We start from the raw sequence: 144,179 nt of genomic DNA, 5'->3' as shown, positions 1-144,179 counted from the left end.
GACTGGGTGGACAATGGATTGAGGGTACCCCTGAGGAGAAGGGCTTGGGGGTGCTGGTGGATGAGAAATTCAACGTGAGCTGGCGACACGCACTTGCAGCCCAGAAAGCCAACCATATCTTAGGCTGTAACAGAAGAAGTGTAACCAGCACGTCAAGGGAGGTGATTCTCCCCCTCTACTCTGCTCTTGTGAGACTACGCCTGGAGTACTGTGTTCAATTCTGAAGTCCTCAGCAGAGGAAGGACACAGATCTGTTAGAGTGAGTCCAGAGGAGGGTCACAAAGATGGTCAGAAAGCTGAAGCACCTCCCATACATGGACAGACTGAGAGAGCTGGGCTTGTTTAGCCTAGAGAAGAGAAGACTCCAGGGAGCCGTTATAGCAACCTTAAAGGAGGCCTACAGGAAAGGTAGGGAGGGGCTCTGTATTAGGAAGTGTAGTGATAGGACAAAGGGTAATGTTTTTAAGCTGAAAGAGGGGAGATCTAGATTAGATATTAGGAAGAAATTTTTTTACTGTGAGGGTGATCAGACACTGGAACAGATTTCCCAGAGAAGTTGTGGATGCCCCATCCCTGGAAGCGCTCAAGGCCAGTTTGGATAGGACTTTGAGTAACCTGATCTAGTGGAAGGTGTCTGTGCCCATGACAGAGCGGTTGGAACTAGATGGTCTTTAAGGTCCCTTCCAACCCAAACCATTTTGTGATTCCATGACTCAAACAGTAAGTTTTAAATCCAAATTTCTTCTCACTGTTCTATTTCTTTTTCCCACTTTTTATGATGAGGAAGGGGAAGTTAACCAATACAATGGAATTTAATGAAATTTTTCTAATATTAATATAGAATTTTCTGGAAAAACTAGATACTTTAGTAAATATAAATCTGCACTATGGAGGATTTCAGTTTTGAATACCAAACAAAATTCTTGATCTCAGATGTCTCGTTTAGCAAACAGTGACTATATTAAATTATGTTCCCAGTACCATTCACATTTTTATAACACTGCTTACACAACGCAAGGGGGAAGACCTCCTTCTTCCTCCTCTTTCCAAAATTATTATCTCTTACCCAATTTGGAAATTTACATCAGGAGACTAAGAACCCTACCCCATCCTGTACTTTCTCACGTTCATTTCTTTTTGACTTCAGGACAGGGATTCACTTACCTACACATAAGTACCTAGAACCATTTTAGGTGTTTTAAATACCCCCTCAGCCCCTGGTTGCCTGTTCTTCAGAATGGTGGGGCTGTGTGGTAAATCCTGGCAGGTATCTTCCAGCCCAGTGCAGAAGTCTCAGATACAATGGTCATACTTCTCCTTCTTAATGGATGTATCATCTTGGAGACAGTCATTTTATCACAAGGATATCAGTTTTTAGTTGTCCTCCATGCTTCAGGTCTCTGGTGAGTAAATGATAAATCAGGAAGGAAGACTAGACGATTGTTTCAGTGCTGAGACACATTTGCACTGCAGGTTCTGCTCCACAGTGCAGCTGTGTTGATGGGTGCTGGCTGAGCTTGCTTACCTCAAAGCTGCTGAGCCCTGAGTCTTCACTGTTTGCAAACCATGGGAAGATACCCGGGAGGTGTATTCTAACCAAATCCACTTTGTCTTATTGTTAGTTGTGTTTTATTACTTACATACTTTGGCTACTTTGTTATTTCAATTTGAATAAAAAGTGTTTCATTTCAAGAGATTGCCCTCTATTGACTTTTGCTGAGATAATTATCTCCTCTTTCTGGTATTGCTGAGATTATAGATTTGCAAATAGATCCGGTTTATCAATGCCATATGATTTCCTGATAATCTGTCCTACCTTGAGGCAGGTTGTCCCTTCCACCTGGCCACTGAATGTGGGAGTAAGGTAAGAAGAATCACCTGGTTTTAATGGGGGCAAAACTACTTCTGTTTATTTCTGCTGTGTAGGACGTTTTAGGGCAGCACCCATTCCTGCTTTCCTCCATGAGAAACAGACGTTTGCTGATGAAGAGGCACATGAGGAGAATGTGAACCTGTGACTTGATTCTTCATTACTTTGTACTTCACTAAAGCCCAGGCTGAAAATTTACAGATGTGGAAGGCAACTCATTTTTCCATAGTCATTGGTTTGGTTGTGAGCTAATAGTGATGCTATGGGCCTTTGTTAACTGCCCCACTGTGGAATTCACAGTCTCTGTGGGGTAGGAGAGACACAGAGGAGGTAGTTATCCCATCCCTCAGTGGCTCAGATACTTGACCGGTTGGCAGAGGTGTGTGAACGCTGGTGTTTGAAATGGATGACCTTAGCTGTGATCATTAGTTCTACTAACAGCCCTTCCACCAGGGCAGGTGAGAGAGGAAAGCATCTGCATGTACCTGTGGTTTGTGTTGATCTGCTAAGCCTGTTAGCGGGGCCATTTGAGGTGTGAGCAGTTTTTGTTGTCCCCAGCAGCCTGTCAGGCAATGCAGTTGCCTGTTTGCAAGCACCTGTGATTTAATAGCACCATTGATTTTGTAGCATTTTATGTTCATCCTGACAACAAGAGATACAGGACAACTGAGAATTAAATTAAATTATCTGCAAACCCAGTGACCTACTTTCTATTTTAAATAGAGCAGAAATATTTAAAATATAAAATTTGTTCATTTGCCTTGCAGAAGGATATGTTGGGAAGAAATGGTTATGCTGTGCATAACATTTTAACAAGCAAAAGCTAATGTGATATGACAAATTATATGTAGAACTGCAATGATGAAATAATTGATCTTCTGGAGATTATCTTAATTGTTGCTTTTCATCTTTCATATGCAAATAGACAACTGCTGGTCTTATAAACTATTTTGCAGCTCAGAAGGGAACATTAACTGCTTTGTTAGTACCGTTCAGCAAAGTGTCATCTTCCCAGTGTGGAGAATTTGTATAAGCAGGGTCTAGCAAAGATTCTACTATTGCAGTTCAGACTTCAAATTCTTACATAACTGAAATTCAGCGAAACAGGTATAATAGCAGATAAAATGTATATTTTGCTGTAAAAACTTATGTATTTCTTATTCACCAGGTAGAGAAAGCCTTACCCTAGTACAGAATCTACTTTATCCACATGTTCCTTTTCTGTATCAATTTGTATGGAACATAATTATTATTGTTTTAAGTAATTGCAGCTATTGAGGGCCTTTGAACAAGAGAGAGCGCATTCAAAGACAGTAACCTTTTCAGAAATTAATGGTGCTATAATTTTCTTGAAAGCTCTTTTCTTTTTTTTGCTTATGAAACTGTCTATCACTCTATGGTTAATATGCATGTAGCATATACTGGTCTGAAAAATTCATTTTCCTATTTTCTTGATTTGCTTGAAGAAAAGGATCTTGGCTAACAAGGGAAAATGGTCTTTTAAGACAACATTTCTACAAAGAGCAAAATGTCATCTTAGCTGTCTCCTGTTTGCACAATATTTCTTTCTCTATTTTATTACCTCTTAGTGTTGTGTAAATAGACCATTTACAAATGAAAAAACCCTGGGAAAAAAATGCCCAAAGGTCTAGCAGTATTGTCTCCACAACTCAGTTCCTACAATCATTTATAATATGATTTACTATATACATCTTAATTGTCAGTTCAAGGTGGACCACTCAGCATTGAATTGATGAAACTTAAGTTTATCCTCAACAATGTTAATATACATATATCAGTTATGCATGATACTGAGAAGTTTTGTTGCTTCTTTTTTTTTAACAAATACTAGGGAGGTTGAAGATAAAACAAAAGAGAAACTATTTTTTCTATGTCTATTCTGAAACTACGTTCTGTGATGCTGTTCCCAAAGGATACAAAAATCCCCGTAGACTGCCATGCCTTTCTGTAGTGACAGTTCAGTCATATTTTTGTTAGGTTTTATGGTGGCATTTCTTATGTTTGAGAACTAGCATACAAACTTTAAATTTATTCCTCCAAATAATAAAAGATTTCATAGAATCATAGAATAGTTACGTTGGAAAAGACCTTCAAGATCACTGAGTCCAGCCATACCTGTCCACTACAAAACCATATGAGCACTTCACCTACCCATCTTTTAAGTACCTCCTGGGATGGTGACTCAACTACCTCCCTGGGCTGCCTGTCCCAGTGCATGAGAATCCTTTTGGTGAAGAAATTTTTCCTGATGTCTAATCTGAACCTCGCCCGGTTTCAACCTCAGCCTATTTCATCTCATTCTGTCACCTGGGAGAAGAGACCAACATCCACCTCTACAACATTTCAGGTAGTTGTAGACAGTGATAAGGTCTCCCCTAAGCTTCCTTTTCTCCAGGCTAAACAACCACAGTTCCCTCATTTGCCTCTCATAACTCTTGTTCTCCAGCCTGTTCATCAGCTTCGTTGCCCTTCTCTGGATGCACTCCAGCACCCTAATGCCTTCCTTGTAGTGAGAGACCCAAAACCAAACACAGTATTCAAGGTGCAGCCTCACCAATGCCAAGTACAGGGACACAATCACTACCCTAGTCCTGCTGACCACACTCTTTCTGCTACAAATGGAGATGCCATAGGCTTTCTTGGCCACTTGGGCATGCTACTGTCTCATATTCAGCCAGCTGTCAACCAACACCCCCAGATCCTTCTCTGCCAGGCAGCTTTTGAGTCACTCTTACCGAGGCTTGTAGCTCTGCATGAGGTTGTTTTGTCCCAAGTGCAGACCCTAGCACTTGGCCTTGTTAAACCTCATACTGTTGGTCTCAGCCCATCGATCCAGCCTATTCAGATCCCTCTGTAGAGCCTCCTACCCCTGAGCAGCTCAACATTCCCGCCCAGCTTTGTGTCATCCACAAACTTACTGAGGGTACAATCAATCCCCTCATCCAGATTATCAGTAACAATATCGAACAAAACTGGACCCAACCCTAAGCCTTGGGGAAAATCACCTGTGACTGACGTCCAACTGCATTTAACTCCATTCACCATCACTCTTTGGGCCCGGCCATCCAGCCAGTTTTTTACACAGCAGAAGGTACACCTGTCCAGGCCAATGTCAGCCAGTTTCTCAAGCAGAGCAGTGAGAAACACTGTCAAAAGCTTTACTAAAGTCCAGGTGCACTATATCCATAGCCTTCTCCTCATCCATTAGGCAGTTAACCTTGTCATAGAAGGAGATCAGGTTAATTTGGCAGGACCTGTTTTTCGTAAACCCACGTTGACTTAGCCTGATCACTTGGTTGTCTTGTGTGTGCTGTGTGATAGCATTCAAGATGACCTGTTCCATGACGTTCCTTGGCACCAGGGTTGGACTGGCAGACCTGTCCCCGGATCCTCCCGCTGAACTTTCTTGTGAATGGGCAAAACATTTGCCAGCTTCCAGTCAAGTGGAAATTCCCCAGTCAACCATGACTACAGGTGGATGATGTTGGAAGTTGCTCGGTGAGCGCCTCTGCCAGCTCCCTTAATACTCCCATATGGCCCCATAGACTTGTAAATGTTTAATTGGCTGAGCAGGTCTCTAACCATTTTCTCTTGGATTATGGGAGCTTTGTTCTCTTCCTGCTCTTCTGGCTCAGGAGGTTGAGCACCCAGAGAACATCTGAATTTACTACTAAGGACTGTGGCAAAGAAAGCATTAACTATCTCAGCCTTATCCTCAACCTTTGCCACTATTGTTCCCTCTGCATCCATTAACAGATGGAGATTCTCCTTGGCCCTTCTTTTGTTGTTAATGCAGTTCTGAGAGAAGTCAGAAAGATTTGTTAAAGTGATAACCGTACTGTCCCTGTCTCAAATATATAATAATAAAACCATATCATTTTTATTTGCTTTTTAGAATGTCAATAAAATGTTTCTGTTATTGAAACTAGTGAAATCAATAGTTTGTGTTTTGTATCTTGGTTGTTTGGTGCAGATGGATTTAAATCTCAATGCAACCTTGGCGTTTGCACATCTTTCCTTCTCTTTCTGGCCATCTGTATTTACAAAACTTAGTAACTTCATGAAGCTATTGAAAATACCAATATAATACTAATTATATCCTATAACAAATAATATAAAGGTATTAAGAATATGTTTACGGTGATAAAGATAAGATTGTCTTAAAATCTTTGTAGTATTTAAGACAGAATGTTCATCTGTCAAATTTTTCTGATAAATGATAAAGGATTCAAAAAACACACAGAGGTACAGATAAACATGTATATTTTCATGTAAATTTGCATCCTTGGTGAATTTAAACCTCGTCTCCTTGATGCAAAGACCAAGTACAAGTAATTGCAGCCTACCAGTTAAATTGAGAAAAGTCTATGACAAAGCTTAATATAGCCCCTTTTCTTCAACATTAAGTCTGGCTATAAGTTCATTGAAAAAGGTTGAAAGTTGCAGCTCACAGAAGTAATAGATGTACACGGTGTTTAGGGGCATTAAATTACATATGCCTTGCTTGGTTAATTTTTAGCTCAGTAGAACATGCTGTCAAATCTGACTAATGCCATCGACATTTATAATTTGTAGTGTACAAGGACAGAAACCAAAAATATAAGATATTGCAATTCCTTAGTAAATGCATTAGCATTATTTCATATTTAGTATTACTACTATTATTGCTATTATTAGTATTAAATGGCCAGTTGCTGATTATCCTGATACAACTATCATTTTTCAGGTGACTCTTACATACAAAAGAGGGTGTTTCATAACAGACTCTTCCACACCTTGGGGGAGTGTCCTACTCATTAGAGAGGTAAAATGTACTGTGAAACTTCATAGCCCTCAGTTTCCCTTGTTGGTCCTTGTGTGAATGAGCTCAGATTGCTAAGGTACTTGAGCTTACCAGCCTGGCAGGTGTGATTTTGACAGAATGAGACCTGTTTTCAGAAACCCAGCTGTGTCTAAAATAGCATTGGCCACCAATGCTTATGTGGTTGAATCTTGTCCTTTTTACCTAAAGAAAGAGCTGGATAGATTCGTGAAAGGAGGTATGAAAGGCAGCTGGCAGATATTTTGAGAAGAGCGGCATCCTAACTCTTGGATGTGAGCCTTCAATCCCTTCCTGGATTTAGGTCACAATTCATCTCCCACTACTGTAAGACACAATTTCAGAAGGGGAGAAATGTTACCATGTGTGCATATAGAGCCTGTGGGTGTCTTTAACCTTAGGAACTACTAAGTTTTGGGGCCTTGTAGCAACCTATTCATTAAATACTTGTAAATTTGAGTTCTTTTTCCCCCCATCTCTGGTATTTAATTCAGTGACAGGTGGTAATAGAAATTTAAGGTATGCACCTTCTTGACAGCCTTTTAAGGTTTCTGTTAGATGTGGTGAGGTGGGAAGTGTTATTCACTGCCATGGCATGGCAGATTCCTGCCCAATAATAAAACCAGTACTTCTGTGAAAATCCTGTTTCTTTTTCCCAAGGGCTTGGGATTAGCTAGTCAAGTGGTCTTTTGTTCTGGAGGGTAAATATTGCTATATTTCTGCCTTCCTTTGGGGAAGAAATGCTCTCTGGTGTGGGTAAAGAAGTGAACAAGCAAAATACGGATGTCTTGGACAGAGAACAAAGTAATTAGTTCCTCATTAAAGGGACAGAGAGAGATACTGTAACTATAGTAACCATTGCACATAGGAACTCCTACCCACCTCATTGGAACACACTTAGTTACAACAAAGATTTCAAGTCATTGTTGCTTGTTTGTACAGCTTGTCCTCTAACTGGAGTCGCATCATAGATACCTGTCAAATATGCATATATATATATTTGTATATTTACACACACACAGAGGTTTAAAGAAACTGAGTTTCCTTGTCATTCGCTACACAGATGGGCAAATCCACCCATATTAATACCTATCAGTGGTATTTTAAATACTTTTTTCTTGATGACTAACAGAAAAGAAATGCCATAATGACTCAGGAACCATGTTAACACTTAAGAATACTTGTATATGTGCATATATCTCTATTCTCTGAAGCATTATATGTTTCATTTCAGCTGCTTCTTTCTAACAAAATACCATTAGTGTTTAAAATTTGGGTAAATGGAGTATGTCTCAGAAATCCTGTTGCCTGTATCAGAGCCAATTTCCCATCTTTCTCAGGTCAGCAATGCCATTAACCTGTTTCACTGCACTCACTTCACACGTGGCTGACTGCATTAATGCTCAATACTATTCACTTACATGGAATGAAATGACTAACATTTAACCTGCTGATATGATCAAGCAGGAATCTGAAAGACAAATCACCAGCAAATGTTCTCCCTTCTAAGAAGGTCACATTGAGGCTTACAATATTAATCGTCGTCAAACTGGCCAAAATCGCCTAGTATGTACTGAAATCAAAGGGCAAATGTAAGTTAAACAACGTCTTAGCAGCTCTTTCCAAGTCCTATATTTCATGGCCTTTTAGCTAGAAATCCTGAAAGCTCCAAGTCAGAAAACTGAAAAAATTTCACTGTTATTGCCAAGTAGCAATTCCTAACATTTATTGATAATAAGGAAACAACTTAGCTGTAATATTTCTATCAGCATTAAGGAAAACAAATTTCAGTTGGTGGCCTCCAAGAAAGATTCCTTTTCTCATTTTAGTGAGGTATTATAGCATCTGAAATACCAAAGAGGATCAAACATATTTCTACATAGTATCTTTTACGACAAGGCAGTGAAAGCCCACCCGCCTAGTCTTATAATCACATTCATACTTCCAGTCACTGAAATGTGTGGCGTCTATGGGTGACAGGATCTATTCTGAAAGCTTTTTTATTTCACTTTTAGATTGGTTCAGTAGAAAGCATAGAGTTCTTTTGTGCTTGAACAGACTCCTACATGTTTTTTGCCTGCCTGTAACTTTTAAAGAAAAAAAAAGATCCTTGCCCCTCAGTGAAATATCTCTGTTAGTCTGAACACTAAGGCAAAATTTCAGTGAAACATGAGCTCCACTGAAATTTCTTCTGGTTGCAATAAGGTACAGATATTCTTCTTTCCTGAATTAAAATCAGGCTCTTCAGGATCAGGAAATTCCTGACAAAGTTCCTGGGCGTGGGCTGCTTGCCTTTTGCTGGTATAGGGCCATGCAGTGAGTTATCCACAATGAATAGTGGCCAGACCAAACCCTGGGACTTTCAGTTCACTTTTCTTGCATGACTCCTGGTCTGGGAACTCATGGAGGCTGCAATTTCTGAGGTAACAAGAAAGCACAGCATGTACAGTCATTTGAAAACCATAAGAGATAACTGATACTCTTAACAGAGAGAAAAACCTGCATGCATTAAATCTGCCACAGTTTCCTCATCACGCTGGGGCTCTTGGAGTCTCCTTTTGAGGTTGTTGCAAGCTCAAGTACTCTCAAATAATAACTTCTCCTCCCCTGTTTGTCTCCATGGGCTGAGTCAGTTCTCCCTAGCATGGGAGGAAATTCAAGGCTTCCTCAGTGGGTTTTCTTGTGATGCTTTCTGCCAGAGCTTTCAGGTCACAACGGAAGGATATTTAACTTCTGTGGCTGTCTCAGGGCCTCTGAAGCCTCCTGTGATGCTGCAGGATTGCAGCCGAGCCAGTCAGCTTCCTGTGCTCCAAACAGAGATGCTTCTTGCCTAAGTGTTCAAGAAATGTCAGTGACACTGAACAGGGGAGTGCTGAGAGATGACAGATGAGAAGCCCTGTAATGCCTGTCTTTGAAAGCCACTTTACAAAATTCTGTGAAAGAATGTCTGATGCCTGCAATTACTTCTCATCAGGGTATGTCAGAATTAACAAAAGAAGCCCTCAAAAGATGTATTGCTTTAGGCTCTCACTGCCAGTGACATGGAAAACAGGAATTTGTGAGACACAGTTTTAATTTGTTGCTCAGAATACTGTTGATTTGTAACCTGTCAAAGTTATAAAAAGGCCTCATATTTCTATTATACCTGAAGCAAAGGATGTCAATGTAAGCGTGTGGGGAAAGCTTTGTTTCTTTGTCACTTATTTGTATAGATGTGGTATTTTCAAGTCTCGCATGAACTACTAACAGGTATACTTGATTCCTCTTTTGCCTTTGAAATGCAGCAATATTTTCCACTGTGTTTTAGAATCCACAACAGACACCCTTATTTTCTGTAATAATTTACATAGAGAACTTTACTATATTTTCTTTTTATGCTTTATGAATTTACTGATTTACTCCTTCCCCTTTTAAACCAATGAATGAACAAGTGAACGCCTTGTACTCTGTCTGGGAGTATGTCTTGTGTCTTTTTCTCTGTGTATATGAGGTTGTAGGGTGAAATTCTTTTTCTGTACAGTATTCTGGCAGAGCTTTAAGTTTTCCATGTCCCACTTGACACCAAAATCTGTTTTTATATTTGTGCAACTTCATTCTTTGAAACTGAGAATCAGAGTGGTGTTTATTAGTATGTGCATGTGCAAAATTAACACTTGGAGCAATGTTATTATGGCATCAGCTAGTCAAGTCTGGTATTTATAGTTAGATTTCTAGGGCTGAATCACACCACCTTCTTCCATTAAAAATGGACTTTTTTAATGCTAAATTTCAGATCTAGCTTTACTGTCTATATTACACAACTTAATTAGACTTAAAGATTCTAATGTAACTTGCTATTTACATAATAAAAAAATGTTCAGAAATAAAGTATTTAAATTGGGGGTTTTTCAGTCTCATTTTGCATGAATTGCTTTCTTGTTTTTTCCTTTTTTGGTTGTTTTTGCTGGACACAGTCCTTAGCTACACATATGCACTAGGCACTGTTTTTTTGTTGCCTGACTGAACAACGCAGTGTGTTCATATTGGGGCAGAGAGGAGGAGGAGGTTTGCCCTTGGTCCTAGTAAAGTTACGTTGTCAAGCTAAGAACACTCAATATAAGTTTATCACCAAGATTTGTACAGTGACAATGTGCAGTGATATGATTCACAGCGCTGCGTACACACACAGGTTTTTACTTCTTGAGACCTGTAAACATCTGGCCAGAAGAGTATTCAGGAAACAGTTGGATGGATGGACGGACAGGTGGATTGACTGGGAAGGAAATGGGCACATAGAGTAAGCTGGGTGAAGCGGAGGTATCGCTGTGCTGTCAGGACTGAATCTGCCTGGTGTCTGAGCACTGTCAGGAAACAGAAGTTTTGACGTTGCTCCACAAACCAAGTGTAAATACTAGAGGTTCCACTTCTGACCTTTCCTAAGGAAAAGTAAGTTTGTAAAGGCATACAAAATTATATAATTTAAGAGCATTTAAAATCATCTACATAGTGTCACTATACTTCTGACAGGTACACAGTCTCTGAATAATCTAAAATATGGACCATTGACTGCTTTTTTTGTAAAGGAATAATAATGTGCAGGTGCAGACATAATGTCGTCTTTTGGACAGTGTACCGTATTTGGTTCAAGTTAATAGCAACTAAAAGTAATTAGACTTGGTAGCCTATGTAAAACAAAGTGGTTGTTTCAATCCGCAAAGGACATGTGGCACAATTAGAGATACACAATAATACTTTATACAGCAGTATCTTACATCCTTTATAACAGTTTCCCTAGCTTAAATGCTTCATTCAGGAGGATGTATAAATAAAAAGACTACTACGCAGTTTCCCTTTAGGCAAATGCAATTCCACATCTAGTCCCTTACTTCTCACCTCCAACCTCTTTTTCCAATACTCTTTCGAAAAGAGTCAAGCCTTACTCTTAAATAACCATCACACTCAGATGAAAACAAGAACCTAATGGAGTCTAGATTTTAAAATACTATTCAGGAGTCTCACTTTTTACACTGTAGTTACGTAACTTGCTAAATGTTAAGATGAAATTTAGAGGTAAGCCTTTTCCAGAGCTATAACATTTCTCCAGACCTGTTCTCAAGCATATTTAATGTTAGTTTGGGATTTTTGCTGGCTATTCCTCAAATCAGAACATCTTGCCTTTGCTTTACTTTACCACAGCTTCATTGTAGTCAGAGAACTTGAGCAGATACAAAATGCTCCAGTTTGGGGCATAATCCTGAAAACTATTTTGAGCCTTGGTTATTATTTGTTGTCCCTTTCTCCTGCTGGGTTACTGCTCTGTTTGCCATCAACTGCAGCTCAACTGTATTCCCTAACTGTGAATGACCTCCACCACCTTCACAGCTTATTTGTTAAGTGGGAGGTAGCAGCCATCCACAACCCAGAAGGCCAAACTCTGAGCTGTGCATTTCCACAGTCCTTGTAGTTTTAACTCTTCCCTCTCCCTTCTGAAAAGGTGTTGTAACTTTTCAGCCCAATAAAAATTTTACACAAGACATCAGAGAAGCGTGGAGATCTCAAAGATATGAAATCGCTTCTAATTACATAGGCGGCTGGTGAGAAGGGAGGGACTTATTGCTTTCTTTGACAGAAAGTCTGTTGCTTCTGAGCTCTAGACTTTTATCTTCTGTTTGGTTTGCTGATCTCCCAGTACAATGTGGGGTAGCACAGAAATCACATAAGCATGGGCTGCTTCTTCCTCTATATACAGGAAATCAGATCTCATGAGTTTTCCTGCTCAGTAATAATTTGTTCTCCACTTGCAGCTTTTAGTATTAGATACCATTATCTTAAACAAAATACAAAGCCTAAGCTTAAACTAGTAACTTTTTGGCAAGGCATATCCCAGAGTGTATTCTCCAATTATTTTTTTCCTGAAGTCATGGAAATGTTCAGCTCTGATTGGCATGACAGTGAACAAGAATTAGAAACAATAAAGGCAGTGTCAGGGAAAGCCTTGGGAAACATGGATTTCACAGCACGATATCAGAATATACTAGGGGAATAAAAAGCATTCAGATCTGAAAAGAGGCTATAATGGGGCAAAATCAAATTTAAATGGAAATTCTGATGATTGAGAACTGGGACATATACCTAGTTTTGCACAAGAGAAAAATGACATTTCACTTCAGGTGCTGTGAAGGTGGCAGAGGTTTATTAAAAAACACTTTTAGAAAAAGTGGCTCTTCTATTTTAGTAGTGTAACCACTGAGGGTACAAGCAATGTGGCTGCAACAATGATGGAGTACTTTAAAATACAAGGGAAGATTCACAGGTGCACTGTTTGTGACTGGCTAGCAGAAAATTCTATACTACCCAAATATATGTATATACATATATTTTACACTGTTTTAATCAAAACAACATATTTTTGGCTAAGCCACTAAACTGCACAGGTGCACCAAGCATCCAAGGTAAGGGAAAAAAGAGAAGTTTAAACCCAAGATGGGAGAAACACAAAAAGGGAATTGAGGATCTGCCATTTCATTGTTCACCCCAACCCATTTGAACCACGCTGTGTAGGCTCCCGAGCTGGGGACCTCCACACTGGGACTGTACTCACAAAACTGAGATGAACGTGTGTGTCCCATGAAGGTTAATGGGACCTCTTCATCCTCTTCATCAAAGGGTGTGACTAGGAATTAATTGAGTAAATTGATTAATTGAGTAAATAGAAACATGATGGAGATTTTTATCATTTTGTTTCTGTGTTAATTCCCTGTTTATCTGGAATGTGACTTGGTTTCAGGCACATATTTCTGTGATACTTTCTGTAATAAAAGGTTTCCCTAATCTCACACAAGATTTTAATTAATTTTAATTAAGAAATTAGAAAATAATTTTAGGTAACATATCCTTCACTAGCTTTACTTACAGTTTACTTTTAGAGTTTATTTGGTACAATACGATCTAAAGTATACACTGTTTTGCCCCATGATATGAAATGTTTGATTACTTCTCTAACTGTCTAATGAAATTTGAAGTAAGAAGGAAAGAAGTTCAAAAGTCTTCTCTTTTCATTTACAGAAGGAAAATGAAAAAGGATTTGTGGAAGACATCTAAATCATCATGTATCCAGAAAGAATATTTTGTGGAAGTTCAGATATTCTAAAATATGAGGAAACAGAAAAAGTTGAGGAATTAATATCATGTAACAGGGTAAAATACAAAAAGAATACATGAAGAGTTGGCAGATAACAAGAGAACAACATTACGGTATGAAAGGTGGCATTCCTCTAAGTATAGGGTTAACTTTTTTTAACACTAAAACATTCATGCTGTAAGAGATGTACTGGTAGAAAATAATAATGGTGTGAAGAAGGCAGCCTAAAAGCCTTTTGTTTTTTTAAGCAAATGTAAGAATATTGAGATTTTAGAGATAAGAATGAACAAACGGAATAGCAGTTCAATGTGAATTATGTAGCCTTTCTGTCTGCAATGGATTAATAACAATGCACATTAACATCATGCATTAAAATTAGCATTGATGTATTATGTTTAAAATGTTTATAAACTAGTTAATAAAGACATTGAGTGTCAAGTATTCTAGGGTTTATTAAAGTCAAACCCTGCTTTCCAAGATTCTTCCAAATAACTGTTTTTCAGTTGGTGTTCCAGGTAATATCTGTGATATTTAATAAATAAATAAGCTTTAAGGCAAGTAACAAGATGAACTCTGTTAACTACAATGAGACATACAATAAGTATAGTTGACAAAAATATTTTATATGTATGCAAATTAAATAATTTTGCAGATTAAATAATTAAATAATAAGATTAAAACAAACTTGTTTAAGAATTTATATTGAGAAATCAGTGAACTTGTGTAGATAAACATTAAACTTGTATAAATATACTTTTACATAAATATCTACTTTGAATTATGTGCTGCATTTAATGTTCAAACGTATGTCTTAAAGCCAGCAGGCCCCATTGACGCCTTCAGTGTTATAGTCTCCTACATTGGTGTATAACATCGTGATGCATAAGAAATGCCTGTATGCCATGTTTATTTCCTTTAGGTACATTCCCTTGTTTGAAACTGTCTCAGGAATCTCTTTTTTCTGGTCAGAAATATAGTCATGCCAATCCTATTTTCTTCCCCGAACTGCACTAAATAATCACAGCATAATATAATATAATTACAACATAATGTCAGGTTAAACTTGTTTAACTACATCAGTTACTTTCTGAGTAATTCACATTTAAGGTTATGATACAGTATAATAATACTTCATAATCACGGTCATAACTTTTAGACAAAGTATGCTCAATCATTAGTGCAGTAATGAAACACAGTATTGTTTCTCTTATTATATATAGCTGCAATTTTTACTTATGACTGATTTATACAACTAGACTACAACTGTTATATCCACAACTAGACTACATCTGTGACGTCCACACCTAACTGAAACAGAGCTTCTCACAGTAGATCTGTGCTTCCATAGCCCTTAAACTTTCACCATGCCATGTGCTTCATTAGCATTCTCCAGCATACCAAACTACTTATTGTCTGTTTCAGTCTGATTTAAAGTATGGCACATACAGTGAGCCATGTCAGGAGTATAGATTATTTCCAATACAGAAGAAATTAATCTATTAGTGGTCCAGAGTTTTACTGTTGTTTGTCTGTGGAAAGTAAAAGACCCACCTCAATTCTAAATAACAGAAAGGAAAAAAAAAGAAAAAGTGACTAAATGGTGCTTGCATTTCTTGTTTTGACATGTTCTGTATCACACTCCTGTCCACAAGCTAAGATGTTTAGATTGCCTTAAAAAGATACACACGGAAAGCATTTTTAATTATCTCTCTTGCTCATAGATATTGCTTAGTACTGCAACAATTGTAGAGACTGAGAGATATGTATTTGTTAATAAACAGCTTAATGAGCTGCTCTCTCAGAAAGTTAATTAGGTCAGTCTTCTGGGTTACAGCCATTGCTTTTAAAACAATCAAACAAAACCAATCAATAAACCTCTTTCTTGGGCTTTCTTTGGGTAAATGTTAGATAATGTCAGGTTCAGTGCCAGGAACATTTTGCTAATGATAGCACTGGATCAAAGTGGACACTAACAATTACACGCTCACCAGAGGCAAGAAATTGGATGACCCAAAGCTTGCAACTGTAATTAAACTGAGCACTGTGGCTACAAGAAAATTGTGAGAAATGAAGCAAGAAATTGTTCATTATCCATTGTGTACTTGTATGAAACTGATATTTGTAGAAGCAAATAGTCATGAAAATCTGCTGTCATGTTCACAGTTGCAAAGCATTACAAACATTATCATAATGAACAGAGCTGAGGTATGGGATGAGCAAATTAACTACAGGAGAAAAGGTATTTTGACTTCACCAGCGGCAAGTCTTGTCTGACCAACTTGTCAGCTTTCTGTGATGGGGTAACCGCGGCAGTGGACACGGGTAAACCGATGGATATGATCTATCTAGACTTCTGTAAATCCTTTGACACCCTTTGAGTTCCCCTCAATATCCTTCTCTCTAAATTGGAGAGAGATGGATTTGATGGGTGGACGGTAAGGTGGATAAGAAACTGATTGGATGGTTGTATTCAAAGAGTAGTGGGCAATGGCTCAAAGTCCAGATGGGGATCCATGACAAGTCGAGTCCCTCACGGGTCCGTACTGGGACCGGTGCTGTTCAATATCTTTATCAATGATATTGACAGTGAGATTGAGTGCACCCTTTGCAAGTTTGCAGATGACACCAAGCTGAGTGGTGTAGTTGCCACACTTGAAGGACAGGATGTCATCCAGAGGGACCTGAACAGACTGGAGAAGTGGGCCTCTGAGAACCTCATGAGGTTCGACAAGGCCAAGTGTAAAGTCCTGCACCTGGGTCGGGGAAATCCCATTTTCAGTACAGGATAGGGGATGATGTGCTTGAGAGCAGCCCTGCGGAGAAGGACTTGGGGGTACTGGTTGATGAGAAGCTCAACATGAGCTGCCAGTGTGCGCTCGCAGCCCAGAAGGCCAACTGTATCCTGGGCTGCATCAAAAGAAGTGTGGCCAGCAGGGTGAGGGAGGTGATTCTGCTCCTCTATTCCTCTCTTGTGAGACCTCATCTGGAATACTGTGTCCAGTTCTGGAATTCTCAACATAAGAAGGATGTGGAGCTTTTTGAACAGGTCTAGAGGAGGGTTATAAAGATGACTGGAGGGCTGGAGCACCTTCCATATAAGGACAGGCTGAGAGAGTAGGGGTTGTTCAGACTGGAGAAGAGAAGGCTCAGAGGAGATCTTATAGCGACCTTCTAGTGCCTGGAGGGGCTACAGGAAAGCTGGAGAGGGGCTATTCATAAAGGCTTTTGGGGATAGGACCAGGGAGAACGGGTATAAACCGGAGAGGGGCAGATTTAGACCTGACATCATGAAGAATTTCTTCACCATGAGAGTGGTGAGGCACTGGCACAGGTTGCCCAGGGAAGTTGTGACTGCCCCATCCCTGGAGGTGTTCAAGGCCAGGTTGGATGGGGCCTTGGGCAGCCTGATCTAGTGAGGGGTGTCCCTGCCCATGGCAGGGGGGTGGAACTAAGTGGTCTTTAAGGTTGCTTCCAACACTAACTATTCTATGATTCTATGATTCTATGATTCTATTTTGTTACCAATTGTAATTACCAAATAGTTGGTAATTACTCTTATCTGTCTCTGATAAAAATAAATTTCTTTTTCACTACTAACCTCTTCATGACTTCTGCTTTTACCAGCTGCTTAGTAGGTTTTGACCCTTCTGCAGCAGACTGCCAAGTAATTAGTTTTTTGCATTACTTTGAGTCTTTACTTAATGTGTTTTAGCTTAAAACCAGATTAAACCAGGTGAGTGTGTAGGAAGAAGTGCTGTTCCCCTCTTAATGCGGCAGGCTGTTAGATAACTGCAGACTGCTTAGCTTGAGACTTTTCCTTATGTTTGTCTTTTTGAAGTCTTATGAAGGCTAATTAAGGCATTATAGTCATATTAATTCTTAGTTTGATTGTTAGGTGGTTTACTTGAATTATTCCATGACTATCATGATGAAATTCATCTCAGTAATGTGTTGAATAATAAAATTCTGAGCATTAGGCTTGTTTGTGTTACCAACAGTGAGCTTTTGAGAGGAGCAAATGTGCTCATTCAGGCTTGTGAAAGCAAAGATGCTTTGACAGTGAGCTCTGAAAAAACACTGGGGTGATTTTTAGGCTTGCTGTTTCAGCAGCTCATTTGTGATGCCATGTACCCCATCCCTAACTGACAACAACAACTACTTGATGCCAGTCCCTGTGCCTCCTCCTCTGCATAAAATATCTTCATTTTTATACATGTGATAAATACAATAGCCTCTTTTTATTTAGCTCAGATTGCTTATATCATCGTATAACGTAGATCATATTAACATAGATTTCTAGTGATGGATAATGCTTATAGTACAATGTTTTCCCAAACGAAGATTTCTCCAGCGCAATTCTCTGCAGCAGTATTGCTAAAAAAGGATGTAAAACAAAAATAAAAAGTATATAACAACGTGATTACTGCCACCGTGAGCTAGCCTGACAAGATATCTTCATCATCAAATTAGCCATTAAGAAAGCTAAAGCTGTTATTTCTTTGCCAGATCTAGCTGTTCCTCTAGAATTTCTCTAGAAATTTTCAGGAGAGATTACTGAGAGGCTGCAATGACAATATCCTGAAACCACAGGATAAGTCCTGTTGCTCTTTAATACACTTTAGAGTTTTGTTTAAGACACCGGCATGTGCTGTTAATCTATTTTACCCCTTCTACTCTGGCTGACAGTTTCCTGTATTCCCCCTCCTCTCCTTAAAGAATCTGCAGTATCCTAAGAAAAAAAACACCCACCTACTAGGCCAAACCTATTTGAGAATGTGAAAAAAAAATCTGCCTAGCAATGAGAAATCAGAAGCCATAATTTTTTTAGTGTAGCTAAATGGTCATTTAATCATAGCTGATTCATACCTATGTTGGGAAGAGATTTCAGCTGGTAGAAAAACAGATAAGAAAAGGTGGCAGTTTTAATCTGAAGAGTAAAACCTATATTAGAAATGAAACAAATGGGCTCATTTGTGGCCCAATGATTGTAGTACAGAGATATGATAGGCTCCATAGCAATTACTAGGTGACATACAGCGGCTTGTTTATGCCACTGTATGTCACTCAGGTTTATGAAATCCTGAGTGCAAAATTCTATTGAGATTAAGAAATGACACCATAAATTCCTGAAATGATCACTTGATGTTATTTTATGGTGGGCTTGTGCTGCTTCACAGTTAAACAAATGTTGAAATTATACAATTTGCCATATAACAATTACTACACTCTTAAAAGTAGAGCAGTCTGTAAAATAAAACCATATCTGTCATAATTGTTCTTTGTTTTCCTTAGATGTTTTGACAGTGTTATTAATCTGCTAAGTGTCAATGTCCATGAAAAAAAAAATCTGTTTGCTAATCTTTTTAGTTCTAGGGTTTAATGTGATGTTAATAATCATGCCCCCAACTTGCATAGATTTAGCAAAGGCATGAATCACAGCGCAATTATGTCTCAGTGAATTGAGGAATTTGTAAGTAAGCCAAAGTAATTGGCAGTTGCTGCTGTAACAGTAGTATAAGAATATGGTATAGTGTTTCCAGATGCAGTTCTATTACAAGCTGCACCAAGAGAATTCAAGGGGAAATTTTCACTTTTTTTTATGTGAAAGCAAAAAGTAGCTTTTTAATATAAGGGTGGTCCTAGTAGCCATAAAGTAGTTTAGATTGAGACAAGAAAAATAAACGTGTGATTATTAAATATAGAAATCCAGGAAATATTTATCTAAAACCTCTCTGTAGAAATACACGTTCATATTTTTGAAGCATAATTAAAAATCTTAAAAATTAGCATTGGATGGGTGCTTTATCCAGATTGCACCGTGATGGTTGCCCCATCTCACTATTGCTTGGCTCTTCATTGCCAAAGGAAAATACACTGCCTTCAAGGACTGGCAGTGTCCTGGGAGCTTGTGCAAGCTCCTGCCCTGCTGGTGGGAATGGGAAAAAGCCTGGTAGAGGAGGAGTGGGGAGATGCTGCAATGTGCTTTACTTTTCCTACAGAAAGACTATTCACAAGTAAACATCCAGATGAGTTTTTTTTAAACTTTCTAACTGCTATGCCAGGTAGGGTGCTTAAAGGCTTCCTAAATTGGTTTAATCAAAATGAATTTTCACCTGATTTCTCTGATTCTTGTTTTTAGATTAGAATTTAAGTTTTATAGTCTAACTGCTTTGCCATATGCTAAGAAGTTGAAATGCTCTGTTTCTACCACTTCAACTTTCTTTTCCCTGAAAATTGTAGGAAACAAGGTTGAAGAACTTGAGCAGGCTGTCTAGTCTGGTATAGCTGAAATAATTTGGTCAGTGCTTTGCATTTAATGATGAGTTTCCCTCTAACTCTCCATGTTAAAGATAGGAAGTTTATCCTATGCTTTGGTTGCCACTGCCAGGAGCACATGGCTCTGGTCACAGCAGTAAAGCAGAGAAACTCTGATTTAGCCAATTACTCTGCCTCAAGCAGGACCAGTTATGCATAAATATTTCCTCATTGACTGTTCATGATGGAGATGTCTCCATTTCTATTAGGAAATCTATTACAACGCCTAATCCTGGAAATAATTCTTGATCTCTAGTCCAAATTGCCCCTAGATGCAATTATTCTTTGGCCTTCCTACAATGAACATAGAAAAACAATTAATCTTTCCTCCATACAGGGAGCTTTTACATATTTGAAGGCTGCTTGGTCTCCCTATAGTTTTCTCCTCTCCAAACAAAGTAGTTGCAATTCATTCAGACCTTCCCTATAGGATATTTTGTAGCACTTTGATTCTTCTTCTTACTTTCCTTTGGGTTCTCTCCACCTGATCCACGGATTTCTTGAAGCTGGTTCGCTGTGGGATGTAGGCCTTTTGATGCAGGAGCGGTGCTGAACAGAACAATTTCGATGTCTTGCATACAACTCTTCTTTATATATATATATATACACACACATATATATATATACACATAAACACACAGGCACATCAGGAGACAAAGATAGCTTTTCATGATTGACGTGTTGGATACTATTAACTTGATCATCTTCATTCTCATGTTTTCGCAGTTGATCCCTTCTAAGCACAAATATAAAATACTTTCCTTCCTGCCCCTCTGCCAAACATCACTTCACCAACTTGTTGAGACGATTTTGAATTCCTCAAGTATTAATTAAAAAAAAAAACAAAACCAAAGTTAAATAGAGTCGAGCTGGAAAACATTGGTCTTTTAAACCCACAGACTTAAAATCATATATACCCTGCCCTCCTGTATGGTTGCAGATAGGGTGGCTTAAAGGACTGATATCTGCATACCATACTTACGAGGAAGTCAAGGCAGGAACCTGTACTACCGTTAACCACCGTTATCCTGTACAATTGCTCCTGCACAACTGTAATTTATTATTTTATAGTATTAGAAGGGTTTTAATAGAAAGAGCATCTTACAACTAATCTCCTAGAAATCAAATGTTGAAATGTACAGGTACAGAGAAACCACATGGAGTATTTAGAATAGTTGTTCTAAAACAGATTTGAATAACCTGGACCAAACTCTGCCATCCTTTTTCATGCAAATCTTCATTTGTATAAATGTAAAATAACTTCTAACTGAGGCAGATGCAACCTTCTTCCTCTTGTCTCCAGACTATTATGTTGCTTCTAATGTTCGATAAAAATTTTAGCAGTCATGTCTTGCCTGTCATTTTCTCTTTATGAATGTTCTTTCACAATTTCCTTGAGTTTACTGCTCTGTTTACTTCTGTCTCTATGATTCATTGCAATCTTTCCAACATTCTTTCAAATTTCAGGAAGCATCAGCACATTTTCGTTCTTTTGTTCAGTGACAGTTTGTCTGCAGCTGAATTCAGATGATATCTCTTCATTGCTGGCAATATTTCCATGACATTGATGACTTTTGTCATTATTTCTTTGCAGGTAGGCCACTGATAAGAGCTGTGTAATAAACTGACACCACTAGGCATTAACCTACACTTAGTGCAACAATTTTGGTGTTTGAAACAATATTCATTGCATGATGAGTCAGAGAAACGTAGAGGTTTTTCTAAGACTGCAAGTCATATCCCATATGTGCTGTAGTTTCTTTTTTCTGTACATGATGATGAACAGAATAATTCTTTAATAATGTTAGGGTGGCTGTGGATTCTTTCTTTTTCTGTGTGAGCTAAGATGGCGTCAGTATTTTTCCTTCCTTTGTTGTCTAATATTTTTTCCAGGAGAGAAGCTTGTATGTGTATTTAAGTTAGGATAAAAATTTACCCTCTCTCACCTACAGTATCTGTACTACTTACAAAAAATGCAAATAAAAAATTATGGGAGTAGAATGGCTGGAGCTGTAACTTGGAGCTGTCTAAGGACATATAAATTTTAGACCACTTTGTAACAATAATTTTCAGTTTTCACTGCTGAATTTGTAGTCCAGAAGGGCATCTGCACTGCTTAGCCATGTCTTATCAGTGTGAGTGGTACATACACTATAGATAGTACCTACATACTACTAAATGTGGTTGGAAAGGGTAAGACTTCCGAAGTCTTTCCTCTCTGCTGGTGCCCCGAGCAGCCTTGTTCTTGATGTGGCTGAGCAGCAGTGTACCAACCATACTCTGAATCCTCTGCAGGATCCTGAGGTCACTCAACTCTCTGCCAGAAGTGACCTCGCAGACACATACTCTAGAGTGTCTAGATATTTCCATGAGCTCATCAAAACCTTTGAGTCCTATGGAAGTGCTTCTTATTATTTGCCTTGTATGTAGATTTTTTCCCCCAGTAATCCAGTGCTTATTTTAATTGCAATGAACATTAAAAGGTAAGGGGATGGGAAGCAGGCACAAATACCTGCCAAGCTCTGCAGGTTTCCCAACAGAATAGCTCTGAGAGGTATGGATTGCCAATGTATAATGTTCTCTTAGCTCTCAGACTTAGTTGTTATGATGCGTTTGGTGCTTCTATTCAATCTTCTGGGAAAAGCATGCAAAAACCGTATTGAACGACCTATGTAATTTCAGCTAATAACACCTAAATTGGATACTAGAGTGAACAGAGCCTGGTTTGTAGGAAAGTTATAATTTTTTTTTTAATTCAATGTCTCATTTGATAATACAACTCTTAAAGAAAAGCTATAATCACGATGAAATAATATAGACATGAATGGCGCAAACCAGAAACATAACAGGAATGTGTAAAACAGAAAAACTTGACATTGGTTTTGTTCTTTAATTTCTTCCCAAAGATGTCATAACCCTTCAGACTATGGCCATTTGTCTGATTTGAAAATCTTTCCTTTCAACAAAAAATGAAATGTTTCCATGGAGATCAGCCAGAGATAGCCAAATGACGAACTTCTTGGCTGTACTTTCAGTTTGGTTTCTATGGTTTCCAGACAAGGAGAAAGGAAAGTGAAGTTGCTGACATTCTCTTTCTCTCTTCCTCTCTTTCTTTCTTTTCTCTCCTTGTTTTTCTGCATGTAAAAGGTTACCGTAAACCAAATGATGAAGTTGAAATCAGTGCAGGCCCACAACAAGCAAAGGTTGATTGTCATCTTGGTCCTTGAAAAATCTTGTGTAGGTCATATTGTGCAGTTTTACATCTGCCCTCATTCTAAGGGAAAGAAATAATGACAAAGACATAAGAATTTCTTAGTGTTATGAATAAAGTTCTGTGTAGAGAAAATGTATGACTTTATAATTACTTCATTTACCTTGACTGCACTACGCATTGAGAAAATGGTAACAGCATGAACAGTGTGTTGTGATCCAGAACTACCCAGCAAAAAAGAACCATGTGGCCTCCCACACACCCCTGCCTTGGGACAAGGAGGAGAACTGGAAACAAAGAAGGCAAAACTGGTGGGTTGGGATGAAGACAGTTTTAACAGGACAGGAAAGGAAGAGAAAAACAATAGCTACAATAATAAAAAAAGAATATACAAAGTGAATGATACACAGTGCAAAGCACCAACTGCTTGGAAACCAATGCCCTGCATGCACCTGAGCTACTCACCAAAGCCAACAACCACCCAACTTATATATCCTGTGCATGATGTCATGGTATGGAATACTCCTTTGGCAAGTCTGGGTCAGCTGCCTGTCTGTGGCCCCTCCCAGCTTCTTGTGGAAATTAACTCTACCCCAGCTGAACCCAGGAACAGACCATGCCCCTTTTTAAAGGATACAAAAGCTAACAATGAAATAGTGCATTTCAGAAACAGCCCTTCAGAAAAAGCAACGCTGCAGGTCTTGCTAATAATACTAAACAGGACGGAAAATTTTAAGTATTACAGTAGTGAGCAGGGCATCTCTTGGGTTTCCATACAGGGTCAAGAGAACTCCATAATGCAAAATAAAACAGTTATCTTGATATCTAAACTCTTGCTTTTTGTCGCATCCAGAACCTTAAACTATCTTTTCTCAAAAAGTATCATGTGGTTATTTGGAACTGGTAAATACATTCTTTTCATGCTGCTTCACTGAATGTTGCACAGACCACATTGCTGCTTTATAGAGTTGAAATGCCATTGTTTCCTTCTAAACCCTGCATCATTGCTTCTTCCTCCCCCAAGAACAGTGGGGTTTTAATAATATTTTTTTCATAAATATGTCAGATACAATCACTTTTTCACTTCTCCTCAGGTTTTTTTCAGGGCTGATTCCATTATATCCTGTCATCTCTGTCATGTTTCTGAGAAGCCAACTTTTGTTTCTTGCCCCTGATTTTATCTTTCTTTGTGTGACTTCTTTGTAGAGGGAAATTTATGATATTGTAAAGGATCATAACTCAGAACAGAGTAAGCAAGGGGTGATGGTATTGCTATGTGAAACTAGCTGAAGTGAAGATAAAGTCAAGCTTGATGACCTGTGAAACCTTTTATATCTGGTCTGTATGAATGACCCTCTAAAGATAATTGTTCATGCTGTCTCCATGCAAGAAGCTGATGAAAAAGGAAGCTATGTGTATCATGCTACTCTCTGTGATTCCTAAAATGTGTTTTTTTAAAGTAACACCTACTTTAATTATCCAAGCTTTCCATTAAAATTCATGATTAAAGAATTGAAGAAGCTGGTGATAGTTAAACTTCTTGGTTCTAAATTAAAAAAATTAAAAGGCCTTGATAGCAAACATAGGACACAAGAAAGTTACTATGTATGAAAATAAGACCACAGAATATGAATACATCTTTTCTTTCCAAAAGCCTTTGAAAAGTATTTAAAATCTCTGCAGAAAACAGATGGTCAGTGCTAGCAGAATAACAGAGAAAGAGTCCAAGACCTGTCACCAGCCTGACCCCCAGTAGCGAGGGAAGGCTACAATATTTTTAACCTATGGGAGAATGGAAGTTGACAGGTGCTGCTACTTACAAGCTGAATGATTCCTGGGAATAGTGCTCTCCCTTCTGCTGGCAAAATGAGATGAAGAGATGAGAATAAGCCTTGTATGAATTGTACAGTGGTTTTGTGTCCTTAAATTGTCCCGCGTACTGCTATAAGAGGGCAAAGAGCAGGAAGAAGGCAGAAGGAGCAGAGGGAATCTGGTGTAACACTGCTTTCAAACGCCTCTAGACAAGATACAGTTTGCAGAAGCATTACCAGAGGAATCATACTGAAATTGATACGTCTGGATATGAGATCTGATTAGTACAAATATTTAAAATATTAATTCATCCTTTACTTCCAGATTACTGTATGAATGGAATCTTTTAAGTAATGAAATTTAATATTTACCTTGATTAGGTAATAACAAAAATAGTACACTGGTGCCCACTTGTAAATAATAAGAAAACAGAGTCTTTACCTATGCAAAGATTTTTAATTGTGTGCGGTATACTAGAACAGAACTTGCTAGCAGTGTGCAGAATGGTGTCTTAACTTGCGTAGAATAGACTTTCTGTGATGGAAAATATTTTCCTCAAGGGTAAGACTCTCTGTTGTTTAGCAGATTAGCTTTCAGAAAAGGCTTTTTATGTTGTTCATCACTGCTGTTACTCTACTTTCCTTTACTTATGCTCCCTATTAACTTAAGATAGTGGACTGCTATTCTTTTGCCCTTCAACCTAGCGTTAGTTGAAATGCAGCTCATGTGCCAGATGTGCTTCATTACAAAATTGCTCCCATCCACAATAAGTTCTTGTTGCCTTTGTCTGGATGCATCTCGGGACTATTTCTCATGCTTGCGGCTGGAGAAGGATCATGGAGCCAAAATGCTGGGGTGTCAGTCAGAAGCTGCTTCTATTTTCTCTCTTCCATTTACCTCTTTTTAATACGTGGCAGGTGTGCGTCCCAGCAACATCCACAACCCGCAAGGAGGAATACAGCAACTAGATGTTCTGCCTGCTCCCCCACGCTGCAGTCCCATTACTGATGCAGCCACTCAGCTATGCTGTGACTGTACTTTTGTCTGGGTAGCGAATGTGCAAATAATCGTGTCAGGGAGAGTGTGGGGAGGGCCAGCTTCCAATGCAGCAGAAATAGATCTATGGCCACCCTCTGGCTGAAAGTGTAGGCGTCACTTCCCTCCTCTGCACATTTTTGATAAGTTGAAGCAAAATTGCATACCATAAATTAACTTCAAAAATCCGTATCTTCTCAGCCATACCTTTCAGTAGTGATCTCTGTTGCTAAGAAAATGGGAATAAATGAACAACCATGAGGTTTTTTACCTCTGCTTGGAGCCCTGGGCTATCTCTCTGTTATCAGAACTTTGCAGGAAAAATGTTGGTTTTCACCCTTCTGGGGAAATCTTTTCCACCTAAGCTCATGACTCTATTCTACCTCTTTTTAACTTGGCAGAAAGTACTCCCCAAACTTAAGCTTTGCTAAACATGCTCTGAGATGCCTGCAAAAATAGTCGTCTCATTTGGGTCTGCCAATTGTGTGAATAAAGAAAGACTCCTGTGGTAAATCTGAATATTTGGCTTTTAGGTAAAAGAGTAGAAACAAATGCTGCAAGAAAACCTGACATAATCTAGCTGAAATTTAAAGTCAAGGTGATGTAACTACATGATTTCACTTAAAATCCTCAAAGGACTTCAGAGAGAGAGATTGTAGTCAGTGAAGTCAGAAGAGCCCAGCTGGTAGATGAAAAAGGCTGCAGACTGTGGAGAAGGCAGATATTTCCCAGAGAATATCTGTCTCTATTCCCAGCAACAGAACTTTCTGAGGGGAGAGGAAAAGAGACGTAGAAGGGGGCAAGTTCTTAGACCTACTGGGAGGGCTGGGAAATTTGCTGTGGCACTCTTAGCCTGTCCAGTACATGTATTCCTCAACTTCCACCATGAAGTGTTAGATCCTCCTGCAACTCTAGCCGTCTGTCTCCAGCTCAGCTTAGCGTATTACGTAACATGGATAGCATGACATGCTGATAAGAACCTAGAATTCAATGTTTTTAGCTGCCATTTACACTCATAGCCCTTTCAGCTCTGACATGCAGGCAGCTGAGAGAACTTTAAAGGGTACACAGATTCTCCCAGGTTCACAGCACTATCCTTGTTGCTGCTGACATTAGGACTGATCTTAGGCATTTAGAAGTGATGCTGCAGATTTGACTCTTAGTCAAAATCTAGGTAAGAAACTCCTAAATACTCTAGAACTTGGCAGAGCTTGAGTGGCAATAATAAGTCTGCCACTGAAAAGAACAGAAAAATATTATTATTTTTTTTAAATTTTTTTTTTACAGTATACATAGCATAATGCAGGAAATGAACAGTTTTAAGGTCAATGTTCTGGATCCTTTTAACACTGAGATTGAACAATGAAATTCAAAATTCTTAGAAATTTTATCTGAATGCTTCAAATAATGTATATTTTCCTGTTTTATTGATTATTATATGGTCAGGAAATAATGTTGTAAAGTCTGTGTGAAAAAAATATTAATGGTCTGCTTAAGTACTTTTATGTGTTAAGTATTTATATGCACAAGCAGATATATCTAAAGATCATAGTAAAAAGTATGTCTCAAGCAATCCTGACATAGTGCTTCTTTTTGTGTGGTGGTAGCAGGGCTCAGGCATATTCATCTCTGTTTCATGCATTCTTTGGAGGTCACTGGTTCACTTGCCCAGTTTTGATAACCTGTCCAACTCAGTGAATTTCCAACATATGAGACTGGAAAGAGATGCTTTCATGTGAAGATTTTTCACTCTAAGGGCACAAGAAATGAAGAAAGTGAAAAATAGATAGAAAAATGAAAAGGTGCACAAGCTATGTGTATGTGAGGAAAAGTTATTTGGGAGTAAAGAGGTGCTCTGAGAACAGAAAACAGTGTTCAGAGTAGAGGAGCTGGCAAAACAGGGAGCTGAAAGTTTAGTCCAGAAAGAAGCGTCAAATTGAGTGCAAGAAGGAAGGATGCAGTAGTTTTGGGAAACTCCTGAGGGACTCATTTTTTTTCTAGAAGAAAATGTTATATTTAACGCACATCTAAATTTTCACATAATGTAAATTGCATCTTGCTTCTAAAACAAATTAGTCAGGTTCTTTAGTTGGCTGTTATCAAAGTCTCACCACCCACGAGTTACAACCTCTGCAACGTTTGTTTTGGTGCAGCTGACACCCTGATCTTAACACTTTCACTTATTGTTATGATTCACTTTCAGATTTTAACCTCTCCAGTTAAGATACAAGTAAATGCAAGTAGAAAATACACATTCATTCCTGTTGCTGATGCATTCTCAGTATACTGCAAACATGTCAGGAACCTTTAGTAAGGGGTCATCTCCACACTTCTGTGTTCCTGCAGAGTGTATGGAGCCAGCCCTAAACAAGCCATAAAACATGGCTTTTAACATCGAGTATCTAAACTCTCTTGGAAAGCTTGTCTTGTGTTCCTACCGAGCTGCATCTTCTCTGATATTCAGGAGAGAAGGAGCTTCTTGCTGCCATCTATTGATAAAGTGGTGAAAAGGACAGCCCCAGTAAGGCCATGTTGGTGTGGTTTGCAGCCACTGTGCCTGTGTGGGTGTCTTGTCTGGTCTTGGTAACTTTATTTTTTAATCTCTGTTTCTAGAAATGATGAGGTAGTGTTATCCTTACTGACTGAACAAGCAACAAATGACTTGAATTTGATGTAGAGTGAGTGAGACTTCCACATAATCGAGTCTCAGCCACAGGCTGCTGGGTATGGGAGTTTGGACGCCCCAAGGGCGCAGTCAGAAGGGAGAAAGGGTTCTTGGGCTTTTGACAGAATGAAATTCATAGTGGCTTGCAATAAAATTTAAGAAAGCTGGCATATAGATCATAGCGCTTGCAAAGTAATGATTGTTAGACAGTTTGAGGACATGAAAATCTCTTTCCAAGGCTATATTAAAGGCAGAGGACCATAAAGGCTGACCTAGAGAAAATGCAGAGGACAGTGTTTAGGAACAGTGGTACAGCCAGAAGCCAGGCAGCGTGTGTACGAGTTGCCTTTTCATGACAGTGCATGTCCCTGGGACCTAAGGGGGCATGCGTAGTGTTATGCCAGAGTCTGTAACTTCATTGAGCATGGATAGTGCGCAGGGCATCTTTAGAAGGTGGGAGGGAACCATGGGACAAAAGGTCTTTAATATTGTATATTTTCATCAACAGAAGGAGAAACTGAGTCAAAAGACTCTGAATGCTTAAGTTGTGAAAGTGTGTGCTTCATTTTATGTACAAATTGGTGTTTAATTCCCTGAATTGCTGTCAAATTTATTTTTCTTCTTTATATAACTTTTGTTTCATATAACGACTTTCATCTACAGGAAGATGCTGCCTGCTGGATTTTGACATTTTTCCTTACATTTCAGGAAGTGGCTTCAAGCTGTTTTCTTGTATGTGTAGAAGGAATCAATAGGTACTTGATCCATACTATATTTGCTTGCAAACACCCTTTAGGGGTTTAAGCGACACCCAATGAAACTCAAAGATGTTATGTAAGCAGTATATGTGAATTTCTTGCTATTATTTTAACTTAACATTTATGTGAAAATGTTAAAATTAGCAAGATAATATGGAATTGCTGAAATAAAAAAAATTCAGCATTAAAAATTAATTTAGATTAAATTAATTAATTTAGATTAAAATCTAAAACCTACACACTGAGTAGTAAAGACAGGTGCAGTTTTCTCTCTTAGAATTTTAAAATATTTTTGAACTATTTTTTAAATGTAATTAAAGCAAATTAAAAGATCCTTTTCAACTGCAGTCTACAAATGGAAAAGGAGAATATTACTACAATTTTAATTCCCTCACAGGTCATCAGGGTAGAGCAATACTGGGTATCGCACAGATCGTTTTCTGTTGTTTCTGTTATCAATAGAGAAGGCATGCAGGAAAAAGGCTCTCAGAAATAACTGTTAATTTCTAATAAGATACAGTTAGTTAGAGAAGTGTAAGAGTATTAACGTCTGCTTATTAGGATCATATGATTCCTCAAAGTGATCTTCCCTGCAGGAGACGAATAACTTCTCCTTTGTACTATGCTAGCTGCTGAAGAGTATACTTGGCCAAAACATAGTTTTTGCTGGTCACAATGAGTTAGCCTAGTCTGTGTGTCTGTTTGATCTCACAGAGCCCCAGCATAAGAAATGCTGTCCACCAGGATGAGAACAGCATTTAAATTGGCTGTGCTGCTCTCATAAAAACATGTGAATGTTCTCTGGTGAATTTGGAAGGACACAGTTAAAACTGGGTGACCAGATGACCAGACCTTCAGCAGATGCCTCTGGTGGTCATTTCCTGGCTGTCCTCATGTACTTCACATTCCACTACTGACTTGGCCCAGTTTCCTGCACCAAACATGTATGCATGACATCCTCCTTACTGGAGGAGACCTAGGCAGCACATGCCCAGGTAAAATGAGCAAGGTGCACCTTTCTTGCTGGCATTCTAAGCTTAGCAGTCATAAATTGCTCCTGATAGTCTGCCTCTTACCATTCTTTCACAGTGTCACTGCCACAATTTGCTTCACCAATTCCATAGATCCTGGTTCAAATGAGTCAATCCATGAAGCATTTCACTTGGGTCCATTCGATTCAAATCACAGGGAGCAAGCAGTTACTCTACATTAATTAAGAGAGATCAAATTTTTAAGATTGCTTTTCATTAGCGTTTCATTTAAACTCTACTGAACTCCTTCCTGAAGACGCACTCTTCCTGGAAAGCAGGGGGAGAGAATGAAAGAGGGGAAAAAAAGACCATGTGTTTTTAAAAAATATGCTGTAGGGGGTGTCAGTGACAACTTGAAAGGTTGGAAACCACATGTCGTGGTTCATCCCCACCTGGCAGCTAATTATCATGCAGCCACTTGGTCACTTCTCTCACCACCTGGAAGAATGGGGAGGAGAATTGGGAAGTAAAGTAAAACTCATGGGTTGTGTCAAAGAGAGTTTCATAGAAAAACAAAGCAAGTGGGAATAATAATACAAAACAAGTAATGCACAATACAGATGTTCATCAGCCACAGGGACAAATGTCCAGCATGTTCCCAAGCAATGATCCTAAGCAGTGAACTCTGGGCCCTGGCCACTTTCCCACTTATATACTGAGCATGATGTTATATGGTATCAAATATTTCTTTGGCCAGCTTGGGTCAGGTGCCTGGCTATGCTCCTCCCTGCTTCTTGTGCGCCTGTACACTTGCAAAACAAGGGAAACGGAAAAAGTCCTTGATTTCTTAGCAACGATTGAATCCAGCAGTGGATTATCAACAATCTTCTCATACTAAATATAAAAAACCAGCAGCTGCTGGGAAGAAAATTAACTGTATCCCAGCTGAAACCAGGACATGACATTGGGGAGTGTGACAGAATGGGAAAGTTTTGCCAAGGGAATTGAGACCTACGAAAAGGTTTGCAAAATAATATATAATATTAAAAACTCAAACCTGTTTTTCATGGTACTTCTTCCACAGACAATTTATAGATGAGTTTGAGAAATAATGTCAAAACTATGATATTTGATGCTGGCACTATATATTCTTGCTAATATCAATTTTCCCATAGTATTTGGTGTTGAGATTACTGAAAGAATGCTACATTCAGTTCTGAAGTCCATAATTTAATTACATATTGGATAAGGTTCAGCAGAAGAAACAGAGAGAATGACTAGAAAATAGGCTTTTAGAGGGTTCCTGAAGAATCTCAGACTATTTAACTTATCAAAGAGAAATTTAAGGACTGGAAAGTCTATATAAAACAGTGAGAACAAACTATCAGAGTTGCTCAGTATCTGACTTATGAAAGAAGAAACAGTCAAACTTGAAACAAGTGAAGATTCTTATTAAAAAGTCACTATCCGTTGCAATGGCTTGTCAGAGTGAAATAGACTCCTCAGCTCTGGAAGGGCTATAGTGGTGTTTGGATACTTTTCTAATTAGTTAGCATTTGTGTGTTGTGCTTGTATATTTTTATTTTTATTTTTTAACATTACCTACCAGTCAGCATTTTAGGGTAATGACAGAATAGTCACCAATGATAAACTGAAAGTAAGAATTTAGCTCAGGAAAATACAGTGTCCATATTTAAACAGGAAATTCTGTTGTTTTTTTTTCTCTTCAGTTTTTGCTTACTCTTTGTATATTTGTGTGTGCACATGACTCCTGCAGCAAATCAAAACGCATAAGATCAAGCGAACACTTCAGAGAGGTTATATGAATTATTTTAAGATTACTAAGCAGGTATTCACCGTCCACAGGCATTGGCAAATTTATTCATATACATGGCTATAAAGTTATGTTCATCAACAGAAAAACGGAGGCATCTTTGGTTTTCTGGTTTCATTGCTGGCTGCTAGACTAAAGTTGGTGTAAAGGCTCTGAAATATTTCCTGAATTATTATTATATCACTGACATAATTTAACAGAACTATTAAATGTGACTTATGAATTAAATGACTTCCCCCTGTATTTAATTGTTCACAAAATTCATACTTTTTAACTTCCGGAATTTTTTTATTGAAGTGTTCTCTTACTTGTTTTCTATTCAATGATTTTTTTTTCTCCAAACGCCAACGCTTAGCACTAAGACTGATAACTTTACATGCCATTCAAGTATTGCTTCAACAACAGATGCCTGTTTGGGAAAGGCAGTGCTAGGATGACACAGGTGTGCTGGGACTCTAAGGGAATTCTAGCCATTAGCGACAGGCAGGTGTGGCTCATGCACTCTCTGTTACTTGATGTGATTTTAGCCAGGCAGCAGTGTAAAACAACTTGTCTCCCTTCCACACACTAAGGTTATGCAACATGCTGAGGCCACTAAATGAAGTACTTCCTTACATGCCTTAAACTATGACTTTTTTTCCACATGGCAATGCTTCCTTTCATTGCTGCTTTACCCTAAAAAATAGAAATGAAGTGAAGTACAAAGAATGAACACAGCAATTTTAGACAGCCAAATAATCCACTACTGAAGTTAATGTGAAGATATGAAGTTTTTTTCTTCTGTTTTAGCTTCTGTTAGAGCTATTTATGCTGATAAAATTGCCTAGGTAGAACATCATCCTTTTATATATGAATGTCAGATCTGTTTCAATAATTTCAAAGTTAGTATGTCTGCCAGACAGGAGCAATTAAGCACTCCACAGGTCTGAGAGCAAGCTAAGAATTGTTCTTTATATCCTTTCTGATTATAAGGATTAACTGTATGCATCCTTTCCTTTATCTCCTATAGTCATACTGCCTTGATGTGTGTTGTATGGATTAGCAAAACAGCACAGGCTCAGGGGAACACTACTTTGCTGATTAGTTTTAGATTAAACATGTAATGTGGTCTTTGCTGTTCATATTCTTCCTTTCATTTGCATTGAGGTGAAATGAAGCACCCAAATGATCTCTGATTGCCTGATGATGGAAGAGGCCAGGATCTTTGTGTGGTTTTTAATCAAAGCAACTACTGATATTTGTTTATTCCTTTAAACAATCTCATCAAATGCTTTAGAGGGGGAAGAATTTTCTTTTTTTTTTTTTGTCTGCCTCAGGAAAAAATGGAGAAAACATTATGAAACTGCATGGATCTTCCGTGTAGAGACTAGTCCAGAGCAGTCATAAATGCTGTGACCAACATCTGTAGTGAAGTATGCTCCTAAACTCTTGAAACGGATTGGTGAATGGGAAGTTACACTGTGTAAAAATCAAATGAGATAGTTATTTATATTTCATAAATAATGGATAGCAAATGATAAATGGAATTGAATAAATAGTAAGTGTTAATCATATAAATGACTGTTTGTTTAAAAGAATAAACAAATATAAATATTTGCTTTGATTAAAAGCCATGCAAAGATCCTCTGATATATCTGAGGAAAAAGATACCTTCAGTCAGACACATACTTATTATCAAACACTGATTTTAAATAATTATGCAGAGAGGCAAGTTATTCAACAGCCAAATCCATTCTGAAGCAGGGTGAACAGGGTGATAACTCCATCATGTATAGTATGGAAGGTAGATTACCAGTTGTAGCAAAGGGAGCTGTGAAGCATTGTCTACTAAAATTAAGCATTTTCAAATCTATGGGTTTTGATACCTTATACTTAGACCTTCTAAAGGGATTCAGCCACAAAAAAATAACTCCCCCAAACCAAAATTCAATAATGCCTCTGACCTGACTAAGAAGAAAGAAAAACATACAATTGCTGAGACTATTACCCCAGTCTTCACAAAGTCAGAAAGTATTTTCTTCTTCTCCACTCCTCTCACCATCAAAATCTAGGAGATGTAGGCTGAAGTTAGAAGTTGCAAAGAGGCAGCCTCCTTCATATGAGGGTAATTCAGTGTTTCAAGAGTAGCACTGGAGATATGATACTGTTCCACTTAAAAAGGACTCAAAACATTTCCTAAAATATTTTGTTCGCAGTGGACCATTATAGCATTTCTTTGACTTTGAAATCTGTGGGGCTAAGGAATTCTATTTCTCTCTTTCTTGAGGATCCACAGGTAGAATTTGTGTATTGCACTCAGTATGTTTTTAACATTTGCAGCTACATAACAAAACACTACGTAGAACTGAATCTCCTGCTTCAGCTGAATCTCCAGTTGCCTTCAGCTCATTGCTTAGGAGAGTCTGGAGGAATTTAAAGATTTTTTTTTATTTTTTCATCTGAACTCTCAAAATTTGTTCAGATGACAGGGTGAGTAAAGAAAGTTGTATTCATGTTGCCAAATAAATACTGAGAATGCTCTGGTTGTTGTCCTTGTATGCTCAGGGTCACAGCAATGACCACAAGTGTCTGGGAAGCTGACTTCCCTAGGTTTGATTTGCAGGGATCATGCCTTAAGTCTAAAGGTAGTGGGGCTTTTTGTAGATGACTTTTGGATGTCTTGTTTTTTCCTTTTTCCTTGCCTTAGGCATTAGTCTCTCTTGTTTACGACCCAAAAAGAAAAAAAAAATCTTTTTTTTTTTTTTTTTTTTTAAATCTAAGAAGTGAAAAACAACTGCAAAAGTCAAGTGGCAGGGTTCAGCATAAGTTTTTCTGCAGGAAATTACAATGATCTCTGACAGGGGTTACCCGAGTTTTGAACACTCATGCAGCACTGTGAAGCTTTAAATTTACTTGTACTCTACTATAAAAGCCATAAAGAAACGAATTTACACATTTCATCTCTAGTTAGCTGCAGATCAAGCAGTGGTCTGAAGGCCAGACTAGATGTAGATAATGTAGTGGCATCCTCCTTGTTTAAGCTCTGTGAATTTGGAATGAAACTGGAATGTTCTTTCTGCCTTTTGTTTAGCCTATGTATTAGTTTTCCACTTTCTACTCCTAGTTAAGTCCTCTCTGTTACACTCCTTGCCATTGCAAGAGATTTCTGCATAGATAAGTGGAAAAAATTTCTTTTGATAAGAGAATTTGCTGCTCGAGGACATTCTTTCAAATACTCCTGTTAATATTCTTAGAGAGCAAGGAAAAACGACTTCCTGAAACAAATTAATTTAATTTCTTGACATTTTGTAGAAAAAAAGTATTACTGAACTATCTTTGATTCTGAAGCTTCAGTTTTTAACTTAGCTGTAGCAAGTGTGAGAACATATTGAGGTATATTTATTGCTTGAGAGACAAGAAAATATAGGAAAAACTGTGATCTAGTGCAAAAGCAGAGAACATGAATCACGGTGGGATTTGATTTTATTTTTTTAGATTTTTAAAATTTTTTTGTCTCCCAATCTAGTATGAAATAAGAGAAACCTGAAATTCTTATTGTTAGAGTCTTTGGATAAACTTTTGAGTGTCAGCCTTCCTTTCTGTAAAAGCTTCTACAGCTTGCAGAAGGTGTGGAAATGCTCCATGAGTATTTATGTATCTCATTTGACACAGGTTAGAAAGATGCCCCAGAATGACTTCACATCAATTACTGATTATTGAGACATTGTTCCAGCTAAAAAAGGTGCATACAAAAAATGGGCTTGTCGTTATGACGAAACCTTGTCCTTTCTCATTACTTTCACTGTTCACTGAAGTATGTTAATTCTCGTTGTTTTTTTTTTCTGTTGAAAGTGGTATTTGACATACTACTCAACCGATCTTTAGGTGGTGTAATTGTTTTGTAAAAATGAGCCTGCCAGCTGTGTACAAGCTACTTTACCTTGCATGCTTGATTCAGATATATTTTAATTTAGGTACAGCTAAGGGTAGCTGCTTGACTACATAAACTCTGATTGATTGATACATGAATTTATATTCCTGGATCACTGATCAGGGGTAGTTAATTACTAGAACCAAAGTCCTGCTTAATTTGAGCCTGAGAGTCTAAAATGTGTTGTGACAGCAAGCCCTGACCTTTGCTGTGCCTGTGTGTGACTGGAACTGTCAGGTTTACAGCCAGTGTGCAGGGGGATGGAAATCCTCCATAAAGACGTTTACATAAACCAGAAGAGAAATATATTTTTCAGCCATTTTGGAAGAAACCTATCAGAGGAGGTAACCTAGGACTTGTCTAAAGCAATTTTTTACCTGTGAAATATACAGCACACTTGGTGCTTCAGTAGCTTGGGTAGTAAATACTTTTTTTTTGGTTTGGATTTTGATTTTCTAATAGTAGATCAAGACATCTTTTAAGATGCTAATTCTGGTGCCTGTGAGGCTGTGTTAAGGATACCATCATGCTATCATAGTACAAGAACCATTTTGGTAATGTTTAACTCGGGAGTCTGTATGGTTATAGTCCTAATGAAATGATGTTAGTGGTATGAACTTGCTTTTGGGGCTCACAGATATGTGGAACCCAATCAGCCAAGCAGTCATCTTCGTGACCTCACTTAGTTGCTTCTATGGAACTGCTGAACATGGGGGAAAATCAGAGCTTCGTTGTAATGAGCTCCTTCAGAAGTTTGCCTTGTACTCTTCACCAGCAGATTTAATTTTAAGTAAACAATTGTAGGAAACATTTTCTTTGTCTTCTCTACTTTAAAGCACCAAAAGAAGGAATCCAGAGGAAAAAATATGCTCAAACTAACATTAAGGGTCTGATTAAACTTGGGAATTTCAGGGATAAGACTCAACTAAACCGTTCTCATTTCTGTGCCTCATTTGATGTGCAAGATTTCCTTCCCTGATAGACCATAACAGCTGCAATAGCAAACCTTTCATGACGTAAGAACTGTTTTAGCCTTGACTGTAAACGATTGTTACTTTATGCTCCCCTGCATCAGCTATATCCTTGAGATGCATCCTTTCATGTAAAATAGGGTTAGAGAAAAGAATGAAAAAGAACAAATTATAAAATGTGCATGCTAACAGAACTTTAAATTTCAACCTCAACTGTTGTGCTAGTATTATGATTAATAGAAAATTACACTTGAGCACTTTCACTGCAAAAGTGGCTTTTGACTAAACTGAATTTTTGCATGAAAATAGATGCTTTGCCAGGAGGGTAGACTGACCTACAAAGAACAGCTAAAGAATAAGGGACTCAAATTTTCCTGCAAAACTACATCAGTGTTTCTAAACTTTGCCAAAAATACTTGGCTTTTTATATTCTTTTCACCCATGTGTGTAATTTTGGTTATGGTCATTACCTAAAAACTGAATTAATAGATCAACTGGAAAACTTCAGAATGAAATATAAGAATGCATACACATAATGAGAAATTAGGTAGCGATAAATTTCATTGAAGTGACTGCTGTGCACAATAATTTGTGCATTTCTCAGGCAGGCATTTTAAAGGCAGATGAGATTTCATAGTGAAAGGCTGAAAATGCTCCAAGTGACAAAGCTACCCATCATGAGGATAAAGTTTTGGGTATGTATATCTGTCTGACTTAATAAATGGTGCCTGACTAGGAAACTTGCTTCTGTAGGGGCTGTGATTTTTTGCAGACTTTATTTTGCTTCAGTCCAAATGTGTGGGGGAATTTGCTCAATCTTTCCTGATAACTCAGGATTTGCTCATCTGTTAGATGAGTAAGAAATGCTAGCACCTCCCTGGTATTGAATGGGCTTTGACCAGCAAATCAGCTTTGATTCAAAGGTCATTTGAACATTGAGATGGAGCTACATTTAAGCTCATAGTCTGTTATCTTCTTTCTCCGCAGATATTTTTCTGGGAAGTTTTTCACTCTTTTGGAAGGCATCCTGTCCTTCTGGCATTCTTTTGTAAAGATGTCAGCAAAAATTTTCTGGGTGTCTCTACAAATAGAAGGAATTTGTCCCTTAGGAAGAGTTGTAGTAATGACTTTTAAATATATCAAAATTAGGAGCTGATATTGTCCTTAACGACAGTCAGGAACCATGGAGAGGCACTGTTGGTGTCTTAATGGTAAATTATATTGTCTTTTACTGTAATGGCCCACTTTTGCAATAATAAGCTTAACAGGCAATGTTTAATGTTTACTAAATAAATGTCAGTATTTCAATTTTATTTTTTTTTTCAGTGAGTGGTGTTTGTTCACAGGATATAATGTGAAACTGAAAAGTCACACACTATGGAGTCATTCCAGTTGAGGGTGCTAGTTATGCTGCCATGGACCTCCAAGAACAATCTAGATGATTTCATGGGATCTTTTTTACCCCTTCATGTTCACAGTTCCTAGATGCTGATAGCATGAGAACTTTCGATCAGTTGAACATAAAGCTGAGTAAAAAATAAATATACCGTTTTTGCAATGTATAATTAACCTCTATCACGCATTGCCCCGAGATATCATTGCAGACAGATGGTAAACAGGAGTCCAAAAATCCTTAAATGTTTATGTCTCCTCTGACTATTTATAGTTACATTAGAAGTGGGAATAGTAGCATGGATACAAACATTCATAATTCCACTTATTTACAAAATGGGAAGATGAAATACAATTGGTTTAGTTTCAAGTTTTCTTATTTTAGAAAACTGTATGTCATTCTATGAGACAAACACCCAAGGTCTGTGTGCCAGTTTCTCTGGTCCTTAACTGAGTGACGCCTTTTACCTGACAAAGGCCTATTGAATTCAGCCCAGTTATATTATGTTTTTTTTCATGCAATGTTTTGTGTTGTAAATTAGGATGCAGTAGTACAATGCAAGTCCTAAAAAACTCATCTGTTTTCATGTGTAGGAGATTACATCTCTCTCTCATCATTAACCAGCAAACAGCAATTTCAGTATTCTAATCACCACTGAATAGTTTGGCATATCTTTAAACAGCCATTTTAGCATGTTGAGTTTAAAACAGTGTGTTGTTGACAGAGTGATTGCACAGTTGGTTGGCTGTACTTTGAGAAGTAATGTAGTTAGAGCACAGCTGTGGTGAAGAAAATAATGCAAAAATACTGACTTTTAAGTTTAGTCTGGTATGTGATAGAATGAGGAACGCGTTCACATAAGTTTAGGAAGACAGATTTGTGTTGCTGTGATAGTAAAACAAGTACTAGAGTTCATGGAAGATCTAAAAAGAATTCCATGGTGAATGCTTTCAAACAATCAGTTCTTAATGTTGCTGATTTACACTACTGAAATGAGCAAATTAAGAGATGTCTTGTATGTACAATACCCACAGTTCACCTGAGTACTGCATGTGCTGCATTCAGACCAAATTCCACATCATCAGTGCATTGCTTCTCGATGAGATGCTTTGCATTAAGGTTAACACACACTGCTGAGAAGAGTTATTGTTGTTGTGATGAAACAGTGGGGATAAATTGGGTGGGAGAATAATAGGTTTTTAGCCCAGGGCTTATTGTAAAGGAAAAAAGAGTTAACTATTTCTTATTGTACTATTTTGTAATAAAATATACAATCTGTCTTAGGTTTAAATAAATTTATATTTTCCAAACTATGTAATAGTCTTGATGATTTAATGTGTTCCCAGCATTTAGGTAACAAGTTGGTATAATCTTTTAAAATCTCTTAGGGCTATTCCACCAACTTAGTGACTTAGTGACTATCCCATGAACCAGCCAGGGAATGTGTGAAAAGCTATCCAGATTTTGGAAAAAACTTTGGAAATGTCTAAACAGAGTATTTTTGGGTTTTTTTTCCATCTCATATCATATTCAGCTTTTTTTTTTTAATTGTGTTGTAGATTACCTGAAAAAAATAGAAATGCAAGGAAGTCTGTTACAGTGAAGATGACATATGCCTTATTGTGCTGGGGATGGCATACCACTGAAATCTGAGTAGAAAGCAGAAGAGTGCCCTGGAGGGCTCGAAACAGGTAATAAAATAAATTTTTTTTTTTAAGTGAAGAAACCCCAAAAGCTTGTGTTTCACTTTAAAGCTTCAGTAATACTTCTACTGCTGCTGTAGAGAAAAAAAAAAAAAAAAAGGCTCAGCGTGCGTGGTTATTAGCTCAGAGAGAGCTGCCAGTCAGCTTGGCTCACTTGAACTACGAACTGCAGACCCAATTACAGTAGTTGTCTGTCTTGTTGCCTCTACTTTGGGAACATGAAAAATCTTGGATTTAAAATTAATTCATAAACTCTTGCATTTTTATTTATCTATTTATTTATTTATTTAAATTTTTCCTAGAAGAACTCCCTGCTTATGATTTGGGGTTGGTTGAGAATAAAGAGGAAAACACTGTGTGGATAGAAATCCAGAAAGCAAAGGCCTCTACAGAACCATGTCCAACAAATGCTTCTATAGCTTTCCGTCTGGGGCATTTCCCTTTTTAGCTGTAACAACATAAAATGAAATTATCTTTCACAAATAGACCAGCTGTTTACTTTCAGAGGAGAGGAAGCCAGACACTAGAGGAGAAAGGCCAGTCTCAGCTAGGTTAGGAAAAACGTTCAAAGTAAGGAGGACTTGGTTCATTTCTCCATACTTCCATGCCCTAAAAAGCACTGTGCTATGTTCAATAGTATTTATAAAACACTGGCATCCTGGAATCAATGTAGCTGGGTAAATGTTAAAGTCTTTCTGAAAGAGCCAAATGTTTCCATTTGAAATAGGTGGTGGTCAGTGCTTTGAAGTCATTTGAGGACATGACTGGGGTAAATTTCGGCATCATTAGGATGCAAGGCACTCTTGACAGCTGTGGCAATGAACTGCCCTAAACATAACTAAGATTTTCTAAGTTCTTGAGGTGAACAAATCAGAAAGTAGGATGACATTGAACAGCACAGCACCTCTCTTCCTGACTTTGCAAGAGAAATGGAAACCAAAGTGTAGCCGGTGCCTATGTTTGCATTCAAATATAAATATTTTCCATTCATATGTCTTTCTTCCTAGTACATAACCAAAAGGATCTAAGCATTTAATTAACCTTGGACATGATTTGCTTCTGTTGAACATCTGTAGATATGTAAGTCTTTTTGTAGACATATGCAGATCAAATAATAAAATTTAGAGCATTGAGCAGTACCTGATGCAAGGTGGAATTAACACCAACACTGTTGGAGTTACGTGGGTATATTTGTACTGATAATTCAGTGCTATTAGCTCCACTTGCTATTAACTCTAGTTGCATAAAGAGTCATTAGTAATAAGAAGTAATAATTAAAGCACTCAAAGCCTGAATTAGTTTTATAAAGAGAAGAATATGAAAATGCATCATTACTATAGAAGCTGAGAGGTTAATACTTGTAGTGCAGCACTGCACATCTTGCTGGAAAGGAAGGGGAAATTTGTCCCTGGAGATGAAAACTCCCTAATAAATACATTCTTTAAATTTGCCAGTGACTATGTAAAGTAAATTAAGTTAAATCAGTCAGATTTTTCCTGCTATTCAGATGAAATAAAGCTCATAACAAAATATGTGCTTGACACATCGCTGGCTGAAAAACGGCCAAGAGATTTATGTCATCTTCCTGCATGTAGTAGGATTTAATATCTTGTCTATAGTATCTTTTTCTAGTTCATTATTTCATAAAAATACACTACAACAAAAAAAACAAACAGTATTTGACAATAAAAGTAAAAGGAAGATTAGTTTCTCATAAAGATATAATGTTAGAAGAACCATCTTTCTTACAGAATCTAATAATTATTCCACAAATATGAGAATTTACTTACTTAATTATATATACTCTTGAGTTTTCTAATATAAATCCAACTAAAATACATATGCTTATTTTCTAATTTGAAATTCATCAGCGTATCTAAGTGGCCATCTATTTTAAACTAAGGCAACTTATGCTTTAATACTTTCAGAAACCGAATAAGTTGACTATGCGAAAATATTGAAAGAATTGGCAGAAGTAGTGGAGATAATGATCCTTGTAAATGACCTTGAATTGTGAAGCCATAAATAGACCATAAGTGCCATTTTCAAAATATGACATGAAGTTTTGTTCTCATTATACAGCATGCATGTAACTCCCAGAAGAAGCGGTTCAAGCAGAGATGATCCATTCCCAGCCTGTATCAGCTTTACCATGAAAACAGGATGGGAAATGAATCATAGTTTCTTCAGCTATAATGTCTTAATTAAATATATGTGACAAACTGATTTATAGGTGGAAAACTTAAAATGCTGACTTATTCCACTTATCACTTGAACTGCCAGCAGTTCATATTTTCACATTAAGTGTTTTCACATAGACTAGTAACATTTTCAGTAATCCCTACTGTATCTTTTTTAATAGTTATGTGGAAGAAAAATAAAAATGTTACTTCAGAAAGAACTGATAAAGCACTACCGTTCAGTTTTAAACTTTCCATCTAGGAACAATGAAATTTGTTTAAGGACTGTGTAATTGGACTTTGTTCTGATAACAAACAGCACTTGGCAGGAAAACACTGCCATACCCTACCAATGCATGGTACACAATAGCTGTCCTTTCTTGGCTGCTTGTTGAAGCTCTCAGAAGAGCCACAAGTAGTAACATTTTATTTTGGGTTTGCTACCAGGTCTATACAGCCTCAGGCCAGTGGATATTTCTGTGCCCTCTTCTTGGCTTATCATAAAATATAAGACAAATAGAGGCAGACAATTAGCTGCAGCAAACGCACAAAACTCAAGGGACCTCAACAGAAGTCTACAAGGAAGGCTGCATGGAATTGTCACATGACAAGAATAGGAGGAAGGGGAATTTCATTCATTTTCTTTCATGGACAGCAAAAGGGGAAAGGCAGCCGGCTCATGAGATAATTCAAGTGCTGTCTATAGTGGTAATTTCATGGAAATAAACAAAAAAAAGCTGGGTTTTGGTGTCTTGATTCCCCCAAAATTACCCAAAGTTGTAGGAAACGAGGTATTGCAATTTTATGTGCTTGATTTTCTGTAGGAATGTGCTCGCATTCCACAGAAATTTATTTCTTACATCCTTTCCTTACTTCAACATTGATGGAATAACAGATTCCTTCAAATACTTTAACACAATTAATGATTTCCTGCTCTAAGTAGATAGAAATAAAGACTCATTAGCAATTGTAAGTGTGAATTGCCTCAAACATTATCATAATTCTAATTTAAAATATGGATTTCATGGCCCACTAACTTGTTTCCTTACCAACACCCCACTCTGCAAATAGCTGTAGCAATGTGCTCTTATGGAGCAAATATTGGTTATAACTCTGATTCCACCTTCATATAGTTTCTCGTCTACATTAATGTGTTAATTCAAGTCCTCTTTACTCTTGTCCTACATTTGATTAAAAAAGAAAAGAAAAAAAAAAAAGATACATCTGGGCTACATAATTTTAGAATAGGCTCCATTAGTGATGGTGACCTAGGTTGACCTTATTTTTTGTTTTAGAAATGCGTATGCCCCATAGTTGAGTGAGCTAAGACCTATTTTCTAAGAGAAGACAGAAATGAGAAAGTAACGTTAGTGAAAGGAGAGTGAGTGTAATGTGAAATCAGCGTGTGACACAGCTGCAGAAGAAGATGGGGAGAATGGGAGGTATGTGTAATCCAGCAGTTGTGCCTAATGACATGCAATATTCAATAACTTTTCTGTAAGCAGTATGAATAGATTATCTTCACTTACCCACGTTTCCCCTCACCTTCCAATGTATCGCCCATAGGAAGTAACTTGTAGCTCAGCATAATGATGAGGCTATAGAGGCGAAAATTCAGATATGTAAAGTGCTGTGAGTGTATGATGATTAGCAAGGTCCTCACCTTTGTGCACAAAGAAAACAAAGAATCTTGTGCCTCCAAGTGGAGTGATCTTGAAAGAACGCTCTGTGACAGGGGGAAAGGGTGAGCCAAACCCATGCAACTGTGCTGCTCACAGGTTAGAAAAGGAGCACTGGGACAAAGTGTCTGCTTTGTCTCTTTATAACACCTGAATTAGATCCCTAAACACTAAGTTTACCTTTCCAGGATGTTAACGGTTGTAAAAGATATTTTGTATTCAAATGCAAATTGTTGCTTTCCTGGTGGTCAGAAAATAAATACTATCCCGAGATGTGGAGGTGGGATGCACATCTTCAGAAGCTGTGAAAAATATTTTCTCTGAGGATGATTATAGAGGAATGGTTGAAGGCTTTGTTTTAGTTTTCCTTCTCTAAAGAGTCTAACCAGACTTATAGGGCTTAGAAATAAGAGGCAAACACAAAATCCAAAATGAATGCCAGGTCTCAACTTTCCTAAACACGGAACTGTTATTCATTGCTACGGTTTGTGGACTTTACTATGTAGCAGGCCACCAAAACATATTTCGTTACTGATGTGTAGGAGATATTTGTGCACTGAAAAAATCTGCTTTTTTCCTTTTTGAGTAACTTTAATCTTAGCAAGAAATTAGTTCATTAATAAATGAAGAGGATTGAATTAATTATGAGTTGAAAATGGCAAAAAGTGAGATTCCCTGTGAAATTTGTCATATGTGTGCACACAAGCTAGAAAGAAGGTAAGGTTGTACTGAAATTATTTCAGGGGAGGAGAAGGAAGCAAGTAAGGAAACACTTCAAGTAGCAGAGGCTGGGGGAGTTGCTGCTCCGAAAAACTTATGGTATGCAATTCTGTGGGGAACACTTAGCCAAATTCGTGTATCATGAGCTAGTATTTAGGAATCTCCAGGGGCAATAATAGATTAGCACTGAGCATGAACTGCTCACTTTGATCTCTCTGCCTTCCTTTGCTACAGTACCTGCATCTTTGGCATCCAGCTGTAGGATTGGGCACGCCAGACTTTGACTGCAAGTGGCACTGGGATTCCAGGTTAAGGCATTGACAGTGGCTCTGCAGCCAGGAAGGAGAAGGAGAAGCAGACCCTGGTTAGGAAATCAGAAAAAAACACATGTAGCTGTACTGATTTGTGAGTTTGGAGTAGAGATGAAGGGGGGAAAGAATAGATAGTCATAGGACTTTCTTACATTTAACTTCTGCTTCTAGAAGCATACTAGAACAGCAGGTAAAAATGTCTTTCTAAATATATAACAACAAGTTGAGCAGGAAGTCTCATGGTTCTTACAAAAGTAATTTTTGATCAGCCATGTTTTCAGTTGTTCTTTTATATTGAAAATACAATGCAAAATCAGGGGCTATACAGACTGTGGCACATGAAACACCACTGGATTTCATTTCGGAGTTTTATCTCATCTTATGAAATCAGCTGACAAAAATTAATTCACATTTACTTGAACAAGAGTAGTACTTCTTGTTCTAAAAAAGGGCTGAAAGACTTCCAGATATATTAAAAATAACAATATGTTAAACAAAATAACAATATGACGTTTAATGAGCTGTCTTAGGGATGAATAATTTAGCAGCTAAAGTAACATTACTTTTGGAAAAGGCAAAAGCATATCTATGAGTTTCAAACAGGCAAACTAAATTGCAGAGAAGACATTGATTCAGAGTCAAAAGACTGGATATACAGGCAGAAAGAATACAAGAACACCAGTGTTGAAAGATATCTATAAAAATGGGTGAAATAATTCTGTAGGTACTGTAGACTCAATAAAATATAACTTAACGCTTCTCAAGAATGTCTTTAAAAAGGAATTTAGCGCATAGGGGGATATTGCATAAAATAAAATCTGTTCAGAACCAGGTTTCTCTATATGCAATTTTGGCCTTAGGGATTGTATTATTTATTATGCTAATTCTATAGAGTTTAAAGAGCTTTCCCCTAGAAGTGGAAAGTTTTTGAAAAATATCTTTACAGAAAACAGTGAAGTTTTCCTTGTCTGAACCAGCTCACCTAAAGATTTCTTTATGAAATCTGTCCTTATGTGGTTACAGATGAATCAGACTTTACTGGTGACTGAATTACCAGATATATAATTGGCTTGCAGGTGAGGAAAAGGAACAGAAATAGAAGATAAGACATATGGAAAAAGATAAAATGGTGTTAAAAATGCATAGCTGGGTTTCAGAAATGACTTCAGCTGTGATGGGCTTTGACGATAGTTTGCAGCTATTGAAAAAGTGTGAAAGAAAAAGAAGGAAAAGAAACTGTGTGATACTTAAGAGTATTTTTGTTTACACCAAGATTGATTTCAGCCATATGTTTTCTGTAGAGGTGGCTGTACATTCCTTTCAGTCTATATCCACTAGATTTTCAACCAGACATGTTGCTGTCTGTGAATAAAGAGGATATAAAGACCTAATATTTTGCTTGCTCATTGCCATCCATATCTCTGTCCAGCTCATACCTTTATAGGACAGAGAAGATCATTATCTTCATTTCACAGGTAGGAAGGCTTGCAGTGTGACTGCAGGAGCATGTACGTATCCCAGTGTGGGCTTGTGCATTGTTTCAGAGGCCAGTGGAAAGCCATGCCAAGGCTCTCTGAACCACAAAGTGTCTTGTAAAACATTACTCCAGAAGTGTGTGGCAAGGCAGAGAATTGCTTGACTTCTCATATCCCATGCCAATGATATTGTGTCATCCTTCCTCCTCCTTTGTAGTTAGACATGTGGTTGTATTTGGGTCTTAACATGATAAGAAATACTGTCATGGTATGAAAGGAATCATATCCTATGAACAGAAATATCACCTAACTATGCATTTTTACAAAAAAAAATGGGTAAGCAGTTAGTTCAAGGTGGTAAGTAATCCTATGTTTATGATGATATCTCATTATTTCTAGTAGGAACACAGATTTTTCACATCTGGAAATCAGTCCATCTCTTTGTGAATGCTATATTGCAGCTATGTGAGGCTGTAGTTAAAATTGCATTATTTTCAAATAATGTCTGCAGTGTGGCCAAGGCCTTCCTTGATTGAGCTGTTTCTTCTTGTTTATAATTTTCTTTTCACAGCTCTCAGCTTGTTGATTTAGTTGACATTTCAGTAGACTCCCTGACAACATCAAGTATCTCCTTCTGTTACCTCTGTTCCTCCTTCTGCTTCTGCTTTTTGCCATGCCTGTCATTCTTGTTCATCAAGACCATTGTTTGGAATGAAAATCAGCATTTCCTTACTGATTTTATTTGTGAATTTTTACTAACCTATTTAATTTCCCAATGTATTGTTGGATTTAAGCTCTAGAATTCTACTCAAGATGGCTGGGTCATTTTGAATTCCTGTATTGCATATTTATTACATCTACTAAGGCAACAGCTAATTTGGGATAGGCCATGGTGGTTAACTTCTGCATGTTTCATTTGTGCAATGCTTTAGGCACTTTTAGTGGTTTTATTCCTAACCAGCTCTCTGTGAATCATGTTAGTAAGCAGTATTATCAAAGATTTAAATTTGAGACTGGAATCTATCACCTTTTTCAGAAATGCAATATAGGTAACATAATTAAGCATCTTGCTAAGGAACCAAGATCTGTTTTTAATTGAAAGATATAGGTTAATTAGAGAGGAATGTGGATCACAGATGCCGAAGAGCAAGGCTCTTTTTTTTCAAACTCTGATTTTCAGACGTCAGTGTGTGCTTTTCTATTGGCCATGCCACTGAGTGGATGGATGAGGTGTTTTTCAAAATTGGATTTTAAAGTAACCTGCTAGCAGTGTTGAACCTTTAGAAAGATAATGAACCCAGAGTATTTACTTTTGTGTAGAGCATTAGTAGTTCATTAAAGAACTTCTCTAAAATTTTGTCACATGGCTCCATTTTTGTCAGGGTGTTCAGACGGAGAAGTCTGCCTGTTTGTGAGAAAGATGTCACAAAACTGTGACAGCCTCATATTTGTTTATAATTATTTCGGTTCAGAGAGACACACGATGAACATTCTTAGACTGCTAAAGAGTTTTTGCCTTTATATGCTTTGACCCTGTTTGTGAGATGAAGTAATTTGCAAACAGTAGGACAAGAGAAAATGTTCTCTTGGATATGGACATATTTACTTGTTCTTATTAATTTGAATTTCCTTAATATTATATATGTACCTCATTGTGTTGCCACTATATATAGTGATGATATGCCAGCAATGACTTGTACTAATAGACTACAAACTCTGGGTTTACAAGGTGATCTGCAGTAGCAAGTTGATGTAGAAGACAGTAGAGCCTTCATTGCCCATTCCTTTACTGATTACCATGTAAGTGGCTAAAAGAGCATAAATCTTGTGACACACAACATCCATTGCTAGTACAGCTTGGTGACAAAACTACCTTTGAAACACTGAGGCTCAGTTTTGAATTAGCCACTAAACCAGAAGGAGTATTGCAACTCATGCTAGAAGCCAAAATATTTTTAAACTTGAGTTGGTGGGTACAAGCACACAACTTTGGTACTGGATGGTTGTAGACCTCTCACCTTTTTCATTTTTTTCTCATGCTTCAGACAGCTTGGCTGTTCCCACCCAAAGAAAATTAAATCTCAGCTACTCTTTCGTGCTGCTTTAGAGCTTTACCAAGACGTAGGAGCTGCCAGAACTCTCTGCAGTCATTTGTGTGGGAGATGTGTGAGGGGACTTATACATTAACTGCACTGGAATAATTACTGTATTTGACTTGACTAATAATCAAGTGATATTTGTTGCCAAAAAAAATTTCTGGACAGGAGATAGAAGAGTATTTTACTCATTAAACTTGGAACTCAGTAATTCCACAAAGATGAAAATATAAAATGCTTTGATGAAAAGAAGCAATTACTTCTAAAAGGCGTAGGAAGCACTATTTATGAAATAGACACCATTTGTTATCATTTTTCTTTCAAAGTTTAAGCTCAGAATACCAAAGTCTTCGGGGAACAAAATGTTAAGTAATTCTGTGGTCTTAATTTTTTTAAGATGCTGCAGTTTCCCTCTGTTTCCATGGTAATATACTTTCTGTGTAATTGCCAGGCTGCCTTACAGTGATGCAGATAAGTAAAGAAGTTGTCATATGACATGACCCAGACTTATAGTTGAGTGGAGATTTATTACCCACAGAGCAGCAATAACACGAAAGGTGTCTGTCACCTGCAGGGTAAGGAATTACATGTCACTGAAGTGCTGCAGAAACCAATGGCAACAAATATGAAGCACTGGGCCTAGAGGTTATGCAGGAGGACTAGATGCCCTCCCCTAAGCCTACTCCTGCTGAGGTTATTTTTACTTGTGCGTTACATGAGTGGGGGATCAGAGCTCCTTCAGCTAACCCCAGCCCTAAGCATGTTATTTAGGAATTTCATTTGTCTTGGAGGTACAAGAGGTCTGGAGTAAGAGATTTGCAAAGAAACAATCATAACTCTGATGCTTATGGGCAACATCTGGCCTCTTCTTCAGGTGGAATTAGCACTGGGATCCAAAGAACCCCTCTCAAAAAAGGGGTGGAAAAAGGAATAGAGACATTCAAGTTTTCCTTTGTTGCTGTTTGACGAAACCAGTTCTTACACCTCGTACACTTACTCGGGATATTTTTGATGTGAGCAGTAAATCCCAGTGGATCCTAGAAACACCTCCTTGCAGGAATCCTTCTCTTGGCCATGCTTTCACCCTTCAGCCCTCATTATATCATGATGAGTTGCTCCATAAGGAAGACAGCACCTGCGGTAACTTCTTAGTGATGAGCCTTGGGCATTTCTGATGAGCATCCTAGGAGTGCTCATCATCACACTCAACTCAGGCTGAAAATAAGTTTCTTGAAACACAAATCTTACAACATAACACTCGGAAAAGAATACAACAACAACAACAGAAACCCAGCACAATAACACAGTTCCACATCAGATTTGACACTGCACAGACTTCCTAGTTGCTCCAAATTACCCACTGTGGGGAAAGAGCAACTAGGTCAGCTGTTGTGTATACTTCTTGCTCTGAGGTCTTCCTCTCTCATTAGATAGCTTTTGTTCCTTTTTTAAGGAAGGATTCTGTCAATGCTCCTTTTTTCACTTCCTTGGCATCTCAGCTAACATGGGTCTTGCAGGATTACTTCATTCTTCCCCATAAATTTGGTCTTTTTCATTTGTTTCTGTGTGAATTTTTTTTGTTAGCAACTCTTTCTGTAAGACGTTTATCAGTTTGTGTTAAAACTACAGTGTCCTTAGAGTGAGTGAGCTTCTCTCGTTCCTCTTAGTAGACTTCCTTGGTTTTCTTAAATTACCTAGTCCCTTGTGAGGCCACCTGGACACGAGGTAAGTAAGATAGTTTCTCACCCCTTTCTACCAGAGACTAGGCTTATTTTTCCCTTCCCACCAAATTCACCTGTGATTAATTAGAATTAAAGCAATGTCACAAGGGTATTTCCTCTGTGCTTCTTAACTAGTCTTTCTGGCTTCTGGCTCTTTCTGCAAGTTCTGTTAAGGCCATAGCAGAATTTTATCTGCCAGCATTAGGAGGGGGATTCATTGCTCATGCCCAACAGAGGGCTTATGACTTCCAGTTTACTGTTAGCTTCTTTCTTAGACACTGAATATCACAAAATAGTAAAAATAAAAAAAAAATAAAAATCTGACATTCAGGGTCTTGTTTTTCCAAAGTTACTCTCTCCTGCTTTCTATCTGTAGCTTTGTAAATTTTAAGTTAGTATGGACAAATCATGAGTCTTTTCTTGATATAAGAAGCATTGTAGAATAAAATAATAGCTCTACTACTTTTACTTTTTATTATTTGGGTTTTTTTTAGAGGAGAAAAGTGTGTCGAGTGGCCAGACTTCAAATCATGACTGGATTTCACAAGTCACTATTTGCCTTCAAAGTGTTGTTTGTCTTCATTCTGCCCTTCTTGCAGGAATGGATCATAAGCTGGAATAGTAAAATATAAAAGATGATGTTTGAGTATATTGAGAGATTATTACCCAAGAAAAAAAATGTTATCCACCACTCCTGTATAAGAATAGTGAAAGCATCACTGTAAACATCCTAAGCATGCAAGCTGTAGCCCATAAACTTATGCCACTCATGGCAGGACAATTTAATTTTTAATACTCAGGACACGCAGCTGTAGGAAAATCAGATTCTCCTTTTTCATTTATCCTAGAAATCTCAGGTTTACAAAAATGCTGTTAATTGTCACTGTGTAAAAATGACTATGTCCATATTAATTATCTACTAAGCTTGCTTTAAAATTCTAGTTATTTTCTATGTAAGAATTGGAAGAAAAAGGTTGTCTTTGAAGGTTCAATACATGCCACCATTCAATCAGGAAAATCACCGCAATTCAGAATGTTTCTTATTATAACATTTCACATATCCTATTAAAAAGAACATATAAGTTGTTTGAAGGAGGAACAATTTTGTTATTGTCTTTATAATGGTGTGATGGTCTATTACTCCTACCTAATGCTCATAGTAAAAATAATAGACTATAATTGAGATCTCCAATAAAATGCTTTTAAATGTGAGCACAGAAAATTATTGTGTGAAGGCAATATCCATGGTAAGGTAGATTAATACTTGCTTATATGAGTTTGCCAGGGAAAAAGGAGATTATTTTAAATATATGTGATACAGGAATTTAAAATTACAAGCGAGTTTCCTTTTCTATCCTTTCTGATTATATTCTGGTTTGTCCTTTTTCATATTCTTTCTGTTTTGTTTTCCATCCTCTGTTGCTCAAATGAGCCACAGATATTTAAAAGCTCAAGGGACAATATGAGACATCTTCAACTCATGCCAACTCTTGTCTCATCCTCAAAACATAAGGAAGGAAATATTCTTGTCCTACTATTTCAGAAAATAAAAACAATTGTTACTTATTTTTTTTCACTTTGTGAAATGAAACTAATTTTCCACTGACCATAGCATTGAAAACCATGAAGGAAAACTATGGATTTCCAGCCTGGCAATAACACCAATATTTTTCAGATATCTTTCCATGGGACTTCAGTGTATGAGATACACTCTGTTATGCAATGGAATACCCAGACCCGCACTCAAAGTATTTGTGTTTATCTCCCATGTCACTCTGATTCTGCTATTTTTGATCATAATCACAATCAACCAACTGTTGTATTTATAATCAACCAACTGCCAAAAAGCATCTGAAGTTTAATTTTAGATATTTCTCTTTTTTTTTTTAATAGGTCAAATTTCAGCCTTCATAGATTCATAAATCAGTCATAAAATACTGATTTAATCATCTCGTCTACATGTAATTATCAGCTCATCTGTGATTCCACATCTGCTTGCAGATTTTAGCTGTAACAGGTTTAAAGCAGACATTTATAACTCAGTCCTGGGGAAATAAAAATGTCTGGATAACAACGTATAAGCCTGAGTACTCCTGCCCTGCTGAAAGAGAGGAATACTCTCTCCTAGAATGGGTACCTGAATTTTCTTGTTTTTCAGAAATGCATATTTAAAGAAAGCTGGGCAAGCTTCAGGGCAAAGGGAGATTAAACTTCTGTCTCAAGAAGCTGCCAAGTCAATATTGCTATCAAATATCTTGCAAAGCCTCATACTTCCTAAATCTGTGACAATATAATGATTGAATTATTGATCCTATGCACCAGGCTAAAACCAGTTGGGTGTACATATAAGAAATGAAGAAAAAAGCTAAGTGAATGTACTGAACTTGAAGCATTCTGCTGAGTGCAGTTGATATAGTAAGATCTGTAGGTAGTTTGGCATTCAACTGACATGAAGCAAGCATTCAGTTTGCTACTTACTAATCACTAACAAGCCTAGAGAAGTCTCTATTCTGCCGAGTTACCAGGAGAAAGTGCTGTAGATGTAAACCCAAGAGATCATCACATCCCATTAGAAAATGAGTTTAGTGTTGTGATTCCAATACAGGAATTCTTGGCAGTTACACCACTCAAAGAAGCATTTTTTCAGTGTACATATTACAATGTGTCTACATACTTTAGAACTCATGGAGTTCACAAAGATACATTCAAGCCTTATGCTTAAAAACCCCAACTGCTGGTTACCAGCAGGATATTTTATTGCATTACCCTGGTTGTCAATTAAATATTGATGTAGAATGAAATTGGCCATGGGTATAGAACTTACCCTACTTGGTCAGGATCATAATAGAAGAAAGTAATATAGTCATGAGTCACAGCATAGATGATAAAAGCAAAAGTGTGAGGAAATGACAAATAGTTCATCTGTATTTTGAAAGGTAACAATTCCCTGTCTGTATGTGACAGTAAGAATAATTTGAAGAGTGAGAAATAACAAAAAAATCATGCCCCTCTTATTTAAGCCTTAAAAAAGCAAAAGGAAATGGATTAGCTGTGTCCTTTATGATACTAGGCTACTGGTCTAGTTTAGAGATAGTACTAGATTTAACTTTATAACCAGTGACAGAACAAGAAGCAGCTTGGCCCCCAAAAAGGCTATCTACCTACATACAAGTTATTCTCAAAGAAGCCCCTACATTTATTTGGATGTTTACCAAATGGGCTGCTTTTTAAATCTTTAGAGCACTGAAACCATGATGTTTCCCTTCAACTACAGTTGAGTTTGTCCTGAAAAAAACAGAAGCACTCATATAGAAATGGGATGGCACTCTCTGGGAGAGACTTCCATCCTGCAGGTAGGGCAAGACTTGGCATTCCCAAAGGAATTCCAGAGGAATCAATAGCAGATGTGGATGCATTTGGTTGACACAATCAGTCATTCACTTTGCACAATTGGGAAGAGAAAAGATGACAACAGGTATTTCGAGTAAAGAATTCACCTTTGCTGTTCCACTGGCACCAGGCAATTTGGACTTGGAATATCTGGAATCACTATGTTTCTGATAGAATAATAAGGAACACAAAAATCTTTCAGTGCAGTCTTGGACAGTGTTTCTCCCTCTATGTATGAAGCTAAGAAAAGACATTGAGTTACAAGCTAGTTTCGCCTTCAAACCAAGGTCTGTAGCATTCCACAGCATAACCCAACAGAGTTGCACAGCTCACGCTCTGCCCTCTTCCCCCTCTGGCAAAAAAGAACCAATGACAACATGTGTCTCCTTTCCTCTGAGTAGCCCTCCATGCAAATCAGAGAGCTGACGGTACCAGGTGGCCTCATGGGAGAAAGAATACAAAACCAGTGAAAGCATGAATCCATTAATTTTACAATGCGTTGCGAGTTACCAATACATAAAACATCAGGTCATCATCCAACTGCAGACACTAGCCAGGATGCATTTCAGCTGAAGTTCCCTGCACACCGTTAACTCTCTCAGTTTGTTGCATTCAATAAGTAGTCAGGGACAGACTCCTTACCTGCAGCAAACAGCATCTTGGTTTCCGTTAGAAGATGCAGTTACTCACCCTGCTCTCTTATTACAAGTAATAGAAGCCTATAAGACTGTGCTGTGTACCTGTGCCAACAGGGCATAAAGAAGAAGAGTTTTGTAAGAAAACCATCGAGCCGTCCTTTCTAGAAGTGAAAGCGCTTGGCAGAAACTAAAACATCCCTTATTTTAATTTAGAACATTCCAACCCAGTATCATATTCATAGTAAGAATGCTTTCCATATAGAATGCCTGATTACAAGAAGTGCATTTTCAGACTGTTTGGCTGTGTCTTTCATGTATTGCAAGCATTTCAGCATTTCGCAAGCCGTACTGTAAGATGTATTAGGTGGTGTGGGGAAGAAGGACAATAAAATGAGAAGATGCGTAAAGGCATCAGTCCTGCTGTAAACAAGGATCAACAGAATACATAGACAATGAGTGCTATTAGCAGCAATATGATTCAGAAAAAAACACATCTACTCACACAGCAGCATTTCAGGTCCCTCATAATACACTTCTAAAACCAAGTGAATTAATAAGATTTCAAGTAGACCTCTTACGTAGTGCATTTGCACAGGGGAATGATCCTGGTAGTCATGCTATACATAGAGATTACACATTCATAAATGGCCAGCCTGAACAGAAACTCTTTTTTTCCTCTTGTCCTTAATGTGAAGAAACTTGATAAAAGAAGTTATTAAGAAATGCAAAGAAGAGAGCAAGAAAGAACTTCAGAGCAACAGCATTTCTTTAGTTTGCTTGGAGTAGTAATAAATTAATCTTTGTAGTGACTTTGAAACCACTACGTGCCTGCTCCTCTCCTCATCATTCCTCCTTGCTGTCTCCTACAAGGTTCTTCATACATGATGCGTACTTACAATAGCCAGCCTGAGCTTTGTCACCAACTTAACAGCAGGATGATACCCCAAGACCCTGTCATGCTTTAAAATGAACGTTTTTTGCCACTGGTACCTGTGCTGCCCTGAGTGCATCGCCTCATCCTCTGGCCTTGAGCAGAATTGCACCCTGTCATTCCCTCATCCCTCCCACCCTAAGCAGCACCTTTTCCTTTCCCCCCTACAGCACAGAAAAAACCCGAGAACTTCAGTATTTCTTGCCCTATTGTTTCTGTTGAAATGCTACCTAGTCTTGGGCACATGACAATGATAGCTTGTTTCCACACTTGAAACCCCTTCTGTAAACTCAACAGGAGACTATTTCTTACCAAATCATCTCCCTGGGGTGTCCTAAGGATTAATTGCTGTAAGTGCAGTTCCTGGAACACATGAAGTTCCCTGTAAGTATCCGTTATTAAATGTTTTATCCCCTCAAGTACTTATTCACATTAGTTTTTCTTACTTAAGTAGCCCCAGTGACATGTGTTTCAATTAATTATTTTTACTATTTGCCACTGTTCTTAAATACAGGCTAAATGGTCTTGGCTGCAGGAAAGCAAATTCACCAGACAGCTGCTTTCTTCTGTATTTAAAGTATAAATAGCACTGTCTTTTTTCCATTACTTTATTCACTTAGAGTTATCTTTGTCAAAGATTTTTTTACTCCAATGGCTTTCTGACTCTTATTTTCCTTATCAGGGAAAGTACTTAAGAATATTTGGACTAAAAGAAATGCACAACTGATAGCAGAGAAATAAAGTAGAAAAGAATCAAGAAGCATCATAGACCTTTGAGACTTGCAGAGGTCTCATGATTTCCATAGCAGTCTGAAGAACGAGAAAGGAGTAATTAGCAATGAAGATTTAGGAAAGCTGTGACTTGACCTGGCATGCAAAAATAGATAGCTTTTTACACCATTTCCATTAACTTCTAATTAGTTTGGCATCCAGTTAAAAAATTGCTCAGAAGGCTGTTTTTAAAACACATTCATTATCTGCCATTTTTCTGCTCCTTCTATTCACCAAAACTTCCTACTCTCTCCATATACAGTCTTACATAGGTAGTCATAGACATTCTCTGTCCTGGAGTCCCTCGGTTTCCTTCATTTTCCTGATTTCCTATTAGCATCTGTAGAGTGTTTACAAAGGTGTAAACATAATAAAGCTGACAAGAGCAAGTAATCCTCATCTCTACTTCTCCTTTCCAATAAACAAAAGTAATGACTTCCTCCATTTGATAAATAGAGTTTAAACTATTCATTTCATTTAATCTGCAGGAAGGAATAGGTGAAGAGACCTAATATAATGACCTAAATGAATTCTTTACCAACAGGGAAGTTTCTTCATTCTCTTCGCCAATGTGCACTCCTGTCCTAGGGGTTTTCTTTGTTTCATTTTCCTTAACAATTTATTTTGCAGCATTAGCAATATCAGAATAACTGCAGATTAAGCAGTCTTGTCCTTCTCTTTATTTAAAATCAATAAATATACAAATAAGCATAATCCTGGAAATGGTTAAATACCTAGGATATTCATGGCTAGGCCAAGATAACCCTGGTTCCTGCTGGGTTTGAAACTTTACAATCAAAGTGCACTCAACTTTCTTGTCTTAAAAATTGCTTAGCAGTATTAGAAACTAATTAAGGCTGAATTAATCATTATGTTTATGCATGTTCCTTAGATGGGGGACACAAGCCGTTCTACCAGCTCTGTGTTCTTATTTGTAGGCTTAAATTTTAGCATCTTGCTGAATCAGAACAAATTATGAAGATGATAATTGGGGAAAAAAAGTTCATTTGCTCTAAAGGAAGAAATATACAGCACACATGTTGATTTCAGGAAAGAATTGCAGTTCTCTTCCCACTCCACTAAAAAAAAACCCAGTATATCGCACTCTCTAAGTTCCAGAGTGATATTAAAGACTTATTACAGTCACATTTAAAATCTACCTTTGATTTATCTTAGTTCAGTGCCCTGGAGCTGTAATAAACCATTGAATGTTTTTATCTGGCCTCTGATATGTCCTTGCCAAGTACACATATACCAGGGAAATTAAAATCTTGGGTTTTCTGCAGGAGAACTGTTATTCCGGGATTCTGTAAATAAGCATCTTGTCTAGGAATTTAAACCAGTTGATACTCATATATCAACCTATTCATGCGCCAGATCTGACAAGATGTTGAGCATATGAAGCATTCCAGAAACTAAATGAAATTACCAGGGTTTGGTACACTAGGGGTCACAACCCACATTTTTCTGGATAAGCAGTGATACATAACTAAGCAGTCAATGCTCTAGGTCCAGTATTACAAAACAGAAGTAGAACCTCCTCATCCAAAAAAATCACACAAAATAATCAGATTTTTTCAGCAGTTTTTTCCACACTCCATCTGCTGCATAATACTGTTTTTTCTACCTGCATTCCTTACTTTTTTCCACTCAAGACTATACAATATTCACCATATTGTAGAAAGGGCAGTTATTATCTGTCTCCCAGCAGTGAAGAATGCAAAGTAGATGGGAGCTAGAAAGTTACCAAGGGAGAACCGGGAGGGGTGAAAATTGGAAAGGCGTTTATTCTTTTTTTTTTTTTTTTTCTCAGCAAATTTGCAGATGACACCAAGCTGAGCGGTGCAATTATCATGCTAAAAGGATGGGATGTCATCCAGAGGGATCTGGACAAGCTGGACATGTAGGCCTGTGTGAATCTCATGAGGTTTAACAAGGCCAAGTACAAGGTCCTACAGGTGAGTCAAGGCAATCTGCACTTTCAGTACAGGCTGTGACTGAAAGCAGCCCTGCAGAGAAGGGCTTGGGGTTGCTGATTGATGAGAAGCTTGGCATGAGCTGGGGAGCAACCCAGAAGGCTGACCATATCCAGGATTACATCAAAATAAGTGTGGGCTAGCAGGTCGAGGGTGGCGATCCTCCCTGCCTACTCTTCTCTCATGAGACGTCACCTGGAGTATTGTGTCCAGTTCTGGAATCCTCAACACAAGAAGGATATGATCGGGGGCTGGAGCACCTCTACTATGAGGACAGGCTGAGACAGCTGGGCTTGTTCAGCCTGGAGAAGAGAAGGCTCCAAGGAAACCTTATAGCCACCTTCCAGTATCTGAAGGGGGCTTACAAGAAAGCTGACGAGGGACTTTTTACAAGGGCTTGTAATGATAGCAGGAGGTTGAATGGCTTTAAGTTGGAAGAGGGAAGATTTAGATTAGACACTAGGAAGAAATTATTTATGATGAGGGTGGTGACACACTGGAACAGGTTGCCAAGGGAAGCTGTGGATGCCCCATCCCTGGAGGTATTCAAGGCCAGGCTGGATGGGGCCTTGAACAGCTTGTTCTAGGTGGTGAGCAGGAGGTGTCCCTGCCCGTGGCAGGGGGTGGTGGCACTAGATTATCTTTAAGGTCCCTTCCAAGACAAACCATTCAACTGCAGACACTAGCCAGGATGCATTTCAGCTGAAGTTCCCTGCACACCATTAACTCTCTCAGTTTGTTGCATTCAATAAGTAGTCAGGGACAGACTCCTTACCTGCAGCAAACAGCATCTTGGTTTCCGTTAGAAGATGCAGTTACTCACCCTGCTCTCTTATTACAAGTAATAGAAGCCTATAAGACTGTGCTGTGTACCTGTGCCAACAGGGCATAAAGAAGAAGAGTTTTGTAAGAAAACCATCGAGCCGTCCTTTCTAGAAGTGAAAGTGCTTGGCAGAAACTAAAACATCCCTTATTTTAATTTAGAACATTCCAGCCAGTATCATATTCATAGTAAGAATGCTTTCCATATAGAATGCCTGATTACAAGAAGTGCATTTTCAGACTGTTTGGCTGTGTCTTTCATGTATTGCAAGCATTTCAGCATTTCGCAAGCCGTACTGTAAGATGTATTAGGTGGTGTGGGGAAGAAGAACAATAAAATGAGAAGATGTGTAAAGGCATCAGTCCTGCTGTAAACAAGGATCAACAGAATACATAGACAATGAGTGCTATTAGCAGCAATATGATTCAGAAAAAAACACATCTACTCACACAGCAGCATTTCAGGTCCCTCATAATACACTTCTAAAACCAAGTGAATTAATAAGATTTCAAGTAGACCTCTTACATAGTGCATTTGCATGGGGAAATGATCCTGGTGGGCATGCTCTATGCATTGCTCAAACATTCATAAATGGTCAGCCTGGACAGAAATTCTTTTTTCCCCTTGTCCTTAATGTGAAGAAACTTGATGGAAAAGTGATTAAGAAAGCTAAGAGGAGGGGCAAGAAAAGAACTTCATAGCAACAGCATTTCTTTAGTTTGCATAAACTAATTCAGCCGTGGGCTTGATTTATGGCAGAACAACTCAGAGGTATTTAATTAAATATTGGTCTTGACTCTTTAGTTGATCACTTGGAAAGTATCTTGCTGTAATTTAATAAAACTGAAAGCATTAAAGATTTTCAGAGTGTTGTTATTTATCTTGGGGATTGATCACAAAATATGCAAGATGACCCTCAGTACTCAGTGGATCCAAAGGTCCAAGCTGCCTTTTATTCTTGGCTTTTTTTTTTTTTTTCCCCTCATAGCATATCTAAAACCTTTGCCTTTTTTAATACAGAGGCTTAACACCTTCAGGCCTGAAGTCTTATACATTGTGAGCACGCAAACTGTTTTGTTGAATTTTCTTCCCCAAGATTCCATCACTTTACCCTTTCCCCAAGAAAAATACGGTTGCTAATATCATATCATCATCATTTTATTTTTTGTATATGTAAGGCTATGACAAATGAGGAAGTCATTCAATCAAAACAAGTCTCAGAGTAAAAACTTTATATCCTCTGGTGACACAAAGCATCGCATTTTTTAAGTGAACATAGCACAATATCATTAGTACTTTACTGCAAAATATTCTTATATATTGTTCAGTTGTAGAAGAGGAAGATAAATATTGTGCCTAGACAGAAGAAGCTGAAAGACATGATCTACTTATTGCTGCTTTTAGAGAAATGTACAAAGAATTTAGTTTCCCAGTGTCATTTTCCTTTTACTGTTTTCTTCCCCTTCACCCCTGTGACTGGTACATTTCCCAGCTGTCTGACCCAAACATTAGATCAATATAATGAGCCAAGTGGTCTCTGAACAGTCTGGGGGAAAAGAGGGAGTTCTGTGTATCCACACCAATGATGATGGTAGCAGAAAGGCAGGCACTAGAAGACTGTTACTTTAGCCACAGTTCTGTGCAGTGGATGTGCCAGAATATTTGTAGCATGCCTCTATTTTGCTAAAAAAGAGACTTAGTGACTGAAACCTAATACTGGTTTCCTGATTGTCTGTATTACTTAACAACTAGCTTGCTAGCTGGCCCTGTTTTCAGGCCATCCCGTTTCACTTTCTAAGGCTGTATCAGTGTCCTTAGATATGTGGACACATGACTATCTGTTTTTTATCTAGCCATGTAAACATAGCTTGTGTGATTTAGAGAAAAATTGCCAGGGAAAATTGCTCTATATAGCCCACAGCAGTAATTTATTCCCAGCCGTTTTAAGCAATAACCACCTTTTGTACTGTTATAAACACACTCCGGAAACTAAAATTCCAAGAGCATAAAATATCTCTTTCTTGTGGAATAAAGTCAGCAAAGCGGGGTATACAGCACTGGGCACGTGGCAGAGGCAGGGCTGCGTGTAGCCAGAGGTGCACCTGGTCCAGCCTCCCCTCCTCTTTTTATACATTTCGCGAAAACTGTTACATTTGGACACTAAAGCAGTTAACAATAAGGCCCATCCGCACTCCCATCAGCATGTGTTGGGGTGGTCTTGCCCGGTATTTTTTCCAAAATGGTCAGCCAAGGTAGTCCGGCTGGCAGAGGAAGGAGGGACAGCACTGCCCCTCCGCTGAACCCCGCACCGCAAACAAGCTGGCGCCACCAAAGAAAGGAGACATTCCACCCCATGACTTAAATATTTGTCCAAAACTCAAGTACCAATACATTTGGACCTCCACCCTTCCCACACCCCTCAAGCCCAAAATCCTGAATAGTCTGTTTATCACAATACTCCCTCTGATGAGTCCAATACTTTGTTCAGTATGCAGGACTAGGATGAAGACTCCCTTCCCCACATCTTGCAACCAATGTTGCCCCTGAAGGCATGAAGTTTGACTTCTCCATCCAGAAAAATACTGGGCACTTAGGTGAGGACCCAAGTCACAGCCAAGCTCAATTTATGTACGCAGAGAAAGAGAACGTTCCTTAGCAATTACTTAATAGTCCTGATCTAGCCATTCAAATGACTTTTACTATTGGGTCTGTGAATTTGGTTGAAGCTCAGGATCAAATCACGGAGTGTGTTTCCATGCTTGTTTTCTTCAGTCAAATCAGCTACTGAGAGAAAAGGGAATTTTGTCTGAGTCATTGCTGAATAAACTCTGTGGTCATGCTCTAGCACGCCTGTTTACTAGGTATGTCTGTGCTTGCCTAGCAATCCTACCCTAGTTAGTTTAATAATGAGGATATGACTTCAGAAAAACTAAAACCACCTGGGTACTCATGAGTCTTTGGAAGTGCAGTTCTCCAAAATAAAGGCACCACTAAATAATGAAAGTGCTAAAAATATTGAAACTATTAAAATTAGTTCATTGTCTTCTGTTCCTTTTGTAAACTCTCTCCATAGGATAGCATGAAGATGCTGACTTTGATTTAATTGAGACATAGCAAAAGGCAGTGTTCCTCTGAGGTGACTTTAATTACAGCAGAAGGGAAAACAGCAATAGCAGAAAGTACTTGAGCAGTAACTTCAGCAGGTGCATCTGCAGCAATCAGGAAACTCATTCTTGCTTATCATTGTCAACAGGGGGGAAATTGTTCCTTCAGCCCTTTGCAGTGAATCACCAGGTTGTCACAAATCAGCCCCTCAGTGCTATCTCACTGGAATGAATTTGGGATACCAACAATTTTGTGAAATACTCTCTACCTATTTATTTAAAAATGACTCTTTCCAGTGGATAATACGTGAAATTAACTTTGTAGGTATTCCTGGTGCTACTGTAGACACATTATTTCTGGGGAGCAAAGGTCTTTTCCAATCCAAACATTTCTATGAATCAATGATTCTATGAATCTAGAGGTCAGAAATATTTATTAATTGTCCCATTAAAAGCATATTCACTTAGAATGGATAATAAATGTAGCTGATTGATATATGATAGAACAGTATTTCTTTAAATTGCATTTGTTTATCCATTTGTTTACCCATTTTCTTTAATGCCAAAGCACATATCCGTGATGGGAGGGAGATGAGTTTGGTCACCAGAGCTCAGTGTTAAATAATGAGGGCATTCTCCAGGTTGGTACAGGCTTTAACAGCAACTAAGTGCAACAAAGTTACAGGCTCAAAATATCTTAGGTGTCTCTTCAGGCACTTTTAAGAGCTGAAATTAAAACTTCAAAGGACTGAATTTTCTTTCTTAAGCTCTAAATAAAAGTAAAACTATTCTCATGTGAGGAAAAGACAAGTTTTGCTGTCCTTAAGAGTATCCTTGCAAATCATGCACAGTGGAAAATATTTCAGCCATACATTTACATTTCTGTATAGTGTTCCCTACGTCAGAGCTGTCTAAAATATATTAGAAGAAATAGTGTCATCAGAAAGCCTTTATTTATTTCAAATTTTTAACAGCTATGGTGTCTAGTAGGATCTCTAACCACAGTGATCCACTGAGATGAAATGTTTTGTCAGAAGTTTCTTTCTTTACGAGATAAAGCAGTATCAAGTAAAAAAAAGAGAGAGCCCTAATGCCAATAATACAATATTCCTACATTCCTATCTATCTTCTGTTGTTGATGCTAGAATAATATTTTACAGAAAAGATAGTACCTTTTGAGTAAGACAAGGACAGTGAGCAAGCTATTGATATATTTCATAAAGCAGTTGATATTGCTGAAAAATACGAACTCCTGCTCATTCAAACTAATCCTCAATCATCCCCTGTCCTGGTGCTTAAACATTTAATTGACTGAGCTGTAACTACTGTCAAGTGACAATCAAAAATGTTAAAATGAGGGTATTTGGAATGTTCTTTTAAATCTCTTGAGTAACAGTGAGCAAAATAATCCAGGCTATGCCTCCATAGCACAGAATAGTGTTAAACTCGTTTGCATGTAATTGAGATTTCGATAAACTTATAACTAGTGTGATCTCTGCACAGAACCCACTGACTTATTTGTTCAGTAGTGCCTATGGGATGGAAGTAAGTATTGCATACGAGGGTTGAAATGTGTAGTCCGTAACATAAAAATTCACCAGCAGAGATACTTATGAGATGGAATAGCTGTCATTTCTCTTGAAATTAAAGGCAGAAAAGATTCCTGTTGGGCCATGATGGCTGAATTTACTAAATGACTTTTCAGTCTAAGTAAATAAATTAATTTTTATAGTAATAATTAGAGTAACCTTTGAATATGGTGAAAGGCCCCAAATTAACACAGTTTTCTAAACTGGCTGGTTTCAAATGAAATCTGACAGAACTATGTTCCTTGCTTGATGAAATTTAGGAATTATTTAAACTCTAACTGTCTGTTTAAGCCTTTATTTGGATTGGAATGTTTGTTTAAAAAGCTCTGATTTCTTTTTCTCTGCCTTAAAAATTCCATCTCGTAGATACACCATAGAAGACTTGAGGTTAATAGCAGAACTAAGTATATAAATCAAAGCAAAAGGAACACAACAATTGCTTCATATGTCTTTTTCCTCACTTAATTTAAAGACTGATTATTTAACTCACTAGTTTAAACACATTAGGCACATTAAAATTTTACATTAAATCATATGCACAGCATCCTAATGTATTAAAATAACAAGGGATTAAATCTGTTTGAAATGGCTGGGGAGGTGCTTGGTTTATATTCTAATATGAGTTTTTATGAAACTCCTACACAAGAATGAGAACTTGGGTTAATGGCTCTTTTAAGTACTCCAGTGTACTAGTTTTAAAAACTAGTGCTTACTTTGCAATCACCTCTGCATAGCACAGCTTGCATTTTCATACAACGCTTTTCTGTGACATGTTGCATAAGCCATTGGATTTTGCACTTCTTCTCAAAAAAAAAATGTTTTGTGTGACTTGGGTATTAGACAACTTTGGCAAGAAGAAGAGAATAGTGTTTCCTTGCAGCACAAGGAATTCAAACAAAAATGCCTTTATTTTATAGTGTATATTAATTCAAGGCAATGCACTGATTAAAAAAGATTTGCCTCAGCATGGAATGGGGTCTGCCACCTACATGCAGAAGCTTGCAGTTTAAGTTCAAACAATCATTTGCAGATTTGGGTGTTTTTAGTTTACTAGCCGTTTAAACACTCTCTGCTCTGCCAAAAATGGAATGAATGCTGAGATTTTAACTGGAATGGGAGCAGCTGTCCTTGCAAATCCACAAAAACCACCCACCACTCTTCCTCCAAATTAGACAATTCTGAATCATATGGGGAAAAAGAAAGAGTAACTCAACTTTTGTCGTAATTTGTTTTTTAAAGCAATTTCTTCAGGAATGTAGGTGACAACTACAGAGAATAAAAGGTTCTGAACTTGTCTTGATCTCAATATTCAGGAACCTTCTGATGATTTCCATCCCTGTGTCGTCATTCTTTTTGTTTCTAATTAACAACACATGGTCCCACAGTTGAGATGAGGTTTATTCTGTTGTTGTATGTTGATAGATAAGTTTCCCTAGTGTCACATGGAACCAGGACAGTGACTGGGGTGCCATCATGGGAGAGGTGGGTCAGAATAACTTTGGCAGATAAACATCTGCCTACAGTTTAAGAATCAAGTGCCTTGATATTTTCTAAAAAAATATCCCAGTTTGATTTTTGAAGTATTTGTAAGCTCAGGAGACGCGTGTAACTACCAGGTGGCTGTTCTGGACCTTGTTTGAGCTCTCGCTCTGCATGCCTTATGTATTGAGCTATCTAACATCGGTTTGAGTCTGCTTAAGTCATAGTTTGGATAAAACCTCAATTGCCTGTCTTGGCACAGGGTACCGAGGACCTGGTGACTGTGCGCACACCGACAATAAGAATAATGAGGGACAGGCTGGACAAGGACAAGTCCCTTTTCCTCCCAGGTGTCGTATCTGAGTTGACAACTACACATGCAGAGGGGGACTTTACCCCCCAGAATGTTGCTCCTGTGGTCCTAAAGAACGTGCATCAAGTTAAATTGATTTGTGGAGCGTGTCGATGTTTTCCCTTTCCTGGTAGGAATAAAGAGTCTCTAGCTGACCGAAGAAAGAACTTCTAATAGGCACATCTTTTAAAAATTAAACACGATTGGCAAAGCTCTTATGATTAAATACACAATTCTATTCAATATATGTAAGCCAGCTCTCACCCACTTAACACTGTTTAAATGGGAATTATATCCTCCTGCCTCCAGGTAGACCTGTAAAATCAAATGGTGCATTTAGAGTTACAAGACATATTTGCTAGTTGGTTGCAATCAACATAAGGTTTGGACATTACAGTGGTTTTTAATTTGTGAATCCTATGGATTCCTCCCCTAGGGGGGTGAGAAATGGAACAAAAAGTATTTTGTTAGTAAGCTTAAATTCACTATATATCTCCACTGGGAGATTTTTAGAGGTCTGTAAATTCAAAAAGCTTGAAACCAAACTGCATTAGGACATTACATAAAAGAAGGAACAGAAAGATGATAAAAATATGTATTTCAAAGCTTTATCTGGAAATCAGGGCCCTTTATTGGAAACATAAAAGTGTACAAGTTAGAAAAGTGATCTTTGTGTTTTCATAGGTGTCAGAAGAACTTGTGGTCCAATCTGCACTTGTTAAATGAAACAGACAAGGTCTAGAAAGGGCCAAAGCCTTGCCTGGTGGGTAAAGGAGGTAGAGGAAAGGCGAAGAAGTCTGGTCATGGACTGTCTACTGGTTTTAGCCTACGAACAACCTGAATATTGCTGAGGTTTAATTGCATTTTAATTTCTGTATAATTAACTCATTTAAGACTTGGAGCAGCGCCTTTGTCATTTTAAATCTAAATAAATCCCTTAATCTGTCAGGGAAAAATGCAGCATTCGGGGGGGGAGGGTGTCGGGGCCGGGGAGGAAGTAGGGTGCATTTTCAGAAAGTTTGGGTACATAGCTGAATCTCCAGATGGACAGCTTTCATGCTGCAATTTACTATCAAAAGCAGAACTCTTTAACTGGCAGCAACACTGCCCTGGAGGTGCCTTTTCTGCATAACTAAGGCTGCTTCTGCTGGGCAGAGCGTCACTCAGACTTTAGCAGTCCCTCTCCTGGCCAAGTGTGTGAATAACTATTTCTCGAGCTCCCTGAGACACTTCCTTTATTTTATCCTGGTGCTCTATAGCTTTTTGCTGCAGAAAGACATATAGTCTAGATTCAAGCTTTATGAATTCCCTACTACATTTATTACCATATTTTAGTCTTTAAAATAAGAGTATCTTGTTTTATAAAATCGGAGAATATTTTGCACAAACTTTTCTGTATTTCTGGTAATTAATAAAGATTTTTTTTAATCTTTAATATTTATAATCTTTAAATTTTTAAATAAAGATTAATTCATCAAGAACTGGAAGTGAATTGATAGTGGTCATATGCTATCCTGTTAACTGCATCCCATATAAGTAACAGTGCAAAGTCATTGCTAACTGTTTCATTCCCTGTATTTAATCTTATCCATTTATCTTATTTTAACTAATGAAGGTTGAAAAGGAGGCTGTAGACTTCTTTGGGGGATACATCCCACTGTAGAAAGAAAGAGAGGGGCAATTCCTGACCATTGAGAATAGCTTTGTCAGGGGATCATCCTGCAGGAAATCTGCAAGTGTTAAATCCAGTTTTAATTTAGCAAACCAAAGTATCCAGTCCAGATAGTGAAGATGATTTTTCAGTGGAGTAAATACTTCTGTCCCTCTTTCACCTTTGTAAAACTGACTTGGCTCTACTAAAAAGCATGTGTTCTACATTTTCTTATTTCAATGACATACAATTCTATGTCTAGGTATCTCTGAACCTCTGGTTTCTACTTTTAGCCTTAGATATCAAAGTTCCTAATTGAATTTGTGAGATAATTTTCTTTCCTTATTATGGCCTTCCATTAACCTTTGTCATTTCTATGAGCTTTATTATCTATTCTTTGCTTGCCAGTGGCTGGAATGCATTTGCCATTTGCTCCTGAAAGGTCTGGGTAGAGGAAGAGGAATATGGAAAGTAGTCACATTAATCCTTAAATGACTTTGCTAACATTTTTCATTCATTTTTCACTTGCTTGATCCCTTTTGGGATGGAAATGAACAATGCATTAATCAAATATCAGGCCTAATCAATCACAGTTTTGTAGAGTGTATGTATAAATATATAAATCATGGCTTACTCTCTCTGATGGAGAAAGAAGAAATTACAGTGATTTTGTAAGACCAGTAATGATTATTATATAGTAAAATTGTAATAAGATACTATATTATTAAAAATATTGTTTTAAAAATACTTTGGCAGTTTTGTAAAAATACTGTCCCCCTCGGCAGAAAATCTTTACTCTTGATCTTGACCCGTGCATACGTTTTCAAGAAACTTGAGAAATGTCACTTGCTTCCAATTCATGTAAGCACTCACTTTACCCTTCTGAGGCATTCAGAATAAAAATATTTATAACATACACAACTATGATGTCATTGAATCTATATTCAGTATTAAGGGGGAAAAAATAAGCTTATTAAATGGCAGAATGAGTTGTAGCCTATTCCCCAAGTCTTCTGGAAGAAGATAGAGTTTGTCTCAACCAGCTAAAAAATCTTGAAAAAAAGTCATTCGATGTTGTAAAACTCTGGAACAGACATGGTAAACATTTAGCATAATAAAAATGCTTATCAAACATATTTTAATACTAAATCTTTTCCTTAATCAAGACTAGCTGTCAGAGAGAGGTTGCTTGGAAAAGGGCAGGTTTCATGTATGTGTTTGAAATGGAATCAATATACATTAATTCATTCTACTAAAACACAATTGTCTGCAAAGACAGCTCTGTCCAGAAACTGGACAGAGGTGATATTTAGTATCTGTGCAATATAAGGTGTTGTTGGTGGTGGACTGACATTCACCACAAGTGTAGGCTCTTATGATAAAGTGTGCTCCTCATTTTTGTACCGTTCATTATAATGTCATTGCTACTGTTAATTAGGTTTTTTTCTACCACCAACCAACAGTGTTGAAATATTCAAGATGTAAATAGGCAAAACACTTCACTAAAACTTTCCCGGCCAACCACCTCTTTCAGTAGACCATAACATTGAAGATGATGAAAGAGGGTTTTCCAGTCAGTGTTTTCAAAGTTTAAAGAAAGAATGAGAAACAGGTCTCAAAATAACAAACATCCAGAAAAGAGAGATCTTTTGTTCACACTGCTGCTTTGCTCCCTTTTTCCTACCAACTGTTGTGTTTGTCTCTTTCACAGCCTTCTGTTGCAGCTGTTCCACCTTGCTAGAAATCTTCGAATTTCTTGAGTACATCTATTCAGGACATGTGGATATCCACTCCTTTTGTCTTCCAGGTGCATTTTCTCTCTTTTTTTTTTTTTTTTTTAACTTCACTGTTTTCTAGAGACAACTTAACAGTTTCCTTTCTTTCTTTACCCTTCCTCCTTCAGCCTTCACAGTAGTAAGTATGAGCCTTTACTTGTGCAACACAAGTAACCCTGTAATTTCGGTGGCCCCTTTGGATATTCCAAGTTTTCCTTCTTCCCAAACACCAGTTTAAAAGATGATCCTTAGTATTCATAGCAAAGTATCACAAGCATTTTACACAGAGGTACTAAACTTTATTTCTCCTCCAAAAAACTTCGCAGTGTGTCCTAGAATCACGTTTCCATTACAGTGCCACTTTACGTTAGTGATTCAGAACCATCTTTCATCTCTGTTTCTGATTAATGAACTCTGAATTTAGCCACACTATAAAAGGAACTACTTATAGATGTGTGTCACACTGTAAAGTGAAGACCCCGCCACAGAGGAGCAGCTACCAGGCACACCACCTAAGGGGAACTAGAGCCTTGCACACGCCCCTTCAACAATCTCACTTCATCCATGGCCCTATTCACAGTGCAACAGTAGTGGTTGCTGTCTCCTGAGGAGACTTTGAGGATCTTAAGGCATCTTGCCCTTCTATAAATACAATGAGAGCTCTTCCTTTCCTTTTCCTATCACTTTGTACACAGAGATTTATTCTTCTTTGATGTTTCATGCCTTCTAAAAAGAATATAGTAATTCACAAGGTCTTAACTACTCAAGGCCATAAATGCTGCATTTTAAACTGTTACCCTTGAAGTCTTTGAACTACCTCCAATTCAACATTAATTTTCCTGGGTTACTCGCCTTGAGTTAATTTGTTCTTCTGTACTGTCTACCCACATCTTTGAAATGTTTTAGAGTTTTCCTTACTTGCACAGGAAAAGATTTCTTCTCTCTGCATGTGAGTGAAGTGAAATAATGGTCTTCAGTACTCTGCAAGGTTATTAATTCAGGAAGTTGAAAATCATACTGTCATTCTCTTTAGGGAAACCTATTATTATATCACCATTACGTACTGATTAAATATACATTGTCCTTGTATAAATATATTATGCTAATCATCCTTCCATGATCTTATAATACTTCAGGATTACTCCAAAACATGTGGAAAATCGCGTTTTTTTAATTTGATACTGCATTCATTTTCCTTTACACAGTCCATCAGATAACAGGTACAGGAGAGAGAGTGTAAAGCATGAGCCAAACTTTGCATTTGTGATATGTTTCAAAAAAGCTGTATGAACATCATAAAGTTTTTAGGGGGATTCGTATTAATACAGCCAGTACAGAGCAATCTGCAGACAAACCTGAATTAATAGCCCTAAAGCCACGTCTGGTTGAAGTTACCTCCCAGCATGTGTTCACCTTGTTATACCAAAAGTGCTCATTTTATTAAGCAGCTTCGTTGCTCATACCACCAAATTCTACAGTGTTAACAGAATCTGAGTGACTTCAAATCTTCTTCACATTTCTCTGTACCTCCCAAATAACTGCACTATAGGGATCCGCTCACTCAAATATAACTTCATTTGAATACAGCACAGGTATTTGTGTGGAATAGTGGAACAGTCCCTGCCATTCTTCTGTGAAAGATATCCAAAGGACTCACCTTCAAAACAGTTTCCGAAGTTAAAAAGTCTTGGCAGGAATTATAGGTCCTGTGAAATTCAAGAACATTCATTTTAATGTGACTGGGATTTTAACACTACAGCTTGGTTTGATGGATGACAAAAGAACTTGAAGAGATGTAGTAATAATGTGGAGTTGGATATGTGTAATTAAGATTAATTTTTTTTAAAAAAGAGAAAGAATTGCTGTGCACTTAGGAGAGAGTTGAATTACAAAACATATAAAGTCATGAAAACTGAGAGCAAGGAGAGTTTATTCAAAGAATGTGTGGGAATAATACCCAGTATCAACTTACATTTACTCTTTCGTTTTCAACCATATAGAACCATATTGTGTCTTTCAAGGAGAGTTACATGGCTTTACAAGCACTGTTCACACCCTTTGAGACATATGTTTTCAACACTGTTGATGTATTAGTGAAGTACAAAATTCTTAACTGCAAGAATATTTTTGCAATTTTATCTAAGTGATGGAACACCAAAGACTCATTTTCCACTTAAAATAATGTTGAAAAAATGAAATAAAAAGTATTGAATAACATTTAACTTCGATATATTTATTCTTCAAAGTATTTACGATGTAACAGAGAAGCAACTTAAAGTCTGTGATTTCTTTCTGAAGGTGGAATGGGCTGGCAGAAAATGCAAAAAATTGAGAAGAAAATCACCCTGAAGATGAAAGGCAATAGGGTAAGAGATATATATTTAAAGAAAAAAAGTCTTCATAGTCTCTTTGTATAGCTTGATGCATTTGAGTTTTGTTTTAGACTTATTTTATGTTTGTAAGTTTGCTGGGTTTTTTTTTTTTTATATAGGATAAGAATGAATATGAGGAAACAGTGTGTTTCTACCTGAATTTAAGACAGATCTACTGCTGTGCAGAAAAAAAAATATTTTAATATCCCCCATTTCCTGAATTTGCTCATGAGGGGCTGGATTTAGCAACATAAAGTTGGGAAGCAGGCTGTTCTCTGCAATCCATACTGTTTCAGTGAAAATGTGTGAAAGCTGCAAGGTACATCTGTAACAGTCATAGGAACAGTCCACAAAGATTTTTTTTCGTATTTTCTCTAAGCTTTTTTTTTTTTACCTAGTCTCTTGGTGGGTTTTGGCAAATCTATCTCTTAGTTGAATATTTATTATAATGTAGTCTTTAGGCTCTGAGCATTAGAAAAGTCCATATGCAAACAGAGTCCCTTGTTAATCTTTTAAAATTTCAAAAATTGAATAAGACTCTATTTGGCTACAATTTTTTCCTTGAAGAGGAAGTGTTATTTGAAATCATAACAACCATCTACACTTCTCTGTGCAAGTAATTATGCTGGGCAAATGCGTAGTTCAAAAATCCGTAAATAGTCAAGGATATGACGATAAGAGGTTCCTCTGCTTTTGGTGTTGGTGAGAACAGATTTAGGCTTTTAGGGAGAGGCAGCACTAGGAAGGATCTTGCCCTGGCTAACAGGCATGTTTGCAGCTTCTGGCTGTGCTTATGCCTGCTTTTTGACACAGTGAGAATTCAGGGTTAGCTAAAAGTTGCCTTCATCAAATGTGGCACTGCATTTCCCAGGAAGCAGGGAAGGAGCTACTGGAGCTGCCCCCTAGGGGCCCCTCAGGGCCTTGCAGCAAAAAAAGGGGACTTGCAATGCGGGAGATGGCCTCTAAAGTCAGACAGTGCAGTGAGAAAATTGCATAGTGGCCACCAGGGAAGAGGGGAGAGCCTGTCACCGTGTTTCCAAAATGTGGCATGCAACTTTGTCCACCCATGCCAGGGACTGGCCAGATCAAGGTGAGGATCTGTCTAAGTTCTTAGTTAAGACAGTAAGAACCACCAGCAGGACCTCAGAGCACAAATCCAGGTACCGCAGAATCAATGTTTAGTAAAATCTTTTTTAGTAAAAGCTTTTGGATAACACAGTGCTTACTTTGTAGAGAGCAACATAATATTTACTAGCAGCTGCTCAGTTGCTCTCTTGTGTCAAGCAGTTGCTATACAGACGCTTGGAAGTACAATACTGTGTTGACACAAACAGTAATGCTGTAATCTGTGTAACTGTTTATACATTCTCACTAAGTTAGTGAGATACCAGGACAAGTCTGTTTTTCCTTAAAAATCCCTTTGCACTTACCTGCAATTTAGACTCAGTGTCATGGAAATTAATATTAAAATACAGACTAGTTTTCTCCCTCTTTAAAGCATAGACTGTTACTGTAGACCCCTACATGAAGGAAGAAGCATGTATTGGATGCCCTTAGGGAGTCACCTCTATTTCACTAGTGATACATTGCTTGAAAGGAGAGGAAGATCAAGCCTGTTCACGCCAAGTGTCATCCATTTGGCTGGTATTTATTTGTTTTAGCCCATGACATTCTCAAAGCACGTAACTCCTGGAATGTGGCTGGACTGACAGCTGCTGAAGTCTCCTGCTTTTTCTTGGGTCCTGGGCTGTGCTTGGCTCCAGCATACAGAAGTGAGTAGAGATGAAATGGAGAACCTTCACTCATGTTAAGACCTCTTGCACTGAAGCATGCAAGAATTTATAAGGACTCATACTGCCGGTTTAGGCACATGCTAGCAGTTTTTTGCATTTATGCTTGCTTGGGGACTTCAGCTCCCTCCAGCAGGGCTGGTTGAGAATCCGTCTAACTGGCCGGCTCCTTGGGAACAGGAGTGGTTTTCATCTACCCAGCTGGGGGCTTCCTGATTCCTCTGTCCCTGGAAAAATTCATGCTCAGGTTGGATGAGGCTCTGAGCAAACTGATCTAGTTGAAAACGTTTCTCTTCATTGCAGAAGGGTTGGAGTAGATAACCTTTAAAGGTCCCTTCCAGCCCAAACTATTCTATGATTCTATCTGTTGGTGCAGGAAGAGGCAGTTTAAGAAACTGCAGTACAAGGAGCAGGTACTGAAATCTGGCAGATTGTTTATGCAAATATCTTTGCTATGATCTAATTTTCATCCTGCATAATATGTCATCTGCAATGTGCAGAAAAGCTGAATTCTTCTTTTAAATGTATAAAAATAATATAATGGCAATTACTTAACCCAGATATGTTTATAAATAGCTCAGTGTTTTTGCAAAATGTGAGCAAACTGTCACAGGCTACAGCTACATCCATAAGCAATTATGTGATTTATGTTTTTTTCTAACAAACATGGGACATAGCACAACACAACCCTTTTTCCTAAATCTTACTATCTAGACTCCATAGACAAAAAAGCTACATTTGTGTCAACTTAGTACAGAGAAATGTGATTTTTCTGTTGTTCTTGTTGAATCTAGGCAAGACATTTCATGTTAGAACTGTCTTTGGATTATTTGTTCTCAGTGATAGAAGAACACCTTTGTGTGTGTTTTAGCTAACATTAGTCACAGACAGGAGGAAACCCTTTGAAGTACTGGGAGGCAGAATAATTTTTAAAATGCAGATTTTTTGCCACCCAAGATAAGGTAATCTTGGATCAGCAACAAAAGCTTTCCCCTGACTAGGAGCAGTGATTCATTTAGCAGATTGCTAATGAATTCTGGCCATTCTTTCAAGCAGCACTGAAATTAGGGCAAGGGCTGAAATTTTTAATCAGGGCTTCATAAAAACACCCATTTTAAAAAAAAATAGTCAAAATTTAAATGCCCTCTTAGTAAGAATAAAAAAATCCATGGTTTTTTTCTGCTCAGAACCTGTCACTGACTGTCAGACCTGCTGATTTCAGCAGTTTTCAGGCAATCTGAGGGTCTACATTGTGCTTTTTGTTCTAGCATGACTTAGGCTTGTTCACAAAAGACAGTAGCTTTTAAATCAGTTTGTCTGCAAAACTGATCTTTCCGTAATATCTTTGTTTGTCATGCTAAATTCCATTTAACTTTCTGCTTGCTTTTACTAATCTTTCACAGTATTGTAGAATATTTAGGTTAGAAAAGACTTTTAAGATCAAATCCAACTGTAAACCTGACAGTTCAAAGTCCACCACAAAACTGTGTCCTGAAGTACTATATGTTCATGTCTTTTAAATACCTCCAGTGATGCTGACTCCACCTGGGCACCTGTTCCAATGTTTGACAACAATTTCAGTGAATACTTTTTCCTAAATATATATTTCAAGCCTCTCCTGGCACACCTCGAGGTAATTTCCTCTCATCCTATTGCTTGTTACTTGGGAGAAGAGACTGACATCCACCTCACTGCACCTTTCAGGCAGTCGTGGAGAGCTTTGAGGTCTCCCCTCCTTTCCTCCAGACTAAACAACCCCAGTTCCCTCAGCCGCGCCTTATAAGACTTGTGCTGTAGAACCTTCATCAGCTTTGTTGCTCTTCCCTGTACATGCTTCAGCACCACAATGTCTTTTTTGTGGTCAGGGGCCTAAAACTGAATACAGTGTCTGAGGTGCGGCCTCACCGGTGCTGAGTACGGAGGGATGATCACTCCCCTACTCCTGCTGGCCAGACTATTTATGATACAAGCCAGGATGCTCTTGGCCTTCGTGGCCACCTGTGCACATTGCTGGCTCATAAGCAGCTGGCTGTTGACCAACACTCCCAGGTCATGATACTGACTCGACAAAAGTATAATTTAACTCAATTATTTTAGATGTGGAAACATCACTGTAAGGTTGTGTCATCTGTCTGCAAACTGCATCGTGGCAAGGGAAAATGTGCAGGAGCGCATCCTCTCAGAAGTTGTCTGAGGCTTTGAAGCTTAGGTAAATCCATTGGTCATTGATAAATTCTTGTGCATTGAACATTGTTTAGGATGGCCAATATTAACCAGTGAAGAGGGAAGATGAGACCTTCACAGAAGTAAAGAGCCATTGACAAATAATTCCTGGTATTTCATGATAATTTTGTGGGCAATACAAGTTGGCAGAAGTCTAGTGTCTCTCCTTTCTTTGTAGTCTTTGAAAAAAGGTGGATCATGACTGGCCCTATGTCTGTAAAATTTTCTCTGCATATTAGTCTCGTTGTAGCAACAGAAGAGCATTTGTCTTTGAACTTCAAAATATATTCAAAAGTAATGAACCTAAAAGTAGCTCTGTGTTGCCATGCTGATTTTTAGAAATGCTGAATATTTCTATCCCTCTAATAAACAAGCTCTGCTTGCCCCAAGCTGGACACCTGGAACATGAATCTTCACAAATCTGTGCTGCTTTATGTGAAAAAAATCTTCACAGTCAAAGGCATACTTGAGTGAACAGCTGAAAGATATAATAGATTCTATTTCTACAAATAACACAAATGCGAAGATACTTATGAAATTATTTAACATACACTTGCATTTTCTGTGTTCTCTCTTGTCTTCCTAGAGCAAAGGTCTTTTTTTGCTGTAAAATTACTTTCAGCCTGCTATGATACGTGAGCTCCCCACAGATGTGAAAAGGAAGCTGGAATTTGCAGCTGAAGAAAACTATTGTTATTTACAAAAGCACATCTCCCTTTCTTCTCATTCAAACCAAGAGTTGTGAATCAATTCTATTTATCTGAGATTTCCCGTGCCAGTTGGCGTGTGTTGCATTGCCCTCTGCCATTTGCCTTACGTTTGTTTCATCAAGGAATATCTACCATCTCCTAAAAGCATGATGCAAGTCTCACTACTCCTGATAGGCAGAAAAGACTTGGCACTCATTCTTCCTATAGATCTTGGTTGGTTCAGAGAAGACTGAAAATCCGTGTGTGGGTTTTAATTTTCAGATTTGGGGGAAGTATAATCCTGGCAAAGAAAAAACACTCATCAACAGGTAAGATGGGAAAGCTCATTTCAATTTCCTCTCCTGCTAAACTTACCAATGCACCTTGGAGAGTGACTCAAAGCTGATTACAGATGATTGAATTAAAGCTGGCACTGGTCATTTACTTCTGCTCTTTCGTCAGGATGTCTGTATGATAGTTAGAGCTTTTGAATGAGCACAGCAACTATTCCCAGTCCTAAACTGTCACAATTAGATGGAATATCCTAAAGATTAAAGGTTGCGTGGGCACTTAAAACAGTGGATACCACATAAGGCCATAAGATTTTTCTTGCTTCCTTTTTCGTTATACTAGCATCTACTCTTGAATGGTGTGTTTGAAAATAATTTCACCTCTCTGGGGTGCACTCTTGTGGAAAGTCAGAGACTAGGGTGTTTTGGAAACCTGAGTCTTCTTTTCTTATAGAAGTCTGATTTCCATCATCAGTTCCGTGGAGCATAATGTGGAGCTGCTCCTGAAAGGACTGCTTTCTTTTTGCTCAGATTAGTGTTCATGTAGCTGCATGATGAATCAGTTTAGGGACTGACTTGCTCAAAACCCAGTTCTCTCTTCAACATCTTATTTTGTCATTATTCACTTAAAGAGGAGAAAAAGGAAGGGGAAAGGGATAGGGAAAAGGAAAAGGGAAAGGGAAAAACGGAAGGGGGAAAGGGGAAGGGGAAAAAGGGAAAGGGAAAAGGGGAAAAAAAGGAGAAAAGGGAAAGGGGAAGGCAACATAAATATATAAAATTTCATTGGTTTGGTATCTTGGTTATAGATTTCAAACACTTCCATTTATGTATTAATAGTTAAGTACTAATTCTTATAGATTTTAAAAGGAAAAATAAAATAGTCTTTCCAATAATGAATATCATATTGATTGAAAGATGGGGTTTATGCCTTTTTAGAGATTAAAGCATTTATAAAAATCATACTTTATAGTAATAAAAATCCATTTCTATGTCACATATAAAAATTTATGAAATATCACTTCAATTTTCATATATATTCATTACTTTTCTGAACCGCAGTGATCATTGTTTATATTCTTATAGCTAAGAGCATTGCTGGCCTGGAACTAAGGGTGAGGATTATTCTCAAGCAGCACAAAGTATATGATGATTACCTCAATCTGCCAAAATTTTTGTTTGGAACTAGTATACTGCAGAATATACACTAGATCAGCATACTGCATTAAGTACTGTTTGGCATGACTGGATTATGTTCATGACAAAAAATGTTTACTGCCATGTCCCTAATAGCTACAAAATAGGGATATTATTTTGAGTAATTTGTTCTGCCTGAAGGATGGAGTAACTTTGTTATCTCAATGATCCTTTTAAGGAAAATGGTAAAGGAACCATTTGATTTAGTATTTTGCAGTATGGAGAATGACTTGCTTGGGTTTAACCTCTCCCATGATTCTATACTTCTAAAGTGGAAGAAGTGCTTACAAGTCAGATACCTGCAATTTGTCCTCACAGAGAAAGCTTCCAAACTCACAAAGGTATTGTGAAACATCATTTATCAGTGTGTCTACAGTTTTGGCAACAATACGATTGTAAGTTTCTTTTTTTAAAAGATATTTTAAAATATCAAAATAAGGATTGAATCCTAGTTATATCTATATTTTAGAAAATAAAACATAAGAACAAAAAATAATAAGACAATTAATTTGTCTGTACTCTGAAAGTAACAATTTGTAGACCTGCTGCTTTCTAGTGGACTGTTCCAAGACCTGCTCAAACCAATGGCATGACTCCCTACCTTCCAGGGCACTCGCATCAGGACTCATGAGTCTCACAAACTGAGGTGATGTACTGGACGCCGCACATGACTCAGAGCTAACTGAAATTCGATAACCAATGACAGCATTCAATACCACTGCACAAATAATAACATGAAAACGAAGAGAGTTCCTTGTTCACTACACATCTGAGAGGGCTCGTGTGCTCTTTCTAACCAACAAGAGCTAATACATTTTGCGTTTGTGAGCTATGCATGCAAGTAACCCAACTAAACAATAAAACCCCAGCTATATCACGCTTCTCAAATGTCGTCTAGTTCAGCAGCGGCATTGCTTACAAGCGTGTGGGACTAGCATGAAGAACCTTCTCTCTGGTAGTAATCATATTGCCTCTGATCTCTCATGCACTGCCTCAGCCAGCTGTCACTGTGCTCGGCTTCCCTGTGATTTGGGATACCAAGGACTGTCCAACTCGTCTGAGAACGGGAATAAGGAGTTATTGCCAGGTTTCTGATACTTTCAAGGCATGTGGTTTATCTGAACTGTGACTTCAATGGATGAAGCAATGGTAAATCTCAAAGAACATCACACATAATAATTGTGACTAGAGCCTAAAACCCAGCACATATTCCTGGGTGAAGGTTTTGAGCACAAGCTCATTAAAACATACCTATCCCACGTGGCTTTTGAGGAATGACAATATGCTATTACAGCAACAAGGAGCCATCGGGACTACTTTGTTTAACAAATGTGTTTATCTATTTTTTGATATACATATAAGGATTGGATTCTAGTTCCGGTATTATGGTTATTCAAAGGTTCTTTTGGGAAGGAATGCCATGAATACCCGTGGAAAAAAATTATTCAGCTTCTATCAGATAACATATTTCACATTATCTTAAGTCATGAAGGCTCTTCACTTTTAATGATTTTTTGGTGCATATTGATATTTGTGAAGCCACCCTATCTTAGGACAAGTAGTTAAAACTAGTTTTCATTACTGTAAGAGTTGATTCTGCCTTCATTAACAGTTGTCAGTTCTGCAGTTGCTAATTCCTAGAACACTAGATTGGTCACAGATGGTTGACTGATCAGACAATGAAGAACTGTAAGCAGAGGAATTTTTCACATCTGGAAAGGAAAAAACAAGGGCCTTGTACTTTAGGTTTGCAGCATTAAGTGCCTGCTGAATGAGTGTTCTTTGGATTTCAGGTTTTGTACTTGTGTCCTTATCATTGTCATTTCCCACACTTTGGACTGTCATTTTACTGTGTTTTTTATTTTTTTTAAGGAAACAAAGAAATCCAGCTTGCTCCCTCTCTCTTGTGCAGTAGCAAATTATGAAATATCTCAAAGTTGGAAGTAGCAGATCATCTTGACAGCTCAAGCACTTTTCTTCCTTCTTTTGCCTCTCATGCTTTGCCGTGGAATTAGTAAGCCACTAGAATAGGAAAACAAGGGAATCTCCAGTTGCAAGCAGCAATAATCAGGAAGCAGGAAACACAGGAAAAAAACAGCAGTAAGGAAAGTAGGAAAAAAATTGCCAAAACCCTCAATTTTTGTAGTTCATCCTATAGTTAACCAAATAAAATATTTTTTTTCCTCCTTTCCATCCCTCCTCTTTCCCCCCCACGAGTCTGTGCAGACAACCTCACATGTTCATTTTGGAACCACTGATGATTCAGAAGCAAACTTCGGCAAAACAACCTCAGCTAAAACATAATAAGCAGGTAGGCCAGTGACACTAAGAGCATAACTGAAAGCTGGTTTTTGGCTTTGAGAGATTGAAAGGAAAGGAGATGGACGGAAACTTTTTTTTTTTTTTAAAAAAAAAAGCTGGAACATTCTTGCTTGTGTTATTCAATTATTTCCCGGCTAACAATGCAAAATGAGGGTACACTAAATTTAAACTCTTCTCTTTAATCGTCATGCCTGTCCTGATCTACTTGAGCTGGAAAAGCTAAAATGAATGGGAATGAGCGGTCCGGTTACTACCCAAGAAAGACTGGGTATGGGAAAGGAGGGCAACGTGCTGTAAAAGACAACAGAGTAATGCCATCTGAGCCAAAAAAAAAAGCAAGGTTTGTTTTCTCAGCTGCCTGCATCCTGAGCTCACTTCGAATGACAGACATTTCTTCTCTCTGCATTTCAATTAGACTGTGCCAATGGGCAAGTGGGGAAAGGAATATTAATGAGACAGACTCGGAGCGAGGGTGGAAAGCGGGTACCGGCGATGGAGAGCGCAGGGCGGTTGTTGGGTTGATGCCCGGTCCCACGCGTACTGAACAAGGGGTGATTAAAAGCTTGAGAAAGGCTGCGGAAAATGCGGTTTATCGCGCTGGGGATCGCTTTTCCCTCAGTCAGTCGTTGGCGCACAGGCCAAGTCACCGCGCAGGCTGTAAGGCAGGAGCCGCCGCTCATCAGGGTGACTTGCATCTTCCTCCCCCCGCTCCGTCCCCGGGGGCAGCGGGCGCCGCGCCGTGCGTGTGTGTGCCCGTGTCCCCGCGCCCCCCCCCCCTCCCCCGGGCAGGGTCCGCACCCGCGGAGCCGCCGCCCCCGCGCCCCGCCGCGCGCGCGCTCCCGCCGCTCGGCAGCCGCTCGGTCCCGGGCGCGCTCCCCGCCGCCGCCGCCGCCTCCTGCCCCGCTCGCCGCCGGCGCCCTCCCTTCCTCTGCCCCCCCACGCCCCGTCACCCCCAGGTAGGGTCCCCGCGGCGGGGCTCGGCGGCGGCCCGGGGCGGTCGCCCTGCGGGGCTGTCCCCCTCCTCCCTCTGCCTTCGCTGGGGCGGCTTCGCCCGCGGTCCCCGCGCCCGGCACGGCGTGCCTGCCGCCCCCCGGCTGCGGCCAGGCGGGGGATGCTCGCACGGAGAGCCTTTTATGCATAACGGTCTCTTTTTATTATTTTTTTTTTTATTCCTTTTTCGTCTCGGGGCTTTCGGCTTACAGGAAAGGAAAGCATCTGATGCGTCTGCTCACATGCCACTTTTAATCATACGTTGCCTCTTTGCACAGAGCAGGATCGTTGGGGAAGATGGAGATACAATAAGTTGTTAGTAGTGAAAAGTGCTGCAGAAATCCATTGGTTTCCTCTCTCCACTGAAGTAACATATTTTTCCTCTCGGGTTAAGTTGGGAGCACTGCTTGGCGGAGACTGACAGTAGCTGAGAGTGGGTTTGTGTTCTTCTTGCACGGTTAGGTTTTGCGAAGAGCGGCGATGAAGAGGAAGCTGGCACTCTCCGAGATGCAGTTGGTTCTTCTCGTTTTATTGGTGTGGCTACCAACAAGGTGAGGGGATGTTTAATTTTATTGTTCAGTACCAACATGCATGTTGCGATCTGCTAAGGTTAAGCTTCTGTGAGAGGTTATAAAAGTATAGTATGTAACAATGTAATAAAAAAATCTTTCTTAGCTGTTTGAATGCGGTAGAAGGTAGCCTAGGGACCGTATAAGCCGAATCTCTTGTCCTTAAACAGTTTGTGAATTGAGGCTTTATTTCACCGGTAAAAGAAAAATAATTCCTTTCAATACTTTATTGGATCAGAAAGATTTGTTGGAGTTACTGTATCGCTGTGATTCTGCACAGTTAAGATGGAGAAATAGATTATTGTGAAGTCAAAGAGCGGATCACAGTCTCTAAAATAATGCTCACATATTTTTTAATACGGGCATGCCTCTTTTTTTGGTCAACATAACAGAATTCAAAATGATATTTAAGCTTTAAACCTCTAGGTGGAGATAGCATACAGCTTCACAATTGCATAGACTGAAACAATAGCCTCATTTATTAATCAACTTTTCCTATGTTGTTTAAAGTTCTCCATTTCTAAAGTGACAACATCAGAGAAAGTAATTTTAATTGCGTAATAGTTATATGTTGCTCACTGTCTCTAAATACACAATTAACTGTGGTTTGCAACTCGTTTGCTTGCTTCGATTCTGACTGCAGTAGGTCTTGTCCCGATATGGTAATGGTTGTAAGCTAAATAGTGCAAGTTTTCTGCAATTTAAAAAGTCTTCATTGATTTTTGTCTGTTTCCTAGTCAACAAATATTCCCTGAAACTATGTTTTCTATTTCAGTTTATGCCTAGATATGGTGCAGTATTAGTTGAGTCACAGTGGGCCAGATCCTACTCAAACCCTGCAAACCCTACTCAAGTGAGTAATCTAACTGACGTCAAAGAGACTACATGCGTAATTAAGGAGTTTATGCCTGAGTAAAGTTTGCAGGATTTGACCCAAATTTGATATAATTGTATGATCTAATTTTTGAGTGGTATTGTGACTTCAAAAAAAACCTGCTGTATCTCAAAAAGAAGCATAATAAACAGCAGTCTTACAGTACAGAAATGTATTTAAAAAAAAAAAAAAAAGATTCTGTCCGGTAATTAAAATTAAGAGAAAGCCTCACACTTCTGTAAAATCACATATGACGTTTTCGTATGGTCTTTATAAGTTATCTGAATTTGGTTGATTCTATGTTTTATGTGATGGAAAGCACAGACTGCAATGATTTATATTTAAATAATTCCTCCATTCTGTTGAATTGGAGACCAGCTTAAAGCCCTGTCTTTAATCATTTTATAGCTTGCATTAGAGAAAATGTGACCCAAACCCACTTGTGGTTTTGAGAACGAAAAAAAGACGTGCTTGTTTTTATGGCATTCAGAATGCCTTGTTCATTTAGAGATGCTAAATACTTAAACATGTCAAGTTAAAAATCTGGATGGCTGAAAAGGGTGTAAATAACAATGAATATAGCATATGATGCTTTACTTCCTTGATGCTAATATTTTGGTATTAAGTAGGAAAGACTGATAAGGTCATGCATTCCACATGCATGGTGCTTAAAATTGTTGGCATAGTAACATTTGCATGCATAAGGCTTTCTGAATGGGAGTGTTCCCCTAGTACACAAAACCTTTGGTCTGTTTGTCCAGGTCTGGGAGGACTGTTCAGCACTACGGTTCGCTGGGCAGCAAATTCATGTTCCAGCCCCTAGTGTTTTCCACAGAGAAATGACCCATAACATCTCCTTCTCTATCGGGAAGTTTGAAACAATCGATGATCTATCGATTCTCCTTGACACTTCGTTTATGAGTCTTTTCTATCCAACTTTTCTAAGGTTTGTCAGCATCAAGTGGAACATCAGATAGTGCTTTTTATATCACAGTAGCATGTTAGAAACATGAAGACTGTCCGCAGCTATTCTGCAGCTTGCTAGTCAGCGCTGTTGTTCCCACCCACCAAATGCTGACATCAGAGGACTCCCTGGGCATGATTGCTGGAGTTTTCCCTCATGTTAGTTCTTCTGGTCATGTACGTTACATGACCATTGGGTGGAAGCATATCCACAGGATTTATCCAGAGATAGGTTATACTTAGGTGAGGACAGATGGGATAGAGCTGGAAGGAGACAGTTTTGTGTGTGAAAACCCAGGTTATCAGTCTCGGAGTGACATGCCCTCGGCTATGGAAAGCTCTTTTAGGCTTTTGGACCTGCACAAGCCATATGTGTTAGCGGAGCTTGAAGTAGCACTCACGGTGATGCAATGTTGACTAGAAGTAGAGGCTACTGGAAAATGACTTCCTGGGAATTTTAAATAGCATATCATTGACTTTTATGTTTCTGAACGTGCAATATATAAATTGTGTATTCATATACTCTTAACTACACCTTTCCTGTTAGAGGGCAGCAAGTTTAAATATTCAAGGGCAGCCTGTAAAAAGTGCATGTTGAGTGTGCATTAAAACATACCTAGCACTTTCTGAAATGTAAAATGTCCATTCAGATCAGTGCTGGCTGACTCCCTGGAAGACGAAGCTAAGAATAACATCACCATCTTTACAAGAATTCTAGACAGACTTCTGGATGGTTATGATAATCGTCTCAGACCTGGATTAGGAGGTAATAAAAGCAATTAAAAGTTGATTTTAAACGATCAGTTTTAATGTTCAGATTTTATGCAGTGATATTCTTCCTTCAGGTTTTTTTTCCCCTAACAACTGGTTATTTATCTTGATAAATTATTTATAACTCTGTAGTCACTCAGCTGAATCATTTGAAGTTTGAGGAAGATAACATCTATGAATGGAAAGGAGGCACTTTCACATGTTTATCTTAAGAAAAAAAAAATCTGGTGATTTAACATAGTAAAACAAAATGAGAACAAAAATAACATCTAAAGCTGTTATTCCAGTCAGAAAATTTTGGTTGAGCAAGGAATGCAGATTTTATTCCCGGCAATGCGATGAGTGTATGTTTTTGGAAATCTGCACAAGTGTTTTGTTTGGTGTGTGTAAAAGTCACATTTTCAATTAATTCCTTGTCCCAGTAAATTCTATGGAAATGTTGTATTTTTTACTTCCTTGGAATTTGGGTTTCACAAGTAATTAGCATTTTGTTTCTGGGCACCTTACATGTATTTGGGCATTTGAAAAAAATAGAAAAGAGGGAATGTTGGAGTACTCCCAATTTTGGGAATATCATGAACTGCCATGGCTATCAGTTCACATTTTCATTTGAAAGCTGTATGGCAGCTCATATAAGTAGGTAAGCAAGAAATTAAAATAATGTGTGTGGTATTGGAAATATTACTGTGCAAAAAGATCTCTACACGTAATATTTTGCTTTTGATAGTATTTTATCAACTATTATTGCTTCTCTGCCACTTATACTGCATAGCATAAATATTTATGTATTAATAAACCACTTATTATTGTTATTATTCATAACAATTTTGGTAATTGTATTCTTCAACCTGGAGACTACTTCAGCTTGCTAAAACTAATTCCAGTGCAAAATCCCTGGGATTCCTGTTCCTGTTGATTTCAGTAAGATGAGTCCCAAACCTAGAGGACTGCTTTAACTTCCATGGAAATTACTCTAACAAATCCTTTTGATCACATTAGGAATGAGTTAAAGGTCACAGTTTTTAGCCAACACTTCTCTGTCTTGACCTATGGCTCTGATGTTGTTCTGTTTCTGGAGAATCTTGGCTTGCATCTGACACGGCTGGTGCTGGCTGGAAACAGCTTTCTCATTATATATTAATCTTAACCTAGGATAACTTTCATTTCTATTTACGGCCTTTGTACAATGGAGACTTGTGAAATATTTTATATTTAAGGACTTTTAATTTACATGATCCAAAAAATGAAACATACAGTGCTGTTGATGTGAGAATTTATATGGTGATGTTTTACATGGAGAGTCAATCTCTTTGCAAAAGACCTGAATTTAAGAATTTAGACATAGTATAAACATAAAATGCCTTGTAGGTGACTTGCAGAAACACTTCATATCATAAAGCTCGTGTTTAATTGGCGGGGCTTTTAAAAAGATGATTTTTATTAGAAAAGTAATGAAAAATTCTTTTTTTTGTTTACAAAAAGGGTTGTGCCATTTAATGACAGCAGTCTGCAGTTCCTTTGAATATTATATATTCTTTTTAATATTAAAATTTATATGGTAGAAAACATGAATTTAAAGATTTATTTTTCTAATGGATTTTTATTTTAAGATTTACCATTCAATCTTCCTCCAAATACCTCTGTCTTTTTCTTTGCCAGGCTTCCTAGGTAATTAAAATATACTTCAGGAGCATAAAAATTAAAGAATTAACATCTGTTTGATATTGGCATACATGGCAATCAACCCATGCGGAACACGTGTGAAATGAAACTGTGTTATGCATATTAAACCTTGATGATTCGTGATGCATTGATCTTAATCTGCAATAATACTTCAGTTTTAGATGGATGGATTCTTATAGTTTAAAAGAATGCTTGTAAAACTCAGTTGTAATAATCCGTGATATGAAATATACCAAACAATGCTTTTATACATAATGCTTAGTAATTATGGAGTTTCATATTTCAGGAATTTTGTAGTATTTCATTCTTTTTTCTCTACTAACCTGTACTCTGAAAAGAAACATTTATATAATTCATGATTTTTTAAACACTACGTGACTAGTGAGTTGCAATAGTTTATAAAAGTGTTTTTGTGTAGGCCACTGCATTTTGACCATGCCATGTGTCAATTCTTTAATGTTTTTAGCCTCAGTTCTGTTCCACTTGTATTTATATGAATTTAAAACAATTCAGTCAAAACCAATACTTCAATTTACTTCAGCATAGCAGCTTGCTTTATCCTGCTACATTCCTGTGACTGAGATAACAATCTGGCCTAACGTGCAGCAACAGAAATAGCCCAGGGTCTGAGATAGATTCTTTTAAAGTCTTCTGAAAGCAAGAGTTGTTCAGCAGCCTACTTTCACCTATTGTGAAAGACAGTTTCAGAAATGTTTTATAACAAAAATTCAACTCATTGTAAAGAATTCTTCATCTCAGAAATATTTTTAATAATAAAAAGTGTTAGTTTAACGCTGACATTCTAGCTAATTATTGACCAACAAAAAGGAAATGTATCGGCTCCTTCCAAGACTGTATGTAAATTCAACCAAGTAATTTGCCTGTTTGGGAATGCATTCTTGAACTTAGGGGTAACTTTATAATTCATTTTATTGAGATACTTGTTGTGAATACTTAAGATTATGTAACTTGTTGTTTTACTAATACACCAATACACTTCAGAACTGTGTACTTTTTTGTAGACTTTTACGACAGCTTTAACTTCTACTGGTGATGCAGCTCTGTTGTATGAGCAGGTTTTGGCTGTTGGCTATTAGCTGGTGTAGCAGCTGGGATGCAATAGCGATGCAATAGCCTTCAAAATGAGGGTGGGCAGGGAAAAGAAGACGCTGCATTGTCCCTGAAGCCAGAGATATCTCATGTAACTTGGATAATATCCCAGCCTACTGTGTTGATAAGGAATGAGGGTATTCAAAGAGAGAAAAATTTTTCTCTGTACTTATTTTACACGAAGTATAGGGTTGCAGCTGAAACACTCTTGACTGCACTTTCAGTTATGACATAAACTATTTTACCCAAATATTCCATGGGACTTCTGTTTAGACATCAAAACATATTTCAAGTTTGGTTTCAAAACAAATTCTCTATGTCATTAGCAGTAACTTGTATGAAATACAGACATGTAAATGACAAGTCATAAAGAGTTTGATTATGTTTTTCTTCAATATCATTGATGTATTTTCTTCTATTTTATTTGTTGTAATGTTTGCAAGATGCTTAGAGTAGCACTTAAACATAAATCCTTTGATTTTTATCAGCATATAGAAAAGGAAATCCACAGAACAATGGATGCTAAAACTGAGCAAGGGAATAAAAGAGAATTTAGATCTTCAAATAATGAGACAACAGAATGTTGAGGCTGAGATACAGCTGCATACAAATCTGGAAGTGGTTGAATTATCTGTTTGCTCCGACTGCTTTCCTTTACCCCATGAACAGACATGATTAAGCGAAAAAGGAACATAGATGAAGGTGATCCCCTTTTTTGATATGTTGATTTTTTTGTTTATTAGGTACATCAGCAACCACATGCATGTTTTTTAAAATGGTAGCTTATTTTTAGAGACGGCAAAGAAGAAGGAAGGGAGAAGGAACGTTGATGGAGCTAGGAATTTGATATCATCTTGGATACTTCAGCTTATTAGAGTCAGCTGTCTCCATAAGTTATTCAGCCTGCCTTGCTTTCTCGTGTCTGAAATTGGTAATTTCCAGCAGCAATAGAACTTCTATCTATTATACTCTCCCAAATTTATAAAACATAATTAAATACAAGATTTAGAAAATATAGAATTTAAATATTGGAAAAAAAAACCCCAAAAAGCCACACAGGGAAGTAACAAGGACAGAGGACTGGACTTCATAGCCTGATGGCCAGATTTTCAGCTGCCATATTAACATCAAAAAGAGCTATGCAAATTTATGCACTTTGAGGATGTTTCCACAGACTGTTGTAAGTCTCACCAGGAATGGCATCGTTATTGTAACCAAAAAGGTTGCTAAAGACTCTGAGGAAGATCAGGCAGTGGGTGGGTGAAAACTAAGTGCCACTATGCTTCCAATTTGTAGGCTTCACCTCTGCCGCAAGGTGACTTTCAGGGGGTCTGATTGCTTTAAACAAGAGTCTCCATTTTGTTTCACTTATAGACATTCCAAAACCTTTTTTTCTACAACATTTAGTATATATTTTGAGCAGGAAAACTGAAAAGAACTGAGAAGGATTATTGCTGATTATTGCTATCTGAGAGGCAGTGGGCAGTGAGCACTTTCCATATGATCATTCTTCTTTGCAGCACTGGATATATTGTTCCATAGAAACCGTATAGTAGCGTAGAGTATTGGACTCTGTGATTAGAAGTTGCATATGTTCAACAATATAAGCCAAAAGGGAAAAAATATCTTTTTTTTTCTTTTTTTTTTCTTTTTTCACAGAAAGCCATTTTCCCCCCCTTCCCCGATTGGGAGATATAGATAGATATATATATGCATATGTGTTTATCAGAGAATTGTATGTCTTCGGTTGCTGGGAAACAAGGCTGTGATCATATGTTGATAATCTGGAATATGTTAAATTTAAGGCAGTATATTTATATATCCCTGTGATTCAGAGTTTTTAATCAGCTTTAGAAGAGGTTGAAGCTATAGCAGTCCCCTAGCTGGGCATTCAAAATTTAGCTGTATTTGTTAGTCTTATCATGCTTAATACATATCCAGAGCATCCTAAAAAAGAAGGTCCTGCAGCTGTTTCTGCTGCAGAATGCTGCAGGAAAGCATTCACTAATGTTTTTGAAGGAAAAAGTGCAGTTCCCCTGCGTGGTTCTGGTTGCTTCCTTAGCCCTTCTTTGCTCCGACTTCATCTTTTGGAAATGGTAATGCCTCTCTGCCAGTGTTAGTGCAGATCAATTCAGAGCAGCACTTGCATTTTTTGAAAGCTCGCTATCTATATAGTTATGCTGAGATACAAGAAGTAAACTACTGCATGCTCTTTCTTGGGCATACTTGCAAGTGTTACATGGAATCTGGCTGCTTCAGAGGAGTCAGTGAGAAATATAAATTAATTTATGTTAGAGTTGTGGGTAATTTATATTGGCAAAAAGCATTCCTTGTAAAAAAAGTGGAAAAACAATAGACAGGATATGAAAATCTCATTTAATTAGTTATCCAGGGCACGCAGATGATGCTAAAATCCAAGAACAGAACTAACTCAATAGCTATAAACATTCTAGGGAATGAGTCATTAGGGAAGTGGAAGGATGAAAAACCTTCAGAAACTGTTGTGATACTGAAAAACAAACCAGCAAAAATGGTATAGGATATGATACTGGCTGAGGAGCTGTTTATTTATCTCTAACTCTATTTATTTATTTATTGAAAGCCTGTGGGTAAATCAACAGTGACAATACCAAAATAAAATCAATGCTACAATTTTGCAGAATATTGCAATCAGGGAAAGTGTTGCACAGTGCAAAGTGGCAAAAGCTACACAACTTTTAACAAAAATCTATGTACTTTGCCGTAAAGTTTATGTGCCTATAAAGGAGCTTGCCTGGGAAGATCTCCCAGTTGACTAAACATGTATATTCAGTATTTTCTTTCTTTCTTGTGGGTTTTTTTTTCCATAGAAAAGTATCAATATTTGCTTCTAATGCTAGAAATACTGCTGATGATGCTAATGCTGATTTAAGGCTTTGCTTTTTATCTCAGCTACATGGAAGACATGAAAGCAGATACTGCAGAGTTCTGTGGAGCTTGTAGCTCTTTGTAAATCAGACTGATAGGGTTGTTTAATTTTTCAGCTAGATTTGGTGGCTTAAGACAAACTTTGCCTTTTTTTGGCAATGCATTTATTCAGGGTTATTTAGAAACTGCTTGAAATGCAGTGGCCTTGCTGATATCGAAGATATTCTACTGTTGACTGCTTCCCACTAAGACCTCTTATCACATTACATAAATCTTGCAATGAGCTTGCTATCCAAAATATAGAGCTGCTTCTCTCTCAGGCTGATTAGTTTTAACAGCCAAGTATCAAAGGACTGCAATATTATAGTTTCAAAATTTTTATTACCCTTGTGAAATGATACAATTTGTGTAATATTACCTGAATTGGAAATATAATTATTATTTAAATAGTCTAAGTCTGAAACATTTTCAGAAATATTTAAGTGCATTAGGAATTCATCCAGGATATCTTTGGGGAATTTTAATGGATTGTATGGATTTTTAGTAGTGGATTTTAAGCAAGGTAGAAAGTGAATTTAAAGTATAGAAATCAATGTATGTGTCAATTACAATGAAAAAAAAAGTAATAATTCTGTAGCAACAAAGATATATTTTGTAATACAAAATTAATTATATTCTAGGTTACACTAGAAGGCATACTTATAAACAGCATCAGGGAAATCCTCTAATGTTTACTTCTATGATGTAGCCATGGAATACTCTATTTCATATATTCTATTTATAGGAGACATGCAGAAAGTTAAATTTCAAATCTTTTCTTTATACCAAAAAAACTGCTAACTTAAAAATGTAAGAAAGCATCTATAGAGATCTCTTACTCAGTTGCACGATCACCTAAAGATATGACGGTAGTTTTCGTGAAGAACTATTACACCAGCAGGTAATAAAAGTATTGATGCTCTTTGAATTTTTGGGTTTAGATATACATAGGACACAGACATCTTTGGAATAAACTATCCTTCACAGAGCTGGAAAAATGGAACTTAGAAGTATATTTGATTTAAGAAAAAATCGTAGTTATACTATACTGTGATAAAAGTAGGCATCACTGTTTTAGTGATGTTGATTTATGCTCATGTGGCAAAACCTGAAATTTAAACAAATAGACACGCATAATTTTCTTTCAAGACAATTAATTGGCAAGTTTTGACATTTTATTTGAAAGGGAAATTAAAACCTTGAGTTTAAAAGGACATGCAGAACTCATTCACTTGCTTTGTGTAGGAAAGATTGGGTTTTTTAATTGTAGTTCTTGCAGCTTCTAATGGCATGTATAAATGTAGTTATATTTCCTGTATTTTAGCACCCCATAAAAAAAAAACTGCCATGAGGCACGTTCTTACTATGTAATTATATCTGCATAGCACATTCCATTCAAGGCCTCATTGTGATGAAAACAATGCAACAATACCATATTTATCAGATGTAATCTAAGATAATAAAAACATGAAACATGAAAAAATATTACTTTTTCCCCCTGTCCTTTGCTTTACTAAGCAAGATCATAATTATTAAGCCAATTATAGTGATTTTCAATGCAGCTGTAGAGGTTAATGGTGGCTCAGATAAGTGGTGGGGGTCTCCATCTTTGTGGAGACATCTGAAATTTGACCGAATATGACCTGGGCAATTTGATTTGTCTTCAGAGCTTCCTTTGCTTTGGACACTCCAAAGGTCCTTTCAAAATTGAATTATGTTAAGATTCTGTGACTCACAACCAGCAAGACATTGCGAAAATGGCTTAAGTTTTCCATCTTAATTGGCAACTGTGAAAAAAATAATTTTAGAATGTCAGAACTGGAAGGTATAGCTGAATAAAAGTACCTGTGGAAATGAAAGGTTTAGACTGCCTGTGGATAGCAGAATGCACAGTGTTGTACAACTCTTATTATTAATAAAAAATCCACTATGATATACAGAAGATTTGGGATAAACAGGAAAGGTCTGCGAAAATGAAGAGGACAGGTCCTTTTTTACGGTCTTTGCCTTGGATTTTCCAACATTCAGCAGAAGCCAGAACTTGACTGATAGACTAAAAGTGACTCTAGCCACATTTTTCCCACTATCACCATGATCTAGAGTCTGTGAAGTGTTAAATATGGGAAAAGACAGCATTTTAAAGGAGAGGCACTGTATTTCATTGAATCATTCCCAATTTACTTTTTCGTTGTTAGATGGGCAGTGTACAGGGAACTGAAAAGCTGTACAACACTGTACAGCTCAACAACTCCTCAGGAAGAACACAGGAACCTCTAAAACTAGCCCTTACCAAGTGTCCTGATGGAAATCTTCCTTTTTCCCTTCTCTTTTCATAGTTGCCTTTTGCCTTTCTAAATACCTGTCTATTTGATACATTCTTCAAGAAAACGCCTAACTCTCTTCTTTGACCAAAATTCTGTGGATTTATTTTACTCCATCTAAACACAGCTGTCCTCGAGTCCAGGCCAGACATGCTGTGTAGATGCAGCTGTCTAATTTTCCTTTTTCTTTTTCTTTTTTTTTTGTGGCACGAAAGACAGACTTAACTTACCCTTCTCCCAGGTACAGCCAATTACATCCAACTGCCTGAAAGATTTCATGTCTAATGCAACTGGATTGGGGAGGTTGAAAACAATGTGAAGGCAGCCTCCCGGGCAGGTAGAAAACAAAGATCCTTCTTTGCCCACAGATTGTATGGCCTGCCTTTTGTGCCAGTGCAATTTTTTTTCGGTGCTGTTGAGTGGTCTGAGATAGATCTGTTGCTTCTGGCAGTATTCCTGACTGCATATTCCTGCTTCTGTTTTCCTGAAGTGCCACCGTTTCATGACAGCTTTTAACCATAGTCTTTTCAATACACAGTCTAGTGCATCTAGTTTTTAGAATTAGTAGTGAGTAGAGAGAGATACTTTATCCACAAGTAAAATGTGGAAGGACATTGTAATTGCCTGTACATTAAAACTGCATCTGCTTTGTTTTGTACAGTATTTTGGTTTGTAATAATTTTTGGTGCTAATGGCTCTTATTAGTGGCTGCTATTAGTATCTAAAAGTAGCTTCTAAAGACTCCAAGAAACAGATACAGGGTAGAATGTAACACTGTTTTTCAACAACCCAGCATTAGGATAATACAAGCCAAAGGGAAAACCCGCTATGAGCAAGGAACAGGGGGCAGAGCAGGAGACCGGGGCAAAAGAGGTGGACAGCGAGGAAGGGAGACAAAATAGTGATACAAAACACTGGCCACTTTAAAAAAAACTGGCAGATTAAGGCACTTGATTGAGTTTTTTCAAACACCGTTTGGAAACTTGAAAGTAGAAACCCAAGCAGTTTTATCAACAGTATATGCATGTATTAAATTTTCTGTCGTTGATGTTTTTCAACAATGAGTCATCTGTCTCAAAAAGCAGCTATAGAGAATATATCAGATAATGTTTTCTATTGCTGTACAATTCGCCAGTCTGCTAAATTAAAGCATCAGCAGAAGATTTTGAATTAATACTGTCAAAAGTCTAATAAATTTTAATGATAATAATCAAAGCACTTTAATATGCCAAGATTAATCTTTAAACACATTTTCATGTCTGTTTTTTTCAGGTTAATTCTCAAATTTAATTAATCATAGGCTAAAGGAAGTTTTGTTTACTACTGTCATCCTGATAACAATTTCCTTCACAATGCAGAGTATGTCAGCACTAGTTCTCTGAAATTGTCTGTACATAAGGAAGGTATGATTCTGCTAAGCGTTCTTGCTTTTTGGGAACCATTTGTGTGATTACTTTGTAGCACATGGCTCTTGATTTATGTTCTGTAATTTCTTGCCATATGTTTAGGGCTATTTAATAATTAGAGGAGTTAACTCTGTGAAAGCAGTTTAAATCAATTTCCCTCTTACCTGAGATTATTGTGCATGTCAGAGGACATGAAACATTTTAGGAAAGTTGTGTAGCTGCGGTCAGAGATTGGATTTAGTTGCATCTGACCGAATTACATTTATTTTTATGTCCATACATATGTATTTGGTCCTGCATGTGTTTTTTTTTTTTTGTGGAACCAGTAGAGATGATGCATTCTAAACCACAATTTGTTTTGATCATGCGTCCTCAGCTGCTCTATGTTCCACCTGCTCAATCTGCGTGTTTTGCAAATTGTAAGTTAAGTACCTCGTAATCTTGTACTGTTACGACTCATAGAGTTGATTGCAATGTAAGTTCAGTGCCATGGACCACTGACCCTCACTGTGTTCTGACACATACAGTTCAATAAGATTCCGTTAAAAACTGATGTACGCTGTAAAAACTGTGCATCCATTTTATGTACATCATGGCTTCTCTCACAGTGGTGACACTGAAAATTTATCAGAGAACTTTGCAAAAGGGGTGACTTTTATGTTTGAGTAAATACAAAAGGTACATGTGGGTGAAGTAACCAGGAGGTATGATTCACCATTGGTGATGGAACAGATCTACGTCTCCAAGTCCCAGTACAGTACACTGTTTTACAGGTCACATAATTTCCAACATATATTTGACCTGAGTGAAGCAGTTTATACAGAAGATATATTCTGCCTGTAAAGATGTCTTCTAAATAAGCTGGTTTTTGAAACTCCTATTTTTTTCTTAAGTGTTTAAAGACTGCTTGCATTTGTCATGTGAATGAAATTTCCTGGAGTTACCTATTTCATCTAACACCTTGATCTGCTTAAATTTCAAAATTTGCATCCAGTTGATCTATTAAGTACCTGAATATCCGAAAATTAAGAATCTTCTGACTGAAAGATTGCCCTGTCATTAGGAGTTCATCTCTCTGTTGGTCTCCATTGCTTGATGCTGATTCTCTCATCCAAGAGATTTTCTTCCAACGCTTTCCCTGCTTTTTCTTTCTTGTATTCATTCTCAGTTGTCCTAAGATAATATTTTCTTCAGACCATTTCTGTCCGGAGACTGGAAGTTGTTAGAGTCATCCCTTCCCATTTCCTCAAGCATGTGAGCCTTTCAGCACAAAACCAGCTAGCAGAAAGGAAATTAAGGGGGAAAGAGAATCTGCATTTGTCTTTAAGAGTTTTGAGGTGAGTTGAAGGGACAATTCCTGCCCTGAATGAACCTGTTCTAGATATTCCCTTCTGGGTGACAATCCAAAAGCTACTCTAGATACCATTTTATTCTCATTATTTGAAGGAATTTATATTTTTCATAATTTATAGGCTTCACTGAATGAGGAATTAAGTCCATCTGGATGAGAAGAGGCTGAGGAGTAATTATAGTATGGAGTATACAAATGAAAAAACCCTATAAGCCTTAGATTCAGTGCTCTGTTGATAAACTCCCTCTGCCATCCTGAGGGCATGCCATGGCATTTCACGAACTGTTCTTATCAGTGTCCGTAGTGTTAATTCAGTACCAACCAGTGAACTTCTTTCTACTAGATCTTTAAATGTGAATTTGGTACTGCATTGCCTCATGCAGTTTCTGAACAAAAGGGAAGGTATTTCCTCCTAGGATGAGAAAGGAGAAATATAAATGCCTGTCGTTTGAGATAAGGGAATGGTCACATCCTTGATAATCCTTTTCTATTTTCCAGGTTCTAAAAGCTGTTAGAAAATTCTTTATTAATTCTTTACCAGGCATTTCGTCTTTAGTTGACCATAAAAAAAAAACCAAACAAAAAACCCCCCAACCCAGATAATCTTATTTGTTACTGCCTAATATGCTATTTTTAAAATAACCATTGGTTTTAAACTAATATTCTGCAGTAGATCCTGTCTGCTTTTTTGCCTTTTTCACAAAGCCATAGTATCTCCTTAAATAATATGCACTTTAAGAAACTGGATTGTAATTAAACTCATATTAGGCATTGTTTCAAAGAAAAAATATGCTGGTTTGTATTTTCTGTGTGTGAAAACCCCACCTGTTAATTTAGTATTAAAAGCTGGTTCTTGTCCCGGATATAGAGCCTTTCACTTACAGAAGCCTGATGGGTTCTGAAAGTCCCATAGAAAGCCAGAGGGGAATTCTCTTGTCACAAACAACTATAAAAGACAAATTTGAGGCTGCTTAATCCAAGCGCTGGGAGTATCCTGGGAGTATGTTTTAGAGGAGATTCTGAGTAACACTGCTATCTGTAAAGTAGCTTGGAGACATCCAAGTGACAGCCTTGGGATTTTTGAGTGCTGCAATTCACTTCTTGTAGGCACATTACACAGCCTTAATCCAAGACCTTTTTTTTTTTATTATTATTATTAACTAGATAGCAGAAGGGTAACTGACATCTCTGTAATGTATTAAAATGGGGTTTTTAAAAAGATTGCCCGTTACTGCCTATGTTATAATATTTTACTCATTTGGGGGTACTTGTTTAATAAGTATGGATTTGATTCTCTGTTGGGTCAAACCGCGAACTTCTTGTTTTTCAGGACTCTTGTTTAGCAAAGAACTTATTATTCATGACCATCCCATGGGTTTTCCTGCTAAATAAAAAAAGTTGAGGATAAGAAGAGGGTCCGTTTGGCAGAAATTCTGATTTGTGCTGTCTCTCAAAACCCATACCTCTATTCCTCCTTTCCCTGCATTTCAGCAACCGTGCAGATCAGGGAAGTGTGAAGAAAATTGTGCCTACCTTTTCTTATGTCCCCTGGGTATTTAGGGTATTAACGTAGACACAACCTTCCGCTGATTTTAGTAAGTCCATGCTAGACGTTTTGAGAATATTAGAGTGGTCCAGATAAACATTAATTTCCTGTACTTCATAGTTCCTTCACCTGACTTAAAATAGGAACTGCTGGCTGGTTTGTTGGAAGTGTTATAACATTGTCTAGTTTTTTTTAACTGTGTCACAATCTTCTGAAATGCTGTTAGAGAATTTCATACAGCGTTACCTATTAAAAATATATTTGAGGCCCCTGCTGGAAAGCATGCATTGAGTGCCCACTAATACATGTATCTATTAAATAAAGGCACTACCTTTTCCTGCCATTGGTCCCTGTCATGCTTGAATGCTAAGTATGAGGCTAGCAAAAGATAAAAGAACTGTAGCTCCATTTTTAATGACTGTGTGATTCAGGACTATAGTAACCAGACACTCTACACTGACAGTAGAATTCATCTGTCTGAAAGTATCATAATTTCCAATGTTTTCTTGAGTCTGTTGAGGACTTCTATCAGCCTTTGGAACTTGGGAACATGTGAATTTCGTAGTTTGCTCTGATAGCCGCAAGTCTTGGGACAATACCAACCTCTGGTGACAATGTTTGAGGATTTGAGGTTTTATAATGCTTGAAACGTGGGAAGTTTCTGAAGGAGGGCTGCCTCTCATAGCTTGTACTTTCACTGGCGAGTTCATTTTACCACTATAAGCCAACGTGGCTGCTGAAATCTAGTCTGGAGAAAATACAGGCTGAGTGATTGTTGTTAGAAAATCATCTGAGCCTATGTAACAGGAGATGAATTGGCAAAGAATCTAGCAACTAAAATCAAGTGAGTCAGGAATTATTGTGCAATAAAGACATATCTTAAGAAGTCCAAACTCGGCCACTTCATGACTGTAAAAAGAAACTTGAAGCTGCTGCATTTTTAAAATGATACCGCTGTTATGGGGAGGTGTGTTTTGGAGTATAGGAGCAGTTGACAGAGTAAGTGTATCAAATAGGATGATTTATAAATGCTGTGACTTGAAATAAAACATAAAATTTAAATCTGAAATTAGTCCAGAAGAATAATGCAACAGAATTTGACAAGGTGTTCCATGACACCTTGAGTACTGAACTAATAAAATTCACACACGAGAAGAGAGAAAGACTGCTGAATACAATTTTCTAAAATCTGAAATAATTTGGGGAATTTTTTTGTTGTGCCTCATCTGCATGCTATGGTTTCCTTTCTAATAGCACAAGCCTTTAAGCAAATTAGGTGGAAATACAGCTGCATGAGAGTCATAACTTTGCCATCTCCTCTTGTACACCAATTCAGGTCGATCCAAATAATTACTGCTTCACTTTATCAAAATGTGCTCCCTTCCATTTTCAGACTTGTTTGAGTGCTCTTATTCTGTTTGTCTTCCTCTGTCTCATTCTTTAGACAGTGTTGAGGCACTCTCGTTCTTTTTTAGCTTTATCATGCTCATACAGTTGATCTAAACAATGCAGTACTCCCATTGGTTACTCAGCCTGATTACCATATATATACTGATGGAAGCTGTAGTATCTAAAAGGGATAATTTTTGGTGCTGATGTTTTATTTTTCAGTTGAATGCTATGTAGTTTTGGTTTGCTGACAAATATGTTCTGTGTTAACAAAGTTCATTTTACTTATGCCTTTTATGTAACCCTTCTCAGGAAGATCACATTTCTTCTAGCCAAACTCAGCTATGTTTTCACTTTCATGATGCTGTTGAATATTTTGCGTAACTAAAAATGACTCACATTTGTTGTTTATTTTAGAGCTTGATGCTTTTAATTTTTTTTTCTTTTTTGTGTGTGAGGATGTAATGAAAAGGGAACAAATTGAGATTTGGTGGATTTCACAGTAGTCTGTCTTTATGTGAACAGATTTCATATCACTTGTGTTTAGATTGCCCTTCCCAATGATATCATTCACTCCTTGTTCTTATTTTCCACGTTTTGTTTCTCCCTTTTTTAATTTTAACATAGGCAAGACTACTGCTTATAATTACTCAATTGTCTCAGATGTTTATACAACCAAAGCATCCATGTACATTAATATCTTTACAATAAACTTGTAAATTAGATGAATGCTCTGTGTAAAAGATAGGAAAAGAATCCACAAAGGTGGCTAGATAGTTAATTACTGTCTTAATCACTTGGCAGCTAATATTTCTGAGATTGTTGAGATGTTGCTTGAGATGCCAAATGTTTATGAAGTCCAACGTAATCTATGTATCTTCTCTTCCCCATGCAAAGAACCATTTAAGTTAGGCACTTCTGGGTTGCTTCATGTTTAAATACAAGCCAGATTCAAGCTAGATGCTGGTTGATTGGTTGGCTCGATTCGATATGGGTTGCACCAGTCAGTACAGTAGCCTTCTCATCAAAGATGAAGTGCATTCTAGCTTAAACATCGTATTTATTCTCTGTTGGAATCCATGTTTCCTAATTTCCCACTCTTTTAATTGGTAACAGGGCTTTTGATCATTCTCAGAGATTGTTCTCTTCCACTGGAGATATTTTGTTCATGCAGCTGAAACCTTTTCTTACCAGCACAGGTGAAACATCCAAGTTTGGGTGGGAAAATGTTAGCAGCTACCACTTCATCTGCTCACAGTAGTGTGCCCCTACTAGCGGTCATGCCATTCCTCCTTTTCTGAATAAAAAAGCCATAAGAGTAACTGATAGCCTGGGATGGTGGAAACTTGTGTGAGAGAGAGCACCTCTTGTCAGGTGCATGTTGTGATTTAAAGCAGAGACATGAACTCAAGTTACTGTGTGTCAGTCTTTCTTGATCACTAAGGTCAATATTCTGAGGTAGGGCATGCTTCCTGAGCCTTTGGAAAGAATTGTTCTGCTTTGTGTAAATAACGAGATATTGAGCAGAGACTTCAATTTATGTCTACAACATCCCATGAGTACTACTAGGCCGTGGAATCAGTCTTTTACTTGTTTTCTTGCTTTCTTTCTTGAAGTCTTTCTGGCCCACTACATTTGTGATTATTTATATTTTGAGGTACTCTTTGGGACTTGTCTGAGAGCCGATTCTGTAAGCTGCTTGGTGACATCAGGGTATTTTTCCCTTAAGGTGGAAATATAAGCAGCCAGGGAATTTTAGGTACTGACAATGTTAGATGGGAATTTGGGACTAATGGGGAACCAGACAAATATAAGTGCAAAATTTAGTCATTATAATTTGGACCACAGAGACATTCCAATTAACTTTTATTGATTTAGGTGGAAAGTTGGAGCTTAAATAACTTTGTGAAGCTTATCCAATATACTTAAAGAGATAACTAGGCATCAAAATCAGTCTTTAACCCTATTCCTGAGTCACTTTCTCAAACTTGCGTAGGAAGCCTATAATAAAGTTAAAACTGTACCTCAAATGTCACTTTCATCCAAGGCTCATTAATAGGACCCTTTGGAAATGTGTTTCATTTTATTACCCAGACTAATAAATTTTGCAAATTAAAGATCAATTGGTAGAGAGAGAAGAAAAATCTATAGAGATAATGTTTATCTGTGTGATCTACACTATTTTCTTCTTTTAGAGTGAGAGTCAAACTCCAGATCTGTCATATGCATGTGAAAATTATCTTAGTAATGTGTAAATGTACCACTCAGCACAGTGAGAACTTTTTAGTTTTCCATTTACTCTGGAAATGGTGCTCTTTAGTTTGCACAAGTGTCTTTTACATACAGGGCAAATCTGAGTAATTATTCGACCGTGGGGGTATATTATGTTATTTGAGTTATAGATATGCCTACATTTCATTTTATGCACAGTTTTTGGGGTAACCTACACTTAAAAAATACTTTAGCTCAGCTAAAAGCATAACTGGAAGTGTTTTTCCAAGTTGTGTTTTTGCCACAGAAAAAAAAGGATACTAACTGTTAAGCTAAACCTTTTGGTTTTTTTCCCCAGCTTAATGTGTGGGTTTTTAATGGTCAAAAATTCTCGCTCACATCTAAATATACATCTGCTTTTAACTGAAGTTTTGTATTACAGTAAATTCTCCCTCAAGTTTCTGTTTTTGTGCTATTTCAGACCCATTACATTCAGTTGCAGAATGCAAATAAATACTACTTTTCTAAGATACAAGTCCCAGTTCAAGAATGGACTTATGCACAGGACCAGTATTCAGTTAGTCTAAATGATGTAGTGGAATTTATTTCAAGACTATGGTATTTCTTTGCAGCGTTGCCCAACTTCATGAGTTCTGTGTAGGCCTTTGGAGGGTCTGTGATAGTCTTTATGTAGGGCTGTCTATTTAGTATGTGATATAAAGTTTGTTAATACACAAAATCACTTGGGGTCTGTTAGTCTACTGGCTGTCAATTCCTATATCTTTCTCCAGAATGTATTCTTGTTTCAGTCAACACTATGAGAAATCAAGTACAGCATCCAATTCAGCTCTCATTTACATCAAAGTGAATCAAGAGAGCAACTGTTAACAGTAATACTTACAGGTATTACTAGGTCTTATTGGTAAGCTTACTCTACGTGTGCTTAATTCAAGATGGAGATTTGAAGGACATGTTTACTCATGGTTCATATTAAGAAATTGTCCTGCCAATAGACTGAGGATAAAGTGAGGCTATTGGAAGTGAAGCGCTGATGTCAAGGAGGGAAGTGAATTTGTTCATTCTCACAGTTGGCTTTGATTTACAAATTGGAAGTATTTAAGTACATGCAAGTGGCTTTGAAACTGTTGTAATTTAACAGTGGGTAATGGATGAAGGCACTGAATAGTTGGATAGATAAAACTGTCACATAAAGAACCAAAACCCAAATATAAACAACTAGCAGAACAGTATTTTAAAATATCTGCATTTCTATGGATTTTGCAGCTCTTACATCTCCACATTGCACGACCTCCTCTGACTCCCATTCCCTGCCAGCCAGAGAGTGTCTTGAGCTGTCAACAGAAACACTAAGGAGCTTGTCAGATAAAGGCAGCACTTTGAGTTGGAACAGTGTTTGATGGATTAAGACCCTGGCTGTTTCACCTGTGCAATTCTTGACTTGTATTATGAATGACAATTTCAAAGCCCTTGGGCAACATTGCCAAGCATGCCTTTGGAGACCATATTACAATGTCATAACAATGTCAATTTCCACTTAAATAATTTTTATAGCAAAATAATTAAAGTAACATCAAGCTTTTGACAGAATTTCCACAGAAACTCTGAAATCCTCAGTTAAGGCTCCCACAGCACTGCAACTTGACCTTCTTTTTTATTCTGTGTTGACATTATTAAAGAGTGGTATTTTATTTCCACTTTTTTTCCCTTTTTTTTTTTTTTTTTTTTTTTTTGGCATGCTTTTGCAGCCCTTCAGTTACAGCCTTGCAGTGTTCTCCTGGGTACGATTTACTCTACACTTAACATAATGCTTGTAAGAATTGCTATGCGTTAGAACTTCCTGAGTGTATTTTAAAAGCTCTGTCCCATCAAGATAATGCTTTTGAATGTTTAGGATTTCCTTAAACAGATTGGCTTTTATTTTAGTTGCCCAAACTTGGATTGACAGTTTTATTGACTGAAAATTCAAGTAAACTGAAAATAAACTAAGAAAACAAATAAACTAAAAAAAGGTCCAACCCAATCTGCTAGCCTGTTTTCTTGTAAAGATAGCCTTGACACATTAATGGATAGTATAGCCAACTTTATGCAAATGAACATCTAGAACCTTGCTGATGGTCCACTCTGAAGATTTTGCAATGATCACACACCTTTCTTCTGTTCTTTTTAGTATGTTTAGAACAAGCCATGTGTGTTTTGGCCCTACTCACTCAGAAGAAAGGATTTTAGATTATTTTGGTGAGAGGAGAGGAGGAATGAGCAAAACACAGATCATACTCGAAATTGAGAAATATTCAGGAAATTTATTTCAATAAAGATAATCCTGCCTCGGAGTTCTCCAGGAAAGGGAGACTTCTTAGGTGTGTCTAAGCCTGTGTGTCTAGCTGCCCCACATTGTAAGTACTAGAATCCTGTGTACCCCTTCAGAGATACAGGCAGCTGAGAAGGGACGTTTGAAAGAAAGCAGGAAATGTTTCTGGAGAGTAGCAATCCAAAGGAAGTAGTTCAAAATTGAATTGTCTCTGTGGAAATTTCAAGTTTTGACAAATGGGTAAATGCTGATGAGGAACCTTTTTTTTCCCCTGACTTTTCTGACCATCTCCTTTATTCAACCTGTGACTGATTTAGACTTCAGCCTCCGCAAATTCCTTGCTAAGCAACCTCCTTCAGCTGAGCCAGCTCTTCTTCTGAGGAACAAGTCAACAGGACTTCAGGCCATCAGAAAGGATATCCCAGCAGCAGGAGAGCTGGCATAAGGATTGGACAAAGGCATTGATACCAGCTCGAACTAATCTTTGAACTTGTTTTCTAATGTTTGATGAGCCAAAGATATTGACATTTTCCACTGTAGATAATTAATGTTGGACAGCTGAAGCCAGGTTTGGTAAACACTTGTATTTCACATAACTTACCCTTCATTTAATCCTTCTGCCTCAGCTTCCCAAGTACATAAAAATGAAGATTATAAGATTAGTGTCTTCATAAAGAAGTTATTATAATTAATGTTAGTAAAATAAAAAAATGTAATTATAGATAAGGATCTATAAATCTTCTGCAGTCTGGTATATTTATTTCTTTTTCTTACTTCTTGATTTTTTTCAACAATGATATCGTGACAGTTCAAGTAAGGAAAGGGAATTGGAAGAACTCAGTGCTTGTGAACTGTGTGAAACATGATCTTAATAGTTATTGCCTTTACTACTTCTACAGGTTGTGTTTTTCTTCCTCTCTTTATCCTTAGATTTTTTTTTTTTTAGTTTACCTTGGGCTTCCATCTTCTGAGAATTTTTCTAAGCTATGTTAGGTGAGGCTTCTCTTTTAACATGTATGATCAAGGCTGAATGTCAGAGCACTTCATGTGATGATGATATCTACACACCATGTTATTTGCCTTTTTCTCCTAAAAGAAGCATTAGAAACAAAAACTGTGTCCTTACTCTTTCTTGTTCCTGTTTCTTTGTTTATACTTCAGTTGTTGTGATTCAGAATAACTTAAGATCTTGCAAGCATAAATGAGTCAGCCACCCCTCTTCCCAACAGAGGGTTCTTCTTTAAAAACTAAGCTGTTTTTCAAGAGCACTGGGCCTCTATTAATTCAAGCACTTTTGAAAATCAGGCCTTTTAGTTATGTGTTTACATGTCAATTGGAGAGAAAGATTTTATAATTCTAGTGGAAAAAACTTGTTAATTTTCTCAAAAAAATAGACTTTAGATTTGTATATCAACACATATTGCATTGAGCAATTTTATGTTCCAGAATTGTTTGAATCTCCAGGGGGCTAAGTGTGATGACTTGTGCTTTTCTTGACAGAATGTGAGTTATAAAAAGCCTGTAGCTTTGGTGCCTGCTGGATAAATTCTGATTAGAGAGTCCATTTGAAACTGTGGTTTGTGCCATTGAATTGTTTTTAAGTAAATTACTAGTGGGACAAAGTGATATATTTTAATAAGGACTTTATTTGGAGAGCATGTATTCTTTGAAAGCAATAACTACAATATTTGTTGTAAAAAGGAGGATTAATTGTTTTCTTTTTATAGACACTGATTCTGAAACCCTGAGTTTAAACTTGTGAATCAGAGGAATCTTTATTGTAACACTATGTAAAGTAAGAAAGAAGAAACAGACACAAAGCTCAAGCTGCTAATACTGACTTACGGTAATGGGAATAATTCAAGATATATTATATTTCAGCTTTTTTTTGTCTTTAAGGCCCCGTTTCCTAGTATTTAGAATATAAATAGAAACTTATAAAATATGCAGAATTTTGAGACAAAATAGGGTGCAGAATTAAAAATCTGCCAGAGTCTCTTCTGTGTACTTTCTTGTTTTCCTGTCTTCCTTTGTTCTGTTTTCTTATGCATTCTTTTCCCTCAGTCTTCTCATCTCTGGTAATTTTTCAACTTCCCCTGTCCCTTTCATACACTATTTCAAGAAGTTCTACCTACTCCCTTCACTCTGTGCTGTGCTGTGGTTCTTGCCTGAGGAACAGCAGCCTGGTAGCGTGCCTGCCATCAGGATGAACCTGCACATTGGGGAAAAGCAGCTGGTTGCATTGAAACTCACTGCTATCACCATTACCTGGAGCTATGTGGTTTAAGTCAGTTTTGGCAAAAGAAAGGAATAAAGGTGCATGATTAATTTGAATCCATTCCCATTCTTGAGGATATCAGGGTTTAATTTGCCCCAGGACTTTTTATATACTTTGAAGTGCTTATCTTAATTATGACAACCTGAAATTAAGCTCTTGCAGCTGAGGACCTGTGGATAGCAAGCCTATTCTTCTTCCCATCCACCCCCCTTCCACTTCCCAAGTCTTGATCCTTTACTCCAAGGATCTGAAGTGATTTAACGTGAGTCATGCATACCTACAAAGGGACTCTGTAGACTGTTTCAATAGTATTTAACAATAGGTTGTGGTCAATTTGTTTATTTTCAGGTCTATCTTCTCTTCTGATGGGAGGATGGATCCTGAAGTATGTAGCAATAATAATACAGAAGAATATGAGACTTTTAAGAATTAAAAGTTAAAATGCAAAGCAAACTTCAATACTCCATGTACTGGAGTTTACTGTATGCAAATTGTAAAGTCATTCATGTGTGTCAAACAGGATGTCGGATGCAAACAACAGACAGCCATAGAATGAGAATGCAAGAGGACCATACTTCCAACCATTCTGGAGGAGTGGTGTGCACAGATTAAGATTTGCCAAGTGATTTTGTTGTGTATGGTAGGGTTCATACAGATTATAACAGTATAATTGAAATTAGCCGTGATTCTCTGTGGTCAGGACACTTGATGGCCAGTCATATTTTTAATGCAAGTGGTTTTTTGTGGAATTGTAATTAAGATTTTGTATTGTCATTACAGTACAGACCAAATTTTGTGGTACAGGCCAAATTTCATGGTTAGTCCCTGCAGCACTTGAAGAATAGCTGTCTTTTCACTTTTCCATTTCATCTCAGAGTGTGCCAGGTAACCACTTTGAGAGGATAACCTTTTTTTCTGGAGTCTCCCACAGGCAACGTATAACTAATCTTCTGAACTCTACCTGTGGTTTCTGTATGGTATTTCAGCCAGACCAACACTTTATCCTTGTTGAATGCTAAGAACAGTGCAGACTCAGTACCTCTTGTTGTTTGCTAACTTAAAATTGGTTTGCAAGATGTTTGGAGTAGAAATCAACTCAGCTTGCTTATGGATACTGCGTATGGGTTTACAGAAGTCTCTGTCACATAACCGTCTCTCAGGACCTGCAAGGGCTGCATGCTTTTTGAACTTTCACAGTGACGCATAGTAAGAGTCGGCCTTGAAGTATATGCTTAAAAAGTAGAGTTGATCCTGGAAAGAAGAGTCTTTTGAATAGGTAAGGCTTTATGAAGTCCTCTATTCTGATAAGCACTTGTCTAGTATCATAGCATCATAGTATAGTTAGGGTTGGAAGGGACCTTAAAGATCATCTAGTTCCAACCCCCTTGCCATGGGCAGGGACATCCCACTAGATCAGGCTGCCCAAGGTCCCTAGTGTTTGTCTGGAGAAGGAAATACAACTTTCCTTAAAGACAAGAGTGCAGTAATGTGCCTCCTGCATGCTCCAGAAGTTTTCTGAAAGTGCTGTGTCACCTATATCTGCTTTGGATGCAGTAAAATCCCTTTGAAAATACACTGCTTTCACGGAGCTGCTCACGGAACAGTTTTGCCTTTGCTTGGTGGCTGGTAGAGCATCTCCTGTTATTGGTGAGCACTGATGATTTCTACCAATAGAGGGCAGTGATTATACTTTTAGCCTCAAAGCAATTAAAACTAAAACCTGCCTATGCCACATATTTGTCAAAAGGTAACTTTTAGGAATATAGAAACTGTTAACTATCCATACTAAATGATGGTTAAATACGGAAATCATAATTTAACAGCAAGATTGCTTGTGTAAATGGCACTTCTGCTATTTTTAGGAATGGGAAATTCTGGGGTCAGTCAAATTGCAGCTAGTTGTATTCAAATATTTCTATTCTAGCTAGCAAATGGCTTTAAGGCAGAGAATTCCTCGTGTTGACTGTCTTGAATGCAGACAGTAGTTGGCAACTGCTGTAAGAAATTTCCTTCAAGTGTATGCTATCCCTCTTAGTGAATATCGTTCCATTTTGAGCCTAATTGAAAACTGAAGATAGAAAACTCAGCAATTATTTTCCCTGCAGTACAATATTTAATATTCCAATTTCATGGCTGTCTGACTACAATGATTAGGAGGAACATTTTCTTTTAGTATTTACAGTACCACAACAATATATCAGGAGCATCGTGTATCAAGGGAAAGAACTATTATGTTAGAATACGTACCGCTTAAAAAAGCACCCAGTTAAAAAGTGGGATATTGTTACGTGTTACATTTGGTGTAGCCAATAATTATTTGTAGGCTTTTACTTGTCTTTGGCTTTGAAAGCCCTATTCATGCTGAAGAAAATCTTGAACTAGAAAGGCTTTAATAGGAATGATTTGAAACAACAGATAACACCTCTGCAACAAAGGCATTTTATGTTTAGAACTGTACTACCATATTAAGTCCAAAACAGTGTGGTTATTTTTGCTGGTATATAAATGGGAAATATGTGTGTAGTTACTGATTGTCGTATAGTCCTTTAACTGAAACAAATTACTCAGTGGGATAAGCTCTTATCCAATAACCTCTGTGTTGAGTGGGGTAGAAATCTCCAGTATTTACAACAGGATACTGGTTAAAGCAAGTAAATAAGGACAGAATTTTTTTCCAAATGTCCCATGATTATGCAAAGAAAGCTTAAAGAAGTACTATAAATTTAAAATGTTTACTTATTTTTTTTCTTTTTTATATCAGATAGTATTACTGAAGTCTTCACTAATATCTATGTGACCAGTTTTGGACCTGTTTCAGATACGGATATGGTGAGTTTCTCAATCTTTTGCATATATATAGTGTAAGATATATACTGTTAACTTGCTTTAAACCTATATTCTGCTTTACTTACTGTGGAGAAATTTGGAATAGTTTCACTGAAGTCAGGGAGTGCCAGATTCCAGTAGTTCTAAAGATTGAAATTGGTTTATAGACCTTACATGATAAGCGCACTTGTAGTAGCTGTTTAGTGTAGACCAGTGGATCTTCTGATTGTCCCTGCTGACTGTACTTGGGTTCATGTTCTGAAGCAGTCTTGAGAAGAGTGAATTGGATTCCTCGGATGAAACTAGAGTGAAAGGTGCACCGCAGAAGCACGCTTGATGTTGTCAACAGTCTGAGGGACCTGACTGGCGTCAGTCTAAGCTTCTTGAAAGATGTAGGTTGCAAGTTGTGTCATAAGCACAATTTTGTTGTGCTACAAATCTGTCCTCCATAATTTGCCCTACTTAGTAACCATTTACTGGAAGTCAGTAACATTAAAAGAAAGAAACTATCAGAATATTACTCTGGATTACAGTTTTTCATGAAACAGCAATGGAAAAAAATTTGAGGCAAGGGGACCTTTGTAGGCTCACTACAAATCATCCATGGATTAGGGAGCGTATGTCAGACTGGGGAGAAAGATCTTCATGGGTATAACATCTCTTAAAAGGAAAGAAGGGAAGGACAATCTAAAAGGTAGTTTAATTGCCCTTGACATTCCAGCAAGAAATTATTTCCTGCATGAAATTATTTGTTGAAGTGTTTTGAATATTCATGATCACATATGAGATTTAAAATACAACCTATGTGTATCTATAGGTATTAAAAATGAATATTTGTAAAAACAGGCAGGCAATATTTACCTTGTCTATAAAAACTTTCAGGTTATGCATCATACAAAACAGGAAACATCTTGATGTTACAAGCTAGATTGCACCGAAACTGAGTATTTCATGGTACAGTGTGGATTTTAAATGTTATTTGCACACTGACTAACAAGTAGTCACAGCTTTCAGAATATATTCTGCTTCATTGTGTTTGGTTTTTTGTGTGTGATAGTTTCAATTTTCAAGCTTTATTTTGATTGTGATGAATACATTACTAAGGCTTCACTTGAAAAATTGTTTCATAGGAAAACTAGACATTTATTTTCTTAATGTCTTATGTTACTGATTTCTTGAGGCCTTTTTTCCTAATGATATTAAGTTTCTGAAATTATTCTTATTTTATTACTAATCATAAAAAAAACAAGTGTCCGCAGCTGTACAGAAAGGTGGCATGAACATCTTGACCTTGTTAGTCTGGTATCTTATGACTTCACAGTGTTTACACTTACACTACTCCTATCAAATGGGGAGATGATATTAACTCAATAAGGTACAAGAAGACTTACCAAGGCTGTGCAATTAAATGGGAATTTAATCAAAATCTCCCTGGCCTTGATCCCTAGCTGCTGAAACACTTTTGACATCAGCATGTAAATATGTGGGGAACTCTGGGTGTCTATTGGCGCAGGTAGGTATGTCAGCACAGTAAGGCACAGTCATTTGGTGCTATGGCTCTAACGGCTCTGCATCGAGATGGTTGTCAGAACAGAGTGTATTGCATCAGAACAGCAGCTTTTTCTGTAACAGGTAGGTCTATTTGCAGATGATTAGATAGATAAGTAAGAGCAGTTTGTTACTACTACGAGTTTCAGGGTTAATTTAGTGAGTTCAGTTGCTAACTATAAAATCATTTTGAAACATATGAGCAGTCAATTAGAAAATTTCAACATGTGAGGTTTGAAATAATAGCTTCCAAACTATGGCATATTCTGTCAAACGTGAAGATGACATTAGAGTTTTTACCGTGAGTCCTCTTTCTTTTGGGTATTGCATTACTGAATTGATAATGTAAACTACAACACACTAGGTTTACTGTTATTTTCTTCTGTAAATTTTGGAAGCTCTGCAATGTGCTCATTTTATAAGGTTCCTCCTTAAAAAGTTTCATTGGAAGAATAAGTTTGATTCTTGCCCATGTCCTCCTAAATCTCCAGAGGATCCTAAACTGAGTCTCAGACCTTTTTTTGAAAGTTGGGTCCCAGCCCTTGAAGTCCTCTGCTCTCACAGCATGAGTGGTGATCCCCTCAGTCACATCGGGTTTTTAGGCTGGACACTGCTATTTCCCAAAGTTCTCATCGTATTTGCTGCCAGCAGGATTCCTTCCCTTGGGATTTCTCATAGTAAAGAAAGTCAGCAGATTTATGACTGCACCCCTTGGCATTATGTATTTGCCTGTTTGGTTTTTTTCCCTTTTGTTAACATCTTGTGAAGAACAACAGTGCTTAGGAGACAAGCCTATTGCAAATGGGGAGGAGACTCACTGTGATTTGAGATGATTAACATGTGTTTTTATGTTATGGAACAGGGACGTGGTGCACTGAAAATGATGGGTGAGTCAGGACTGTTGTTGCATTGCACTGTTGATTCACAAAGTTGATAAAATGTTATCTTAACCCTTACTGTTGATATTAACGATAATATGTCATTATGTGCAATCTATGACTTAGTATGACTGATAGAATTTAGGTTTTTATTCGTATTCCATATATTTTTCCAGTGCCATAATTTTACCAAAAAATAATTAGGTCCAGGGGAATTTGATGTTTGATTTCAGGCTAGCTGATCTGTCATTGAAAAATTTAGGTGGTAAAAACTGAGGCTCAGATTTTTCTGCAAATGCATTAAGAGTCAAAAACTTTTGTTCCTAGTTGTGGATTAACATTTTTATTAAGGTAAAAAGATGCTACTCTCTATTCTGCCCAAAATAGTCAGCTACCAAACCTTTTGACTCTTGGCCATAACTGTTGCAAACTGCACTAAAAATGAACTGCTGTGACTAAAATATGGGTGTATCCGTAGTAGCTGAGTTATACAAATGCTATTGTATGTCAACCACACTATTTAATGTGAAAGGAAATGCCACTATACAACAGGAATTTCCAAGTCATTTCGCAACCTAATGAGAATCAAGGAAGAGAAACCAGAACATGGGATTAGATTTTACTTTCACTGTTCTGCCTTTTTGAGCTGTTATTTCTCTCAAATTTTGAAGTTCACTATTACAATGCTATGCCTTATAGGCTTCCAACCAGATCAGTGATACAAATGTATTTTGACATTAGCCTGAGAGAAGAAAGCTGCATTGTTTAGAAAAAAACAAACCAAAGACTGAACAGAAAAATTGAGTTTTGTGTTTTGACTTTCAACCTCAGCCTTTCATTGTCTTTGGGGAGTTTTGTTTACTGTGGTTACAGCTTTATTTTTCCCTATTTTTTCCGAAACAACAAATTTTTTTTCTAATTTCTTGCTGATATACTTCTAGTTTTTCATTCTGGAGTCAAGAAACATGAACGCTTCCCTGTGGAGATGATCATACCCAGCTACTCCATCACTACACACACTTTCATCTTGTCAGTTTTCAATTAAATTTTCCATGAGCTTTTCTGAGTTCGTAAACATAGCCAGAATAGAAATTTTCAATGAAGGCCAAAGATCAATTGCTGAAATTCTGAGGACGATATCTCATATGATGTCTTGCAGAAATTCTATACTTTTATTCTTCTTCCATTGTGCAGCATCCTGCCAAGTAGATCATTATTGGAGATCGATTAGTCAGAGGCTGTGTCCAAACCCCACATTGACATTAGCTCTCGGTGTACCTTTTGTTTGGATTCCTGTCCCTGGCACCAGGCATCCAATGTGTTTCTGGGTTGCTCTTTCTCTGTGTTTGCATAAAAACGAGTAATGAGAAATGTTTGTACTTAGCGACAGCAGTGTGAATAATATACTGGAGTCTCTTTTCTAAGTAATCCCCATTCTATATTTCACATTCCTCTCATTCCTCCTCAGCACTTATTTTAGACTCAGAGTTCATTCTACGTCAGGTCAATGGAAAGAAAGGGAGAGAAAAGCATTCAGAGAAGGTCCTTTTAGCAAATGGATATGAATAAGAAGACATTCTCTTCCCTAGACACTATCATTCAAACTGGTTAAACACATTTTATTCCAGATTTTTTTCAAATACTTCATGTTTAGATTAAATGCTTAGACAAAAATGACTGAAGTTGGCAGATGAAGCAGAAATAAAAGTCTTGAAATGAGTTCTTCAGACAGAGGAAAATCATGCTACAATTCCCTAGAAATATAGCACATTTTCTTTATAGTATTAAAGGTTATATGTACTGGCATACATTACTTATGTATTTAAAAATGAATATGTGTTCCTTTGAAATGCAGTGATGGGATAGTGTTTAAGTTTTTAACAAAGCTGTTATGGCTTTTGATGCAAAATAATCAACAGTGCAGTTTTATACATCTCTCTAAGGCTCTGAGGAGAGCTTATAGTGACCTTCCAATACCTTAACGGCCCACAAGAAAGCTGGGGAGGGTATCTTTACAAAGGCTTGTAGTGATAGGAGGTGGGGCAGTGGGTATAAACTGGAGAGGGACAGATTTAGACTGGACATAAGGAGGAATTTCTTCACTATGAGAGTGGTGAGGCACTGGCACAGGTTGCCCAGGGAAGGTGTGGGTGCCCCATCCCTGGAGGTGTTCAGGGGCAGGTTGGATGGGGCATCCTGATCAGCCTGATCCTTGGGCAGCCTGATCTAGTGGGAGGTGTCCCTGCCCATCGCAGGGGAGTTCAGTGCAGGTTGGGCTTGATGATCTCAAAGGTCTTTTCCAACCTAGTGATTATATGATCTCTAAGGTCCCTTCCAACCCTAACTATTCTATGATTCTATGATTCTATAAGGGAGTTTATTATGAATATTTTAAAGAATTTCATTCACCAATGTACGAGTTCTGCACCTCCTAAATGCCTGAAAGGAATATCAGGCTGTCTGCTATTTCTTTTGATGTGTTGATGTGTTTTGTACACATCATAAGGTAGGTTTTGGAAAAGAACAAGTAGACTGTTTATACACTTGTGCAGTGAGGTTTGCTGTTATACACACAGCAAACTGTGGGAAGTACTTTTACAGAGCCTGAGTAGTCAGTGTTTGTGATTGGAGCATTGAGGGCTGTTTTGAGGAAGTGGGAAATTGCATCCTGACCACTTTCATTCTTGATATTGTTAGAAGTTTTTATTTTTAATTCTTTTTAAGAGCAGAGATAAGCAGAAAATGACATGGTGATGGTAGAAACATTGTCCAGTCTGGTAGACAGGCCTAGATAAAGCCAAGACATACAACAGTGTACTTCAAGAACTCTGAGGTTTTGCAGACTGCTGTAGTGTTTTAGCCCTTGTGGATGCCATTTGCAGCATGAAGAATTCTGTCCCACAGCGAATGAAGTGACCAAGACAACAAACTAACTATTGGATTCATCCATAGTACGGCTAATTTTGGCATTCGCTCAAAAACTAGATACAAATGCTTAGAGAGAAAGTTTGGTAAATTAGTTTGCAGATGCTACATCACAAACTTGCACTCATTGAACAAACAGATATCAGATTATAGCAAGAATGTAGGTACTAGACATTATTTTGCTTTGAATAATCACATCTTTTTTAGTCTCCTCTCTAAAACTCCTTCTTTGTTTTCTTGGAAGTGGTTTTGATACTTGGTTACATACCTACCATGTTAGTGTTCAACAATACTAGTTGCATACTAATATTGGTAATGTTTTTAAGATAAACTGAAAGAAAAATTGCATACTGCCTTAAAGTAGATATGACACCAAGAGGTTCTTTGTAAGAAATAAAATTAAGAAATTATACTAATGTAAAAATAAATATTAATATGAATTCCCTATATTATGAAGGTGAGATTTAGGTCCATAAATCTTAGGTGTTTGTCTCATCAATCAATCAAACAAAATAACTTTTTTTTTTACTGTCTTTAAGAAATCAATAAGAAGGTATCTCTGATTATATCTTTCCTTATTTTTTATGTTTTGTATAAGTCCTTTAAAAGTTTTAGAGTATCTGAAATTTGCTTTTGTGGTTATAAATGTATGTCAGTTAATGTCTTTAATAGTGGTCAAGAAAAAGTCAGACTTTTAGAGAACTGAATGAGAAAAATCTTTACAAGTAAGGAATGAGCATCTCTGGCCTGAACTATTCCCTAAACAAAATGTGATGTTCCAGGGGATGATTAGTAAAATATTCAGTCTGCTCTATGACAATACTGCTTGCTACTGGACACTCACAATCTTTGAGATGTTTGGAGCACTTCCATCTTTACACCAGATGCCAAAAACTGCCCAAATTTGCCAACCATTTACTGAGAGGACGAGAATACATGTTTTTGTTGTTTGAACTTTTCCCGTACAAAACTAGCCTTAGCAAAAAAGAAGAGTGCCATGTAGTGAGGATTGTATATCCTCAGGTCAGATTAAGCTTTTTCCAGATCTACTAAGGTCTTCTTTTTCATTCTGCATGCTGTTATGCATAACAGTTTTATATTAAAAGGAAAATTAAATTCCTTCACCTTTTTATCTTTCTGACCAGTGAACTGGCAGAGGCTCAGTGCTTCTTAGCACTGCAGTGAGTGTCTCTTATCTGTCCTTAAAATTTCATGTAAGCTGATATGATACATATTTGAATGACTGTGTTTAATTATACTGTGTTAGAGTCCAGCTGTGAATGCACCATTTCAGACACAAATCAGTAGGTAGGATTTGCTCATTCAAAAAAATCACAGGAGTGCTTAGTAGTCCTGGAAGTATGTTCTTGTGATTTTTTAGAGATACTGCACTGTACACCGGAGACTGCTGTGGTAATATTCAGAGATAGCACTTTTTTTTTTTTTTTTTGGTATAGGAGAATATCTGCAGATTGTATGAAACAACTAGCAGATATTAATTAAAGTCTTTTTTCCTAGAGTCCACATTTGCATTCATGACAGAATGTTAGTCTTGCTTGGAAAGTAAACATTGTACAGCATTTACCACAAAGTGATACATGTGTGGAATAGGAAATAATTAAAAAATCTATTGATAAATGTTGACTTTTTATCACATTTATTATATTAAAATATGTTAATAGTCTCTGTTTTTTAATTTGGTTTGTAGCATATCATCATAGGTATATTTGTGATCATAAATAGAATAAATTTGGTTCCTGAGGGAATGTGGGATCAGTGAATATAGCACTGGCATGCAAGAGGAATACATTTTATTTTACTTTTCATAATCACTCTGTGCATTGATTGGGACAATTTAATTTCATCTCAGTGCCTTGGTTTTCCTTCATATGAAGTTGAGAACCCAATACTTCATTTGAAAAAAATACATTGAGGTCTCCAGAAAGATAAGTTATTTAAGAACCATGTGAGATTTTATTGCTATAGTGAATGGAAGGAGGTGTCCAGGATCATAAACCTTGGTTTATTCCCTGTTTCCATCTTCCTAATGGGGTGCTCTGCAAATAAAGGCTTCAAGCATGAACTGGATGGAAAATTGCAAGAGGGCGATAGAACTGTCTGTGGATCAGTCAGAGATTCGCCAGTGGGATCTTGCAAGGCTGCAGCTCACATGATTGTCTCCAGTTCTGCTGTTGTTCTGCTTCCTAAGTTGCCATGGACATGGACAGATGTGTTTTTTTGAAATATTGCTCTTTTGATTTAGTGGCATTTCATGCCTGCTCTTTTTCTCTATTATGTCTCATGTAATACTTTTTCTACATGTTGGAAGACAGTGAAAAAGCAGGACCTTTGAAACTCTTTATTCCAAAAACTTAAAAATTGTATTCTCAATCATTTATGTGTAGGGGATATTTGTCAAAGGAACTTGTAGGACTTACTACTCACTTCTGTTGAATTTCAGTGGGATTTCAAAGTCTTACTCCCTTAGGCTCTTCTTTCCACTTCCTTATACTTCAAACATCAATCTTCTCATACATAGCAATGATTTATTGGCAAAGCCCCTCAGACAGAAACCACAAGAAAGGTTTTAGGGCAATTGTTTTCCTCGAATTACCTAGTATTTCTAGTCAGATTTCATATATTCCCACTCCTTCAGGCACACTGTTCCTGCTACCCTTGATCTTCCATGATTTCATGCATTTGTGATTTTCCCTGGTCTACAACTGAACTGACAGATAACTTGGAATTCGTAAATGTGATTTGAAGTTACATGACATTTAGCAAATAAAATAGCATATAACTCAGCAAATAAAACAGGAGAATTGTATGTTATCTATCATAGAAAAATGGACAAATTACTTGTCATGAGGCAGTGTCTCTGGCAGTTATGAGAGACAGTAAAACATCAGGTATAATGTCACGGAAATGCATGTTTTAGAAGTGCATAATTTTGAATTTCATGGATATGTTTACTAAACTATAACTAGAGATAATAGCAAGTGGCATTAAAGAAACCCAAGCAAATGAATTTTCAGTGTATTGTAGCTTTAGTTTTATTTAATGTTTGCTTGAGTAACTATGATTTTAATTAAGAAAATGACAAAATTTTACTGTAGTAATGTAAGGCCTCTTGATCTACCTACATATTGAGCTTGTGATTTTTGTCAGGTTAGTTTATAAGTATCCCATTACATCATTCCAAAAAGATCTCCCGAAGCACCTGTCACAGCTCCTAATGAAAATGCTTTGTCTCCTGTCCCTGCCATGCTCCTTTAGGTAACAGAATTCTCTTTCATTTCTTCCATGTGCTCATCTTAGATTCTGGCCCTGACCTGGAAAAGGTCCTTGCAGCTCCTTGACTCGCAAGAGCTGAGAAGGGCCGTTGCTTCTCCCTGTCTACTCAGCACTCCTTTTGTATCACTGTGTGATTGACTGAGAAAAACTTTAAGTCTTGTTAATCAGCACCCAAGGGATCCAGCAGAAAGTGATGGGGCTGATAAGTTCCTTGAAATCACTTTCTTATTGAAATCACATGAATGTTTTATATTGGTTGGATTTTAACAGGACTTCTCAATTCAAAGATGAGTTGCTCAGAAATGGTTTCTGTAAACTGTAGCATTTGCAGAGTAATAGGACAGAGTGTTGTGATATAGTAGTATTTTGAAATCATGTGTTCAATTTGCACCTGTCCAACAAAACTGACATTCTACCAAGGTAGCATTTGCCAATTCACAGAACAACTTGCTTCCAACAATTTTTTTAAGCTCTTCCATTTGCAATTTATATGCTGTGCCAACAGCAGCAAACCACTAAATCCATTTACAAATCCAATTGATGTTAGTTGATGAATTTACGTTATCAGTGTTTAGTTGGTATCTTTATTGTTTATTTGTTTAGAACAGCAACCAAACCCAGCCGAAGGGATACACAGGCATCTGGTCTAGGTCATTAGTCTGTTTTTACTTACATCCTTTTCTCCAGAATGTACTTTCTTCCCAATATTAGGCATCACAGTAAAGTTCAGCAAGGACTCTGTGTCACCTGTTAATCATCAGCTATTTTTCCCTACCAAAGTGCTTTGTTCATAAAATTCATATATCTACAGGGCCTTACTTTCTTCTTTGGAAAAATCTATCTAGTCTGTCTGGATATATTGTACCCTTTTATGGGTAGCTTTGTTTCCTTCCTTTCAGTCTCGGCCATTCTCTGAGCTCCTGAAATGCCGATTACCCTCCTTCAAGTGCATCTGCTGCAGGAACTGTTTAATATCCTTCTGTCTATTTTTTCTTACTTCTTAATGTAAAATAGTTCTGTTTATTGAAATTACCCTTGCCAAACATAATATGTGTATCAGGCACAGAAATCTAAATGTTGGAAGGTTTCAATATACAAACAACAGCTAGCAATCGTGAATGAGAAAGTCATACTCTTCATAAATTGATTTCCTGTTTATTATTTGTGATCGTTGTTCTCCCTTTACAGTTTCACCAAGGGAATTTTTGCAACCAGAGCTTTTCTGGTTTGGCCTTCCAAAAGCAGATTAATTTTTCATCGTGTCAAAAAAAGCATATCTTTATTCCGTTACAGGAGTACACAATAGATGTTTTCTTCCGTCAGAGATGGAAGGATGAGAGATTAAAGTTTAAGGGCCCAATGAACATTCTTCGATTGAACAACTTAATGGCCAGCAAAATCTGGACCCCAGATACATTTTTTCACAATGGGAAGAAATCAGTGGCTCATAATATGACAATGCCAAACAAGCTTCTACGAATCCAAGATGATGGAACTCTCTTATACACCATGAGGTAGGTCTTTTCATTTGTTCTGTTCTCAAGCTATTTCCTAATTTGACATTTCCAGATAATAGTTAAATAAGGTTCCAGGTGGCCTCTCCTTTGTGTCATTTCTGACCCATCAGAAAGAAAGCTAGGAAAATGTGTTTTGTTTCCAGTTCTGTTACAAGTTTGGCTTATTATGAGTTAGATCAGTTCTCTTACATGTTGCTTGGTTTCAACACCTCTATAACTTGTTAAGAGGTACTGACAACCCACATAAAGTGCGTTGAGACCTTCAGATCACTATCACTGTGTAAGAATTGTTAAGAATACTCAAAGTTTACCAACTCCATCTTAGAATGATTAAACTAGTACATGACATTTTATTCCCTAATAACAGTTTCTTTCTATCTAATTACAAGATTTTACTTAGAATTTTAATTTTTGCATCCTGTGCATGATTAGCAGCTAAGATAAATGTTTAGCTGGTAAAATGTATTAAATTTAGTTAGACAATAAATTATAAAAAATTAGAAACATCATGTATGCATAGGCATAAGCAGCAGTTTTCTAAGATTGATTTCTTGTTCTGTTACTTCTTTTGCAATAATGTCACCTATAGAAAGTTTTTGGAAATTTTTCATCCACATTTCCAGAGAATGTTGACTTAGTTTCTTTCTTTTTATGTGAATATATTTAATAAATTGAATCCGTCATGCAAGTACACTTTAAATCCCCAGCCTAAGTAAGATATAAAGTGTGAGCTGTAAAGCAACATGTACTGTGCAATCTTTTTCCTGCAGCTGTACCAGCACTCTTGAAACCTGATTTACTATACAACACCCAGACCCTTAGTACTGAATGCTGATGGGTAGACTACTTGTATCTGTATAAACTGACTGAAATTCTCTCCCTTCAGAAGGTTATAATCATATGCTATAAATATTTAGAACTACTCTTTGAAACCATTATGAAGAACTTTTTCAAAAACATAAAATGGGTCATGTAAGCTAGAATTAACCAAGTATTTTCAAGACTTGTTCATAACTTGTGTGTTGCTTCTGAGGATATGAGATTAATGTGAAAGCTGTTTCATCATCTAGGTGTTAAACAGCCATTTAACTGTGTCTTTTTCAAAAGGCAGTCTGATTTATATCAAAGGCTAATGCAGTTCTTTCTCGTGCCTTCAACCGTGTGCTGACTCTATCTCTTCTCCTTGACTTCAGAACAGCTTTCCTGGAAAGTGGGGGAATAAGAATACGGAATATTTTGGAGTGGAAAGGTGGTGGAACATAGTAGGGAGTGCAATGACTATGAGCCACTGGGCGTAGAGGAGTGTGTAACTGATGTTTGAGACTGGATGAAGAGAAATTAGGAAGTCAAAAAAAAAAAAAATCTCAGTGCAGAGGAGATTTACAGGATAGGAAGGAGAAGCAGATTTTTTTTTCTGCCTTTTTTCTTTTCTTTTCTTTAGTTAAAAACAATGGGAAAGGAAAACCCGTCCAAAACTTTCCTCAAAGTATTTGAAACTATTTTTTATTTTATTCATCCTCATATATGATGCTGGGATAGTACTGGGAATTTTTCACAAAATGAACAAAAGTGAATGCATTGTTAACATACTGTCATACATAAATAAAAATAATCGTGAGTAGCAGCAGTATTTTGAAAGGGCACAAGTTTTTTTTACTACATCTTCCATTCAAACTTTTAAAAAAAATATTCAGGAAACTATGGAGCATAGACCATTGGCAAATTAACTGTATTTTATGTGCTTTTATAATGAGCTTTTAAGAGCCATGTAATCACGTATGTACCTCAGAATATTATGAGAAGAAAATGACTGTTCTTAACAACCTGCAGTTACGTAATTTATATTTTCATTTAAATGGCCTTTCCTCTTAGTTTTGAGGTCAACTCTTTTTCATGTGTTAAGTCAATGCCTTCTGAAGGAACACATAAAAGGGAAGAAGCAAGAGCTGATTTAAATTTTAATTAGTTTAATATAATATTTCAGTTTCATCTCCTGAATCAGCATGAACTCTCTTCATTTCTGTAGAATTGATTTTCTTGTCCTCTTAACTGACTTAAATGCATAATGGTCTTTTGCCTTTTAGGCTTACGGTCCAAGCTGAATGCCCAATGCACTTAGAGGACTTCCCTATGGATGCTCACTCATGCCCACTTAAATTTGGCAGCTGTAAGTATATAGTCAGAAATATAGCCTTTGGTTAGCGAATATCTAGCATTGCTCAGCAACACATTGTTTCAGCAAGTTGTTACATGAGAGATCTAAAACACAAGACAGTACTTTTAAAATAATTTGTAACCTGACACATCAAAATCTCTTTTCTCTATTCAGTGTTGTGTCGTCTTATGTATTTTAAAGCTTTATTGACTTCATTTAACAATAAACACTATGTACCTAATTCAGCACTGATATACTTTTATTCCAGCATGCAAACCATACCGATGAATGCAGACCTGGGTGCATGCAGCCTGTATAGCTTTAATGAAGAACAGATTAAAGACTTCAAAGAATGTTTATTTTCATTTATTGAAATATTTCTTTTCTCTTTATTGTTAATGATATTTATTTTTACATTCTTAGTCAATGAAAGCAACAAAAAATATCTTCTCCTGATAAAAATTTTCACTCATTAGCACACATGCATGTTATAGACAGGTGGACTTTGATCTCACCAGTATTAGCTTAACAGCAACATAACTCCATTTATCTATGTTACAGTTTTTATTATACTTCTTATTCATGAATTAGGATAACATTATATATATATTTCCTGGATTTTATACACTAAAAATTGTTTTGTTTGTTTTCTTTGACTGCAGCCTACATTCTTTGCTGGGCCCAGGAAAGGGAATTTTTTTTTTTGAGGAAACCAGTTAATACCTTTAAATTCTGGCTTATTTTACATTAATTGCAGCCACTTCAGGTTACAAAACAGGTGATACACTGCCACTAAGGACACTGTTAACCAGATGAACATTGTCAGAACATTGTGCATGCTCTCTCCTTAACCATGATATATCCCTTTTCCTTGGATTTTGGAGCAAATTAAACAAAGCCTGTATTTCTGATAATGTTTCCACAATAGAGAGAAATCTTAGCCATGGAGATAGCAGATATTAGAATTAATAATATTTATATCATGGTGCCTTTTTCTCCCAAATATTATATTATATTTAGGATACATAATGCAACTTAAGTAACGCAAGAGATGTTGGCTGAATATTTACATATATTGTAAAGATGTGTTTAGTTTATAAGGTGTGGGAGGGAAAAATACTCATGTGTAGCCTCAGAACAGCTTAAAAAACACTGTAATAATAATACTAGTACTCAGGCCAAGAGCCTACTTTATAGTACAACTTCATTTGCATTCTTAATTTGGAAACCCTTCTGACTAGGTATACTAGACTTTGTATGAATAGTTCCGGGTTTTTTTTCCGTCTCATTTGTTTGGTTGTAGTTTTTTGCTGTCTAATTTGTTCTTTGAGGTCTGCCCATATTTTTTGGCTTTTCAGTAAACAGGAGAATTCAAACTGTGAGCAATGTGATTTTAGAAAAGCTGTCTTTCATTTTGCCTGTAGTCACCTGTGCTCCAGCCTGTTGAAACATCCAGGGGACTAATTTCTGTTCATTTTGAACAGCTTCACACTCATTTTATTTCTTCACCTAGAACTCATTTCTAGACTACTGTGCATTTTGGAGCTTTTATTCTGGGATAGAATTTGAGTGATGAATAGTGGTGAAAATAGCAGGAATCTTGATGATTTTAGTTTAGCTGAGGCAAGTCTGCCAGTAGTATGTGTTTGTCACAGCTCTTCATATACTGCTTATCATACATTGCTAGGAGGATCATCAGTCTGTACAAGTGTCTCGGGGGATTTTTAAACATAAGAGAGATGCCAAACTGAATATATTGGAGAAGCTGTAGCTTAATAGATTGCCTTTCTTTGTCCTTATCAGAAAGTTTAGCTAACAAGAAGAATGATGGGGACATATCAGCAATTGGCAGTACTGCTGGTTTGGTTTTCTTTGGGGAAGCTGGAAAGATAGAAGGGAAGCGTTAAAAATCTCTACATGCTACCCACCCACCTAAATGTTGTTAGTCATGCATTTTATAGCTGGGTGCATGAAGAAACTTTTTTTCTGGACCTCCAGAGATTTCTCAAGTGCAAATGTTTGTATCACTGCAGAAATGTTGCTTTTATTTTTCACTTCACTACAGTTATGGTATAAAACTTAAAATGTACTTGTCTCAGTCAATCAAAATGAACACATAATTTCTTCCATCAGTGGTCTACCCTTTTCCTTTCATACTTGATTTATTAGTAGGGTATTAGATTGGAAAAACTTGCAGGACTTACTCAACTTTTTTCTTTCTTACTGTAGAAGCATTAATGCTATTTAAAACACAGTGTTGATTGCTTTCATTCTAGTTTATTTTGACAGACCCCAGAGCAATCTTCTTAATGTCAGCATGTCACACAAAAAGATGCCGTGATAAGGAGTGCAATTTAAGAGGGTACACAGGGCAAGGCACAGAGCTACTACAAGTTTATTAAGGGAATTGTTACTGAACCTGGCTTCCCATATTTAGGTATGAATTTCAGCTAATAATAAAATGCTTGTGTTACACTCCCAATGTGGAAGTGGGGACAATGGAAAGTCAGAACAATATAGGAATGAATTTTCAAACAGTTGTATGTTCTAAATCTTGCAAACAGTTGTTCTTTTAATCTGCCTTACCATGAGTTTTAGGATACATATAACGTCTAACGTCTGATGAGTTTTTTGAACAGCGTAGAAGAGGAGATGTTTCTAAAGTGAGTGCCCTGTTCCCATGCTGCAATAAGCATTTATCCCACAATAAAGCTATTTTAAATGGCCAAACATATATTTTAGCATAACATTTTAAGGTCTTGGAGTGTGTTTTTTTGGAGAAAGAAGTAGCTCTTCTCATTCTATGAGTTTTGATGGAAGCTTTTTGGTTTAAATTAATGACGAAATATTCTTATTTCCCACAGATGCATACACAACTTCAGAAGTGACATACATTTGGACTTACAATGCTTCAGATTCAGTACAAGTGGCACCAGATGGATCAAGATTGAATCAGTATGATCTTTTAGGCCAAACAATTGGAAAAGAGACTGTTAAATCAAGTACAGGTCAGTAAAAGATACTTTGAAGATAAAGGCACTCACTCTGCTCTAAAGAATACAGGCATTGCTGGTGGTGTTAGAAGGCTACTGAAAAAACTTGCAAAATGTGAGATATTGGGCATAATCTATAAATGTATGATACTTTACTGATTCTCTCATGTTACTAAGTGACCACTGATGGCAGCTCACAGAGGTGAACGCAGTGACTGCTTTTAATGCTATCTGAAGCTTAATCTTGAATGCTAATGTTTGTTTGTAATTCAGGACTTGGATAATTGTTTAATTTCATATGGTAAAGACACATTTTTGTCTACTAAATGGTGAAGTATGCTGGTTTCAACCACTTTTTCATTCCATCATGTTTTTGGCATTAAACGCTGGATTATTCTACCTGACTCTAGACTGTCTTCCTATGTGCCAGGCCGCAAAGGACTCCCATGATTGCCTTCTGACTGTAGAGTAAGTTCTTAGGGTGCCATTGTGTGAATGCAGAGAGTTGCTTAGGTGCAGAAGCCTGCAGAACTGAAGTTCTTGTCGGGGCATACGACCATTCCTGTAAATTCCTGAATGTAGATCTTCCCTGGAGCTCAGTTGGAGTAAGACTCAAAAACTTTCTTATATTCTCTAGGATGATTTCTACTACGAAATGTGTTGTGTGCAATTTAACCCTAGCACATTTGGTTCTCATAAATGAACTAAACTTCCTTTTACCAGAGAAGTGTACTTTCTTTACATGATTACTTTTTTTCATTGTGTTTTGTTTGTTGCACCTAGGTGAATATACGGTAATGACGGCTCATTTCCACTTGAAGAGAAAAATTGGTTATTTTGTGATTCAGACTTACCTTCCCTGTATCATGACTGTCATTCTCTCTCAAGTGTCATTCTGGCTGAACAGAGAATCTGTACCTGCCAGGACAGTCTTTGGTGAGTATACCGAGTAGCATTACCTTTGTTTGCAGCAGCTGAAGTTCTTTATGAAGCATTTATGAAATTTGCTTTATAAAGGCTGTTTTATCATTCAGGTTAGTGTGTTGGTAGAATGTGATATTATTTCTAGTCCAAACAGCTTTCAACTGCAGCTTACTCCTGAAAATGCTAGAGTTTTTTAATTAGCACATACAAGAGAACTGTCCCTATATCCTTGACTCTTTTTAAGAGGAAAAAGTTTTCAGAGAATAGAAAAGTATAGTGTTTCTATTTAAAAAGTAAATTTAGATTATTTTCTGAAATGTCTTGCTTACCATGAAATTATCCAAATATTTGGTACTGGGTAGATAAACACATTTCTAAATATATTTGGAAATTAACCAAATGAAATCTGAATTGTTTAATTATTTGAATGTGTTAAACTTTGCAAGCTGCAATTCTTTAAAAGAAAACCTATTCTGGGGGTCTGGCAAAACTTTCTCACTAATTCAAATTGAAATGTACGATAAGGCAGTGAACAGCTTCAGCAGCACAAAATAATGGTATGTTTTAAATTAAGTTCTTGCTCTTTTTTTATTAAAGCAAAGTAGCAAATGTATTTCTTATTTGCATAACTTAAAGGTCTTTTAATTTATTTTTAAAGAAAAAGAGACTAGCACAACAGAAATAAAGTAGTGTCTGTATGGAATCAGCCATCAGAAATGCTGCATAAAATTCTATGATTTGTCATCAGTACAAAGCATGCACTTTTCAAAAAATAGGCCAAATTCAAATGCATTTTAAGTATGATGCACAACAAAGCACTTACTGTCTCTCCTCATAGAGAAAATGCTACACAAAGCATTGTGAGAATTGCAGGTTTTAATATAACCCGTATGGAAGTGAGATGATATGGGTCGGTGGTTTTAATAGGACCAGAAGTCTACCATGTTTTCCCTGGCAGTTATCAGGCATATTTTTTTTTCCTTCTTCAAAATCTTCTATGAATTTGTCCATTTCTGCTAATCAAAATGCACATTCCTGTATTCTGGCCTCACAAGTACACTGTGAAATCCTTTTATGTCTCTGTCTTTGCCCTTTTTTGTGTCTCCTATACATTAAGGACACTGTAACTGATTTATCCAAAAAATGTCTCTCACCTTCTCTTCCTAAAATGTGCTTTCTCTCTTTTACTGTGCCATCAGTAACAAGGCACTAGGATAGTTTTCCTGGAATGCTGTATCCCTTTCTGCATGCGTCTTTCTTGTTCTTGATTTTTTTGTGTTTAATTTGTGTGTTGCTATTTTTCTACAGAGTAATATCTGCATAGCAACCCGTGCTTTACACTCCTCAGGGTATCGCATAACATAGGCGATAAACAGTGTCCTTTATCAGGATATCCTGAAGGAACTGGGAGTTGTGGCTGCAAGAATAGAACCACACCAGCCAGTGACATAAAATAAAAAATCTGTTCACTAAGCATAAGGAGTATATTAAAGAGATAGCAATTTCTGTGCTAGCATTCTATTTCTATGACACAGAGATGTACCCCATGCACCAGTCAGGGCTCTGTCTCCTCCAGGACAGCTTAGGCTGGCACCATGAACCCAGGAGAACAAGAAATGTCCAGACTCTGCCTGGTGGAGCAGCGCAGTCCCTGCACACAGCATTTGCACCTTAGGCTTACCCTTCTCCATTGGGTTGGGTATCCTCTAAGGAACTTTTTTTTTTTTTAACATTTATTTACACTCTAGATGAGATTGTCAGCATAGGTTGCTGATGGCCTCTCTAATTAGGTAGCCCCAGGCAAATCTTCCAATCTTTTTCCACACCTGCTGGCAGCAGTTGTCTCTGGGATTTCTAATACCCTCTGGTTTTCTGCTTAAACGTGTTACAAAAATGTGAAGTTAGCCACAGTTTCAGAACAAAGTTATCTTACTGTTTTCTGGCTTGTACTGAATTAATCTTGACGCTTAATGCTGGGCGGGTACACTTAAGGTCTCATCTGGGTGATACTTTCAGGCAGACTCCACCCAGTGACACATGAAGCCCATGCTACAACTTCTGTAGTAATAAACCAAGCTACTTCCAGCAGGGAATATAAAATTTGCAAGAGATGTTACTTTACTTTTTTATTCATCGTACTTAATTTTTATTTTTCGTATGTGGTACTCAGTTGCCAGATACCCATCCTTGCATTACATAATAAATATATCAGTATTAAAAATATGATAAAGTTGAAAGTATTAGTTTTGATAAAGTGTTTTTCAGGAATCAATGAGAAATTTATTTCAGGTACCTTCCTGAGAGCTACCAAGTTCTGGAAAGGACTGACTATGGGAGTACTGTTCCTTTCAAAGAAAGATCACTCCCAATTATTCAAAGCACCATTTAGTGTTTATTATTTCATGTTTGAAAGAAATTATTTTTCCTTCCCCTTTCTATTCTCTTGCAACGCAGTTTTAAGTTCTAGGTTAACATTAAGAGCCTGGTATAATGAGGATTCTTTTATAGTTGAGCTCTTTAATCCCATTTCTTTATGACATCTATTTAATATTGTTGACCTAAGCTATCCCAAATGAATTTTGGCCTAATGTTACATTGTTTCAACTTTGCTTTAAGTTATTGGAAGAAGAAAGTTTTATCATTGTTAATGAAATAAATCGTCAACGCGTTTTCTCTAGCAGATAAATTTGAAAAGTATTTGATTGTAATTTTAATGAAAGGGAATAAAGCCTGGTTCATAATGCCTTCATTTAGTGCAAGATTACAATCTGTTTCATTTAGTAATGTGTTTATTGTTACGCACGTAGTGTCAGCAATATTAGCAAAACTAATCTTGTGCAGCTTATTGAATTCTTGCTTCATTTTCAATGGGTCATAACATTTACAAGTAATACATTTGAATAGTAGAATTCAATGCAGGTGACAGGAAAATTTAGAAATTACTGTTGGTAGGGCTACAGTTAACTATGTGTTTTTACTTACATGGAGTAGGAATGAGAATGTTAAAATGAATGTTGTTAGACATATATTCTTTGGTACATAAAGTGAGCAAGAACAAAAACAAATTAAAAATCATATTATTTTTCAGTATGTTGTTCCAAGATGCAGAATCATAAATTCACATAGCTATGTTCTTTTTTCAGGATTCTGTTCTCTGTGATTGTTTTATTCTTATGCTGCATTCCCTGTTTTGCTTGTTCTTGGTTTATCTTTTCTGGACATATATTAATTAATGTACATTTTGAAGCAAAAAGCCATTTAGGCCTGAAATAGAAAGACTTCTAAATTGTGCAGCTACTGAAAAGAGACATAAGAAAAGTTCAAATTTGTACTCTGGTTATTTTTACATAGACCCTTTCTTTTGAACAGTTCTCTATATACAAAGTACCTCTTCCCATTTTGTTGAAAAAAAATCTTAACCACCTTTATTTACTTCTCCTTTCACGTGTGCAGACTGTCTTTTGTGCCTTTAGAGATATCTCACCGCTCCCAACTTTCATCCTCTAATTTCTTATTTGGGAACTTCCGCTAAATGTAGACATAACAGTTTAGTGATGGGTGGTGGGTGAACATTCGTGGAAAACTGTAGCTCTGAGGTAGAGACTGAGCTGGTTGCAAACTAATGGGTCTCCTCAGTTCAGTGATGTGCTAAGACACTAGCTCATGTTCCGATAGTGACATAATGACAAGTGAGTTTTACTGGAGCTGAGGTAAATAGCACTCTTCATTCAGCTTTGGGAATTCGCTCAGCTGTCCACCGATGGGGGACTCTGCTCCATTGCTTGGTATTGGTAGAGTGAAGCAGTGTGAGCACTGACTTCACTATGTGTTTATGTAGCTTAAGCAACTGACTGCAGCTTTTCTGGAAACAGCATTTAGTCCTTGATCTCTCATGCTTTTTAAAAAGCCTTCTGGTCTTTGCGTTGTTCTTTTAGTAAGAAGGCTGGACAGAGCACATGAGCTGTTTTCTACAGTCCTTCTTTCATTCAGACTTATCTCCTGGTATCTAAGCAGAATCAATGTATACTCCTTTTGTATTGTATTCTCAAGTAACACATATACATTATGGAAGTAAAAAAGAAATGGTATGGTGTGTAGCCAAATGTTATGGTATAATACTTCAAGAGCACATTTTCTCAAGAATTTTTAAGCTTTTGTGCCTCAAACTGCTTACTCTTGGAGTGATAAAATGAACTAGAAATCTGTATCTCTGTAAAAGGATCAACAGCCTTTTCTTTCTGCTATGTTATTTGTATTTATAAATCTATTCAGGTTTTGGACCAGGTTCAGTGATCTGATTACATAACAGCATTTGCATTCACTGTTAAGAGAAAAGAAAAAGTGAAATAATAGAGCAATGGAACTAGCTTCTTTATAAAAAAGCCCCACAATTTATCAATCCTTTTGTGGTATATTCAACTATGAAGTATGCCTTTGCAAAATGCTGTGATGAAAAGATAAAATTTTGAGAGGAGTAGCATGACATTATAAGAAATGGAACATATTTTAAACATTTTGTACAAATTATTTTCAAAGCTGAACTATCTCTTTCATTACAGAGATGTCCTTTGGTAATTCATTATTTTGATTTTTTACCTTAATTTTCAAAGGAGATCTCCACAGTCTAACATAGAAAGGCTAGGACAGGATTTAGTTGATTACAATCAGTTCAAAGTCAGTTGATACACGAGAGGTGAAATTAGGGTCCAAAAGGACTTGTCCCTGTCAAGCAGTAGCCTAACTTTTGCACACAAACATGGGCATAAACTGGTCATCATGACAGATTTTAACTTTAATATTTATGTGCTAGGTCCTTAAATTTCCACTGTATGTTTTTCACCAAGCAATTCTATTTTTTCAGTTTACCTCTTATGCTGTTGCATGACAGCGCTCTATATTGCTGAGTGACAGAAACTGTTTGCCCAAAGGTGGCTGCCTAACTTAACACATTTTGAATGGTATCCATCTGTCCTGGAATCCAAAATACAACAGACTTGATATTTTCTACATATCTATGTTTAGTGCCAGTGAAAAGTGTTGGAAATTACAGCCCTGGAGATGGATATCCTCTCTACAGTGAGCAGATGCTATTTCAAAAACAGCACCATTAAAAAAAAAAATATCCTAGGCAATCAAATAGCTCCAGTTTTGATCTAGATGGATAAACCTGTAGTGATAGAATTCAGCTTTTATAGGCATGCACTGCTGAGAACAAAAGTTGAAGTGATGTTGGCGTATATTTACTGTCAGGTATAAAATGCTTGATCCACTTCAGAGAAGGGAAATGTCAACAGTATATTTTTTGGATTCTTTTTAAAGACAGGCTGATGACTGCTCCTGGTCTCTTACAAGAGGATACTTGTGCATGTCCTCCTGGCACCCATCAGTGCCATATCTTCTGGATGCCGGGCTATAGGAGATAGTTCTTCACTTGTATATACTCTACATCATAGTGAGATATGACGCAGGCTTTACATTGTCTGTTGAATTATTAAGGCTGTTCAGAGTAGTATATAATTTAGGGGAGAAGATATTTTTCCTCTCATGTTTTGGCTACGTCATTGCAGGGGGACAATCTGCTCACTATTTTATATACCAATTTTAGTTCACTAGTGCTATGAATTAGATAATGCAGTGTGTGTGTCTGATCAGTGTATGGGGTTTGTGGGCTTTTGAGTTAATCTTTATGAAATAAATATGGGGGATTTTCACAACTTGACTCACAATATTACTCCATGTTAATAACTTTTCAGTCTTCTCAGGTTTTGCAGTGACAAGGAAGCAGGTTATTTCCATCTAGTCCTTTTTCGTAAAGAAGGCTCGATAATACTGATTTTTCAAATTAGCTATAATGTGCAAAATCATCTGTCTTTTGACTAAAGAAGAATAGCAAGTATAAAAATACTAGAGATTCCTAAACTGACAGGTATCACAGATTAAGTTGTCTGTCCAATTTTTTCCCACTCAATTCAAATTAAATGACTGTGATGGCTTGAACATCAGTAAATTTATAGAGTGAAGTAATAATTGCAAGTACATTGGCAATTGTCTGACAATGTGCTGCTTGATTAGCATTTGGGTCACACAGTGGTGTGGCTGACTGAACTTTTTAGAGAAATTGTCATCTGGTAGCAAGATACAAGATGTAAATACGTGATGTTTTAATTGAGACTAGAAAAGGGCAGCAGTTAATCTTAAGCTAGATTTCTGAAGACAGTGGGGCTTCCAAAAGATTAGCTTATTCTGAAGGTAGGACTTAAATAGAAGAGTACCTTAGCAACTATATACGCTTACATGTGGATAAGGTCACCTTATCTCTGAGAAACAATCACTTTACTGATACTTCTGTGTAATTAAAATGATTTATCTGCAGCTCAGGACTTGTGTTAAAATTTACATGTGATAATTTTAAATGTAAGATAGACTGCCTTTTCCCTGAGGTGCTGAAAATAATTAAGCCATATGTTGTGCAAGTGTTAGGAGAGATAAGTTATTTACAAAATATATTGTCTACCCATTTGCATATAATGTAGTATGATAGCTGCTTCCTTTTCACTGTATAGGCTAGTAGATCCCAACAGTGTAACAACCAAACCCACTTCTTTTATTTATGGCTGCTGAAAAATCGGGATTAAAGAGTTATGTTTGCCAAGGTGTCTGGATACTATCTGACTCAGCAGGATATATTCTGTCCCTTGTTTTCCCTCTTGCACAGACTTTTGGAAGCACATCAAGGGAGAGCAGCACTGGGGCTGACTCCACTTAGCTTTGCTCCGTCATCCTTTGTAGCTCCCTCAGAGACAGAGGTTCTTTACAGGAGGGATGGAAATTGCAAAGCCTGAAGAGGTCTGAGTAGGTGTAATTGCTGCCTCTCTTCCCTCTCACAGACTGATTAAAAATGCTTCTTTTGTAGCAGAAGGGAAAACGGAATGTAGCAGAACCCAGGTGACAGATTGCTGGCTTGGGGAGAGTGACTTTACTTTCTCTTGGGAATCCTGTTACAACAATTTTATGAATGCGTAGTTGTTGAAGCTGTGATGTGCTGTTGCTAATGCTTCTGCCATGACATCTCCTTTGCCTGTCATAATGGAGTGTTGGTGTGTAGGTTTGCTGATCTGTGCTATCTATAAAATTTTGCAATGCTTTCCATTCTGGGGATGTATTTAATGGTGTGCCACAAAGGGAATAGTTTAGTTTGTCTGAGTGTGATTCAGCCTGAGGTGGGAGAACTGATTTACTTAAGGAATGGAGACTGCGTTTGTGGCTGTGGACTTCTGCTTGCTAAAACTGATTCAGAAAAATGTTATTCTCTTCCTTTCCTCACATGTATCTTTTTTTCTGTTTTTTTTTTTTTTTTTTGAGCATAATTCCTGTCTTCCTACTGGGTCTTCATTAAGTACAATATACTGTAAAGTATCTGCCACAGTGAAAGAACAATCTTCCTGGATCATCAAGTCTTGCTTTTTGATACACAATATATAGTTGTAATAATCGGACATTTCAAATCAATATGCTGTTCTAAAAAAACTCTGTTAGCTGAATGAAAACTTAACCTGTTAATGTTTTTAGCTGTGTCACTGGTTGATTAGTGGAAGAGCTACTGAGGAAAAAGAGAATCATTATTTCTAATAACAAAAGTCAATTTGGGTGATACTGTCAGTAAAGACGAGTGCCAGGCCTGCTGCCACTGCAGTGAAGCTCGCCACCAAACATTAACATATTAATTGTTATTACCATAATGCTGCAATATATTTTGATTCCATTAAGGAATTGTTAGTTTCATCCCTTACCAGTCCTGACAGCTAGGAAAAAATTATATATATGTGTGTATATATATATATATATATCTCCTGTAAGTAAGATCTTCGGCTGATTAAAAAAGGGAGATTTAGACAACAAAATTGAACTACAATACTTCAAAAAAACAACTTCAGATGCAGCATTTAATATAGTTCTGGCAGTTTGTCCCCAGCTTAGATTAGCAAATTTTCTGTTTTGATATTCAAACATACCAATATACTTTTTGGGTTATATTTTTTTTAACATTCAATATCCAAGTAAAATTGTTGATGTTGTGTTTTTTTGTCCCCTTGTAGGAGTAACAACTGTGTTGACAATGACAACACTGAGCATCAGCGCTCGAAATTCACTCCCCAAAGTTGCATATGCAACAGCTATGGATTGGTTTATTGCTGTTTGTTATGCATTTGTATTCTCTGCATTAATTGAATTTGCAACTGTAAATTATTTCACAAAACGAGGATGGGCCTGGGATGGAAAAAGTGTAGTGAATGATAAGGTAAGTGCTAAGGAAATAGCCCTATTTCCAGTCAATTGCCCTAAACCTGCTGTTACATGTTGTTTTGATAAATATATGTATGCATATACATTTATGTATAAAAAGATGCTTTTAATCAAAAGAATGTAGATTAAATTTCTGTCCTGAGCAAAAGTATATCTGCCACAATGTAGCTAATCTCACTTGGTCTCAATAAACCAGATTTAGTTATCGAGCACATTGATTTTCTGTGATGGGAACTGTCTGACTTGTTTCTTTTATCCTCAGATACAACTGGTTATCTGGTTATTCATAAAATTTAATCCAGCTTTTATTAGTTGATCAGTTTATTATTAATTTAATCCTGTTGAGCTGGAAATAAGAAAAAGATTACAGAAAGGTATAATATATATCAATTTTCTTGGTAACTAAAGATCAGAAAAAACAACTGAACACCAATGTATATAAAAACTATCAATGACAAAATCCAGAAATTTTGGACATTTTCAGTATCTGAAACGTATCTGCAATGATATGTAGAAATTAATTTTTAAATTAATTTAAATAGCAGTTGTACAAAATTCTGAGTGCTGCTTCACCTATGATGTATTGATGGTCTGAGTGCATAGAAACATAATCATGCCTTAATTTTCTGATATTGATAGTATTGTAGATGTGTTAGCACAAAGAAATTTTAACTTGATAGAATTTCTTGTTTCATAAAAAAAATGAACTGATGATATGCCTAAACCTGTGTCAGGCTTTACAGCTTATAAGTTTAATAACACAAAATGATGGTTAAAGCTGATTTGTTGCTTTGACAGACTTACTTTATTATATAGTTTTGTCCTATCCCAGTCCCTGACTCTAACTATGGAAAAGGATTTCTCCTGACAAAGAATACTGTGATTTCTGTGGTTCTCCTTAAAATTGGATAGAATATTATTTCCTTCCTAGATGATAATAGTAGATTAAAACGCAAAGTTCAATTAACTGATGGTTTCTCAGCAATTTGAATGCATAAAGCACAATGCATAAAGAACCAGAATGTTCAGTTAATGGTAAAGGAAAATGAGAGGAAATGAGTACATTGTTTATAATTCCCTGTGGCTTCCAAAAGGGCAGAAAATATCTGTAGCTTCAGGAGCTGTTCCCTCATGCTCTAAGTAGATACTGAATCACTACAAGTTTAGCAGCATGTCATGAGTGCATCTTTTCAGACTGGCATGTTGTCCTGGCATTGTAATAATGTAAGGAGCCATTATAAACTCTTCAATCATCCTTTGACTGTTCCTTTAAACTAATATAACAGTGTTGCTGCATGATCTTAGGAGTGGCAGCTGTTTAAGGTAGTTGTTAAGCTACCTATAAATGACAAAATCAGCCATTCTGTGATAAGATTTATATATTGTTGTCATGTCCAGTTCTCTATTTTATTCAAAATGACTTAACAAAAAGCTGAACTTTTAACATATTTGTATTTTCTCAATGAAAAATGTTTCATCTTTCTCATGTAGGTCTCATTAATGTTATTACAGACACCTTTTAAGAATAGGCAAAGTATGTCTGGAAGGAAGGAGTTATAGATCAGAGTGTTCTTCTCGTAATTTGATTTCATAATTTGCACTTATTTTTCCAAATGCATCTGTGCACCTAAAGCCAGGTTTACTCTTTACCAAGTAAAGTGAAATGTGTTTCCTCAGTGACAGTCATCTGCATTGATATTATATGGAAATTCCCACCTAAATACTGGCAACACGGAATTTATCACAGGAAAGGAGGTGCAGGCGCAAGCTACATATAGGATCAGCCCATTTTCACACTTCAGCCAGTGAGGAACAATGCTGAATTCCCACTCAATCCCAGATTTTCTTTTTACCTGGCACTGTCTCCTGAGACAAGGTATTTGGGGCGCAACATCTATTCATTAAGATAATATCGCCCTGATAAATATCAAATTGGAGCTAATTTAAAACCAAAATTAGAAATGGAGTAGATGCCTCCCTATGGAAATAAAAAATTAGAATGCACCTGAATGTGAAATGTCACAAGAATTCCCTCAGTTGTGCCACTTCCATTAGATTAAAAATCAAACCAAACCAGTACATCAGCTAATGATTGACAGAAGTTCACCATTACTTCATCTGTTTAGTTTTGTATTTTGTGGAAGAGATGGACTGAATCTAATATTTATTTTTCTGCTTCTAAATTATACCTGGAGAGTCTTGCATCCTGAGAAACCAAAATCCTTCTACTCTGTCTTGTAGGTTATTAGAAGTTCCTTAGTTTGCTGCAACACAGTGAATCATTTTAGAGCATTATAGTCATAGCAGATCTGGTCTGTGTCTAAACATTCAAGCCTATACTCTTCACCTGTCCATCCCTGCTTCTATCAATCCATTGGACTGCCATTGAGTGAACTTTGAAAGCATTTTGAAAGCATAAACAATCCCATAAAAACACAGAATTGCTGAGGTTGGAAGGGACCTCTGGGGATCATCTAGTTCCGCCCCCGTGCTTCAAGCAGGATCAGCTAGGGACAGTTGCTCAGGTTCATGTCCAGATGTTTTTTCAGTATCTCCAAGGATGAAGACTACACAACCTCCATGGGCAACCTGTTCTAGTGCTTAGTCACCTTCACAGCATCCAGTCTTTTTTGTATGTTTAGATGGACTATTCTGTATTTCAGTTTGTGCCCATTGCCTCTTGTCCTTCCACTGAATATCACTGAGAAGCATCTGGTCTGGTCGTCCCACCAGGTATTTATATACATTGTTAAGATCTCTGCAGGCTCAACAGTCTCAGCTCTCTTAGCCTTTCGTATTTCGGATGCTTCAGGCCCTGAGTCATCTTTTTGATCCTTCATGGGACTCACTCCGTTATGTCTGTGTCTGTCTTGAACTGAGAAGCCCAACACTGAATCCAGCACTGTGGATATGTCTCACCTGGGCTGAGCAGAGGGAAATGATCACTTTCTTGCTGGCAACACTGTATGTAATGCAGCCCAGAAAGCTTTTGGCCTTCCTAGCTGTGAGAGCACATTGCTGGCTTATGTTTAACTCGATGTCCACCAGGACCCCATGAGATATTTCTGCAAAGCTGCTTTCCAGCCCATTAACCCAACCTGTACTGGTGCACGGGGTTATTCCTCCCCAGGTGCAGGATTTTCTCTTTGCTGAACTTAATTAAATTCTTGTCGTTACATCTTGCTTCTCTTATCTTCTGTTATTTTTTTAGGTTCAAATCCCTATTTTTTGTCATTATTATGCATTTTAAAAACAATGATTTCTGAAAATCAGAAATAGTTCTTGGGCTAGTTCTCAGCTCACTGCTGCAACTATCAGGCTGGAGTGCTTCTTTCCCTTAATTGCAGTCTCTTTCTGACCTCTGTATGCATCTTAAGTGTATATACATGTAAACACATATTTTTCCAGAATTTCTTAAAAATGTAGACCATTACTGAAATTCCTTTATTTATCAGTGACATCTTATGAGATGTTCAAATAATAGTGATGATGCTAGCTAGGAAAAGATAGCCTAATTTTCAATTTATTACAATGCCAGGTAATCCTTTTTTTCCCAGTCCAGCCATTGACTCCTTCTAGTTCTCTTAACAGAGAACGTTTTAAAAATCTTGCAGTTGTGTTGTAAGGAGCCAGATACAAAGCAGCTACAAAGCAGCTAGAGAAAGGCAAATTTTTTTTCCAGTTATCCCTGCAATCGCAGTAACAGACCCATCTTGATATAACTGGAGCACGGCATTTGATGGTGCACTTTTTAGAACATTCTTCTATTACATATGTGTTCTTTTTGGATAAACTGGAAGTGTCTTTCTTTATATTTGAATTTGTCAGTATGGTATTCCTGGTATTTATTTATTTAATGTGCTCATACATACTTATTTGGGTGGGTTTTTTAATATTTGAAATGATGTTTTATTAAGTCTATGCTAGTAAATACATATTAAATATTTAACTTCATGCTGTCTTCCAATAGAAAAAAGAAAAAGCATCAGTCATTAAGAAAAACAATGCCTATGCAGTGGCTGTTGCCAACTATGCTCCAAATATTACCAAGGACTCAGTGCTACCAACCATCTCCAAGAGTGCTACAACCGCAGAACCCAACAAGGCAAAGCCAGAAGCGAAGCCACAGGAAGCAAAGAAGACATTCAACAGTGTTAGCAAAATTGACAGGATGTCTAGAATAGTGTTTCCAGTCTTATTTGGTACTTTTAATTTAGTGTATTGGGCTACATATTTAAACAGGGAGCCTGTCTTACTTGGTTTTGCACCATCAACCTAAATGCTGAACTGCACTGAGGACTTAAAGCATCGTTCTAATCAGATAGGTTGTTTGCTATGTACAGTACAACTAATAACTGCTAATCTGTGAACCATTATGTACAGAGTGTATATAGATGTCTTGTCTGTGTATCTCCAAAGGAGGGACACAGTGTTAGTTCATGGGTCTGTAAACAGATAGCACCCATGGCAAATATAGCCAGCTCTTTAAAAGTTATACCCAGGGGAGTTCTGTTAAACTAGGATTCAAATATACAGAATTATATTCTCTCCGTACAATTAAATGAAGATATGATCCTACATAATTATTTAGGAACAGTATTTTTTTAATTTAAAGTTAAAATATTTTTCTAGAAAGTAACGAGTTCTACTTTAATGAAAGAAATTGTCATTTAAAAATGTTTTTTTTTTTTTTTTTAAAAGGTGTAATTGTTTCATACCGTAGCAGTACCTGTGTACATAACAGAGTATAGAAGTTGTACGGTTCTACTGTTCACAAACATTCTGGATGCTAGTTAGGCTGAAGAGGTAGTAAAGACTACTGTATGGCAAAAGTCACAAGTTTCTTACTTTTGTCCTGTTTGAAGTTGTTAATAAACTCTTCTAATTGATTTCAGGGAAAAGCAAGTGTCTATTGAATTTCTAATATCAACCAACTTCTGCTAGTGAAACTATTACTCTTTTCACCATTTTATCTATCTGATGTTTCTAATCCAGGTTGTCTGGTTCATCAAAGTTTGATTTTTTTCTTACTTTTACTTTTGTTCTTAAGTGGATTATTTTCAGGTTCATAAAAGCACTCAAATTTTTCAGGATTAATTGTAACAGCAATATAATAGAGTTTGGTTTTTTTTTCCTTAATGTTTCCCTAAAACCTGCCATTAAAATATTTACCCATTTATGTCTCATAAAACATTGTTTTCAAGGGAAACAGGAACCATGATTTCAGTTCAGGAAGTTGTCCATATAATAAAATTTACTGCTGCTTTTGTAAATTGCAACTTTACATTTCGCTGACATAACTTTACAACAACTTTGTATACTAGAAATGGTTTTGCTAAGATTTGAATGTTATTTTTTTAATAAAATGTCATGCATCATCAGTAGATATCAACTGTAGTTCATATACACAAATATAATGAGATTGGAGCTGCCATTTTCAATTTTATATGAACATTTAATACTGATCAGTAAAACTGTTTTTCATCTGAGCCTTTACAAAGATTCTTTACACCCCTAAAGGCCTGGTAAATCATAACATAAGTAATAATTGTTACTGTATTTAGATTTTAGTATACTTGGCCAATCAAAAATATTTTGATTCACACATACATTAGCAGTTATTAGTTGATCTTTAAAAAAAAGATACACCTTTATGATGATGTCTTCTAGTAGAGACATATGTGGTCGTATAGTGTCATTTCTTGCAGTTTTGTACAGTACTTGAGTATAGTGCATAAAATAGGTATGTTCAGAGTTTAACAAAGTTGTACAAATATTTCTAAAATAAAATAAAAGAGTATCTTAAGATATGGAAATGTGCTAAAAACAACAAAGAGAAACACTGCTTTAATTTGCTGTTTTATTTCCTTGCTTTTTCTTTGCTTTTAATGTGATTCCGTTTTGTACTTTGTGTGACAGTATAGATGCCAAGGTCACAAATGCATATTGTGAATAGAGTTAATAGATAAGACAGAGTTGACATCAGTAAAATAAAGATCTCACAAATTATAAATAAAAGGGAGAAGCATGGACGAAGTGTGTATCCCTTGAAATCCTTCTAATTAAATTGTCAGATTAAACCTTTCTCATCAAGAGTAGTTAAAAAATGAGCACTTTACTCAGAACATGAAAATTATAATGTCCTTATTTTCATATATATTTATATATAAATGTAGATCTTCCATGTAACATGGATGAGTGCAATATGTGATTATGAGCATAAGGCTGGAAGGCAAGCAATAAAAAAAGGATTTTTCATGGTATAATTATACATTTTTTAAATATTTAATTTGTAAATTTTAAATTATCCCTTTAATGTCACATTGTCCAGGTATGAATAAATATATACATATGTACATATGTACAAATAATTGTAAATATTAGAACTGTAGAAAAATCCCTTCGCTTTTCACTATGTTTTTGGCAAAGGGCTCTGACTGTATAGTTTGATGGAGGCCCATGCTTAACTGCTCTTGAACCTGAGTGGCTTGATTATGTTTTCTGTGGCTGAGCTCTCCTTCCTGTGACCTAGTGGGAGTTCTTACCCTCTGTTTACATCAACAAGATATAGGGATTCTCCAAACCTCACTGGATTGGGGCATGAGAAACAGAGGTTTGAGTTTCACCCTTGGCAATATCCCAGGCACTACAAACCCTTCACAATGTTTAAACAGTGTTGTGTATTGCTCCATGACACTATACAGTCAGAACTCTCCCGACTACAAACACGAGTGTGCTCAGAGGCATGTTGGACTACCTGATAAGGAAGGATTTTGCATCCTTATCCAAGACCAGAACCTCAAATGTCTTTAACAGTGCAAGTCTTCTCCAACAAGATTTCTTCTCTGGATGACAACTTCTTTGTAATTTGGAGCTGCATGCAAAAATTGTATCTTAAGTTTGCACAAGAAGCCTAATGCTGTCTCATGTTAGTCAGCTCTGCTGCTGCTGCTTTTGTTGGGTACAATTATTTTTTCATTCACTGACCATTTTCCTTATGGCTGTGTTATGCTTAATAGTTGGTCAGATGAAAAAACAGGTGTTTATCACATCCTAAAGATACATTTATTGCACACGAATACAGGAAAATATATATAGTATATAAATTAACTCAGTGAAAAAGAATACATTTTAAATATCCACATGCTGTTCTTGTGGCCTTCAGTGAGGCTTTTGAGTGCATACACCAGAAAAGTTTCACTTTTACATCTAGTTCAGTTGTACTGTGCTAAAGCAAAGAACACAGTGGGAGAAAGGGGTCTGCTTTATTGTTTCATTTATGGTGAGTAAACTGACTACATATGAGTAATATTTGTAAATTTGTAAGACTAACAACAGGAGAAGTGAATTTGAATGTAAACCTTTAAGTGAATGCAAGCATCATGCAAGGAACATCAAAAGACAACAGTTAGGCCTTCTTTCCATTTAGCAGTATAGAATCTGTGGCTGGGATTTTAAAGCTGGTCTTACAAATTTATATGCCAAATACTTGGAACTCTCATTTAATTTGAGTAAAATTTGCTGGTTTTAAATGCTTAAAGCAGGTAGAGAGCGCATGAGCAACCAAACACAAGTTTTTTCACTATCAAAGAATTGTACATGGAATCCATTAGTGACAATTATGGTTGACATGTTAATCTAATTTATTTTTCTCATTATTCTTCAGTCAGGGTGTCATATGTGACAAGAAATTAATACAATAAGTATGATATAACACTGTGGTAAACTTGGATTTGAATGAGGTTTATTGAATATGTTTGCAATGTAGTACTGGGGCACGTACTTCTGGATCCATGCAGATAGTAATTTATAAAACAGCATGAAGGATATAGAGATTAGTAGGATTTATCAGCCAGGGTTGTCTGCTGGAGACTTCTTAACCAATTGCTTTCAAAAGGGTGGCTTGCAAACTTCTCAATTATGTTTTAGCCAACGAAATTACCTTCATCTTCCATATGGGGGTTAATTCAACTTGTAACAGCTGCGTTGCTGAGCATCTTTGAAAAGATTATTATGGTAGATGTTCTGAGAGAGGAGCTTTACCTTGGGAGACTACTCATATCACTGAACATTATGCTAAATTAAGGAGCTAATCTGCCTGTAGAATCACAGGATGAAAGAGTTTCACTAGACACCAAACAGGAGCCTTAGTGAATCACCCTCTCTTCTCAGTGATTAGATTACAGAGAACATAAGGGGTGATGAGACTTTTAAAAAGTGGAGTGACCATAAACTGTCTACATGAAAGCAAGCAGAAGCAGCTGGGAGGAGGTAGGGAGGTATGGGGGAGGAAAGAGGGAAAGAGAAGAAGCAAATGTCTTTATTACTGTGCCGTTGAATTGTGAGAGGATTGAGGAAGAAGCAGTTGAAAGAGGTGACATGTAATTTTGTTTCAACTTAAGTTGTGAGCCTTCATTGCCATGTGGAGTTGTGGGAAAGTAACTTTTAGAGCATATGAAATTGAAATACTTCTTGTATAATTCTGCTGAGCTTGAGGGACTTGAGTTGTGCCTTTGAAACTGAGAGATTTCTGCTAACTGCTTTGTGAAAACCATGCAATGTTGTGTGCTTCATCCCACATGGGACGTCTAGGGTGGAGGGGGAAAAGAAGCTTCAGGAATGAAGTAGAGCTAGTTAATTCTGGTTCCATTTTCTTAAGGGATGTGACTTTCACTTAATTACAGATAGTCAGCATCCATACTCCATACCTCTCATTCCTATTCTGAAAGCTTAGTGGTACACAAGATTTTTGTCTTGGCCTTTCACAAAACAGATCAAGTCTGTGCTTCTTAACAATTCCATTCCTAACACTTTGCATGAAAGATGTTTTCAGTATGCATATGAAGCTGTCTATACCCCATCATGTGTAGATACAGAATGCTAAGATTTAGAAAACAATGCAATGAGATTTAAAGCAGAGGAAGGGAACATTTTTAAATGAGCCAAAAAAGTTTGATAGCTTAAGTTAAAAAAAAGAGCATGATAAATGTACAAGTGTCTAAACAAATCTAAATAGAATCTCTGATTGTGGTATAATTTGATGTCATATATAAAGTTTTTGTCTTTAAGACTTTGAAATGTTAAAGTAATTAAGTGACTTTATGTTAAAATCAGCTCACGCTTCAGCCTCCAGTAAAAGGAGTGGTTCTTCAGAAAGCAGAGCTTTAGAATCCTTTCCATCTCTTCCCAATGACAGTGTGCCTTGTGTTAGAATGCTGACAGCTTGCAATATAACTTTAAGTATCTCTTTAACATTACCCTATTTTAATTTTTTTTTTTTAATCAAGGAAACCTCCTCTGCTTCATTTCTGTAGAAAATTGAAACTTCTAAACAACGAAAACTATTAATTCTATTCTGAATCCAATTTTTAATTCCAGCCATGGCAGAATGAGAGAGGCTTTATCACTTTGGACCTTCGGTAGCAGAAGCTAAAGGCTCAAAAGATTGTTTCAATGAATGGCAGATTTTAATCACATAAAAAGTTTGTTTTCCTCTACTTTAAACCATTTACTCTTCTAGATTCAGATCTCTCTAGATGAATCTTTAAACTCATCTTTTGAAGTCTGTGATTACATGTTACTGGAAGAGGCTAAACTTGGAAGGTTTGACCTCTCTGACTGAGATCAGGGCAAAAATTGCACTGAATTTGAAATAAATCTGATTAGCATCCTCAGGATATTTGTCTATGTCACTGAAGTCCGTAAAGTTCTTTTTCCATAAGGGGAGTACACCTGGGAGTACACCTAGGCTCTCCTTTGCATAGAGGTGCTTAGTTCTTTAATCCATGAAAATAAGCTATTAAAAGAAGAGCCAACTATACTGAAATACTGGACTTTATGTCTGTTTCCTTCTCGGTATATATCAATGAGTTTTAAGAAAATTGTGAAAGACCTATGAGTTAGGAGTAGGTGATAACACAAAAAGGAATTTGGAGGATGTTTTAAAATATGCAAGATTATGTATACTCTTCCTCTAGTGTTAGTGTCTACATAAATATATATGAATATATTTTTATTGATGGATAATTTAAAAGTTATATTTTCCTTTCAAATTTTAATTCTTATATAATGTTGTGAATACTTCACTTGTTCAAGTGGCCTGGAGCGTGTCTTTATGTATTCAAGGTTTTTAATGATTGCATTGAGTGCTTTCATTCATCTGGTATTCAAAGAGGTGAGCTTCAACAGGTTGAAGTCATATATCTGTTTTCCAGTACTTCATCCGTCTATCGATGCTGTCGAGGATGGATAGAAATAGAGAATGGAACAAGATTTCGCTTTAATCAACTGCTTTTGTATTCCTTATTGGTTGTTCATTTTGGCTGAATTTATCAGTTTATAGGCTAGTGTAGCTTAGCATTAGCACGGAATGCAATGTAATATTTTACATCTATTAGAATACATATGTACAATATGCACCGTATCTATAAACTGTTAAAATATCAGTTCCTAAATAGCACCCCTTCACCTTCTCCCCTCCAAATATTCACTTGATTAGGAAACATTTGAAGGCACTTTAATTTTAATGGAAATGATTACACAAGATCTTGTTATACTTGATTTTAAAAAATAGTAAATATAATGTGGAGTCTGATTTATGCATTGTTAACAATTTCTCAGCTGAGCAGGAGTCAGAGAGCATTTATGCATTGTGTGAAAAATCTGCTTAAATGAGTCACTTAAGCATGAAAATGTATAGGAGTTTGAAAATAGATGCTTCCAGTATATTAACAAGAAATAACAAAACAGGAAGAATGGAACCAATAATTTTAAAGAAAATTAAACACCAAACAAATATTCACAGTAAGAAACTGCATGATAAATGTACGTATACTTAACCTTGAACATCAACGTCATATAAAATCTTCTGGGTGACAGTTCACTTATTTAGTAGGTTTCATAGTTATAAATAATTAAAAAGGATGATAACATTCTGTAATTTGTGACCTTGTTTTAACTGGAAAAAGTTGTTACTTTTCTAAAATGTAAAAAAAAAATTACTGGATTTATGTTTGAACGTGTCTCTGCTTGCTGTTGAAGAATATTTATTAACCACATGCAAAATATTGCTTAACATTATCTTTTTGTACTTCTTATTAAAGTTAATTTAAATATAGCACATTTTGTATTTTTGTTTTTTAATGCTTTGACAGTACTGATATTTAATTCCTCTCATAGCGATGTTTAATTCCCCTCATGGCTTTTCCCTCTGGATTTTTGTGTGGGTTTTTCTTATTTTTTTTTGTTTTTAAGCAATGCATTACAGCCTTTATGAAGGTGCTTTTTCATTAAGGATAAAATTAACCAAAGGAAGCAAAGAATATAATGGAAGTAAAATATCCCTTAGCTTGGTGAGAGTTTAACAGAGTTCTATTTCTATTTCTATTTCTATTTCTTTCTAGAATGTCCTCATATATTCAAATTATGCAGGGCAATGTTTGATGTTTTCAGAAAATTATAAAACATTGCTGCAGGGTATACACTTAACAGCCAGCTCATGTGGAACACAACCTCCTACTAGACAGCTTGGTTCATCAGTGGGAGTAGAGTCATAGAATCATAGAATGGTTTGGGTTGGAAGAGACCTTAAAGATCTCCTGGTTCCAACCTCCCTGCCATGGGTAGGGACACCTCTCACAAACAAAGCTTACTCAGAATCAACCCCAACTGTGTATACTGCTACTAGGTTGACAGTTTGGTTTTGGGGTTTTGTTTGCTTTAAAATGAGTGTTCTGAGTCTCAAGTCTTTCAGTAGAAAGGCTCTAAATATTTCAGCGATGGTCATTTCTTTTCCTGTATAGCTGCAGCTTCTCGTGACGAACACAGAGATGTTCTTCATGGAACATAGAAGTGATTTTGCTTATCAGAAGGGATTTGGGGCTCCTTGTATCTGGGCTGGGGCTATGCAATGCTCTTCTGGGATATCTGGAAGTGCCAGGATTGTGTGTGAGCAATCAATGCAGTGAATAGATAATTATAGTAGAGTTGTAATAATTTAAATTGGAAAGGATCTCTGGAAATCATCCTATCAAATTCCCTGCTCAGAGCATAGCCACATTATATGAAGTTGTGTGAGGCCTTGTCCAGTCAAGCACTGAGTATCTCCAAGCATGGACATCACTCAGACTC

At 37.2% G+C, this 144,179-nt stretch overlaps 1 protein-coding gene across 5 annotated transcripts; it reads left to right on the top strand.

The window, feature by feature from the left end:
- Nucleotides 1-79,904: 79,904 nt before the first annotated feature.
- Nucleotides 79,905-143,164, top strand: GABRA2 (gamma-aminobutyric acid type A receptor subunit alpha2). 5 transcript variants are annotated; one of them, XM_054066059.1, is made up of 10 exons: nucleotides 79,905-79,938; nucleotides 81,402-81,490; nucleotides 83,996-84,111; nucleotides 107,448-107,515; nucleotides 117,451-117,671; nucleotides 119,759-119,841; nucleotides 122,694-122,837; nucleotides 123,606-123,758; nucleotides 131,843-132,045; nucleotides 136,021-143,164. In XM_054066059.1, the coding sequence occupies exons 2-10, from the start codon at nucleotides 81,420-81,422 to the stop codon at nucleotides 136,327-136,329; spliced, it is 1,368 nt and encodes a 455-aa protein (XP_053922034.1). In that variant the 5' UTR covers nucleotides 79,905-79,938; nucleotides 81,402-81,419; the 3' UTR covers nucleotides 136,330-143,164. The 5 variants fall into 5 exon arrangements, with proteins under 5 accessions (XP_053922034.1, XP_053922031.1, XP_053922032.1 ...); XM_054066056.1 differs by lacking the exon at nucleotides 79,905-79,938 and adding an exon at nucleotides 80,439-80,500; XM_054066057.1 differs by lacking the exon at nucleotides 79,905-79,938 and adding an exon at nucleotides 80,518-80,633.
- Nucleotides 143,165-144,179: the final 1,015 nt, after the last annotated feature.

The sequence above is a fragment of the Cuculus canorus genome, chromosome 4 (genome assembly GCF_017976375.1).
Source record: "Cuculus canorus isolate bCucCan1 chromosome 4, bCucCan1.pri, whole genome shotgun sequence".
Lineage (NCBI taxonomy): Eukaryota > Metazoa > Chordata > Aves > Cuculiformes > Cuculidae > Cuculus > Cuculus canorus.
This window is presented reverse-complemented; position numbering and strand designations above follow the sequence as displayed.

What these genes read in the sequence shown, in the direction of transcription:
- GABRA2 (XM_054066057.1), top strand. Translation starts at nt 80,532, where the DNA reads ATGCGGTTTATCGCGCTGGGGATCGCTTTTCCCTCAGTCAGTCGTTGG. An exon ending in ACTCTCTTATACACCATGAG is followed by an intron (nt 117,672 to 119,758) that starts GTAGGTCTTTTC and finishes TTTGCCTTTTAG; the next exon opens with GCTTACGGTCCAAGCTGAAT. An exon ending in AAAGTGTAGTGAATGATAAG is followed by an intron (nt 132,046 to 136,020) that starts GTAAGTGCTAAG and finishes GTCTTCCAATAG; the next exon opens with AAAAAAGAAAAAGCATCAGT.